The sequence below is a fragment of the Gasterosteus aculeatus genome, chromosome 16 (genome assembly GCF_964276395.1).
Source record: "Gasterosteus aculeatus chromosome 16, fGasAcu3.hap1.1, whole genome shotgun sequence".
NCBI lineage: Eukaryota > Metazoa > Chordata > Actinopteri > Perciformes > Gasterosteidae > Gasterosteus > Gasterosteus aculeatus.
The window spans coordinates 8970571-9091286 of record NC_135704.1 but is presented as its reverse complement, the minus strand read 5'-3'; the positions used below and the strand labels follow the sequence as shown (position 1 = coordinate 9091286).

Here is a 120716-nt window from a genome sequence, read left to right as displayed (position 1 = left end):
AACACTCGTAGACAGGCACCTTCTACTTTACTGCAATGTGTTTTTATCCCATTTCAGCCACTGAGGAACAGACAAAGTGTATGTTTGTCAATGCCTTTGTATTTGTGTGTTTTTGTGTATTTGTTTGTTTGACACAGTGACAGTGTGGACATTTCAGAGCGTTCCTGTCTCTCTTTATTTGTGTACAAGATGTTTATAAATTATCTGCCATCCTGATGTTTCCAAACCACATGATGCAGATGTGGTTCAGCGATGCTCTCAGTCTGTTTGTGGTTCCCAGCTCTGTTATCCTCAATGTTACTGAACCTCTTGAGAAAACGCATTTAGGGAATGAACCGACAAACATCTGTATAATATAACCATGATTTGTTAACACCAAGCTGCATCATTTTGACTTTTATCTTCAGATTAATAACTTGTTTTTTTTGTTTATGGATCACACTTCAAGCAACATATGAAATAGAAATGTATAATTTAATATTTCACATTATAGAGGGAAGAAAAACATTTGGCGTTGAGAGAAAAATCTCCAAAGGAAAGAAAGCTTCCCTTCCTCTTCTCACAATACTAAAAATATATAGCAAAACATAAATCATTTTTGAATTTTTGATCATGGTAAATAAATCAGTTCAAAGAACATACGAGTATTGTAGTCACGTTCGTTTTCACATGACATTAAGTGGTGACATGTAATTCTTTTGCCATTTCTGACACCGTACAGGTGGAACATCATGCTCACAGCACTAGGATAATTTATTCAAATAATTTAGTAATGGTTAGCCCTTAAATGTGTCCCCAGGAGTTAAGCAGATCAACAAAAATACTCGCCTGAGCCAAAGTACATGTATATACTCAACCACAGTATCAGACTTTTCACATTTGTTGTAAAAAGCACTAGAAAGGCGTTAAAATCATTGTCCATTTGTCTTGCCTATGAAACATGAGCTGTTCGAAAGTAAAGTCTTCATACCATCACCCTCCTCTTAACCAGGTTACCCCTTCAGCACTGAAATTATTAAAAGTACTGCAAAGGGGAAAAGAAATATGGCATATGTAGTTATTTAGCAAAGCCATCAATCTACAATTGATAAGGGTGAGAAACTCATTGTTTGAACCTTTAGAAGGAAACTACGGTTCAAACAAGGCTAATCTGCGCTTATCAAAATAGGAATGAAAGCTGAAACTGAAGGATCAACATTATAAACCTCAATGTGTAAATGTTAAACACAGCCCTCCACATACGGTCACAACCTGATTAACCCACAAGACTCATGCAATATAATTTAAGTCAGCCTTTATTTAATAAAATACAGCAGCCTTCATGTCGTCACACTCCAGCTTTCATCTGGCTGTTGGGTGGCAGAGCTTTTCCCAGGTGGATCCCAACAGTCAGACCGTACTCCTTGCTGGCATTCTTCTCCTGGAACTCCGGCTTCAGCTGGAAACCCTTCTCCCCGTCAAAGCAGTCCAAGGGAGTGAAGGAAAGCGGCTTCTCTGACAGGACGCCCTGCAGTCGTGTACGCCATCCCTCCAACAAGGTGCTGCGTGCCTCAGAGGGAAGACGAGAGGGAGCCCAGAAGATCTGAGGGGCAAGAACCTGGAAGCCACAGTAGTGCAGGATGCCATTCTGGAAGGGGAGAAGAGTCAAGTTAAACAGCTTAACCCTTAATCATGTAGGCTCAGTTGAAGGAATATTCTGATGCAGTACCTGTAGTGGCCACAGTGTCACATTCATGTCTCCATTAACACCATCTGCACTAAACATGGACTCATGAGACCCAGTGGTGAAGGACAGCATGGCTTTCTTGTCCTGCGCAGAAAGAAACAAAATCTGAAGAAGAAACCATATTGGCTTAAACCTAGCAAGGCAGGTCCTTTGAGTGGGGCAGTCACCTTGAAGATCCCCTGGCTGTATCTCCTCTCTTCAGAGTAAGCGTAGCCCAGTGTGAGCACCCGGTCCATCCAGCCCTTCATGATTGCAGGAACAGTGAACCAGTACATAGGGAACTGAGGAGTAGGCTGGGTGTTAGTATGAAGCATGGAGAGACTTCACGAGCACACTAGTCACCAATATACCTGAAAGATGATGAGGTCAGCCTCAGTGAGTTTGCGTTGTTCCTCAGTGATGTCTGCACACAGCTTTCCTTCCTCCCATGCCAGCTTGGTCTCCTCAGCATAACGGAAGTGAGCAGCATTCTTCACGTCTCCTGCACAGACAAAGCATTTCATTCAATTCTGAGATGCAATGAAAATGCCAAACCTTTTGATGCCAGGGAGTAACTGATGTACCAGTGATGTCCTCAGCAGTAGCAGTGGCTTTAAACTTCATGGCGTACAGGTCGGATACTTCCACCGTGCAGCCCTGAGCTGCTAAAACTTCCTTAGCAGCGTCTTTGGCAGCAGAGTTGAAGGATGCAGAGCTCTGGTGGGCATACACGATCAACACCTTCTTTGCTGCTAAACCAAGAAGTAGAGATTGGAATGAACACACTAAAACCTAATAATGTAACATGTACTACACAATGCCTTGTATTACTCAGTAAATGACAAACACAGAGCTCTGGTGGGTGTATACAATCAACACCTACTTTGCTACTAAACCAAGAAGTAGAGATTGGAAAATAACAAAGTACAAATGTAACAATGCAGTTTAAAACACCAAACATTGCTCAGTGTATGACAATCACAATGAAATCCATAACAAACATAATTTAAACTCACCCATTCTGACTACAACTGTCCACTGCTGAGCTTCGCAGCTAGTTGGTGTGTTGAAGGAGAGAGCAGATCAGCGTGGAGCAACAGTCAATATGCTGTTTTATACACCACAGGACTTACACATGCTGTCAATCAGCAATCAAGTAATTGACCAATCGCCTGGCGCCTCCCACAGAAAACCATACAATAATACTCGTAGACATACATATTCAATAAACAACATGTGTTTTTCCCATTCATTCTACCCATGAAGAGAGTGTGAGCGTAGCTTTGTCAATGAAATTGTATTTGTGTGTTGACACAATAACTTTTACAACTATTACAAGTCTTCATGTGTGTGTACAAGATTTTATCACCACATTCTAAAATTTAAAGAGGCCACCTCATTTGCAAGTTAAATTAAATGTTATATATGTTGCCGAACTTTAAACAGAATGATAATATTTACTGCACATTAGTATACTTAGCAAGAGGATGCAGATGTTAGGAAAATAAACTTTGACCAGGACAACTAACCAATTTATGGAGGGATTACCAAAGAATAGTTTTTGGAAATAGATTAGGGCTCGTCAAATAAAGGGATCCAATACTCTATTTTTTCCACAGCTGGTGAGAGTCTTTGCATACTAAAAATCTCAATTGAGTATAGATACGACCTCTTATCCAGTTTGCATTTTCATTATATATGTTTAACTATCTTGTTTTTCATGCAGCTGCTTTATGACATTATTTCAAATATACCTAGCAGACCAATATATATAGATATACAGTATTTGACTAAACAGACATTTAACTAGAACAGGTTTTGTCAGGATCTTTCTATCTCTCCATCTCAGGGTCAACCACTGAGACCTGTTTTTTAGCACAAGACATTACATGTCATTTAGCTGACGCTTTTATCCAAAGCGACTTACAATAAGTGCATTCAACCATGGGGTACAAACTCAGAAGAACAAGAAACAAGAAACCCGATCCATTTACAGCATGGTAGGTGAGCACCAATGTTTTGAACTCGATGTGGGCAGCCACCGGTAGCCAGTGAAGAGAGGGGAGGAGTGGAGTAGTGTGGGAGAATATTGGCAGGTTAAAGACCAGTCGAGCTGCGGCATTCTGGATGAGCTGCAGAGGTCGAATGGCAGTAGCAGGGAGACCTGCCAGGAGGGAGTTGCAGTAGGCCAGGCGTGAGATGACAAGAGCCTGAATCAGTACCTGGGCAGCCTTCTAAGTGAGAAGAGGACGTATTCTCTTGATGTTGTAGAGAGTGTATCTGCAGGATCGTGTTGTCGCAGTAATGTTGGGAGTCAGGGAGAGTTGGCTGTCGATTGTGACGCCGAGGTTCCTAGCGGTTAAAGTGGGCGTTAACACGGAGTTGCCGAAGTTGACAGTCAAGTCCTGGGTCGGAGAGTCTTTTCCTGGAAAGAGAAGTAGCTCAGTCTTGTCTGGGTTGAATTTCAGATGGTGGGCGGACATCCACTGAGAGATGTCAGTCAGACAGGCAGAGATCCGTGCCGCCTCCTGGGTGTCCGAGGGAGGGAAGGAGAGAATTAGTTGTGTGTCATCGGCATAGCTGTGGTAGGAGAAGCCATGCGAGTGAATGACAGCGCCGAGAGAGTTGGCGTAGAGCGAGAAGAGAAGGGGACCCAGGATGGAACCCTGAGGAACTCCAGTAGTAAGAGGACAAGGTTCCGACACAGATCCTCGCCAGGTTACCCGGTAGGTGCGGCCGTTGAGGTAGGACGAGAGAAGGGAGAAAGCAGAGCCTGAGACACCAAGTTCCTGAAGGGAGGAAATAAGGATCTGGTGGTTTACTGTGTCGAATGCATCAAATGCAGCAGAGAGGTCCAGAAGGATGAGGACAGCGGAGAGAGAGGCGGCTCTAGCAGTGTGGAGTTGCTCTGAGACAGCAAGGAGAGCAGTCTCTGTGGAATGGCCTTCCTTGAAGCCTGACTGGTGGGGGTCAAGGAGGTTGTTACAGTGGAGATAGGAGGAGAGTGGGTTAAAGATCGCACGTTCAAGAGTTTTTCTTATTAGAGCATTGTTGATGAGACAGGTGAGGAAAGGAAGAAGGTCAGGTGCGATAGATTGTAGAAGATGTGATGGAATGGGGTTAAGAGGGCAGGTGGTCGGACGGGCAGAGGTTACTAGAGTAAGAATTTGGTTAGGAGACAGGGGAGTGAAAGAGGAAAGTGAGGGCGATAGAGGTGAAGCCAGTGGGATGCAAGAAGTAGGTGGGTTTGAGAAAGAGGAGCGTATGTCAGCTATTTTCTTGGTAAAGTAGTTGACAAAGTCAGCCGAAAGAAGGGGGGAGGGGGACTAGGGGTTCGAGGAGGTTGGAGAAGATCGAAGAGAGTTTTTTGGGGTTAGAAAATGAAGATTCGATTCTGGATTGGTAGAAAGAGCTTTTGGCGGCAGAGATAGAAGCAGAAAGAGAAGAGATTGAAATTCAAGCAGGTCGTCAGGTCGTTTATATTTACGCCATCTCCTTTCCGATGCTCGCATGGTGGCTCTCATGGCACGCACCGGTTGAGACAGCCACGGAGCCGGAGAGGATTTGCCAGTCCGTTGGGTCGTCAGAGGGCAGAGCGAGTCTAGAGAGGAGGAAAGAGTTGAGAGGAGAGTCTCAGCAGCAGCGTTCGGATGCAAGAGAGAGAAGGAGTCAGTGGAAGAGAGCTGATAGAACAGAGGCCAGGGAGGAGGGAGAGAGGGAGCAAATAATGCGACGAACGGGTACAGTCAGTCAATGGGGCAGGGTCGTTAGAGTGGGAGAGAGTAAGTGATGAAGTGGTCAATTGTAAGACAATAGTTTACAGAATGTTTTTACCACTACATGCATATGGTTTTTTTTCTTCATGCGTTTGGATAATGTGGTAAAATGATAGTCTCTTCATCTCCAGTATGAACACTGAACTCTATGTGCAATGTGTTACGTCCAGTCGCTAGGGGGAGACGGACGCATACATAAACCCAGACTTTTTTGTTGGGTGAAAAAGAATATTTATTCTTGGAGTCAAGAAACAAACACAAGAGCGTACGAACTGAGGGAAGGGGCCGGGGGTGCCGTGTAAATCAAAAACCGAATAGAACAAAAGGAGGCCTTCAGAAGGAAGACTATGCCAAAACCAACAAGTAACAAAAATCCTTACATTAACCAAAACAAAGATACATCCCCAACGGCACCCCTGCTCCTAATGTGGCTAACACACGTTCTGTGAGGTGCAGTGTTTCAGTGGTGCCTGGCCCTGGCCCTCTTCCTCGCTCAGTCATTCTCTGGATCTGGTAGCCGCCCCCAGCTGCAATTCGTTTGGCCTTTTAAGCCTGGCGCGCACTCCAATGCACTCTTCTGGTTGGCTGGGAGTCTTCCAGGCGGATCCGCTTCGGTCTTCCCTCTGCGTCGTGGGAGGTTGCAGCCTGACTCCCTGTTCACCGAAGGTTGCCGTTGGCAGCCGTAACAAGTGTGTGGTTCACCTGCAATATGTCCTTGAAACAAGGCAAGGTGGCGATGCCGATTGCTTTTCAGCTTTGCTTGTTGAAAAATCAATTTTCTCACTCCAGTATTTATACTTTGTGCAATTTTTTTTTTTAACCACTAAATGTTTACTACAGTTTTTTTTTGTTTAAAAATGTCAAGTAACAAACAATCCAGTGAAATAAAGGTAACATGAAGCTCAAGCATACACTAGTTCTGTACCGAAATTAAGCAGAATTGATAAAATAGCAAGTCTGGTGGCCAAAGTAACATTTACTGCATCCCCAATAAAGAAAACCTGAAAACTAGTAAAACTACATGATTTCTTTGATTCAAGAGCCAGCCCGTCAGTCATGCTTTTGTGTATGAATCAAAAACATCCATATAATAGTTTAGCCTTTATTTCAGTTATTCAATAAAATACAGCAGCCTTCATGTCGTCACACTCCAGCTTTCATCTGGCTGTTGGGTGGCAGAGCTTTTCCCAGGTGGATCCCAACAGTCAGACCGTACTCCTTGCTGGCATTCTTCTCCTGGAACTCCGGCTTCAGCTGGAAACCCTTCTCCCCGTCAAAGCAGTCCAAGGGAGTGAAGGAAAGCGGCTTCTCTGCCAGGACGCCCTGCAGTCGTGTACGCCATCCCTCCAACAAGGTGCCGCGTGCCTCAGAGGGAAGACGAGAGGGAGCCCAGAAGATCTGAGGGGCCAGAACCTGGAAGCCACAGTAGTGCAGGATGCCATTCTGGAAGGGGAGAAGAGTAAAGTTAAACAGCTTAACCCTTAATCATGTAGGCTCAGTTGAAGGAACATTCTGATGCAGTACCTGTAGTGGCCACAGTGTCACATTCATGTCTCCATTAACACCATCTGCACTAAACATGGACTCATGAGACCCAGTGGTGAAGGACAGCATGGCTTTCTTGTCCTGTGCAGAAAAACAAATTCAGAAGAACAATATTGGCTTAAACCTAGCAAGGCAGGTCCTTTGAGTGGAGCAGTCACCTTGAAGATCCCCTGGCTGTATCTCCTCTCTTCAGAGTAAGCGTAGCCCAGTGTGAGCACCCGGTCCATCCATCCCTTCATGATTGCAGGAACAGTGAACCAGTACATGGGGAACTGAGGAGTAGGCTGGGTGTTAGTATGGAGCATGGAGAGGCTTCGCGAGCACACTAGTCACCAATATACCTGAAAGATGAGGAGGTCAGCCTCAGTGAGTTTGCGTTGTTCCTCAATGATGTCTGCACACAGCTTTCCTTCCTCCCATGCCAGCTTGGTCTCCTCAGCATAACGGAAGTGAGCAGCATTCTTCACGTCTCCTGCACAGACAAAACATTTCATTCAATTCTGAGATGCAATGAAAATGCCAAACCTTTTGATGCCAGGGAGTAACTGATGTACCAGTGATGTCCTCAGCAGTAGCAGTGGCTTTAAACTTCATGGCGTACAGGTCGGATACTTCCACCGTGCAGCCCTGAGCTGCTAAAACTTCCTTAGCAGCGTCTTTGGCAGCAGAGTTGAAGGATGCAGAGCTCTGGTGGGCATACACGATCAACACCTTCTTTGCTGCTAAACCAAGAAGTAGAGATTGGAATGAACACACTAAAACCTAATAATGTAACATGTAAAATGCACTACACAATGCCTAGTATTACTCAGTAAATGACAAACACAATAAATATCTATACAAACATAATTCATAACTCACCCATTCTGAATCCCACTGTTTGCTGCTGAGCTTCACAGATAGTTGGTGTGTTGAAGGGGAGAGCAGATCAGTGTGGACCAACAGTCAATATGCTCTTTTATACACCACAAGACTCGACACATGCTGTCAATCACCAATCAAGGTCATCAACCAACCACCTGGCGTTTCTCTGAGTTCTCATTTATTTACCAACAAATCTTTTACTGAGTCTGGACAACATTTTTAAATGGAGAGTGGAATTTATGTGTTACGGAAAGCCAATAATATTTAGGTTCATATCAGTGAAACCGGCTGCACATTTAACCAGTTTTAAACACAGAAAAACGTACAATAACACTCGTAGACAGGCACCTTCTACTTTACTGCAATGTGTTTTTATCCCTTTTCAGCCACTGAGGAACATACAAAGTGTATGTTTGTCAATGCCTTTGTATTTGTGTGTTTTTGTGTATTTGTTTGTTTGACACAGTGACAGTGTGGACATTTCAGAGCGTTCCTTTCTCTCTTTATTTGTGTACAAGATGTTTATAAATGATCTGCCATCCTGATGTTTCCAAACTACATGATGCAGATGTGGTTCAGCGATGCTCTCAGTCTACTGTTTGTGGTTCCCTGTTCTGTTATCCTCAATGTTACTGAACCTCTTGAGAAAACGCATTTAGGGAATGAACCGACAAACATCTGTATAATATAACCATGATTAGTTAACACCAAGCTGCATCATTTTGACTTTTATCTTCAGATTAATAACTTGTTTTTTTTGTTTATGGATCACACTTCAAGCAACATATGAAATAGAAATGTATAATTTAATATTTCACATTATAGAGGAAAGAAAAACATTTGGCGTTGAGAGAAAAATCTCCAAAGGAAAGAAAGCTTCCCTTCCTCTTCTCACAATACTAAAAATATATAGCAAAACATAAATCATTTTTGAATTTTTGATCATGGTAAATAAATCAGTTCAAAGAACATACGAGTATTGTAGTCACGTTTGTTTTCACATGACATTAAGTGGTGACAACATGCAATTCTTTTGCCATTTCTGACACCGTACAGGTTGAACATCATCCTCACAGCACTAGGATAATTTATTCAAATAATTTAGTAATGGTTAGCCCTTAAATATGTCCCCAGGAGTTAAGCAGATCAACAAAAATACCCGCCTGAGCCAAAGTACATGTACAAGTATAAACTCAACCACAGTATCAGACTTTTCACATTTGTAGTAAAAAGCACTAGACAGGCGTTAAAATCATTGTCCATTTGTCTTGCCTATGAAACATGAGCTGTTCGAAAGTAAAGTCTTCATACCATCACCCTCCTCTTAACCAGGTTACCCCTTCAGCACTGAAATTATTAAAGTACTGCAAAGGGGAAAAGAAATATGGCATATGTAGTTATTTAGCAAAGCCATCAATCTACAATTGATAAGGGTGAGAAACTCATTGTTTGAACCTTTAGAAGGAAACTACGGTTCAAACAAGGCTAATCTGCGCTCATCAAAATAGGAATGAAAGCTGAAACTGAAGGATCAACATTATAAACCTCAATGTGTAAATGTTAAACACAGCCCTCCACATACGGTCACAACCTGATTAACCCACAAGACTCGTGCAATATAATTTAAGTCAGCCTTTATTTAATAAAATAAAGCAGCCTTCATGTCGTCACACTCCGGCTTTCATCTGGCTGTTGGGTGGCAGAGCTTTTCCCAGGTGGATCCCAACAGTCAGACCGTACTCCTTGCTGGCATTCTTCTCCTGGAACTCCGGCTTCAGCTGGAAACCCTTCTCCCCGTCAAAGCAGTCCAAGGGAGTGAAGGAAAGCGGCTTCTCTGACAGGACGCCCTGCAGTCGTGTACGCCATCCCTCCAACAAGGTGCTGCGTGCCTCAGAGGGAAGACGAGAGGGAGCCCAGAAGATCTGAGGGGCAAGAACCTGGAAGCCACAGTAGTGCAGGATGCCATTCTGGAAGGGGAGAAGAGTCAAGTTAAACAGCTTAACCCTTAATCATGTAGGCTCAGTTGAAGTAATATTCCGATGCAGTACCTGTAGTGGCCACAGTGTCACATTCATGTCTCCATTAACACCATCTGCACTAAACATGGACTCATGAGACCCAGTGGTGAAGGACAGCATGGCTTTCTTGTCCTGTGCAGAAAGAAACAAAATCAGAAGAACGAACTATATTGGCTTAATCCTAGCAAGGCAGGTCCTTTGAGTGGGGCAGTCACCTTGAAGATCCCCTGGCTGTATCTCCTCTCTTCAGAGTAAGCGTAGCCCAGTGTGAGCACCCGGTCCATCCAGCCCTTCATGATTGCAGGAACAGTGAACCAGTACATGGGGAACTGAGGAGTAGGCTGGGTGTTAGTATGGAGCATGGAGAGGCTTCACGAGCACACTAGTCACCAATATACCTGAAAGATGATGAGGTCAGCCTCAGTGAGTTTGCGTTGTTCCTCAGTGATGTCTGCACACAGCTTTCCTTCCTCCCATGCCAGCTTGGTCTCCTCAGCATAACGGAAGTGAGCAGCATTCTTCACGTCTCCTGCACAGACAAAGCAATTAGATGAATTCTGAAATTCTTTGAAAATGCTAAACCTTTTGATGCCAGGGAGTAACTGATGTACCAGTGATGTCCTCAGCAGTAGCAGTGGCTTTAAACTTCATGGCATACAGGTCGGATACTTCCACCGTGCAGCCCTGAGCTGCTAAAACTTCCTTAGCAGCGTCTTTGGCAGCAGAGGTGAAGGATGCAGAGCTCTGGTGGGCATACACGATCAACACCTTCTTTGCTGCTAAACCAAGAAGTAGAGATTGGGAATGAACACACTAAAACCTAACAATATAACATGTAAAATGCACTACACAATGCCTAGTATTACTCAGTAAATGACAAACACAATAAATACCTATACAAACATAATTCATAACTCACCCATTCTGAATCCCACTGTTTGCTGCTGAGCTTCACAGATAGTTGGTGTGTTGAAGGGGAGAGCAGATCAGTGTGGACCAACAGTCAATATGCTCTTTTATACACCACAAGACTCGACATGCTGTCAATCACCAATCAAGGTCATCAACCAACCACCTGGCGTTTCTCTGAGCTCTCATTTATTTACCAACAAATCTCTTACTGAGTCTGGACAACATTTTTAAATGGAGAGTGGAATTTATGTGTTACGGAAAGCCAATAATATTTAGGTTCGTATCAGTGAAACCGGCTGCACATTTAACCAGTTTTAAACACAGGAAAAACGTACAATAACACTCGTAGACAGGCACCTTCTACTTTACTGCAATGTGTTTTTATCCCATTTCAGCCACTGAGGAACAGACAAAGTGTATGTTTGTCAATGCCTTTGTATTTGTGTGTTTTTGTGTACTTGTTTGTTTGACACAGTGACAGTGTGGACATTTCAGAGCGTTCCCGTCTCTTTATTTGTGTACAAGATGTGTAAAAATTATCTGCCATCCTGATGTTTCCAAACCACATGATGCAGATGTAGTTCAGCGATGCTCTCAGTCTACTGTTTGTGGTTCCCAGCTCTGTTATCCTCAATGTTACTGAACCTCTTGAGAAAACGCATTTAGGGAATGAACCGACAAACATCTGTATAATATAACCATGATTTGTTACCAATCTGCAGTATTTTTCTAACTTTTATCTTCAGATTAATAGTTGTGGGTATTTTTTTGTTTAATGACACTTCAAGCAACATATGAAATTGAAATGTAGAATTTTTAATATTTCCCATTAAAGAGGGAAGAAAAACATTTGGCCTCGAGAGAAAAATCTCTACTGAAAAGACAGCTATTTTCCCTTTTCTCACAATACCAAAAATAAAAATATATAGGAAAACATAATTAATCATTTTGGATCATGGTAAATTAATCAGTTCAAAGAACGAGTATTGTAATAACGTTGGTTTTCACATGGCATTAAGTCGGGACAACACGCAATTCTTTTGCCATTTCTGACACCTTACAGGTGGAACATCATTCTCACAGCCCTAGGATAATTTATTCAAATAATTTAGTAATGGTTAGCCCTTAAATGTGTCCCCAGGAGTCAAGCAGATCAACAAAAATACCCCGCTTGAGCCAAAGTACACGTACAAGTAGAAACTCAACCACAGACTTTACACATTTGTAATAAAAAGCACTAGACAGGCTTTAAAATCGTTGTCCATTTGTCTTGCCTATGAAACATGAGCGGTTCTCATGTAAAGTCTTGATACCATCACCCTCTTAACCAGGTTGTTCCATCAGCACTGGAATTATTAAAGTACTGCAAAAGAGGGAGGAAATATGGCATATGTAGTTAAATATTTTGCAGAGCCATCAATTTACAATTGAAGTGAGAAATGTTTGAACCTTTAGAAGGAAACTACGGTTCAAACAAGGCTAATCTGCACAAATAGGAACGAAAGCTGAAACTTAAGGCTCGAGGTTCAACATCATTGGTGTTCTTAAATATGTAATAAAATTTCATTGTCAATACTGGCCAAGAAAACATGTCCATTAACATTTACCGTTCAGGGTAAAAGCGTCAAGATAGAATCCTGCCATCTAATGACTTTGTACTTCTTTAAACCTCAATGTGTAAAGGTTAAATACAGCCCTTCATATATGGTCACAACCTGATTAACCCACAAGACTCATGCAACATAATTTAGGTCAGCATTTATTTTTAGTCACACAATAAAATACAGCAGCCTTAATGTCGTCACACTCCGGCTTTCATCTGGCTGTTGGGTGGCAGAGCTTTTCCCAGGTGGATCCCAACAGTCAGACCGTACTCCTTGCTGGCATTCTTCTCCTGGAACTCCGGCTTCAGCTGGAAACCCTTCTCCCCGTCAAAGCAGTCCAAGGGAGTGAAGGAAAGCGGCTTCTCTGCCAGGACGCCCTGCAGTCGTGTACGCCATCCCTCCAACAAGGTGCTGCGTGCCTCAGAGGGAAGACGAGAGGGAGCCCAGAAGATCTGAGGGGCCAGAACCTGGAAGCCACAGTAGTGCAGGATGCCATTCTGGAAGGGGAGAAGAGTCAAGTTAAACAGCTCAAACCTTAATCATGTAGGCTCAGTTGAAGTAATATTCCGATGCAGTACCTGTAGTGGCCACAGTGTCACATTCATGTCTCCATTAACACCATCTGCACTAAACATGGACTCATGAGACCCAGTGGTGAAGGACAGCATGGCTTTCTTGTCCTGTGCAGAAAGGAACAATCAGAAGAACTATATTGGCTTAAACCTAGCAAGGCAGGTCCTTTGAGTGGGGCAGTCACCTTGAAGATCCCCTGGCTGTATCTCCTCTCTTCAGAGTAGGCGTAGCCCAGTGTGAGCACCCGGTCCATCCATCCCTTCATGATTGCAGGAACAGTGAACCAGTACATGGGGAACTGAGGAGTAGGCTGGGTGTTAGTATGGAGCATGGAGAGGCTTCACGAGCACACTAGTCACCAATATACCTGAAAGATGATGAGGTCAGCCTCAGTGAGTTTGCGTTGTTCCTCAGTGATGTCTGCACACAGCTTTCCTTCCTCCCATGCCAGCTTGGTCTCCTCAGCATAATGGAAGTGAGCAGCATTCGTCACGTCTCCTGCACAGACAAAGCATTTCATTCAATTCTGAGATGCAATGAAAATGCCAAACCTTTTGATGCCAGGGAGTAACTGATGTACCAGTGATGTCCTCAGCAGTAGCAGTGGCTTTAAACTTCATGGCGTACAGGTCGGATACTTCCACCGTGCAGCCCTGAGCTGCTAAAACTTCCTTAGCAGCGTCTTTGGCAGCAGAGTTGAAGGATGCAGAGCTCTGGTGGGCATACACGATCAACACCTTCTTTGCTGCTAAACCAAGAAGTAGATTGGAAAATAACATTAAAAAAGTACTAATGTAACATTGCTCAGTGTATGACAATCACAATGATATCCTTAACAAACATAATTTAAACTCACCCATTCTGAATACAACTGTCCACTGCTGAGCTTCACAGATAGTTGGTGTGTTGAAGGAGAGAGCAGATCAGTGTGAAGCAACAGTCAATATGCTGTTTTATACACCACAGGACTTACTTACACATGCTGTCAATCAGCAATCAAGGACATCATCTAATCACCAGGCGCCTCTCGCAGAAAACCAGACAATAATACTCGTAGACATACATATTCAATAAACAACGTGTTTGTTCCCACTTCATCCTACCCAGGAAGAGACTTTGAGCAGAGCTTCTTCAATGTCTATTTATTTCTGTGTTGCCACCGAAACTATGTGAATCTTTCAGAGCGTCCATGTCTTTGTGTGTGTGCACAAAATGTTTTCACCACATTCTGAAATGTTAAGAGTTCATGTCATTTTGTACCTGGGGCCTCAATTGCTTTTCTTAATGTCACTTCTCTAGTTGTTACTGAGCGTCCAGCTGCTTTCTCTCTGTTTTGACTGAAAGGGATCATGTGTTTGTTTTCATGTTGTCATGCATTGAGCAACATGATTCCTTACTTAGCTGTCACAACATTGAATCAAGTATTTATTCATTTATAGTTTTAAAATCCCTGCTACATGTGTCAGGTTTTTTGTGTTGACTCATGAAGGTTTGACAGAAGAACCGTAGCCTACTTTTAGGAGCTTCTTTGCACAAAACCACAAATATACATCTCTGGGCTCCACAGGGACTAAGACAAAGGTCCATCCACATAGAGGCATTTAGCCTCTTTGTAACTATGATGAATGCTGGAAAATCATTTGAATGTAGCCTCCAGTGCAATAATATAGCCACATACTAGAAAGTACAGTTAGTCTCTTTTATATATATGGCAAAACTTTAACAGCATGCTGATATTTATTCTACATTATTTTACAGTAAATTGCACCTGAGAATACACAAATACAACTAACATGAAAATAAAGATCTGATTGTTTGAAGACTGTGACAATCAATATAGTCTCCATATATTTTAATCTGTAAAGCCTACCTAGAAGACCCCGGCCTCTCTTATAGAGACATAGTGGTTGAATCTGATTGGATAAAAGCTTTTTAAAACAAGCTGATCTGGAAGCAGCTGTGCAGAGCTGAAAAAAGAGGAAGACAGGAGCTGTGCAAAGATAAAAATAAGCTAATGGTAAATACATGTAGCGTATTTATAAAAACCATGAAATGATTAAATAGAAACAGCTTTGTCATTCTGTGTGCCAGCGGAGAAACCTTAGCTGGCGCTGATTGCTCGCAACTGAACTTTCTTTGCCCGATGGAAAATCAAACCAAACAAACCTCTGTTTGACTAAGAAATCAGACAACTCCCGTAACATGAGCAAGGTTTCTAGTTTGTCTTTTCATTGCAAAAGAAATGTGCTTTTCATTTCAACATTAAGGCAGTTGGAATTGGTCATGCTGTGGAATAAATGCAAATGGAGCTGGAAGTGGATCAAAAGTTTTACTGTATAAAGTTTGTAAACTTGTGGCATGTTGCCAGCAGGTCAGTTTGTCCAGTGCTGCATACACACTTTTAGTGGAGCACCATAAGTCTCACCATTTGACAGCTGACCATGGAAAGTGTAGCCTGTAAGAGCACACTAGAGTTGGACATAAGTTACTCCTGTACACTACCACAAGCATGTAAAACAAGCTGCCATTATATTAACAGAAGACCATTGGATAGAGAATGCAACAATACAGTACTTTGCACTAAAATAAGCACAAGCGAAAACGCTGGATATTCAAATATCGAAATTGGGGATTAAATAGTCTACTGCATTTCTCCATGTCACCACGCCAAACCACCCTAACTAATATTTTAGTAAAAGTTGGCGGAGCTGGTTCCCATTTAAAAATAAAAAATAAAGTCCTTGCTCATTTGGCTTTAACTTTTATGAACAATAAACCCAGCCTCTTATTTACTCACTTTAAACCCATAGAATAGAAGACTCAACAATAGAAGTCATTAATAGTTTAGCCTTTATTTCAGTCATTCAATAAAATACAGCAGCCTCATGTCGTCACACTCCAGCTTTCATCTGGCTGTTGGGTGGCAGAGCTTTTCCCAGGTGGATCCCAACAGTCAGACCGTACTCCTTGCTGGCATTCTTCTCCTGGAACTCCGGCTTCAGCTGGAAACCCTTCTCCCCGTCAAAGCAGTCCAAGGGAGTGAAGGAAAGTGGCTTCTCTGACAGGACGCCCTGCAGTCGTGTACGCCATCCCTCCAACAAGGTGCTGCGTGCCTCAGAGGGAAGACGAGAGGGAGCCCAGAAGATCTGAGGGGCCAGAACCTGGAAGCCACAGTAGTGCAGGATGCCATTCTGGAAGGGGAGAAGAGTCAAGTTAAACAGCTTAACCCTTAATCATGTAGGCTCAGTTGAAGGAACATTCTGATGCAGTACCTGTAGTGGCCACAGTGTCACATTCATGTCTCCATTAACACCATCTGCACTAAACATGGACTCATGAGACCCAGTGGTGAAGGACAGCATGGCTTTCTTGTCCTGTGCAGAAAGGAACAATCAGAAGAACAAACTATATTGGCTTAAACCTAGCAAGGAAAGTCATTTGAGTGGAGCAGTCACCTTGAAGATCCCCTGGCTGTATCTCCTCTCTTCAGAGTAAGCGTAGCCCAGTGTGAGCACCCGGTCCATCCAGCCCTTCATGATTGCAGGAACAGTGAACCAGTACATGGGGAACTGAGGAGTAGGCTGGGTGTTAGTATGGAGCATGGAGAGGCTTCACGAGCACACTAGTGACCAATATACCTGAAAGATGATGAGGTCAGCCTCAGTGAGTTTGCGTTGTTCCTCAGTGATGTCTGCACACAGCTTTCCTTCCTCCCATGCCAGCTTGGTCTCCTCAGCGTAACAGAAGTGAGCAGCATTCTTCACGTCTCCTGCACAGACAAAGCATTTCATTCAATTCTGAGTGGCAACTAAAATGCCAAACCTTTTGATGCCAGGGAGTAACTGATGTACCAGTGATGTCCTCAGCAGTAGCAGTGGCTTTAAACTTCATGGCGTACAGGTCAGATACTTCCACCGTGCAGCCCTGAGCTGCTAAAACTTCCTTAGCAGCATCTTTTGCAGCAGAGTTGAAGGATGCAGAGCTCTGGTGGGCATACACGATCAACACCTTCTTTGCTGCGAAACCAAGAAATAGAGATTGGAACACACTAAAACATAATTATGTAACATGAAAAACCCTGTTCAGTATATGACATACAAAATGAAATCCTAAACACATCATTTATAACTCACCCATTCTGAAAGTAGACGTCTACTGCTGAGCTTCACAGACAGCTTGTGTGTTGAAGGAGAGAGGATCAGTGTGGAGCAACAGTCAATATGCTGTTTTATACACCACAGGACACATGCTGTCAATCAGCAATCAAGGTCATTAACCAATCACCTGGCGTCTCTCAGAGCTCGCTTCAATCAAGCAACATATCTTTACTGAGCCTGAACAACATTTTTAAAAGGGGAATGGAGCTCATTTATTACAAAAAGACAATAATATTTATTTTTTTATCAGAATTTTAGCAGTGAAACGAGCTAAACCAGCTAGAGTTAGCCAGTTTTTAAACAGAAAAATGTCTTATATTACTTGTAGACATTCATCATCAGTAAACATCATGTGTTTATACCATTTCAGCCTACACAGGAAGAGAGTTTGTCAGTCTCTATATATGCCGTAAGGATATTTGAGAGCGTGTATGTCTGGCTGTACAGTATGTAAAAATCTCATTGCCTATTATAAGGAGCTCTGTTACACAACAGCACAACCATATATCTCTGGGGTACATGGGGGGCAACAAAAACGATACATTTAAATAGAAGCTTTTAGCTTTCGTGTAACTGGGATTAATGCTGGAAAATTATTCATAAATGTGGCCTCCACTGCCATCATATGGCCAATGTGAGAAAACAAAGTTACTTTATATTGAATTGAGAGGCATGTGTGTCTCTATGCATTAGAATACCTAATAACAGTAAATAGATGCTTACAAAAGTAAAAGAATGCATTGTCTGTTGTAACAATGAGAATGATAATGCTCACCATGCACGGAGGGATTACCAAACTGTCCTCTCATGGGCCTAAGCGGCCACATCTGATACAGTATCCATTTTTATCATGATGTATTTATTTATACAAGCAGCTGATGCACAAAACCTAAAATAGAATGTAAATATTTAAGTAACATCCACAGCAAAACCGATGTATAACGGAACTGGAATGTAATAAGCAGAATATATTTCTTGAGAGGGCGGCACGGTGGCGTGGTGGTTAGCACTGTCGCCTCACAGCAAGAAGGTCCTGGGTTCGATTCCGCCCAGTGGCCTTTCTGTGTGGAGTCTGCATGTTCTCCCCGTGTCTGCGTGGGTTCTCTCCGGGTTCTCCGGCTTCCTCCCACAGTCCAAAGACATGCTCTGGGGATCAGGTTAATTGGGGACTCTAAATTGCCCGTAGGTGTGTGAATGTGAGTGTGAATGGTTGTGTGTCTCTGTGTAGCCCTGCGATTGGCTGGCGACCAATCCAGGGTGTACCCTGTCTATCGCCCGAAGATGGCTGGGATGGACTCCAGCCCCCCCGCGACCCTGTGTGCAGGATAAGCGGTTTGACAATGGATGGATGGATGGATATTTCTTGAGATGTTTATTTAACACAATACTGAACTTTAGGTGCAGTGCTTGGTTAACCTGCAATATGTCAATAAAAAGAGGCAAGGTGGCAATGGGCTAGAAGCTGTGTGTCTTCTTTTCCATCTGCACTGAGGAGCCTGTTGAAAATCAATGAATTTTCATACTCCAATATACATAATTTGTCCTTCTACTTTGACAGTGGCCAGTATATTTTCCAGTAGAGAGATTATGCTCTTCATGGTTTTATGACTCTGCCGGAGCTTGAGGGGTGAAGTAAGTAATGGTTTCCAGATGGTGATTCATGAATGTTGGCAGAACAGAATCATTGTAAAACATGCAAACTGCAGCCTTTAACAGATTAATGTCACTGATCTAATCAATCGAAGGACCTAAAGTAAGCAGAGAACCAGGGTTTACTGATACTTTGGGTGCAGCTCAGACAGGGTTACAAATTCAAAGTGAATCAAGTTGTTCATCAGTTAAAGGAAGGTCTTGCAGAGACCTTGATTAGTCTCTGTGACACATACCAAGCACCTCCTACGGTTATAACCCAGTAATTTAACACACACCGGACTCCATCCTTCATTGGGGGTTTTAAAGGAGATTATCTTTATTATTATTTTATAGAAAATATCCCTCTCACCATTATAATGTTAACAGCAGGTTAACAGAGACATCGCCTGAAACTTTTACTTTCCTCTCATCAACACCTAATGGTGAATTCATCATCACAAGTTAAAGTGAAAGAAATAAATCCTGTTATATTACTCAATTAAAGGCAAAAGCGACGTATAAAGAAACAATTTCTCGTGACATTGGCGGGGTATGTGCACTATTGTTCAATGTTTAATTAAAGTTTCAACTTGAAGGTGTAATAACTGTTTGTAATTATTCTAAAGTAGTACTGGACGCAGACAATAGATGGAGTATTATTGGATCACAATCCCTACCAGGAGAGGAGCTTTATGTTACTTTGTTTTTAGTGTAATGGTGATTTGGTTACTAAATGTGCTAAAAAGGCATAGTCTGTCACTTGTATAGATCCATTTTTTTGGGTTGTTAGTGGGTTATTACTGAATAAAAAATAACTGAGCCTGGGACAAACCTTTTATGCAACATCAGGCCTAGCGTAAAGATCTCAAGGTGCATTGTACATGTGGTCGGAGGAAAAGTGTGACTACAACTGAAAGAACTCCGATGAAACAGTTCTCAAAATAACAATGAAGAGGAAACTGAGCGTATTAGACATTGACAAGTTGAAAAAAAGAATTGCAGATGGGACAATGATTTTAAAATTGATTAGATTTTTTGATTGTCCTCCTCTTTGTAATTGTTGTTCTCTTTCAGGCTACCATTAATAATCTGGTTTTAAATACACCCTGGCACTGTCATTTTTGTCTTTTGTTTAGGGCGACATTTGGCCTTTGATGTATGGTGTTAAACTGTTAAACAGTGGACATTTTTTTAAAAGCCAAACATTATAATTGCATAATCCTCATGCTTATCTTTACTTATCTTCTGTCCTCGTGGGGATAATAAGCCACTTACTACATTTTGGCAGCCAAATAGCATTTCCTGAGCCCCGGCCCCCGAAGGCAACGCGGTGAAATGATGTTCACTGAACTGTGACAGGGTCTAGCGGATAAACACTGAGTTGCATTCAGAGTGAACGACAGAAAACAATTTACAAATATATAAAATGTCACAACCGAGGACTGTGCAGAGATAAGAGTCACTGCTTGCAGAGTAAACTCTCTGACTGAATGAAAGTATCCCCTTTTCAGGATAAGGAATCAGGAAACATTTATTACCATAATATGCCAAACATACAAGGAATTTGTCTTGTTATGGTTAACATGTGTTCGCCTGTCCATTCACTGCCCCTAAGGAATGTTTGTCTCATGGAATTGGGGGAAGTGTCACGGGTGTGTGGGAGGCAGGACTCAAATGCAGAGTTTAAAGCAAAAGACTTTAATAGTCATAAACTCCAACACAAAATGGGCAAGGGGCAAAAACGCATACAGGTACCAGGGGGGAAAAAAGGCAGGCAGGAACGAGAGACATCCAGAACTTTCGACAATGACGTGACAAGCGACAAGAGACACACGGCTTAAATACACAATGGAGGTGCAGGTGATTGGACACAGGTGGAAACTATCAGACGATCACAGGGCACGACAGGACAAGGCAGGAAGTGAAGTTACCCGGGGACACGAGTGGCAGAAAACTACAAAATAAGACAGGAAGTGAACCACACCGTGACAGTAAAATAGAACTCCCTTAAAATTGAAAGAACATCTATATCTAAACATGTCTATATTTATTAATCTTTCATTTGCTGTATTATTATACATTTTTATTTAGAGATGTATGCTTCCCTATAAAAAATAGACCAGCTGTGAGCCAAATTAAATTGATTAAACTAAACTAAAGGTTCTTTAAAAATGGTGTAATTCATTTTACCTCAAGTTACATATTTAAATAAGCATTTTCCTTGCACAACCTTTGGACTTTTTTTTACCAAAGTACTGAACCATGTAAATAATTGTTTGTTTTTGGAAAAATGTTCCATTACTTTTCAAATACTTTATTATTAAAAGAAGGTTTTTTGTTGTAAATTCAAAAGAATCCTTAACAACTTCACTCTCTCCTGTGCATCCCCAACCTAACTAACGTTTTCCACCACCACATCACATTGTAAAATACTAACAACTATTTTCAGAGACAATTATCCTGATTACCGTATTCCTCCAAGAGATAAAAAGACCAAAAACAAACTGCCAGAACCTCGGTCACAGCGTACAAGTGAAAACTGACCAACAGCTTCAGGATTTATTATTCTGTAGCGCAGACATCCTTTGCACTAACAAGCACTAGACTGTGTTGCCTTCTTTCAATTCAGAGTCCATTTTCTTGGTTGCACGCATGAGCTGTTTTTATGTGCAGACCTCATACTCTCACCCTCCTCCTGTAAAAACAGCCACCCCGTCACCACTGGAACCATTAAAGTACCGCAAGTGGCAAAGCATGAGCCCTGGTGAAATCAACACCTTATGACCGATATATCAATGGGATTCTAAAACTCTCACCACAAGCTAAGGCTTTGCAGATACCACACAGTAGTTATTCTCACACAAGAGACCATGAGCTGTCATTGTTTTACTGTGTTTGTATAGATAGATTTATTTTAGCGATGAGACCAACTAACCCTTTTTCCTATTTAGATAGACGGGCTAAATTCACTTCACACTAACAGGAAGTAGATTAGTAGATTATAATACATTCATGTTCATTGACAACAAGGCTGATAATAAGTTCACTAGGTTTTAACCTTTCAAAGGAAACGTGACGCTTCTCAACCAAAACTAATCGTGCGTGCGTCGGAACGGGGACGAAATCTGAAACTGAAAGCTGGAGGTTGCACAACAAACATCCTCAGTCATCGTCCGTCTGTGTCGTCACTTCGCTCCAGTTTTTTGATGTGTAAATGGGAGCTGAGGATGTGCTATCTTGCTCACAACCTAAAGCGGTTGGATGGGAGAAACGCGCAGTCGTTTTTGCCAAAGGATGTGTTCTGCGGCTGATAATATAACAGGACAAGAGGGACCAACGTACTGTCACCAGCATTTTCACTTGACTGAACATGTGAAAAGAATTAGGAGAAACAGCACAGGGCTGGTGGAGGGATAACTGCGTGATGCTGCTGCGCTGACTTCGAATTGAAATGGGTATGCTGCTTTATCATGACTTTTGAATCACTTATCTCTGTGGATTTTTAATGTATAAGGTGAGTTAAAATGGCATGCACGTATCTTGCACTTCAACAAAACCTTTTCTCTGTAGCACAGTTCCAGAGGTTTGAGCTGAGTCAGTTGGTTACAAGCTAGATCATTATGGGATACAACGAGACATCGCATACGTGTTGAAGAATCTATCCATTTTCACTGTCCGTAAAGTACATTACACACATAAACACATGTCATCTTCAAAGCCGCTTACCCTTCATACAGGGTCACGGGGGGCTGGAGTCAATCCCAGCCAACATCCGGCGAGAGACAGGGTACAATATAATAATATATGGATTAAATGATAATGATCTTACTAATTGGATTTATAAGTCGCATATGATTGTGTCTTTACACTGTTTCAGCACCTCGGACAGCGATCCACAACTTGAGTCCCTGGTGTTTCGGAGACCTTTGTCCCGTAACTCTAGCCAGGTTTTACAATTTCAATATTACAATATAAGAGTAATAAAATGTTATTGATTAGTGTGTAGTTCATCTGAATCAATGTTTGTTTTTGAATTGTAGTGGATTGGACGTATATAAGGTGCCAGGAAAAGGAAATAGTCAAATAAATTAGTGCCACAAAGTGGCACATGTGGAAAAAAAGAATTAATGTAACTCTCCCTCGTATGCCTGATATCTGACCATTGTATCAGCCCTTTAAATAGAACAACATCCTGTCATCTCCAGCTGTAATTTCTACTGATTTTACACTTTGTTTTTTGCAGGATCCTCCCGTTCTGAGGACAGAAGCGTGATGCTCTCTCCTCGCCAGCCCGAGTCCGGCCGGCCCTTGGTACAACCGGACCCTTCCGACGTGCCCTGCCGTGGGTCCGTGCCCGCCGAACTCGAGGCGGGTCGGGGCAAGGTGCGCCCCGTGTGCGTCCCCGCTCTTAGCAGGGAGGAGAAGAGGCGGCGGAGGCGTGCGACGGCTAAGTACCGATCTGCGCACGCCACCAGGGAGCGCGTACGCGTGGTGGCCTTCAACGTGGCCTTCGCACAACTGAGAAAGCTGCTCCCAAACCTCCCACCAGACGAGAGGCTGTCCAAGATTGAGATCCTGCGACTCGCGATCTGTTACATCTCCTACCTCAGGCACGTGCTGGATGCTGGGGAGGAGCAATGAGGAGGATGCAGGATGTTTGACACCACAGATGAACGACTCCTGGATGTTGATGACTGTAGATTCTTAGGAATGCCTCGGGGTCATGGTCGTCATGGCACACTGCAGACTGTTATGTATCTAGATGGTGGGAACATCACATTACTTTTTTACATTTCATATTTCGTCATGGGAGATAATAAGGGCCTTTTTTAATCGCGATGAACATGGATGAAAAGAATTTATATATTTTGAATATATATATAAATATTATATTTGTGTAGTCAAACTACTAAAACATGCTTCACCATATATTTGCTGCCAGTTACGTGACTGTTCTATTTGTAAATATATTTATTCATCTACACAGAACATGTTCTACTGGGCGTCTGCGTTGTGTCTCTATGTGTGATTCAGTTGCAGTGGAAACTAAGTCCTTAAACTGGGACAGCTTGAAAAATAAAAATAAAACCCTTTTCTATGCGTTATCTAAGTATTCTTACAATATTTCGGAACCCACCATTTTGTTATTTGAAGGCCTTGCTATTAGATTTCATTTTACAACGTGTCTTCTGAAGCTTTTTCTATACTCATTTGAGATAAATCCATACAGAGAACCTACGCAAGGTGTTCCTCCTCCCCGTCCGGATGGGGCAGATAATTCTCCAAAAAATGTAAACAACCATATTACAGCCACCCATCTCCTTCCTCCCTGCGGATACACACACACACACACACACACAAATGGATATACATACAAATGATTGCGTAAAATGAATGTACCGAGACAAGAAGAGAGAAAGAAGTTGCATCTTTTGGCTCACTGTTGTGGGATATTATTTTGTAATTTTACAAAATATCAAACTCAAAACAGTCCTTCAAACTGTAATTTAGGTTGTTCTGTGTGTTGTTTACATCATGGACTGGCTTTACAGATTCCCCAAATATGGCTTTTATATTTCTTTATCAGATCAGGCAGTGGATACAAATTCTTGCGCCTTCCTTTGAATTTTTCTCTCCATTAGTCGCACGCCGCCCGCGCTCCTTCTCTCGTCCCTTTATGCGAGTCTCTGTGGTGTAATGTGGCCCTGAGGGCCCTGAGGTATTGTTCATGTCCACTCCAGCAGTAAGACTGACATCCCTTTGTACGGACGCTGCACAGTACACACACTACACATTGGGTCTACACACTGGATACAAAAGGTATGTTGGGAGGAGAAGAGCACGGGCAAAGCTCAAGACCAGATTCTATGATGAATAAGGCAGTGGACGCTGTACATTTATCATATTGTGTAGTTTTTGCTTATGTGGTTAAAAGAACTGTAAGCTATTTTAGTCTGCATGCAGCTCTGATACGAGACACATACTTTGTTTGGAAGGAGCTGCACTGCCCTTTGATGGAGATCTGAACTGTTAAACGTTAATATTTAATATTGGTGGATATATTTTAAAGAGGTCTGCGTGGGTTCTCTCCGGGTAGTCCGGCTTCCTCCCACAGTCCAAAGACATGCACAGGGGATCAGGTTGATCAGTGACTCTAAATTGCCTGTAGGTGTGTGGATGTGAGTGTGAATGGTTGTATGTCTCTGACCAGTCCAGAATGTACCCCGTCTGTCGCCTGAAGTTGGCTGTTATAGACTCCAGCCCCCCTGCGACCCTGTGTGCAGGATAAGCGGTTTGAAGATGGATGGATAATTTAAAGATAACATTCCTTTGAACAGCAATCATAAGGGCTTGTTTACCCACCTGTAATTACCACCAAAGATAAGTGTAGAAGCAGTTGTTGCTGTTCTGATGCTATTTAAAGTTATGGCTATGTGCTTTGTTTGTGCTTTATTTGCAGTTATTGAATTTTCCCAAATTGTATTACCATCATTTCAAAATATATGCCATTCAGTAGGCGCTTAAGTGCACTTTCACCATATGTGCATGCGGCTACAATTATGTATGATATCGCTCAATGCTTCTTTTATTATTGAGTTGTTTTTTTTTTCAGAAAAGCAGGTTCAAAGAATAACTGCAAACTAAAACAAACGACGTCCACTCGTTCTGCTTCTATGGATATGCACATTTCAGAAAGACCACATTGGCCCCCAAACTGTGTTCCCCGATCTGCGCAGTGATCGCTCAAACGTCCACGAAAAACAGCTTTTTGGAGGGTGATTTTCAATGTTTAACTCTCAGCACCTCCCCGCTGCTGCTTGTTTGGAATCTGTCGCAAAGGACGACCCCGTGTGGGCTCCTGTAGAAAACACCTATTCCAGTGCACTGGAGATGTGCTGTACCTCCATGCTGCCTCCCTCCGTGGTGCTGCTGAACCACAATGGGCAGGACCGTGTGAGGGAGCTGCCCTGTCAGTGCGGCACGGACGCGCCTCAGCACCACCGAAACCACCGCGCCGGGACGCAGGAGCGGAATATGGCACGCGTCTGAGAGGGGAAAAGGTAGGTGAATGAATCGATGTTTCGCCTGGGCATACCCGTGCCAAACGCCGGAGACACACGTAGCCCCTCGCGGGAATTACTGATGAAGTTCAACGCTGCCGTGGGGGTGAAAAATGGTTTCCTTCTGATCAGACATGCAGCATTTAGTCCTCATCTTTGTTGAGCCAGCATCGCGGGCTACTGCCTTTTATTTTGGCTGCCCATCGCATTAATCACGTCGCAGCCAACATAGCAACATAACAAATGCACTGTGTGTGATCCAATCTGCTGGTGGCTAAAGGCGTCCAGGATGCTACGGAAACCAGATCTATTGTAACCGAAACTGCATCCGCGTAGTAACATCAATTAACATCGCATCCTCAGCTCCCTTTCAGACCCAGTAGCCTACAAAAATAAAGGGCGTGTTAAGGTGATGTATGCGTGTGTCGCCATCGCCCTGCAGCTGCACAGGGCGCACAGCTGGATGAGGTGTTACCAATGACTGAAGCCACTTTACGTGCCTCCTCCGACACCGTCGGCGCTTTCTCTCCCAGCGTCTGGGAGTCACGGTGCTGCAGTGAAGCCGTGGTGCACCTGCAGTCATGTATTATTGATTCGTGCTGATAGGTCCTGAGCAGAGAGCCGTGAGGGCACGTTTGAGGTATGGCCACCCTTTGAATAGGTGACTTATTCCCATGGAGGCCATACTTGCCACGAATGATCAAAAGGAAAGGGTTGTCAGCGAGGCTTTTGTCATCGCCCCTTTTAAACCATGGCAGGCAGGGCAGACAGCCACAAGCGTAAGGAGAAGTGGAGCTTTACCTTTAGGCTGCTGAGGAGTGTTAGGATCATGCAAAGCTTGGCCAGCCAATATAATGCATGGTGCATTTATAGATCAGTGTACACACACAAGTGTTTTTACATGCATACAAGCACTTTTCCCAAGGTAGGAATGTACTGAGTTATCTCTCTCACCCCCCTCACTCCCTCTCCTCCAACTGTACTTGTATTTAGTTCCACATGAGCAGACCAGGGGGACTAAGATTGCATTCCAGAGTAATGTGTCAGTCCTCAAAGCTTCTCTTTTTACTGAGCATGTGTGTGTGTGTGTGTGTGTGTGTGTGTGTGTGTGTGTGTGTGTGTGTGTGTGTGTGTGTGTGTGTGTGTGTGTGTGTGTGTGTGTGTGTGTGTGTGTGTGAGAACAGCAGTGTGTTTGAGATTCTCTCCAGTCATTCAAACGTCACATGTTTGCTCTCCTCACATATCTGAAAAATACCTTTGTTCCAAGACTACAATGTCAAGAGTTATACATCAAACAATGGAGGGAAAGTGCTACTGAAATGAGCTCCTAATTAAATACATCCCTGGTACATTGGTGAAGCCCACAAAATAATCTCAACAAGAGTTCTATGTCTACATCTTTGGCTTTATTTACGGGAGTTTAGTCAAACAGTTACAATGTGTTGATCAGCAGCTGTTCCTGGAGGTTATACAAAGTCCATGAGGGGATTGGAGATTGTTATCACTATAAATAACACTGGCACACAGTGTGTCACCTATTGTTTGATTCTAAGAGGTCTCACCCGGCTTACTCGACTGTGTTACTCACTTGTGACACACACTGTGTGTGTATTATTTGCCAATTTCAAAGATTTTGTTTCATTATAGAAAAATGATATACAGCTGGAAAGACACGTCAGAATTTCAACAATTGTGTCTTTTTATCTGATGTGATGGTATGTTGAGTACTGTTTGGCTGCACTTTGAGATGTCACCCTGCGCTACAAATCACTACGAATGGTGTTGCACGGTTATCAGTTAATACCACTGAATAAATGATAAAGCAAACCCACACAGCAGATTGCCGGTTGCTGCATCTGCAGATTGTGGCATAATGACACCAGTGCAGGGTGCGCATGAAGGAAGGAAGGCACTAATGGGTATGGAGAATGGCACAGATGCCATGGTAACCAGGCCTCATCATGTGCTCCAGATGAGCCACGAGGCTGATCTGTGCAATCCAGGGTGCCAGCAATCAATTGGGTATTTGATGCAAATCTTAAATTCCACACTCTCTTTCTCTGTCTGTTTTGGAGGACAGCGTATTTGAGAGGGCCAAGGACATTCAACAAAAATCTGTAAATTTGAATATGTTGTTATTCATTGATGAGTTGGATCAGCGGGGAAAATGGGACAACCAACCTAATCCGTCAGATGTTACTGGTCTCCCAATGGACTGCTGCACATATTTGTTGCAATATTGCATTCTGTTTGCTTGTTTCTCCTCATAATCTGAAAAAAATGAGTCCATCATAGCACCATCATGAGTCTGTACCTCTGGGCCTGGGTAGTTACAGTAGCCCCCACTGTGCAACAGCCTCCATCCACTAAACAAACACATTAATGAGTGTTGGTTTTACATTAGTGTCACTTTCTGCCCTTGTGAATCTCTCCACAGTGCAGCCAACCAGAACGCTCTGCAGCGAAGCCTCCCCGTCTCAATAGAGAAACCCTTAACCGCGCAGAGTCCGTCATAGAGGACCACTGGATTTTTTTGACGATCTGACTCAGAACAAGGCCTCTGAAGCACGTTGTTATGCTTTATTCATAGTTAGCCGTTGGTTTGTAACTGATAGTTGTTCTAGCCCCGCGGCGTTGATTTTCCACATGGCCTGGTTCGCTATGCCTCTTCAGGCTCGTCTCGTGGATGAGTGGGTCCTCAGAGGAATCATCCTGGCCCACATACCACTGCCACGCCTTCACAGATCAGCACTCGGGGGGTTAACGGCTTTTATTCAAATCATTGCCTTATTCGTTTAACCATATGGGCGCAGGGTGCAATGAGAAGCCATTGTTTGCTCTTTGTGCTCACTCTGACTTTCTCACAGACGCATAACACAAATTTACTCCCAGCAGGGGTGATTGATTATTGCTCCTAGATGGGGCCTCCGGTGTTGCCAAGGCAACAGTGGACGCTCCAGATGTGGGTTATAAATGAGAGATGTGACTTCCCTCTGTTGAAAATGGTTTGTGCAATAAAATTGTTGCCGGGACATCAGCCTTGATATTGTGAGCGCTATGTTCAAGTACAACATTATTGCCGTGTTCAGCGTGTGCTGCCCTACATATGTAGCTGTGGAAACCGATACTATATTCTGTCTCAGAGAAACCAGCATTTTTGTGTAGCCCATTATTTTATTTTCAGACAGAGCATGATGTCCATGCGGCTGCGTGGATTCAGATACTGATGTGCTGAATATGCTTTTTGTAACTCTTTATATTCACCATTGGCTACGGAGTCGACAAATAGTCGGTAGATAATGGTGGTGTGCGGGGGGGGGGGGCAATAATTTATCACTTGGAAAACATTTTGTTTATGCTTTAAATGGACCATAGTTACGGTATTAAAGAGAGTTATATCCTTGTTTTATTTATTCATTTAGTTACATGGTGGGTTCTTTTTTTTATTCGACTTTTACGATCTGTTCTGAGACTAGTTGCAATTGTCTTTGTTTTCTCCCTCCGCTCTTGCAGTGTGTTTGTTGGATCATGATGTAATTGTTTATTTAATTACTGTATACAGTTTACACATATTGCAATTATGGGATTTCAATGTCTGGTTTGGCCTATTTCCAAATACATTTTGTCTTGTAAATTATTCCATTATTATTAAGCCCAATTTGCATTGTACAAATATGTAGTTTTGAAATTCACAATACATTTTGAAGACAAGTCCATACAGCCAGGATAGATATTTAATAAGATAATAAAAATGTAAAATACATTGAAAGATTATCACTCAAGCTTGTATGGCCTGGCTAATATATCTGATGTATTATTTGTTGAACATGATTTGCTGCAAGCCTCACACCCTCTTATCTCCCCACCCTGCAGGTCAATGTGGCTACTAAATCAGCTATCTGGGGTAGTTGTCAGTCGCTGCGGATTCCTGAGGCCCGTCTCTATAGCAACCCCTTCCTCCTCCTGAGCGCTGCTGGCAACTAACCCTCTCTGCCACTCGACGGTCGCTCCCCAGCCCCCTGGCCAATAGCCAGCTCCGTACTGCGCTGGAATGGACACCGAGTCGACCCACTCGGGCTACTCTTATCACTCCAGCCGCTCGGGGAGATCGAACCGGCACGGGTACGTTTCCTGTCTGGCCGCCTTTCCGTCTTTTCTTCTTGTTATCGGCCGATGTCTCCCTTCCTGTACAGCTGATTTCTGCTGGGTCACAAGCCGCAATCCCAGCGTTTGATATTGTATTTCATGTAATCACTCGAGTGCACGTTGAGTTTGTCTCCTGTTTTGCTGTGTTGGCTGTCGGATGAGTTTGAGAGGAAAGTGAGAAGCTGGAGGTTGAGACAGAGAGAGTTGGTGGATTCGGGTCGTCACAGCTGAGTGAATCCAACCTATTTCCCTGATTCACTTTGTCCGTCCCGCAAAGAACTACAACCGCAGCTTGCTGTTATCTTCACTATAGAACACTGCTGTCTCCTGTCACTTTATCGTTTGTTTCAACCGTGTGTGTCTTTGTGTTTGAGTACATTTTAGACCCAAAAATATTTTTTGATCGATAGAAAATGTATGAGCGGATATTTTAATGATTCTCATACATCAAACAAACACTTGGTTGTTTGAGCTTTGCATATATGAATATTTTCAGATTTTCTTTTTCACATAAGTTATCGATTAAGTTAACCGAATTTTGTGGTTGTGGGCTGTGGCTTGGAGGAAACAGGAAATTTGATTACATCAGCTTGGGCTCTGGCAAATTGTGAGAGTAATTGAATTGCTTTGGAAACACTATTTATAGACGAAACGGGTAATCGAGGAAATAATCTCCAGACTCAATCAACGATACACATATAAGATCATGAGAATGTGTTTTAATGATCTTAACGTCTATACTCCTCCTGCGTTTGTTTGTTCCGCCCCAGCGATCGAAGCCGTGAGCGGCACAAGGCGAGCAGCAGCAAAGACAGCACGCGCTCCGAGAGGTCCGTCGTCATCAACCCCCCCGACACGCCCTCGCAGGACTCCCCCGTTCACAATGGAGAGCCACTGCCAGGAGAGCCCACGTCCACAGCAGACCAGGAGGACGAGGGCCAGGTATTTTACACGGTGTCCGAGACAACTGATCACTCATCAAACAGTGGGCTGATTAGGGAGAATAGTCCTTTATTCCTACAGAGAAAAATCAGAAGGCTGAGTACGTTCTGAACCCGTGACCTTATAAACTCGTCCTAAGAGCAGCTGGCTGCCCGTTGCGACGGCGCCTGACACATGATGACAATGGTGACAAGGGATCAAATAGGTCAAAGGCTTAGCATCCATCTTGTAGGTCTGGACGGATTTGCACGTGTGTGTGTGTGTGTGTGTGTGTGTGTGTGTGTGTGTGTGTGTGTGTGTGTGTGTGTGTGTGTGTTTGTGTGTTGTACTGGGTATAACTGTCAGACCTGATCGCTTTGAAAGCAGAGCAAATTGATTCCAGTCATTCCATAAAGCTGAGCTCTACAATAAAATAGGTTTTAAGTAGACACAGGGAAGCAGAATGCTGTTATATTGCAGCTTAAATATAGAATGGATATTTCACTAAGCTGACACCGCAGAGATTAAAGATGCACTCAAATGTGGCTCACGGACTGGACACAGAGGGAAACATTCCCCTAATAACACAGAAACTTGTTGTTACCTTTTCGGGTTTTACTGCGTATTAAAGAAACTGGAGCTTTGGAAAGAGCTGTTTCCAGTTTAAACCGGAAGCAAAAAGTCTACTAGCTCCAAGCTGCAAGAAAAATAAGAGTGATATCGATCTGCCCTTCTTGCTTTGAGCAATGAATGCATATTACCCCAAATGTCTATTCCTTTAAATGCAGATGAGCACGTACGTTGCAATGAAAGTCAAAGAAAAGGGTATGAGAAGAGGAAAGAAAAACAACCAAATGAAGGGAAAAGACTCTGCCTCGGGCTACTTTCACTGGCTCTCTGACCTACTTGAAATCTATAGCAAGAGAGCATTTTCTCATGGCGTATGTCCTCTTGTATGTGCTGTTTGTGTGTCAGGGAAAAAGTTGTGTGTGTGTGTGTGTGTGTGTGTGTGTGTGTGTGTGTGTGTAGAGAAGCTGAGGTCTGAAGCTGCTTGAAGAAGATGTACTACAGAGTGTAGAACATTATTACATGTGATTATGACATGGACATGCTTTCAGACAGGCCTTCTGACAATTTTTTCGAGAGGTCTGACCCATTTTGCCGTCTCTGCTGTGCATCCCCTTCCGGCTGGGCAGCCACATTCCAGCATGTCACGGCGCTGTCAGCTCCTAGCTGATGCCCATTGTCCGTAGTGTAAGGTAATATGCCATTGTACTGCATTAGCCCTTCAGACAAATAGCACCAGTCTGGGGGGGTTGGGGGGGCTCCAGACCAGACTTTCTCGCACACTGAGCTTGAGCATCCAGCCAAACGGCACTGTGAGGAAAGCTGATCTGAATAATGCCCATGACATAAGGAGACGGTCCACAGCTTCTGTGTGTGTGTGTGTGTGTGTGTGTGTGTGTGTGTGTGTGTGTGTGTGTGTGTGTGTGTGTGTGTGTGTGTGTGTGTGTGTGTGTGTGTGTGTGTGTGTGTGTGTGTGAGTCATAGAGAGAGCACCAAGGCTGTCACTGAGACCGTCCATGCTGCTTTGTGAGACGTTGGGACTTTTTGCCAGAAGGCAGTGAATTCAAATTACACCAAAGCGTACGGGCTGAACCACCTACGCTTGTCTCAGCGCCGCTCTCTGCCTGATAGCCACTGCTCTCCCCGGCAGACTGTTTGCTGTGTGTTTTTGTGGTAGTAGTTGTGTGAATGGGGTAATCAGTATGTTGTTGTGTTGTTGTGCTTGGGGATGGTGGAACAGGCCTAAACATAATCCACATTCGCCCTCTGCCAGATGAAAAGCCTGCCAAGCAAGCAGCAGCGGCCATGCTACCCCCCCCCCACACACACACACACACTTCTCACTCCTGCAACCCTTCTTCTGTCTCATTCTCCCTCAGTTGCTCTTTACTGTATGTAGAGATCAGGCTTGATTAATGTCGCGTTAATCTTTGGGATTAATCCACTAAGACTTAATGGCTGCGTTTAACAGTGTATTAGCTCTCGCTAAGTGAAAGGCTGTTGCGCTCTATAGAGGAGACGTGAGCATGAAAGCTCGTCCGTATAAAGCATCTTTTTTATCGCTTACCTGAATATTGTTCTTTAAAGCAAGCAGCAAAGGCACTGGCATTACACTGTCAATTCATCTTTTCCGTTTGTCTGCCTCGTTTAACCTCGTCAATGAGCCAGCATGCACAACAGCGGGTTGTTTCTTTTGTTATTTACACCTGGTTTTATATATTTATAAATTACCTCTCTGCGTGTAGTTCAGCCTCCGTCACCAAAGCAGATATCTTTTTTTTTTAAACATAAAAATAAAACAACAATAATTTATTTGTTCTCCTCTCCTCAGCCGGCAAGAAACTAAACTGTGCCTCAGAGCTGACCTCTGGTGATGAGTGACACAAATACCTTTTTTTCTGTTGACTCAGCTTCTCTTGAGCTCACTGTGGTTTTGTACAGCCAAACTCCAGATTCAGTCAGTTTACCGTTCTGATCTGATTGGGTCATGAATTCAAATTGTTAAAACAACAAACAATATTTCCATATCCAATCAGAGGGAAGTCCAATTGCAATTTTACTTGCATGAAAATCCAACTTTAGTGGAAAACTCCTTTTGCATTTAATAATGTGTTATATGCTCCACTCTAAAGGGCGTTAATTGGTAACCTTTGTTTCTAGACTGAACAGTCAAGCTTAATGGGATATTGTTTTTGTATTATCACTTATTCCTCTGGACCCTGTTAAAATAAAGAGTGAAAGAGGAGAGATGTGAGAGGAATAGAAATGAGACTGGATGCTAAATGGCTAAATGGAGTTGACGGTGCACTTACATGGGGGACCTCTGGCCTCGCACATTATTCTGGCAGGCAGATACCCAGAATAAAACGCTGCTTCTGGATCCTCCCCCACCTCCTTTCTCACTGCTATCCATTAAATTCTACCTCAAACTCTACCTTCTACCACTGCCACTCTCCCGCTCTCACTTTCCCTCCCTCACATCCTCTTATGCTCATTCATCTTCTGGCTGCTGATGGCCTCCCCTCCTCCAGCATGGCATGCAGAGTTAATTAGCTGTGCACAGTAAAGGAGGACAGAACTCATATTTATGCAGGATTCATCCTGCATTTTCCTGATTGGAAACAACATGATGTCGATTTCACATATTTCCTATTTCACAAATATGCAAGTTATGTTCACTTTCTAAGGCACAATTCACAGTGGAATACTCACTCTAGAGTGAGCGCCTTCTGTTTGCGTTGCCACTTATTGTCTGGTTTCTTTGCAGCTTCATTAGGCCCATATGCCTCTAGGTTTGGGCTTTACATGCAGTTGTTGGGCTTCAGTGTGTGTGTGTGTGTGTGTGTGTGTGTGTGTGTGTGTGTGTCTGTTCAGCTTGTCTTCTTCTTAGCCCTCATCCCTGTCTCTCTGCAGCTGCTGTTCCTGTGAGTGATTGTAGTTGGCGAGATCTACAATGCAGTGACACATGGGGAACAGAGCATGGCTAATTACCCGAATTAACGACAGGCACATCAGAAAAAAGAAAATCCTCTTTAGAGCAGACTTGTCATTCATTTATACGCCTTGTCGCTCTTTCTGGAAAATATTTATGCAAAAAATGACCCTTCTGACTAAAAGAAAAACAGGCTCCCGCTTTTGTGCGTGTGTGTGTGTAAGTACACGCACATGTTGGCATATTCTTGCCAAAGTGAACGTTCAACCTGTCAGTTTGCATTACTTCAATGGGACTTTGAAAGCATGTCTTAATGAAGCAAAACTCCCAGAAAAATGTCCATGTGAAAGCTGCATAAAATCCATGATTGCTGAGATTTTATTCCCCACCCAAATACCTAAATATGACCAGAATTTCTTTGAATACAACATTGACTATTTACATTTAAAGCTGTTCGGGCTGCTAAATGTTTTCAGTGGATCAAATAACTGTTGGTAATGTATCAGGAATCAGGAATCAGGAAACATTTATTGCCAAAATATGTCAAACATACAAGGAATTTGTCTTGGTGGTTGGTGCGTGACAGTAGACAGTGTGACAATAGACAACAAGACAGCAGTGCACAAGTAATAAAATAAAAAAAATGAAATTCTAATGCAATGGGTTAGCAGAATAAGGCTATGGGTTTGTATAAAACAAGAGAATAAAGTTAAAGTTAAAAATTTTAAATATTAAAAAAGTGCACTTGCGAACAAGTAACGAAGTGACGTGTGACGACAAAGTGACGAGTGACGACAAATGTAAGAAAGGTTCCTCATACAGCAGTTTAACATTTAGCATATAAGCATCTTTCAGCTCATTGCTTAATGCGTTTGCTTAATAAGGGAAGAGAATATGCCACGTGAGTTATTTTATTTATTTTGTGTTGTGTCTTTAAGTGCCAACATAGACAATCTAATATCCGTAGATCCCTGAGCTGAATTACCCTTCCTCTGCCTTTCCTTTCTTTCCCTCCTCAGGACGATAACTGGGGGGAAACCACCACCGCGGTGACGGGCACCTCCGAGCTGAGCATTTCCCAGGAGGATGTGGTCGGACTCGGGAAGGAAATGCAAGACCGGACCCGAGGCTTCCGGCGTTACCTTCCGCTGGCCGTGGGCTCGTTTGTGGCGCTGATGGTGCTGGCCACTCCCCTGGCCTTCCTGCTCCTTCCGGTTCTAATGTGGCCCGACAGACTGCAGGCTTGTGGCGCCGCATGCGAGGGCCTCTTTCTTTCCATCGCCTTCAAGCTCCTCATCCTCCTCATGGCCATGTGGGCCTTGTTCCTCAAGCCGGGCCGCGCGAGCCTGCCCAGAGTGTGTGTGTACCGCGCCTTCCTCACCACACTCACACTCCTGCTCACCATGTCTTATTGGCTCTTCTTCGGGGTCCGGATCCTTGATGCGCAGGTGCGTTTTGAGAGCGTTTCCTTAGTAACACAGTATTTCGTAAATGTTAGCCATTCAAGGTAAGTTAATGTCAAAGGGGTTAATGTTGTTTTGAGGAAAATGCTTTCAAAACTGTGTGTTTATTACATAATTTACTTGCCACTGCTGATTATCTTGCTCTTGAAAGCTAGATAATTAACCTCAATGACACTTTTCCAGGTAAATGTAGGCGGAAATACAATTAAAGAACGTTTTTTCTTGGTGCAGTAAATGTTTTTACGGTCATGTGGTCCAATAGGATGAGGACTACCATGGGATAGTCCAGTTTGCTGTGTCCCTCGTGGACTCCCAGCTGTTTGTCCACTACCTGGCCGTGGTGCTAATGGAGCTACGTCACCTCCAGCCCTGCTACACCGTGTGTGTCATACGCTCCACAGACGGAGAGACGCGCCAATACAACATAGGACAGCTGAGGTACGTGTGTAGTTACTAATGAAATGGGAGGAATGAAGAAGAAACTATCAATTTTACTCATGTGTACAGTACACAGTTAGACACACACACTGTGGAAGTGTGTGTGTAACATCACATTGTTCACAGAGAAGACTGGCACAGGAGGTAATTGAGTTACTCATCAGCCTCCCGTCAAGTTTAATCAAGCGTTTCTAGGACTTGAGGGTGCGGATGGCAAAGTGCACACAGGCCCTCATCTTATGGCTGCCTTTCTTCAGCGTATGACGTCAACAGGACTATGAGACAACTGTGCTAATTACACAAGCTTTGTGCGATGAGGCTGAAAATGTCATGTTTTTTTTATTGGGATGAAGGTTGAAACCCTGACAGAAGGCTTATACAGGCTAAGGATACATATTTGAAATGAAGCAACACATTCATAACAAAGGGATCCGTTTCAGGTTTCATCAGGAAAAAAATATTATTTGTTGTGTATTTAATTTTATACCACTCCGTCTCTCTTTGTTTTCATGCAGCGTTCAAAAGGCTGCTCTGTCCATTTTGGAGTATTACTACAGAGACTTCCCGCTCCACAACCCGGCCCTTCTGTCCGCCTCCAAACACCGGGCCGCCAAACACCTGGCCGGGTTGAAGGTCTACAACGTGGATGGTTAGTCAAATGAGTAACTTCTACATTTCTTCTGATTTCTGTTGATGTTCTAAAGGGTTTCATGGTTCCGAGCGGCCAATTTCCCTGATTGTAGGTAGTTTCACATATGCAAAACCCAACTTGTCTTAAGCCTATAAAGTGACCCATTCAGCGGCTTGATGTGGCCAGTCTGTCACAGTAAGTTTTGCTTGAAATAGTCAAGAGATTCACCTAGACGTCTATAGCCTATATTCTTTCCTTCGCATATCCCTGTTTTACTACAACGTGATGTTTTCTTTTCCATCTCCATCCCTTCCACGAGCAGCTTTTAAAAGCAAACTGAGAAAATACCTTTTGGACAGTAAGTATACTGTAGATGAAAGTCCTGAGCCTCCCTCCACCCAGCACGTTATGACAGGAAGCCTCCGTCCCCGACGGGGTATATATTGCATCCACTGAAACCACTCCTACCACACACTCAAACACACACACTGAGACCCTCACAAACTCCAACGGTGACACTACAACACTCGTGATATATTGACTCCCTGCACCCACATACTCACAGCTTGTAATGTAATGTAATACTGCACTCTTTCCTGCTGTGAAATGGTCCTCACCACCCATAAATCCTTACCTGCAACGCAGCACAGTGGATTTGATGATCTTTGGCAGGGGTGCAGTATGGGAAACGTTGTCCTCACAGCACCTTCCCTCCCTCCCAGCCCCCCACGCTATCAAAGTGCAGCGGAGAGGCCTCTAGGGAGCCGTGGAATTTCAGGCCTTAAATAATTCATCAGAGTAACGCTCATTCCTCACATACTCCCACATCTCTCTCCTTTCTCCTACTTAGCCTGTCTCCAGCTGCCCCCCTTCCCCTCCCCCTCCCCCCTTCCCGTCTTCCTTTTCATTTTGCACACGCTTCAACCCCCCTCTTTCTTTTTCACAGTCATTCAAAGTCGCTCTGCTCAATGAAAGATGTTTAAAATTCTTCAAATGTGTTCACCACATTCGTTCCCGAGTATCTAGCTGACTGTTTTGTCATCCATATGTATCTATTTCTCACCTGCACACATACCCACATATGCAGATCATATTATTAACTATTTATACCCTTACCTGACCTGCAGCATTTACTCTTTACTCTCCCCCAAACTGTTATGATGTTCATTAATATGAACCAGCCCTTACACCCCCGTAGTAAAACCTCAGGACTAATATAACTCCATATAACTCTAATGCACTGCTACTGATACGAGCTCCATTTACTCCCTTTATGGGTTCGTCACATTAACCAGTAAATTCACAGATCAGACGAGAGCTACGGCCTTTGAAGTGTAAAATAATGAATATTTAATCTACACTGTAATATAAAAGTTTCTGCATATAAAATTCAACTGCAAAATTATTGCAGTTGAATTTTCCTCTTTTTATAGAGATGGACATACACTCTTTTAAAATCCTGCAATGGACGTAACACTGAACAGGCAAATTGCTAATTCTTTGACACCTCCAATGATGTGTGGGATCAGAGCTGTTCTCCCATCTGGCCTTTTCTGTCCACAATTCAGACTGAGATACAGCCCATTAATCAGAGACACTGCTGGGGCCAGGTGCTATTTTCTCCGACTCATAATACAACCAATTTGCCTCTGTCCTCCCCGTTTGGTGCAGCCCCAGGGAGCACTGCAGGAGCGCAGCCTGGTAACGGGAATCAGTCACGAGCGATGGTCACAGCTGCCGCCAAACGCAAAGACAGCGCCCACAACGAGCTGTACTACGAGGAGGCTGACTACGAGAGAAGAGTCCGTAAACGTAGAGCCAGGTGAGTCACAGGAACACATGTCATCATGCCGGAGGGCGGCTTATTGATCTCTACACTCGTTCGGACAAGAGTTGGAACCCCTGTACAACATTTGTATTCAAACCTGCAGTCAAAGAATGTATAAAGAAAACAAGTCTGCAAGCCACATTTAGGTAACAGACACTTTGGCGTCAACAACACTAGTTGAGAGGACTAGCCGCCCGTATGTATTCCAGCTGACAGCTGGCTGACTGCTGTTCCCTCTCTGCCAGGCTGGTGGTGGCTGTGGAGGAGGCCTTCACACATGTCCGTCGGATGAAGAAAGAGGATGAGCAAGCCACGCCGTCCGACATCATGGATGTGCGTGAGGCAGCTCTGGCTATATTTCCCTCCATGGCCAGGGCCCTGCAGAAGTACCTCCGCACCACCAGGAGGCAGCACTGCCACAGCATGGAGAGCATCCAGACGCACCTCGCATTCTGCCTCGTCAACAACATGAGTCCTAAGGTGAGTTTTGATTGAAGCCCAGATAACCAAAATAGTGTATCAAAAGAATATAGTGTGTTGTCCATATTTCAAGCCTCAAATGTAAATGTTAACAGGATGTGAAGCATTATTCCCTGGTTAGTTTAACTGGGATGTTCTTACCAGTGTATTTGTTAAAATCCGGGGATACGATGACAGCGTTTTTGCCAAAGGATCAACAAACAAATCGTTTGACTTGGGAACGTGTGGTGTCTTTGCCTGTGCCTGTTTGTCCAGGCCTTCCTTGAGGCCTACCTGGCCCCTGGTCCGACCCTGCAGTACGGCCCTGAGCGCTGGATGGCCGACCAGTGGACTTTGGTCAGCGAGGCTTCTGTCACCGGCGGCATAAAGGAGGGCTCAGAGTTCCTACTGAAGTGTCTTGACTTTAGCTTAGCTGTGACCATCAAGGGCATCCCGTACATTCGACTGACCGAGGAGTACATCGACCCCAAGTCTCACAAGTTTATACTGCTGCTCCAATCAGAAACCTCAGTTTAACGCAGTGGGCCAGCGCTGCTGATCTGGACTTATGGGACTGTTACCATTTTTGGAGTGAATTTTTTTAACAATGACTTTTTGTACTGTTTTTCGTTGTTGTTGTTTTTTTACCTATGTGTATGTAAGTTTTTCACATAAATATCTCGTGTCCTCGTCTTTCTTCCGGTCAACACGAAAGCATTAAAAGGTAGAAAACGGGGGGAGGATGTCCTTGTTGGGTTATTTGCAGATCACATTTCAGGTGTTCCTCTAGCATGTGTGAGTCTTCACAGGGGGAGTTCATGATAGAAGCAGTGTGTTTGATTTAATGACCAGGATATTTGATGAAGCCCACAACAATTCTCACCAAAATGTTTCTTTTTCAGTCTCAGCAATGATTATTTAAATGTCCCGTAATGCAGATGTATGTACAGTATTTATATGTGAATATTTCTTTATCCCTTCAGACTTTTTATATCAAATTTTGCATTGCTTGAATGTTTTTTTTTACCTTGTCAAAATGATTTAGCCTTGTCTGTATTTGTGGAGATAAATGGACTGTAAATAGATGAAAGGCATGTTCGTAAATGTCAAAATCACTGGAATTTCTTTGACTGAATGCCAACCTCAGTAAAGCTGAATATAGATGGTGTAGGGAATAGATTGTGAGCAAACACATGTGACTTCTTGTTATGTATGTATACCGTAGTGTGTGCAGTATACACTGAACTATTTGTAGGCTAATAGACATATACTTCCTGTTTGGACGGCTTTGACATTTATGTGGTTGATCTTATATATCTTGTTATAAAAAGGACACTTTGGGCTGTTTAATTTAAAAACGTATCCTCCTTTTTTATCTTAATTCATCATGAGGTGTATTTTTACAGCTTCTTCTACATTTACATAATGCATTAGACAATGCATAGCCCAAATTCATTTTACTTACATAAGTAGTAAAAGATTTTGGTTAAGTTTCCCATAGTATCTCACCAAAATGAATTTGCTCACTTCTCTGGCAAATGTTTTGAACAAGTGTAAATTACCTGAAGCCAGCGTCAGTATTTCTGCTTCCAGTGTTTTGTTTCACTGCCACACTGCTGCCACCTTACTACAGCTACTGGAACAGCACCACTTTCTTGAGCATTAATCGCATTTGTGTGAGTATCTGTAGTTTTAAAATCCTTTGTATTCATGAGTCCTGGTATGTGCTGAAAGTTATATCCACACAAGTGTCACCGTGGTCACCGATGGTGCAGTTTTGTTGAGGCTTTTAGAGTTTTGATGGTTGCGAAAAGTTCTTTATTACACATGTGCCTCAGTTAAAGGTAGGTTGTGCTCAGCATACTGTACATGTGTGGCCAATTGTGTGTGTGTGTGTGTGTGTGTGTGTGTGTGTGTGTGTGTGTGTGTGTGTGTGTGTGTGTGTGTGTGTGTGTGTGTGTGCGTGTGTGTGTGCCTGAATAAGAGAGAGAGATCATTGGAAATAAAAAGGGAACATGAGGAAGAAAAGAGGTTGCTTTTTAAATGCTTTGTCCTCGTCTTCTTTTCACAGAAACTGTCACATTTGTAAAAATAATAAATATTTGTATGAACCTTTTCAAGGCATTTGATTGTTGCATTTCTTTGTGATAGTATCCTTTATTACCATGACAATGGTCGGGCTTTTACAGCCTTTCCAGCTGTATTTGTGAGGTCTGGATCATCTGGTGTTCTGAATGGACCGCTGTACTTCACCAGTTGAGCTTCTCGTGACGTTTATGTTACTAGATGTCCTTTTCATGTTTTCCTTTATGGCTTCTCAGTCATTTGTGGGTTCTCAGTTGACTGAAAATATATGGTGTACGTGTTTTCTGGATTACCATTTGATGGATCACCATCAATAGATAGATGGATGCATGAACATATGAAAAAAAAACCTCTGCGGGAGACAAGATGAGAGCAGAGTCGAGGTGGAGAAAGCAGTGGTGGTGGTAAAAGGTGAAAAGCAAGACAGAAAAGTAAAAGTGCAGACGGATATTACATTTTTTGTTTTTAGGTTTTGTAGAAAGATTTGGAACCACCTGTTCCAACAGTCAGTCAGTAATGATTGTCTTGACTATGGGTTTTCACAATGTAGAAATGAATTAGATAGATGGTTGATATCAACAGGCCTTTATTATTAAAATGTGTCTATAAATGATTTCTGTCCGTAATGTGAGAAATGTCCAGTATACATCCAGTATAAAAAGCCCATTTCCAGGCTTATTTACATTGTCCCCCAAAAATGTTTTTTTCAGGAAACATTTTGGATACTTTTATTATTTTTGTTATTATTATAAATAGTTTTGTTGTTATGTAGCAGTACAATTGTTCGTCTGAGATCCATTTAAAACTTGAAGAGAAAGAACAGAAAAGTCAACCTTCACTCGATTACTCATCATCATCATCATTCATCATCATCATCATCATCATCATCATCATCATCATCATCATCGTCGTCGTCGTCTTCATCGTCTTCGCCATCATCTTCATCGTCTTCACCATCATCGTCCTCGTCTTCGTCGTCCTCCTCTTCATCACCGTGGTCGTCATCATCCTCAGTGTTGACCTTGCCGGACAGCACGTCTTCGATCCAGTCCTCCAGCTCCTGTGCGGTGGGCAGGTCCTCCTCGTCCTCCATCTCCAGCCACACGCTGTCAGCCTGTCACAGACGGAGAGGTCAATCATCTTCATCGTCATCATCATCTTTACTCATCACAACATCCTTGTCACGTCGGACATGTTGTCGGGTTGTCAGGGACTCACATCTGTGACGTTGACAACTCCAATCTGGGGTCGGAACAGGTCCACCTTGAAGGTCTTCTCCCAGTAGGGGATCAGCTGAAGGGGTCACCAACACCAACAACAACAAAAAAGATCACATCAGAGAAGCAGCTTCTCAGCTAAATCTATCCACTTTTTATTTTTGACAGCTCACCAGTGGAAAATCATCGGGGTCAATCCAGACGATGCTGAGCTCTGGCAGGTGGGTGTTGTCTCTTGCAACTTCCTTCAGGATCTCCAGGAACTCAAAACCATCTGGAAGCAATTTCACCAATTATGAAGCCACTTAAAGATCAAATTTGACATTACAGGACTGTGTCTGTTGCTTTTTTACTTTGAGCTAATTGAGAAGATTGACCCCACTCGTATGTGTCCTAAATGCAAGGCTAAAAACCAAGAGACAGTTAGCTTAGCTTAGCATGAAGACTGAAACAGAAGGAAACAGCTAGCTTTATTTTCTGAAGGTTACTAAATCTACCTATAAACACATCGAAAGCTTCGTGATAAACACAATCTCCTTTGTTGTATCTGTTAAAACATCTGATTCGTGGTTAGCTATTTCTTTGCTGCCCTCGACTGCTTCTACTCTCTCAACATTCAAATTACTGTGGACATGTAACGTTAATCGATCAGCAAGTAAGTGATTAAGTGTATTAAAAAAAAAATTAGCATTTTTATTAGTTGAGTGTTACATTCTCTATTTCATTTTTAAAATGTTTTATTTACTTCTGTTTTAGAAATGGTGTGTTGTCTTTCATCTGCTTTTATAATATATATTTTACATTGTCTAAAATTTCTATTTTCCTTGTGAGATTCTTCGCTGTTCATTTATGTATTATTCTCAATTGATCAAAATTTGATTGATTGATGACTGAGCGTGAACATTCGAAAGTAAACAAGCCATTTGCTGTAAAACTCCAGGGTCTGAATCAAAATGTTCTAGTTTATCCAACCCAATAATAGTGGCATAGCATGTGACATACCAGGGTCTTCCTCCTCTGCAAAGGCCACAATGTGAATGCCCTCAATGTCATCCTCCTGAGGAGGAGGAGACACGTCATACATGCAATGTTACTGTAAACTAACTTCAAAAGTATCGGTGCTGAACATCACTCACCCAGGTCTCAAACATATCCTCCGCACGCAGCTTCCTCAGAGTTGGTCTGAAGGCACACACAACACATTCAATTATTAAAAATGTGTCCATAGAATAGACGTTAAAAAGAAGTCGGTTAAACACATTTGTTTGAGTAATTAATTCAATGTTGTTTACCGTTTGTGTTCAGTTATGAATTTCACCAGATCCTCCTCAGAGTGAGGCTTGCCCGGGATGGTGACGGGCTCCTCCATGAAGGGTTCATAGAAATCCACCTCATTCAGCTTTAGAGTCAGCTCCTTGGCCACCTGAGGCGACAAAGACGGATCCCTCCAGAGTGCTTTTCTTAGTGCTTTTCTTTTACATACGTTTGTGTGTTACTTACAGATTTCTCAAACGTGGCAAAGAACTTGATGTAGGGCTGGAACTGCTCTGCAGCTTCTTTAAATGCTTCATAGTCTGCGGGTGATGCAGGGAGAAGAGAGTTTTTCCGGTGTTATTGGACTGTATCATGTTGTGAGCATGAAGGTTTTCCTGGTCACACATCTTTTTGTGTTTTCTTTGGCTGTTGTATACATGACATGTGAACATTAGGGAGCGGAAATAGCTGAACTTTGACCAGTCAGAAGGGATTGTAGCTGCAGCTCTTCGCTGCAAGTTAACTACTCTAGACTCAGTTCTCCCACAGCGCGAGAGACGGAAGCAGGCAGCAGCAGCTGTGTTTGCAACAGTGATAAAAATGGATCTGTAAATCCGTGGAGATGAGAGGGGTTAAAATGCACTCAGTATAAAAGGCACGAGGCACGGAGAGCTCGCCGCAAAAAAAGCTCGGCTTTGTTAAAACATTTTTTTTAAACACACACTTATACGTAAGGTACCATTTAAAAGTGTGGAAAAAGTGTCATCGCGCCAACAGGCTCAAACACTCACGCTCAGAGTCCTCGTTCTTGAAGAAGCCAATGAGGCGGATGTCTACTTCCATCCTGTCAAAGGCTCTCAGCTCCAGAGGATTGTCTATCACCTCCACCGGCTCCTCCAACAGCTAGAGACAAACAGACAGAGGCACTGGGATGAGCTCGGGAACTTTGTCAAGCGTGGTTTCGATTGCTTCTAACAGCTGAGAATCGGCGTACTCACATCCAACAAAAACTCCACCAGAGTGTTTGCCGAGAGCAAGCCGTCAAACTCAATCACCCGGTCGGCCTTGAAAACATACATGCTGCCCTCCTCCTCCAGGCCTGTGATTGAAGGGGATTACATATCAATACACACATTTAGCATTTGTTCCTAAAGTTGTTTGGCTCTTCAATCAATCTGTGATGAAGGCCGTTGTCTCCCAGAACTTGCAAACATCCCATGGCTAGAGGCTGTCCTCTATTTATATACCTACCCAGTTTCTTTGCCACTTTCGCATCCTTGTGGGAGTCGACCATTCCAAACCCAATGTCCTTCTCCTCCATAACCTGAGCGGCAAGCTGCAGCCAAAAGAAACAGAGCATGAAGGAATAAACGGTAAGAACGAGACTGAAAACGTACAGAAACAAGTTGATGGTAGTGTGAAAGCAGCGTTGAGTTAAGGTTCAACTAAATAAAATAAGATGATCAAACGTCAGAAGTACTTTGGCTACTCAGGGGCCACGGAGATGCAATTACATAATTGTGCAAGCTGCACGGTTCTAAATATAGCCGAAGCTACAGTCGTTTTTCCTGCAATTGTTCTGAGAAGTACAGTAGGTTAGAAAATGGAGACTCTGCTGCCATTAATTATTGTTTATTTCCATTTTGCATAAAGACCCTCATGCACACATGTGGTCACGTAGGCGTTGAGATTCGAACCTGCCATCAGTTTCAAGCTCTTCCACTGAGAGTTGATGGTGGAATTGTGCAAACAAACATAGCAATGCACCAACAACGGCAGGGAAGGAGAACATTTCTAATGTAAACGGTTCTACCCTTTGTGTGTTTACTAGGAAACTCTCAAGGGCACCTCTAAAGGAACAGTGCGTAGCGCTTAGCGGGGTGGCAGAAATGTCATATGATATTATGACGTCAATTATTTTTGTGTTTTATCACTTGATGCTTTAATTTTTTTGGAATAAGTGGTATCTACATAAAGAGCAGAACCTCCCCGAGGGGCAAGTGTCATTTATCGACAATATCCACATCAACTGTGACATGAGTGAATGACTGTGTAGTAACATGGCCCACCTGTGCTGTGTCAAATAAGCAAAGCTAATGTGGGGGTATGCACAACTTGGCTCAGGTTACCCTCAACAGACCAGAGAGCAGCCTCAGCCATGCGTAACATGAGAGAGGACACAGTGCTCACTGTCTGCTCCTGTAAGGGATTCAAATACAATAGATTCCTGAAGACAAAATAACTAAATAATGTTTGAGTTTGCTTGAAAAAAAAGAAGAAAAGACCAGAGTTAGTTGTGTCCTTGGCAAGAATTGCCTATTTCGGCCAGCAGAGGAAAGCCTCGGGGAAAATCAGAGTGATATGAAGCAAAGAGAAGCAGACAGTGAATTAAAGCAACAGAGGTAACCTTGACAACACTGCATATCACCTGACTAATGTCCACCATGGAGTATGAGCTATGCTTGTTGACCTTGACAAAACTCACACGCACTCACACATCGAGATGGAGTTTTATGTCTTGCAAGTTGCCCGTCTGATTATAAGGGCGGTACACTCTAACCGTATTATTTCCATCATCCTACGTCTCTTGCAGCAACAATTGTCCTTTCTTTTTTCTTTTTTCGTTTTTTGATCACTGCTTAACCCCCTTGGTCTTGTTTTTAAAACGTGATCCAGCACCTCTTCTCCAACTACTTTATTCTCCTCTGCTTATACTTTACCTCCAAAACCAACTCAGTCATCTTGTGTTGTTTCTGCAGCTCCTTGCTCTCTGATATGGGCCCGTGGTAGAACATGCATACCAGGCTGTGCTCCTTCAAGGCTTTCTTGTAGTTCTTGTCATTGATGTCTAGGACGCGGTCTTTCCCGTCATACTGTGGGTACTCCAGGCCCTTCGCAGCCGGTGCCAAAGGCACCAGGCTCAGGCAATGGAGCAAGAACAAGCAAAGGGACAGCATGGTCCACAGCAAGCACACACACGCAGGGTGAACGGCTGGCGGGTTTTAGTTTTTCACAGTATTAAAATTTCACAATCGAAAAAGGTCACCCCAGCCGCGTGTATTGGGAAAAGTAGGCAAAGCTACAGTAAGTGTTGGAGGTAAAAGTTGGTCCGTCGGTCGCACTTCTCACGCATCCCAAGCTGTGCAGACAAATCCAGGTTCCACAGACATCTTCAGGTCCTGGCAACTGTTTCTCCCCCCGTGAGCCCTCCTGCATGCACGCCTTCTCTCACGCAGACAAAAACACAAAAGAGGAGCACTGCCGGGCCTGTGAGGTACTGAGGGGGAGGGCGGGGGGCGGGGGGATACCATACATAGCTGCGCTCCATTACCACTTCTGGTGCAGGACAGGCCCATTTTTAGGGACCAGTTGTTTGAATGCTAAAAATAAAGCTGCGAGTGAGAAAGAGAGATAGGACAGGACGGGGAGGGGAGGGGTTCATAGTGAGTACAGTTCTTGCTCCCATTGATGTCGGTGACGTGGGAGGAGAGAGTTGAGTCCCAGACATTTAGGGTATTTAGTTATTTCAAGCCATTTAATTCCATGAGAAGCTGTTTGGAGGAGAAAACGCTGGTGTATTTTAAGTAACATCTGCCAACAGGTGTGCAAAGGACAGTACAATAATCTTTGGTCATTTAACAGATGTGGTGTCATGGTTAACAAGTGCAATGATTTATCTCACCACAAACTGAATATAGTCTATATATAACAGCAGTTTGGTTTGACCCACTGTTGTTTTTTGTGCCTCCTTGATTTTTCAATATTCAATATAATTTCAATAGTAAATGGGCTTCGTTGCACTATTGAGAAAGCCGCAACAGCTGCAAACTTTTAGTCTTCTACCTCTTCAGTCCTCTTCGTTATTGACCTCAAGTATAATAGTTCTCGAGCTGCTGCGAGAGGAGCCTCGTCTGTCCTCCGCAGGCAGAAATCAGGTATGACATGCTGAATTATGAAAGTGTTATTAAAGTTTCAGATTCTCATGCAGTAATTCTCAACTGGACATACCTGTATCTGCACCCTGTATCTCAGCAGGTATTTGCCACAGTTTATATGTATATAGATAAATAGATGAACTATGTAGATTGCGTTTTAAGAAATGAATACAATATGTACATTTTGCACAAAAACGAATGGGTTATTGTTATTGTTAAAAGCAATAAAAGTACAGGTGTTTTCACTATTAACATTAACGTTGGCTCTGATCTTTCCCACAAAGTCATGATAGTGTGACAGCGGGTCAACATTTTTGATTTCGTTATTTCAGGGTTGAAACAATGTGTCAACTACATTAAATACATTTTGGATAACATTCTCTTAAAAATCAGATGAAAGACACATTTGTCAACGATGTGAGTCTTGACGTCATATGGCATGGCTGTGATAGAGGGATCGGGTATCACTGTTCTAATGTTGATGTTAGTCGAGAATATTAGGAGCAGTTAAAGCTAAACTAGTATCTATTAAATCATATTATAGGAAATAAAAACGTTTTGACCATGACAATGATTCACTGGTGAAAACCTGACGATGTGCTGTGGGTTGAGGGCCCTCGCTCGCATTATCCAGCCCCAAAGTTGGCAACAACATCGCCTTGTTGTATCTGAGCCGTCCAGTCCTCCTTGATGTATTGGTGGTAGGGGTCATTGGAGTGCTCTCTCCTCTTGGATTTCACTGTGCTCACCAGCATGGCTACAACAATGAAGGCAAACATGCCAATCATCACCGCTAGGTACCAGATGACGTTCTTGAAGTTCTCCTCAGCCAGAGTGTTGTCCAAAGCGTTGGCTGCAGCTGTCATGTTACGCCGCCAGTTGTCCAGGTAACGTCCTAAAGCACTGGACAGGGAGTCCTCCAGCTGAAGGGTCACGTTGGACAAATCAGATGCAGTCATCTAGTTGGAGGGAAAACAAAGGATGTTTTTCTGAACTTTCCAAAATGTTTAAGCTTAATTCAGCAAGTTTATTACTTATATTTAATGTTTATTAGTATATTGTAGATACTGAATCTAGACTCAAATAAAGTCCAAGAGAGAAAAATGTATTTGAAGTAGCCCAATTACTACAGGTGAAAAAACAGACATTTCAGTCTTAAAGGAAGAGTCTGGCACGGGATCTATTGACACAACTGGAACATTATATTATAATTATGTTAACTCCTTGATGATATTTAGCAGGTCCTCTTTACAGAGTTGAGCACCGTGTTTATACAGAAGCCCATTACAGACAAACCCAACACAGGCTGTGGTTCGGCCACTGCAGTTCTCTTACAACTGAGTGAAACATTGCTCAAAAAGAGGATCCATAAGTAACATCAGCTATCGTCCAGAAATCAGCATTGTGATAGCAAATTGTATTCTTTGAAGCATAATAGAGCTCTGAAAAATGTCAGATCTGCAGTGCCAAAACTGATTTTGAAGTAATATAAAAAACAAGACAAGCAGACCTAGCGGGCAACAATAATATTATTTAAAGAATGTTGTATCTTTTTAGCTTTTCTGTACAAACCTTCTGCCAGGCTTTCAAAGGCCGAATCATGAAATCGGTCGCCTCGGACACCTCGGAGGGAAAATGGAACACCAAAAAATGGAAAAGAGGCACCGACGGAAAGAGCAGCTGGTTGCAGTAAGAAGCAAAATCTTCAGCTCACAGAAACACACCACTGCTCATTCTTTGTTTACTTTTTTAATCTTTTCTGTTTGGCTGAACAGTGGATTTTAAGGGGGGTTGACCTTGAAAACGTAAGGCATACAAATTGTTAATGGCCTTGAAAAGAAAAGGGAGCGCTGAAAGTCATTTTAGTGGCCGACGAGTGTGTTTATTCAGCTCATTGCTCATCTGGCCACACAGAGGAGGCACCCTAAAGGGGGACATCGACTGCAAGAACTTAATCATTTTATGCAACCAATAGAAGAATAAAATAGGCAATCAAGGGAATTTGAGAAAGTGTGAGTAACCATAACTGGCCATTCAAAATTTTGTGCAGTTTGCTGGAGCAGGACACACATCACAAACGCAGGGAAGCAGATGAAAAAGCATCTCAATTTGTCGGTGTGATGGAAAAATACTACAATATCTGTTTGAATAAATAATATGAAATTCAAATGAATGGTTGCCAATAAAATAAACGGGGTTAGCCTTTGTATACTTTGTGTTTTGCATAAAATCACCGTGAGCAATAGAGGTAGGCGGTTCAATGCTCCTCCTTGATAATCAGTTGCCAGTATCATCGTGATTTGCACAAATGAGACCTGTTGATAGAGTTTGCCTCATTGCTTAGAAATTGAAATAGCTTATTCAGGTCTGCGCTTGGAGAATGATTGTGTTGTATTTAATGGGTCCCTACATGGTGACTTCTGTTGTCACCCAAAGAAAATGAGATCAATTTTGTGATGTGAAATTCAAACAAGCAAAATAATTTCTACAACAAGTCTCTGATGCTATCAGACAAACCACTTTCATTTCAGTTGCAGAATTACCATGATTCCATTCTTTCTAATTAATTCTAATTATGAGAATCTTGAGATCATTAATAATTAAATATACAAAACATGCATTAGCTGATCGTTCTAATGATTTTCCCAGATGCAAAGTGCTGAGGTCCTGGAAAGTTTGTGCACTTTGTCTACAGGCCAGAGGTAAGCAGACGTCTGTGTGGGAAGGAAAGGCAATGCAGGAAACAGTTTAACAACTTTTTGAATATTAAACTTTTTAAATATTTCTACCACTATTTTACTGATTGAAGGGAAATTTTGTACAGATATCCAAAGTAGTACTTTAACAAGTAGCTTTAGATATTAAAATACATGTTTGTAGGTACATTTTTCTATCTGGTTTTAAAAGTGTAATTCTTCGTTGGAGTTGTGATAAGATGTGTCGATACCATCGTGAGCAGGAGATGGCGTCTGAAGATGGGTCTACAACTAATCAATGCTTAGGCAAATGATAATCAAATGATCACGCTTCAGGTGTTGCGATATTGTGTAGTTAAAAAAATCACCTGGCTTGAGAAGAAGAAAGAAAAAACTTAAAGGGCACTGAGTTTAAAATTTTATTTTAAGCCTCTAAAAACAACATCAATAAAACAACAATGTGTATTCTCTCGGAGAGAAGGACAACATTTTAAAGTGACACAGCAATCATCGCTCAATCCTCAAAGCATTGCATACTAAGACACATTTGGTGAAACAAGTTCATAAAAGACAAACTTGAAACAATTAATTGGAATGTAACTAAATGTACATTGACACACTTGTATGCATATTGTGGGTGATCAAATTATCAATATGATACCCAATGTTAACATTTTGCAACAGACTTAACACATAAACAATGAACTATACAATGACACACTCCTAAGTGATAAATGGTTACAGAATAATGAGCATTGGTCGAGGATTGTTGAAACAGTAATAAGGATTTTTCTTCTCAAGATGAAAAGAAATCTAAATTTGAAAAGTGTAACAATTTCTAATAGTGTGCTTCTTGTTCCGCAAACCAGGTACAAATTATAAATACCAGCTATTGACTGTAAGCTCAGACATACGTCCACCCGGGCCTACATAATGGTGATGTGTCGCAGAGAAAAAGAAGTAAATGTTCTCAACACTCAACTCGTTGTGCTTCGTTATACTACACTTTACCAAGGGAAGATAAGAGGACATTTCCACCTACTATTTTCAGGAAAACAACATGTATGTTTGTGATGTCATTTGCTGATAACCTTGAAATGACAACAGGGCTTAATCAAAATGTATCAAACACTTAAATAATATTGTTAAATAATATATTATATAATATAATTTATTATTCAGTGGCAAAAACTCGCACAAAACCGCAAAAGGTCCTCAAACATAACGTTAATGTTTTTTGACTTACTACATACAAACTACGGTCACCAAATAGAAAAATAAATACATTAATAAATGAGGCAATAAATAAGGCAAAAAATGTCAAATAAGGCAAATATTAAGTTAATAGAATACATAAAAATCACAAATAAACTTCACAGTCATTAAGGAGTACAATTGCTTTCATGTGGAAAAGCTTTCCTAATTAAAAATAACTGATTAGAGTACTTGCAGATCTTTGTTAGAGAGCTACGAAAAACATTATCACAGAGCTTGTCAATTTAGCCGTTGCTAATAGCCACCGAATACGCACACAACTCCCACCTCAATAAAACGACATCCACGCCAGTTCCCATCGGTTAATTCAGAGTTCACCTACAGTGAGAAATAAACATACATTGAGATGGCCAGACAGCAGTTGATGAGCAGACCCACGTTGAGGAGAGCTTTGATTTGAGGCGGCTCGTACAGCCTCTCTGCAATGACTCTGGCGTCCTCCTGCAGGACGTTTCGCTTTGGGCTCTGTGCTTCCTCCTTACATCCGCAAAAACATTCCAGTAAACGCACAAACCTGCTGGTCTCCCCAGTATCATGGCAACTTTCCTTTCTGATCATCTCCATCTTTGCACTGTCAAACCTTTCTGGAGGGGTGGTGACGGGGGATGTTTCTGTGCTTGGTGTCTCTGGGTCAGTGGATGGGATCAAAGGCACGACAGAAGCCCCATCCGAACACTTATCCTCTCTGACGTTTAGGGGCATTTCTTCTTCCAGGCTTCCGTCCGCACCGCAATGGCTCTTTTTCTCATCTACGGGAAGCGTTTTCATGTTGCGGACGCCCCAGAACGTGGTGGTGCGAACCTGCTCCTCATCTGGCGGAGGGGTGCAGAGGCTGACCACCACCACCACCAAACCCGTAATCCAGAAAAGCCCGGTAGCCACGTACATGTAGTGAATTTTAACGATGAAAGCGGGCCTATCGTCCGGCTGGTCGCAGCGAGGCTGGCGGTAGGCAAAAGCCAGCATCAGCCGCGTGACACCGAGCGCGAAGCCCGTCATCGCTCCGCAAAAGGCTCCTTTCTCGTTGCACCGTTTCCAGAACACGCCCAACAGGAACAGGGCTGCAATCGGTGGAGTGAGGTAGCCAGCGACCTCCTGGATGTAGAGGTAGGTCTGTCCGCCTTGCATGTCGATGATAACAGGTACCCAGGCAATGCTAATCGCCACCATGAGCACCACGAACAAGCGGCCCATGATCAGCAGCTCGCGCTGAGAAGCCTCACCGCGAGCTGTTTTGTATATGTCCAGGGTGAAGATGGTGCTCGCGCTGTTGAAGATCGAGTCTAGGTCACTCATCAAGGCAGCGATCATGACCGCCATCATCAGACCGCGGAGCCCCACGGGCATCACCGCCATGACCAGGCGTGGGTAGGCGAGGTTTGAGCAGCCGGCCTGAGAGCCACACACAGATACGCAGTGCTCCGGCCCAATGCAGGCGAGCTCGTCCACAAACATGATGCGGGAGATCATTCCCGGAATAACTATTAGGAACATGGGAAGGATCTTGAGCAATCCAGCCATGAGCGTAGAGCCCTTAGCGTGAGCAAGGTTCTTTGCTGCAAGTACTCTCTGAACAATGACCTGGTCAGCGCACCAGTACCAAATAGATGCAGGGGTCTGGCCCAGAAGGAAGCCTGGCCATGGGATGTCTTCGTCCAGAGGACCCCGAAGGAGACGTAGCGCGTTCGGTTTAGGATCAATTCTGCAGGAAGGAGAATAGGTGAAGTTTCCGGTGGCCATTATGGCAGTAACATTGGGAACCGCCTGCATGTACTTGGTTCTGACACCTTCTAGCCCACCGACTTTGAGTAGGCTAAGGATGCTTAAGGTCAGCGCTCCACAAATCATCAACACTGCCTGAAGTGAATCCGTGTAGAGCACAGCCACCAATCCGCCGGTGACGGTGAGCAGAGCCGTCATACTAATCAGCAGGAAGATAGACACATAAAGGTTCCAACCCAGGGACTCTTGAATGAAGAGAGCTCCAGCAAATAAGTCCACAGATAGCTTAGTGAAAATATATAGTAGTAGAGACAAGAAAGCAAAGTAAACCTTTAGCCTGTTGCCCCCAAAGCGCTTTGACAGGTACTCAGGCATGGTGTAGACTCCTGAATGTATGTACACAGGGACAAACACCCAACCAAGGAGCTGCAGAAGTAGAAGTGCATTAAATTCCCATGCTCCAACAGCGTAGCCACTTGCTGCGCCGGAGCCAGCCAGGCCTATGAAGTGTTCACTGCCTATGTTGCTGACGAAGAGTGACGCACCGACCACGATCCACGTCATGGAGCGTCCAGCCAGGAAGTAGCCACTCACGGTGCTGCGATTGGATTTCCACATGGCAAAAAAACCTATGGCTAGCACCAGGACAAAATACAGGGCTACCACAACTACGTCCACTGTTTCCATTCCAGAACCCATTATGACAGATTACGTAATGATATATGCTTGGAAGTAGGGATCACAATTATACAAATTCTTAGTGTAGAAAAAAGGCTACGAATGTTTTTCGTATGGAGGAAAAGGAAATGCTTTGTTTTGGTTTGATGTCTGGACGCTGTGGTATCCACCGTCTGCTTCGGAGGCGTTTATCCAACGGCACTGTGGTTGGTTGTAGCTTTGGAGGATGGCGTTGTATGCCTCTGGTCTGCAAATGTCTAGAGTTCAAATATCTGGTTCAGCAAAGAGAAAGAAAAAAACTCTTATTAGAGCAGAATGTGATTGTGACTGTTTTTTTTAAACAGACACAAATGCTTGAAGGTTTACAGCCTCTCTGAGAAAGGATAGAAACAGAGGGAGGTGTATGAATGACTTTAAAGGCAAACTGAACATTATATCACAATCAATAAAACAAAATGATAAAAATCACGGATGAAATGGTCAAATATGTGATTGCGCTTTATGAAACACAGGAAGATTTGCAGATTCTACTTAACTCAGATTTGCAATTGCAGTGACTTTCAGCAATGATAAATAAGAAATCAGCACGTCAAGAAGGAACTCAAAATCATATAATTATTTAAGATAACAAACATGCCTGTGTCTAGATAGTCTTCAGCATTTTCATACAATACTGCCATATATTATTTGAATATTATTATGTATGCAGTAACGTTTATAATGTTATAACCCGCTGCAAAAAAGCTACGGTTTTCGTTTTTACATCGTTGCATTTCATGTAATTATTATGTATAAATTGAGTGAGGAAAAACATACAATATGTGCCGCCGCCGCACGTGGAGTCGCCAACGACTTGGCACAACAGATGCCGCTGTTTAAGTAGGCGAGTTGTCACGACAGTCGTGGCTGCTTTGGGACTGTTGTCACGACAGTAGTCGCTGCTTTGGGAGCGTCGCCACGACAGTTCTCGCTGCTTTGGGGGAGAACCCACACAGATGTTGAATGCGCGTGACGCTGAGCTGACGTCTTTACATCGCCCCCGTGCAGGTCGAGCGCTGTTTCCCACAAACTAAACCCGCGCTGTACATAATGCGAACCACCGCTGCGACGCACTACCATTGTAGCACGAGGGAAACACCATTCCACTAAGGAACAGACGTCCGTTTAACACATAACCGCTGTCCTCCGGTCTGTCTCCTCCAAACTGTGGGCGGGCCGACTGTCTGCTGTAGGACACTGGCGACTGCGTCACGTACGGCTTCTCTGCACAACAACGCTTCTCTAAACCACCTGAGGCCGATGCATACACCACAATGATAACCTAGTAATTTGACACAGGTCACCAGTAATTATTTCCCTCTTATTAACGACAACGCAGCCGTAACACTCACATGACCACACGTATGACGTGATGCACGAGACCACGCGCGGGCTCCCCGCCTCCATTGTTTTGAACGCTGCCCCCGAGGAGGACAGATGTGCATGAAGAAGTCCCTCGTCCCCGACCACCCGTCTGCCTGCAGGACATCAGCCTCCTGGTTCGACGTTCTGTTTCTGTCTGTTCAGACCGCGCCCCGTGGAATTTTACTTTCTCGAAACGACAATTTGTATTTTTCCACCGACATGTTAAAATGGGCTGACCAATAAAAGGGAAAGCGTGTATTTCATTTTTTTATTTTAAATCTCATTCAAAACAGCGGTTGCATCAGTCAGTATTTTTGTTGTCTTTTCATTTCACAAGTAATTTGCGTTCTGTATGCGTATCTGCTGAGTCCCTCATGACGTTTACTGAGCTTCATACCTCTAAATGTCAACATGTTTTATTATTGCGCTCTGTCAGAATGTCTTCTGTGTATTTTGCAGCATGCAACAGGATTGAATTATGAGCCTTTAATTATTCCCTCTTACCATTAGTGTTCATTATTAATTAGGTTGTGTTTGTAGGGGTGTATGTTTGTGAATAAATTAAATGCATGCACACGTGGTTGCACCTAATGCTAATTTGAGCTTACTATATCAGGAGACAGCAACATACAAATATTTTTTATTGGAACATCTTACTCAGCTACCCATTTTTTCCCCATTTAAAAACATAAGATAATGATTGCTGGGCTGTTGCTCTCATATCACTGTTTTGATGCACATTTCTTTCAGCTTGAAAGATAAGGGGAAAGAGGAAACGAGCAAAGCGGGAAATGGGATGCAGGATAGAATTATGTATTTTAGAATCATGGCAGATTTGTAAGAGAGGATAAGAAATCACTTAAACTAATGTGAAAAGTGGAAGAAAGCCAACCATTTCTGCAGAAGTTAAACCCATTGAAAACCCCTCAATTGTGTCCAGCTTGGTTGTTATGAATAAAACAAGGTACTTTTATACATGTTTACAGTGCACAAGGACCTTATGGTGAAGTTATGGTCATTTTAATGTCAGTCCTGTCTAATAATTTCAATATATTTGTTTACACAAGAGAATCTTGACCACTATTTGTCAGATTTGTCAGTTCACCAGCATGTGTTTTACAAATAGGCCATAAAAGTTTGGAATTGTTGAGTCAATAATATATGTGTATTACAAGCATAGTTCCAGATTGCGATCTTCTAAATGATTCATTTTCATTGATATTTCCACATACCTTTTGGCAGTTTGGTATAGGTTCCAATAATGCATTAGCTCCATCTAGAGATGTAACCATGTACTTTAAAGTCTTGCGTACAAGTTATATGCTCAAACAACCTGAGCAAGCTCTTCTAGTAAAAGTAAGATTAAAGATATTAACATATATGTACAACAGTGAGTGATCATTTGCAGTACATTGTTTGTCCAGACTTTGGACTAATTAACTGATAACAGTATCAGACCCAAAATATTGGTGTTTGCTTGAGTGTTTGCTAACATGTCAAATGCATGCTATCAAACAGGCGTTTTTGGAACTGATTAGAAAACCTCTATTTAAAGCATAAGGGATCTTGAGGGATCAATAAAGTATCTATCTATAAATTCAAAGCAGTATTTTCCCATTAAGTAAAAAGGATCCTCTTCAATATATATTTCACTACAAAACTGGTCAAGGTTTGCAGGTAAGATGTCAAATTAACGACACAATAAATGCAGTTATGGGTGAGGTTTTGTTCAGAGGTTGCAGTTTAGTGTTCTGTTTAGTCACGCAACTATCTGACAGAGAGGTGTGAGGTTTGTAAACATTGCACATCCTGGATCATACCAAAGCCCGTGGGGAGCGAACGGCGACGTTCACCTCTCAATTCTAAAGCCACACGCCGAGAAACTGGTTTACTTTTGCTTCAGGCGAGTAAATTAAAGATATATTTTATAGAAATACCCTTCTCGAGACCTGCCTATCGACAAACACCTCATCCGTCGGGTTAATTTCCCCCCAGCGGAAGCCCTTCTGTTTCACAAAGTGGACCCTCCCTCTGCGTTCGGCCGTCTGGATCAGCTGAGTGTGACTATCCCGCCCCGCTGTGGCTGTCGCCCCGTGGCGCTCGTAGTGCTCAGTGACACCCTCAAATGACCGGTCGGCCACCTCTTTCCCTCCAGCTAACGTCGCCTAGACGCTCGAATGACGCTCCGCGGTGACCGCGCCGTCGCTGCTCCGGGGCGGCGCTCCTCGGGCTCGTTCGGCGGTTGGTGAGTCATCGATGCACCTGGTAGCTAACGTTAGCTCTTTTTGTTATTTTTGTTTACGGCGGTTGCCTGAACGGCACATTGTGACTTCTTACAACCAGAATAGCATATTTATATTTTATGACACTACAGAGAAACCGTGGCGTTTCAGTATTACGTTAACGTTACGTTGTGGTGTTAGCTAACCAGCTACAGCTTCAATTTTACCCTATACAATAACGGTTAGTTTCAATTATAGTTTAACGGTAAATGTAATAATGCACACATTTCACCATATATTTATTTCTGCTTTGCTAGTCTTGGAAGCAGGGCTGTTATGATGCGGTCCGACGTCGTGCTCTTACGTAATACACTGATCCCACAGTGCGGTTACAGGCCAAAAGCTGCAGCAGACAACTTGTCATTCTGGCACAGTTTGTGTTCTCTATTTATTTGCAACTGTGTCTCCCAATAGAATCCACTTAATGTCCAACGTGTGCCACAGTGCGCCGGTCCGCCCTCATCGAACAACACGGTGTAGATACAACGCGCAGGTGAGAAGGTGCGTTTAGGTGCGTCTAGTCCACGCCGGTTTATGACCTACACCTCATTTGCTTGAAGGTTGCAAACAAATACAGCAGTCTCTCTTGCAGGCATAATTATTGGCGATCTAAGGAGGAACATGTGAGCAGGGACTGCGACCTAATTTGGGCATAATTTGCTGCATGGTTTGTTTTGCAATGACTTTATCCACGGCTGTTAATGAAAAATACATAATTGGAAAGGTAATTCCAACAGTATCAAGGCTGGCGCCAGAATTTTACTGCTGTCACGGGTTTTTCACGTGGCCCTTTAGGGAAAAGACATTTTTAAAGTCATTAAACAGTTTTTGTGAGAAGTAAATAACCACTTGGCATGCATGTCTATGACTTCCTGACACACATATTTTTAAGAAGTGACGACACTGCGATTGCTTGAATGTAAAATGGGATGACGACAAGTGGTAGTTAGTGCAGCTAAACATTAAATTGAAAAGAACATGGTAATGAGTAAAGAAAATTATTATTACCAAACCTAACCAAAAAATTCCAGTCGGCAAATCCCCAAAGATAGTGGTCAATAAAAAATGAAGTGAGAGATATTGGTGCCGTCAACATTTATTGCAAACTTCCCACTTTTTCATGCAATGTTCATTATAGTATTCTTTCTGGCGGACAGCTAAATCAGTCCGCCAAACAGTATGCTTTAGTACAAGAGTGTTATTAGCACATAAAATGATTTAGAGAAACACTCACGAGGTGGAGGCCTACCTGCTGACTGGTTGAGGATCATGAGAACTGAAGATTCACTCAAACACAAGAATTCTTCTACAATAAATATACCAACCTACGTTCATTCATTCCTGTTTTAATTCTAGAAGTTAACAGACTCAAGTGATTTGTTTCCACATTGCCCTTTTTTTTGTTTGCGCAAAACATTAATCACTGTATTATCTTTTAATCTTAGCAAATGTTATTTGAATTTGTATTGATACATATTAGTGTCAGCTTTCTGTTGTTTTCACCACTAATACTAACAGTAACCAAAGAGCCGCCCTGCACGTGTTGTTGGCCGTGAGGGTAAAGCTCCTTTCTGCTGAGGCACAGAGAGTCCAGATGTCTGTGCTCCTCTAATCCTGCCTCTACTTCCCGGGCCGTCCCTCTGTTTAGCTTGATTCACTCCATGCATGTACAAACACTGCCTTTATAATGTGCTTGAATGTGAGAAAGCTACTCTTATTTGGATCGTGCACTATATTTACGTTATAGTTTTTATATATTTTCATTTTTTGGATTTGTAGCCTAAAAATGTGTTAATTTTCTAATGTATTGCTACATTTGTTTTTTTAAAGCAGTCTTAATTAACATTGACTAAAAACAAAATAGAAATATACATCTACATCTACAGGCAAAAATGGCTGCTCATTGCTATGAGCCAGTAAATAATTGTCACCTGACTGCTCCTCGGCTCTACAGAGCTTTCTATTAAACCCTTTTTACAGGAGCAGCAGTCAGGCGTTTTCACTGGAAAAGCTTCCCCCTTCCTTCCATCACCCGGCAGCAGACAGCGTTCACATACGCTCGTGGACATAGTGGAGCGCTTAGCATAAGTGCCAGACTGAAGTTAATGGGAATCAATATAGAGCTAAAAAGAGATGGAATATTGAACTTATATTCATCAGCGGTCCCGACCTACAACTTCAAAATGAATGCCGGTTTTGCTTTGGGACAGTTGTCATAACAACACCATTAGGTGGTTGAATATTCATTTTTGCCCACGTTGATCCTGAGAGGCCAAACTTAAACGTTTAAATGTCACAGGGAGGACAAGAGAGACGATCCATATGTCTCTGTCGGGTTGCGCTCAGTCCATAACTTGTTTTTCTCTGGAAGAACGTGCATTGCTACACAATGTTATCTGCCTCCCCCAAAGTGAGAGACAGGTCAGTCAGATAAACACTGACTAGCCATGAATGAGGACATTTGTCTTCGAAAACTACTCGCCTTTTTATTTAGAAGAGAGCTAATTGGCTAATTCTATTTGCCAGAGACGGGCCTCACAGGCAGAGGGACGCACGAAAGGCTGCAGACTGACTGATAATATCCCAGAGGTGATTCTTCTTCTTCTGATAAACATACCCTCTCACCATAAACTCTCCGTTTCTCCCTGCCCCTCCCCCCCTCCTCTCACCCAGAAGTATAGTCCCGAACATGCAAGGATCAGACTGAAGTACCATGGATCCCGAGGAGTCAGAACTGCAGAGTGACTATCGCTATCGCAGCTATGCGGCGGTCATTGAGAAGGCGCTGCGTAACTTTGAGTCTTCGAGTGAGTGGGCAGATCTGATCTCCTCCTTGGGAAAGCTCAACAAGGTATGTTATGTTGCAGCGGGTGGAGTCGATGCCTTACTGTAACTGCTGATAGCTTTCTCTGGATCTCCCGTTCTGAGCTTCTAATGCTCCTCGTATAAAGCTTGTCGTTATAGACCTTTGGTCTGTCTTGTTTTTTAACAACATTTTGGCAGGTGTCAACTTCACAGCTGCTGTTGTGAGTTTCAGTTCTCTGTCCTAATGAGGAAGTTGGGTTTTTTCTTCTTCTTTTTTTCAGACTCCCTTAGTGCTCGAGTGTTGTAGATATTTCCCCTTTCTTTTCCCTTGTACAGAATGTGTTGACTTTGGAGTGTCTGTGTGTTGATGCAAAATCATTTGGCCTTTTAAGTACAACAAGAATTTAAAGAAAATAAAAAAGATCTGTTACACATAACATTTTAACACAATTATATGCACAACATCTCTTCCAGTGTGCCTTTTAATTTATCTAACATGAAAGCTCTGCCACATTTGAACTTAACATGTAATCTTTTTGTTCAGTGACCAACCCAGTATTTCTGTGTTTTTCACTCTGTCTTTTAGGCCCTGCAGAGTAACCTTCGCTACTCCCTCCTGCCCAAGAGGCTGATCATTGGGAAGCGTCTCGCCCAGTGCCTCCACCCGGCTCTGCCCAGCGGAGTTCACCTCAAGGCTTTGGAGACCTATGAGGTCATATTTAAAATCATTGGAACAAAATGGCTGGCCAAGGACCTCTTTATTTACAGGTAAAGAAACAGGCATGAATCTGCAGCTGGTTTAAAGAGATAGAGAGCCTGTTTATGTGCGCAGTGTTTTATGTAATAACGTGTGTTGCTTTTCAGCTCTGGGTTGTTCCCACTGTTGGGTCATGCAGCCATGGCAGTGAAGCCGATGCTGCTGACTCTGTACGAGCGTTACTATCTCCCGCTGCAGAGGGCTCTGCTGCCCAGTCTTCAGGCCTTCATAACAGGACTCCTGCCAGGTCTGGAAGAGGGTTTGGAGGTTTACGACAGGTACACATACTCAATTAATTGATCCTTATTTACACATATTTATCTGTGCTTTAGGATCCTAGTGTGCTTTAGGATCCTAGTGTTCAAAAATACCTGCACCGCTGCACTGGAGGATATGTTCCTTCATGATGACGAACATAGGCTGCGTTGTCACTTCTGTAGTGAAAAAAAAGAGGACTTTTATCTGAATTGATTGATGTGACATCACCAACCAAAGTCAGCCCTACAACGCAGAAATATCGATTAGTTGGGGGATGCATCGTTGGAACACATGTCAATGGGTTGTCTCTACTCTCTGTCCAGGACTGATGCCTTGCTGCTGAGGTTGTCGCTGCTGGTGGGTCAGCAGGTGTTCTATGGTGCGCTGTGGGGCAGCATGCTGGTTACCCCCATGGTGCGACTGCCCGCTTCCGTCTTTATAGTCACACATTTTGACTGCAAAGCTTCCCCGCGCCAGCAAACGCACATGCTGGGCTACGACCACCGACTGGTGGTGAGTGTCTGTGTGTGTCTTACTGCACTGTCGCAGGATGAAGCACATTTAATTATGATGTGGTTCTTTGTGATTGTTCCAGTCCTGTTTCAAATTAATTTCGCAATCTTCCCGAAAACGCCATCTTTTCTTTTGTCTAAACCTCGTGAGCTTCTTGACTTCTGTGTGTCTTCAGATGAAGTCGGTGTGTCTTTCTCTGGAAGATTCGAATGTCCTGGTGCAGAGGAACATGCTTGAAATCCTGCTCTACTTTTTCCCCATTGCTGCGTGCCTGGTAGGTACACATACAAACACTTACTTTCTGTTTTTCCCGACAACATCTATGTGATCTGCCGCTTGGAAGTATTGATTATTCTTTTTGTGAGTTGTGTCCAATACTCACTCGTATTGATTACCTCTTTATCCATTAAACATAAGCACTGTGCTTCTGTCCTTCTTGGATGTTCCTCGGCCAAATGTCCCTCTGTGTGTTGTTGTTTCAGGACCCAGCGGAGGCCAGTATTGCCATGAGTGGTAAAGACATGATAACGATGGTTTCTGCTGCCGCACTCACTCTACTTCGCAGAGACATGTCCCTCAACAGACGCCTCTACGCCTGGCTCCTAGGTCCTGACCGCTGAAGTACTTTTCTGTAATGAATGAGCCGCTCAGTTGCCCAGTTGATTCAGTACTTTGTGTTTTTCAGGGATGGATAAAAAAGGAGGAATGGTGGCACCGCATCCCACCCTGTCCAGCACCACTGAGGAACATGCATCCTTTTACTTCAGCACTTACTCTAGGGATTTCCTTGTGCAGGTAACGCACTCCTGGCAGCACCCACCAAAACCTAAACAATACATAAATAGGTGTTTGTTTTTAGTACAACCTGATTCGTCAATGTTGTTTAAGATAAAATATATTTGGAAGAATACGCTTGCTTCGTTCGCTTGGTTCAAAGGAAGCAAAAAACATCTATAACAAACTTTTAAGGGCATTAGTTAAGATATACGTTGTTTGTTAAAGTTTGAAATTGAGAATCGTGAATTAACAAAATATCTGAACTAAACTATTGCTGTATGGATTTTTTTTATTTGAAGCACTTTTCAGCTAGGACAGTATTTGAGCAGAAGCACAATACAAAAATATCTTTGTCAGCTGTGTCTGTGTCTGGGAAAGTGTCATATCGTTTCTTTTAATTTAATTTGTTTGTTCCTGTGACTTCAGGCTCTCATTAACATCCTACGACAGCAGGATGTGGAGAACGACCCTGAGAATGTGATTGGGTACCTCAGGCCCTTTCGCATCATCATCAGCCTGCTGGATAAACCAGAGATCGGTGAGCACACAAACACGTCAAAAGGCTGAAATACTTGATCCGCCACTTTACTTTAAACACGCTTCACCGGGATACCAACGTTTCTGCACAGGTCCAGTGGTCTTGAGCAGTGTGTTGCTGGAGGTGGTCCGGGCCTTTTACAGCTACTGTCGAGAGATGGTGGGGGAGGAAAACATCGCCAGCACAGGTCTCTCAGGCAACCAGCTAGCCAGGTAAAAGATCTACTGTAGATGATGGGGAAAGATGCAAGGATGTTAGTTGTTGAATACTTATTCAAATAAACATGTGACAAAATTGCAACTGATAGGAAATGTGCTTTCCTTTTTTGTTTTCTGTACAGTACAATAAAAGAGAATAAAAATGCAGCGGACATCATAAAGACGGTGAATATGCTTGTGACATCCATGAACAAAGAGTACCTGTGGGAGTACATGACCCGACACTTTTGCACTTCCCTCAGGTATGGCAGGAATGACTGTGACATCAGATGTTGATTATACAGTCAATTGGACTGACATAGAAACATGCAAGATAAACAATATAGCTTTAATAATGGAAAAGAAAGCCAATAGCTGGATTGAATAAATTGTTTGCTTGCATAATCGATAGCCAAGACCATAAAAAATCAGCATGATTCGTTTTTTACCCTTGGATAGCAACCACACATGCTGTTTTTATTTCTCCTTCTTTGCTCAATAGTGACAAAAATGACCCACCAACACCACCTCGACAGGAGCGCAATCATTCTGCTCCGTCCATCGCAGAGATGTCCAATCTCATCATTTTTCTCCTTGACGTTCTCCCTCTGGTAAACAACGGACACACACTTTGACACCTTTTAGTTCCCCAATCTAATGTATTCTATATATATATTTTATTAACCCTTACGATGGCACTTACTTATAGCACTTGTAGTTTGGCTTTCTTGAAGAAATTGTTCTTTCTTGTTTGTTGTTGTTCTGGGTGTGGACTCTCTAGGTTGAATGCACTTATTGTAAGTCGCTGTGGATAAAGGCGTGAGCTAAATAAAAAATGTAAAATCAATTGATGCAGAGAATATTTCTAATTATTAAAGAAAAGACAAAGTGTTTTGCCAGAAAAAAAGGATATTGGTCTTTGGACGATTTTAACAAGTACTAGAAAAACAGATAAATTAAAAAGGAAGCAAGCTTTTACTTTGTTAGCCATCGTTGCATCCCCTGATACACCAATATATACACTGTTTGTTTTCCCACAGGAGCTTCATGCTGACATCCAGTCCCAGTTCCTCCCGGAGATGTTAGGCACCATGCTGGGGACCCTGCATAGCCACATGGACTTTGTGTGCCTGGAAGATGTCACACAAGGTCTACGTGCATGCTTCAAGGTTCTGAGCAAGATCCAGATGCCTGTAGCTTATTTGGACGTTGAGGCAGGAGCACAGGCCGAGGACATCAAGTTACAATCCCCGACGGAGGAAAGCAAACGGAGTCCAGTGGGTTATTTTAATGTCTGTGTCAATGTGGTTTATTTTTCATTGATGTTATTGATGTTTGACTGTGTTCATATCGATTATACTGTATCTAGGATAAAGAGAAGACGAGCGAGAAAGATGCCGTTGGTAATGAGGTTAACGGTGACCATGGCGATGAACAGATGAACAGAGATGGAGGAGATGAAGCAGATCTTGCAGATGGTGTTTTTCCAGCACTCCGGTCGGAGGACAGCGGATTGGGCATCAGCGCCTCGCCTTCAGAGCAGCATATCTCACATGGGATGCGGATGAGGGAGGAGGAGAATGGAATTTCCAAAGAAGGCGAAGGAGTGTGGAGGAAGGGAGGCAGTGTAGACACCATGAGCCAGTGTCTGCAGGACATCCTGGCTTTTATAACCACGAGGTAAGATAATGAGCAATCCACCCCACATGGACCTCTTTCTATAGTTTGGATTTCTAAATATGTTCACTTCTATCATGTTCTAGATACTTGCTGGTGCAGGTGGAGGATGTCGGGGGACAGCAGGAAAGGCCCGAGCCCGACCTGACTGCGGCTTCTGTGGATGAGAAGACATTGTTGCCGGGAAAAGGGGGACGTGACATCAAAGACAAGCTTAGCGAACTGTTCATTCCACACAAGCTTAAAAAACACGCTAAATCCGAAGCCCAGCTCTTAGCAGCCCTCGCGGGGAAGAAAAAGGAGCGTGGGCATGTAGGGAGTCTGGACTGGGCGGCTGGCTACATGCCCCGCGGCCGGGCAGAGATCTCTGAGGCCTGCCGCCAGGCGTTCACCGCCACCTGCCACCTGCTGCTGGAGTGTACCACCTTCCCAGTCTACCTAAGCGAAGACGAAACTCTGGTCCTCAATGCTGACATGTTTGACCTCACAGGTCAGCACACAGATGTTTATCGAGTTGTTACTACTGCTGTCCGCTACGTTCCTTTTTTTACGTCTATTTTTTTCCACAGATCGTCATATCGACAGCTTGCCGGTGTGGTTGAGGTCCTTGATGACGCTGTGCTGCCTGTCCAGGGACTACAACATCCAGCACACTGCAGTGTCCACCATGTTGGAACTCATCAACCACTCTCAGTCCCTGGCACTGGTCATCCAGGACAAGCACAGGCGCTACCTGGGATCTGACTCTAACCCTCTGAGTGGGCGGCTGCAGATGGTCACCGCGCCACCCATCCACCCTGCGCTGCTTCGCGCCATAGAGGAAGGCACAGATTTCTATCAGGTTAGGCTACACAAGGGAGCACGTTGGTGTAACTCAGAGCTGTAGTGTAAATGCAGTGTTCATTTCTCTTTTTACGACTCAGAGGGTGTCCCAGGTATTGTGGAACCAGCTGGACACAGAGCGTAGAGAGCAGCACACCTCCTGTGTGGAACTCTTTTACAGGCTTCATTGTTTGGCTCCATCCGCATCCATCTGTGAAGACATCATCTGCCAGGCGCTGTTGCACAAAGACAAGGTGTGTAGGATGCCTGCACACATGCCTGCACACATGCCTGCACACATGCTGAACACATTTAAATCTTCAGCCAGCAAGTGTCAGATTATCTGGGACACATAAAGAGAGCTGCTAGGAAATGCTAGTGAGTTGTTCAACAAAAAAGTTGAACAAAAAAGCCAAATATTTGCTTTGTGTTTGTCTGCCCCAGGCTGTTAGGCTGGAAGCACTGCACCGCTTCACAGTTCTATGGCACCTGACCCGGGAGATCCAGACCAACAGGACCACGTCTCTCAATCACTCCTTTGATCGGTTAGTAGTGTGTAGTTTCTTCTATTAATGCATATCCCTTAAACATATATATTCTGTAAGTACTCAACATGTGTGACAATGCTTCTCTGTTGGTGGATAAACCTGCTGCACAAGGCAGCTTTAGTTCAAGATGCAAAGTGAGAATTTCATGCAAACACTGTGAAGCGAAGTAGGCAGTGATAGTCCAATTGCACTTCACAATGAATATACAGCTGTTTAAAATTGAGTCAAATCTGCGACATAGTTTCCTTCTTTGTATTATTCTGACTGTTGAAATGTGTGTGTCTCTCTCAGGTCTCTGTGTGTGGTGGTGGACAGTCTGAGCTGTACAGACGGCTCAATAAGTGCAGCAGCTCAGTGCTGGCTGGTCAGAGCTCTTTCGCTCAATGACGTGATTCGGGTCCTGGAGCCAATTCTGTTGTTGCTTCTTCACCCGTCCACTCAGCGCCGCTCTATTCAGAGCATCAAACAAAACCTCACTGCTGGTAAGTGCTTTAGCCAGAGCAATCTGCCTATGCTGTGTTCAAGTTCAAATTCCCAAATTAATGTTCGGTCTTGTTTCTCAAAGGTAACCTGAAGGTTCTAAGCAACAGAAGCCGTAGCTCCACCAGAGCCTCGGGAACATCTGCAGACTCCATGTCAACAGAGGTCACCACCTTAAATCTCATGAACATTGTGGACCGGGAATCCCTGTGGGCAGAGTTGGACAGCGGCCCGGAGTTGGCCCAACCGGCGGACACCTTAGTGGTGTCTCGGAGCGAGAGTGAAGGGACTGAGGAAGAGCAGGAGGAAGAGGGGGAAGAGGAGGAGGCGGAGAGTGAAAACACTGAGTCAGCTGACACAAGCGGTGCTCAGCTATCCACTGAGAACTCCAGCTCGGGCTCCGTTCCCTACCGCAGCATCGAGGAAGGAGGCATGGTCAACGGCCTGCGGAGGGCGGAGTCCGAGCACACGCAGGCGTCTGATTCGCTGTCGAGCGAAGACGAGGAGGATCTAGAGCTGGAGGCCCTGGCCAGGTCCCGCCTCTTAAAACAGGAGCGCGAGAAGAGAGAGGCCATCGACTCTCTGTTCCGCCATGTGCTTCTTTATCCCATGGCGGGCGGCTGGCGCCATCTGCTCCAGGGCCTGGCACTGCTCGACAGCCTGCTGCGGAGCAGTGCAGAATGCCCTCTGGTGAATGCCCTCTCCTACACGTCTCTGGACACCAGCTCTGCTGCACATTTAAACCTGGTCTCGAACCTCCTGCAGCGCCACCAGCAGGCTCAGGACGGCCTGGGCTTCTATGGCAGCCCGCTCTCCCCTTCTTCCTCCCCCTCATTGCCGCCATCCTTGCTCATTGAACTGTTGGTGTCCCTGTGCCTGCGATTCCTGCGCTCCCACTACCCTTCCTATGTGAGCCTGGGTCCCATGGACCTGCAGGGGAACAGGGAGGTCCAGGTGAAGAGTGTGGCGGTGCTCACCCGGATTGTCAACCAGCTGGGCTGCGTGGCACGCGGACAAGAGGGCAATGGGGCCGGTGTGGAGCCCATCCGCAGACTCCTCTCGGGATGTAAAGTGCAGCAATACGCTCTGCTGACACTTTCTGCCTCGATGTATGTCTGCCAGAGGGTGACGGACAAGGCGCCGCCCAAGGGAGTGGAGGTGCTGGAGGAGCAGGGAGGCCTGTCGGAGGAGGGCCTGGTGAATCTTGGAGCAGGAGGCGGACAGGAGCAGTACCCCTTACAAATGGAGCTATTGAGACTCCTCCAGGCTCTCATAGTCCTGGAGTCCCACGTGTGGCCCGGGGGTGCTGTCTCCGTAGCTGCGTCAAGCGGGGCGGCCGGCCAAGCCGGGGAGCCTCGCGAATCCCCAACTGCCACAACGCCGCTCGCACGTGAATGGCAGACTGCGGTCCTCTTTCAGCAATCCATCAAGGCAGCCCAGTATGTCCAAAGCCACCCAATCACGGCCCAAGGAATGTTTGTTTCTGCCGCAGCCAGGGCTCTGCAGCCCCAGTACGGCTACGCTATGCACCCCCACTGGGTGTCACTGCTGTGCTCCACTTTGCCGTACTTGGGTCGCTCGGTAGGCATCATCGTGGCTCCACTCATCGGTCAGATCTGCAGGAACTTGGACGAGTTGGTCAAGCTCTACGAGCATGATGGAGGGAAGACCAATCAGAGGTAGACAGAGCTGTGATGATTTGACAAAGACACACTGCTAAATGTGCCAATAGTAATTCAAGATGTTATGTTATTATCTATATTTGACACTTATGTTTCATGGCTGGAATCTAATTTGAAATAAGCAAACTATTTTTTCAGTGTATTTGGATGTGTGTTTTCTGTCCTCTGATAAGCCCGAGTTGTAGGAGGGAAAACATTGCTCCTGACTACCCTCTGACTCTGCTAGAAGGCCTGACCACCATTACACACTATTGTCTACTGGACAACAGGAAGGTGAGGAATGACACATACACACACACATTTAGCTCTTTTATGGATGGATGGATGGATGGATGGAGACTGTTAAACCCCATTTTTCCCCCTGTTAGTCCCTGGTGGCCTGTGATCCTGTGGATGTCCGTAATGCACGCAACGCTGTGATTGAGGCGCTGCCGCACATGCTCAGTAGCATGGCTTTGCTCTGGGGCGTGGTCATGAGGGAGGAGTTTCAGAGGCGCGCCTCAGAAACTGCCCAGAGCAGCAGACACGCTTCTACCTCTGTCTACTTTAAAAGCACCAAGGTGTGTACTGTGCTATATGCGTGTACATTTTCTTGCAATAACCGATAAAAAAACTTTCATTTATAGTGTTTGTCTGATGATAAAATGATGAAAAGATAATGGAAAATGTCCTCCCTTTCACGACGTGTACATGTTTAGATCTTACGACAGCGGATACTGGAGTTCCTTGTCCCTCTAACTGGGCCATATGGGATTCAGCTCATGGCTTCACTGGGAGCAGTGTGGAGCAGCAGAAGGAATAAAAGGAGACATAAAAATAAAGTAAGAAGTGCAGCGTTGAAATCTGAAATCCAGCTCACTGGAAGCCTTTAGAGCAGCTTGCCTTCATCACACTGTCTTCTTTAGGTCTTACCAGTGGCCAGTGAGTCTCGTCTAACCATTGTGGCTCTGGTGAAATCGTTGCACACCTTGCAAACGGAGACAGTCCTACAGTTGGTCAAGGAGGTGGTGAAAAAACCACATCAGATCAAAGGAGAGCAGGTAAACAAACATACTTACAAGCATTTTAGAGGTGTCAGGTTAATTTTTCCTTGTTTTGTAAAATCCTTGCTGTACTTTTCTCTCCATCAGAAGTCAACCCTAGTAGATATCCCCATGTTACAGTTCAGCTACGCCTACGTCCAAAGGTATTTAAGAAATACAATGCTAGTCACCAGTATTAGAATATGTTTTAGGTATATTTTATTTAAATTATGTTTCTCTATGCAGCATTTCAGCTCAGATTCTGCAGGAAAATGTAGCTCCTCTCCTCAGTTTGTTACGGGAGTCTGTTCAGCTCAACCTGGCCCCGCCTGGACACTTCTTGCTGCTGGGGTCAGTTTTTTAACACATTCAGTTACAGAGTCTATGACCTTGATTCGCTACTTGGCCTGCTTGCTGCATTTGCTCAAAATATTTGCCAATTCTCTCTTGGAAAAACTGATTCTCATTAAAGGTTTCTGTCTTTCAGAATACTCAACGACATTGTCAATAGGCTCCCTAACCTGGAAAACAAAAAGGACAGTAGAGATCTCCAGGTATGATGCACGTTGTCTTGTTCTAGCGATGATGGCGATAGCGAGCCAGTGCGTCTGAGATGCCGCGCTGGTGATCAACTGATGGTGACATTGTCCTGCAGGAGGTGACTCAGCGGATCCTCGAGGCAGTGGGCGGGATTGCAGGCTCATCTCTGGAGCAAACCAGCTGGCTCAGTCGCAGCCTTGAGGTCAAAGTTCAGCCGCAGGTGGGCCCCGAAGCAGACGAACTTGATGACGCCGAGCTGGATGGTGATCATTGCGGTAACTTTTCATCTCTTTGACAAATTGACCTCATATGCAATTCCCATCCAGTGGTTTAGAATATGAACCCAGATGATCAATACCTCGCACTGGAAAATTGATAATGGAGCTCACAAATCAATGCTGTTGCAGGAGAAGCACAGCTCTTTCTATTGTAAACTATTGTACAGATTGTTCAGACATTTTAAATCTGGGTTATACAAGGTACTAGCCACAGTCCGTGGGTGACTATAAAAACATCCCTAATGTGAAGCAGCAGGCAGGACGACCAGCACTGTAATCTATCATGTTTAAAAGGAGCTATCCTGCTGTCCTCTTTGCTGCGTCCCGATACAAGGATTTTTTTTTATGCTTCCCCTTAGAAACAACCTACACGCTAAGGAGTAATGTATTTTGCAAGTCCACGCCTTAAAACACTTTTTTTGGATTTACTTTTTTTAGGTGACCAATATGTTTTTGCTGCTGCCCCCATCCATAGTAGTATATTGTTTCTGGTTGTTTATGCACATGTCGCTTGCTCCCAGAGTGACCACAAGATGTTTGTTTTACAGTCCCAAGTGAGCTCTGTATGCTCTTCCTCTCCTTTTCAGACCCAGTTGCTCAAGCCAGCACCATGGTTTCCTCTTCGGCTCCCTCCGCTTACAGCGTCCAAGCGCTTGTGCTTCTGGCTGAGGTATTTACATTTCCCTTTTTATCTTTTCTTATGTTAAAAAGATGAACGGGAGTTCTGTGTTTGTATTGTTTAACACATTCTATTGCTGCACAGGTCCTGGCGCCCCTTCTGGACATGGTGTACCGCAGCGACGAGAAGGAGAAAGCGGTTCCTCTCATCTCTCGGCTCATGTACTATGTCTTTCCTTACCTGAAGAACCACAGGTAACTAGTGAGCAGGGCTGTCTTGAATACTAACAGCTTTGGTCTGTTGCGTGTCAATAAACCTTCTTTCACGTGCGCGTTCTTTCTGCCAGTGCCTACAACATGCCCAGCTTTGAAGCGGGATCTCAGCTGCTCAGTAGCCTGAGTGGGTATGCCTACACCAAAAGGGCCTGGAGGAAAGAGGTCTTTGAGCTCTTCATGGACCCCCTTTTCTTCACGATGGATGTCTCCTGTGCTCCCAAGTAAATATGTTTATTTGTTTAGAAATATACACACACACACACACACACAGACTCATGGTAATGAAACAACAATGATTAAGTATTATAAGGATAAGGATAATAATGAAGCATACAAATTGAGATGGACGGCGTAGACAACAGCTCTAAAAAAATGTGAGGAGGATTTTATATTTAAAAGATAGGTAAGGTTAGGTTTATAAAAAGTACAATAAATATAAATGTGTGTGTGTAAACTTAATGATGAGACAATAGCTAATTACACAATAAACCGGGTCTATTTTATGTACAATTTGGAAATGTCCTTCCTAGCCCTTATTTGAAAGTAGAGTACTTACAAGGTAGAAGCCCAGCACTTCTCCAGCTTATGTTCTCATTTTAAGAACTCCAGGCAAAGTAGAAGAGATCAGCCAGTCTGTTGCAGCTGATGGGAAAGTCTTTTTTGTCAAACGTATCCAGTAGTTTCAACGTACATATTCTCGTAATGTGAACATTCAGTACTTCTGATGCATGTTTTTACTCTGCCGTAATCTTTGTCGCTGCGTCGGCCAGTAGGTTGCTTTGGTCTTTGTTGATGTAGATTTCTTGAGTCAATTAGTTAGAGATTTAAGCACTAAGAATTTGTGTAGTCGAGTTCAGCCCTAAATGACGTGAATGTTACAAAGCGGTTGTTCAAGACTTAAAGAAGTGGTTAAGTGTGTCACCTGAGTTTCCAGAGGGACGAGTGAATAGATGCTTTTGATGCTTTTGATTGAGCACCACGAGTGGAGAATCAACAGTCTGGTTAATTCTGCACGTGTGCTGTTTATTATCTCTAATATTCTTTCCCTCACTGGTCTTTATTCTCTATAGTTGGAAATCCATTATTGACCACCTGCTGACTCATGAGAAGACCATGTTCAAAGACCTCATGAGTGAGTACAGCTTTGAGGAAATGTTTGTGCTGTAAATACGAAGGTGAGACTTAATCTGTGACAACGGCCATTTTTTACTTCTAACATCTACTGTAGCAGATACATAGAACCCATTGTTCTGACAACGGAGGAGCCAACGGCCAAGAGCTCCCTTTTTGGTGCGTTGCTCATTGTTTACAGTCTCTGAGTTCAGAGATGACATGTACGACTGGACTTTTTCACCAGTTTATACATTAATTCCAAATCCCCCAAAAAGCAAACTCATCAGAACAAATCCTTTTTTACTCAACAAAGGCCTGCTCAAACATGGTCAATACTACAGAGACTAAAAAGGGGAAACCAAAACACTTTCAAAATCAAAATCCTGTTGCCCAAACGTTTAGAATGTCGCTTCTGGAATGAGTGCGTGAATTCAAACTAAAGACACATTTTTGATTTGCTTATCCTGTAGGCATGCAGAGTGGCTCCCTGAAACTATTTACTAATGTGGACCAGAAACCAATGCTGCTGAAGCGCCAGGCGTTCGCCATGTTCAGTGGAGAACTCGACCAGTATCATCTCTATCTGCCCCTCATTCAAGGTGCGGTGCTGGATATTTATGTCAAATTCATCTAAACCTCTCTAATGTAATGGAAGAAACAGACCTTGAAATGGATGGTGTTCTCTGGCAATTCTAAAACTTCCTCCTCTCCTCCATTCAGAGCGTCTCACTGAGGCTTTGCGTATGAACCCCAGTCCTGGTGTTTCAGCCCAGATGTTCCTGATGTTTCGTGTTCTCCTGTTGCGGATTTCCTCCCAACACCTCACATCTCTCTGGCCAATCATGGTCACAGAACTGGTACGATCCCATCTTCTAAGGAACCTGCTCTGTTCACTCCGCTCTACTCATGTGCAAGTGTGTATTTCGGTTGTTGTTGATGTAAACTTGTTTTTCACTTTCATTTTCAGATTCGCATGTTTGCTCGTTTAGAGAAGGCAATGCTGATAGATAAAGACGTGTCAAAGTGAGATGATCATTTTTTTCACAAATTCACATTTTATCAACCGTCTATTGACGCTCTCACTCAATCTTTACTTATTTTGTGGACCATCTAGGCTGGCCAAAGTGGTGCGGGGAGCCCAGGACAGGAATGGACCAGTGAATTTCTCTCAGGCTGAGTTGGACATGTACTTGTCAGCCTTCAAGTTTCTGGACACCTCCCTGGCTTTTCCTCCAGAGAGGATGCCACTCTTCCAGATGTGAGAGCTCGGGACGAAAGGACTTAAATACATGGCAGCAGATGTCTTCGTATAAGTAGTGGTGTTACTCATTTTATGGTGTTATTTTCTTTCTCACCTTTTCTGCTTCTTGTCCAGGTATCGTTGGGCATTTGTCCCCGAGGTGGATGTGAACCGCTACTCTGGCCCAGAGACTACGCTGATAGAAGGCGAACAGGAATGCACACCCCATGTTGTGAGAGTACTGGAAAGGATCCAGCAGCGATATGGGGTAAGATAATCTGACTCAATAGCGTTTTTCCTTTATTTGTATTAAATCACATTTATTCAGGTAGTGTATTCAGTGAATTGTGCGCTCCATCGTAGCTCTGACACAGTGATGGGTGGAGTTTGCCAAAGGGTACATGTTTGCTCAAGACTCTGGACCCCCCCCCCAGTGTAGACACTCACAGACCATTCCTGCAATGTCCATAAGGTTTAACATTCTGAGCTCTTTATTTACACTTTCCAAAAGCCCACCATTTCTGCAGACTTCCTGAGGGAATCATCCACTATAGTTTACTGCAGATTTTACGCTGGTTACCAGGCGAGATCCAGAGGCCTAAAAACCAGGGTAACCAGTGAAGGGGGCTCATGGGTATTATAGTAGCTATTAGAATGTCACACACACATTAAATCAGAATCTTTTAGTGTCTGTTGTCTCTGATCAAATTCGGCCGACCCTGAACTCTGTAGTTGTTTTACAAAAGACCAAACAAAGTCCAGTTTTGTGAGTGTACACACTCAGTCAATAAGGTACGAGAGGCTGTACTTTATCGTCCATAATGTAAAAGTTCGGGGGTGTTGTTTGGCCCGACGCGCAGTAAGTAAATAGCTGCCCTTCAGTACAAAATAGTTGTAGCCACCAAACGTTGTGTATCTCATTTCAGTAGTCTAGAGAAGAAAAGGTCCCCGTACGTGCACATAAACAGCATCGGGTCCCGCATTATCTCATTCATCCACATCGCTCATAACATCCACCTTAATTGTCCGGTTGCGAAAGCTCGCATTCCCCCAAAACTGATAATTTGTCGGATTCCGGTCTTTTTTCGGCGATTGCCACCGAGCTAAAAGCTGAAATGTCAACTAACGGTCGCGCAAAACCTGTTACTTTGAGTGCGCAGTGATACGGAACACTCGGGTCAATGTGAACAGCAACTGTACATTATTGCTGAATAATGTACCCCCCGTGACTCACTCTCAACCAATCAGAACGCTGGACTTCATTTACCCGTATTCTAATGTGATTTATAGAGTCCTGTGTTTATATTCCAGACACTGAATGGGCTGAGTGAGGAATCTGCCACAGAGGATTTGGAGTTCCCTCTCCTCCCCCAACGTTCACTGTCCTCCATCACCCAGCTGTGGCCTTTCCTTCGCACCCTTTGCTGTTCCTTCCAGGGCCCTCCCCCCACCAGCAACCCCATGCCCCCCCTCCCAGTAGCAGACTACCCAGCAGCCCGCGCAGACACAGTCCTGAAGAGGCTGGAGCACATCACCGAAGAAGAGTTCCTGGACTCCATGGAGAGTTAGGAAGCTTTCATTACATACGTCCTATTTTCGAGCTCTTTGACTTGCAGCAGTACAGTTGGAATACTTGAAATAGCCACAGCCGGTACGTAGAAAAGAAAAGAGAGGAAACGTTTAGGAAGTCAGTTTTAAATGTTTTAAATATGCTTAGCTTTGAGTTGCTCTCACATTGAATCTGTGTTTAAAAAAAACTGCTGTTGTTGTAGTTATTTCAGTGGGTGTTTTGGTCATAAAAAAACTAATTTAGTAGTAGTATGAAATGATAAATTTCTGTGGAATGCTTGTTTCTCTCTCAAGGACGAGTATAATCTGGGTTGGAAAATATTTACACATTTAAATGATGTCATTGTATGCACTTTCATTTCATATGGTTTTAGTGGTAATCTGTTCAAATTAGGCGCCATGCACCTTTATAATGAAATAAATTCCAGTCAATATTTTAAATGGCAAGTTCGCTGTAAAGAACCTCATTAAGTATTGTTGATCTTTGGACTTCATAACCTTCTGGTGCCAGCATAACGTCTGTCTGACTCTGACAATGTAAAATCTTCTGTATATATTGCTGCTGTTAGGTTCTCTCTCTTTAATTGTTAGTGGATACGTCATTATGGGACCTCGCAACCCTTTCGCTTAGATTAATGTGAAGAGTTGTATGTGGAAGTTACCGAATGTGATTTGTGTACACCTGGAAAACCATTTGAAATACTATTTGGGGACCGCTGCTAAAATACATGCTTGCCATTTCTGGTGTTAAAGGGAAATCAGTTTTTACAACTGCATATTATATTTTTTATTTCCAATGCTGAATGCTTAAGTAATTTATTTTAAATGTTTAAAGGACCATGTCGTGTTTAGAATTAACGGAAAGAAGACTCATTAAATTAAAATTTAAGCTTTAAATACTGTGTTTTCACTTTACAGCTCCAGTTGCTTGTTTCTCTTTTGGTGTTGGAGAGAAATTGTTGTTGATGGAAAATAGTGACTAAAGATAAATGAAATTGCCGTTTTTATCCCCAGTTCCTCTCGCCCACATGCCAAAATGTTGGTGGACAGGACGAAAAGACCAAACCTGCTGTCCTTAGTATTATATAAATGTAGTATGTGAGGGGGTAACTTGTACAGTTGTGGTCAAAAGTTTACATACACCTGTAAAGACATTTATATACATAGTGTCATGGCTCTCTTGAGTTTACAGTTATTTCTATAACTCTGATTTTTCTCTCAGAGAGATTGGAACAGATACTTCTTTGTCACAAAAAACATTCATGAAGTTTGGTTCGCTTTTATGACTTTATTATGGGTTAACAGAAAAAGTGATCAAATCTGGGTGTTCCAACAGGACAATGACCCCAAACACACATCAAAAGTGGTAATAGAATGGCTAAATTAGGCTAGAATTAGGGTTTTACAATGGCCTTCCCAAAGTCCTGACTTAAATCCCATTGGGAACATGTGGACAATGCTGAAGAAACAAGTCCATGTCAGAAAGCCATCAAATTTAACTGAACTGCACCAATTCTGTCAAGAGGAGCGGTCAAAGATTCAACCAGAAGCTTGTCGATTGCTACCAAAAGCGCCTAATTGAAGTGAAAATGGCCAAGGGACCAAATATTAGCACTGCTGTATGTATATTTTTGACCCAGCAGATTTGATCACTTTTTCTGTTAACCCATAATACAGTCATAAAAGTGAAACCAAACTTCATGAATTTTTTTTTGTGACAAAGAAGTATCTGTTCCAATCACTCTATCAGAGAAAAATCAGACTTGTAGAAATAACTGGAAACTCAAGAGAGCCACGACATTATGTTCTTTACCGGTGTATGTAAACTTTTGACCACAACTGCATGTGGCCTTTTATTGCAGGTACCAACGCCGTTGTAGGAATGCTGACCCGTCACGTAACTGTTCTCAGAAACACACACTTGTCTGTGACCTTTTATTGCAAAGGCCCAACACCGTTTAGGAAGGATGAGCAGTCATATAACTGTTATCAGAAAGCGTTTTACCACGGGTGAGTGAGAGAGAGGGCACAACACTACACAGACCGGACTGACTGTGTTGTGAACACTAACATACGGTTTCATATTTTTGGATTATTTAATTGTGTCATTGTGCCGTGTTCAACCTGTGGTGGTTTTGTTGTATGGGGGATGAATGCATCGTCACTTAGTTATTAATTCTGTTATTATTTCTTTCGCCAGAAACACAAAGCGGGATGACTGGGAAAACATCGATCGATGTGAAAGTCAAACGGTTGCCAGCAGGGCTGTAGTGGAGGGTAAACGCACGTAAACGCCGTTTACGCACCTCTGGAATTTTGGAAATAGCGTTTACGCACCTATAAATAGCGTTTACGCACCTCAAAGTTCCCTGCGCCTTGTATTCTTCCGTTGGAATAATCCGAAATAAAATTGGTGTAATTTTAAAACAGCTAAGACTACGTTTCCTATTGTTGAACATATAAACGCCGTAGTCTGAATCATGTTCATCTGCGCTGTATTACGGTCTGTGAGCATCCAATCAGTGCCTTGCGGCTGCAGCAGCGACCAATCAGGATCCAGGAGGTGTGTAAACACACGTTGTGGATCAGCCCAGTGGTCCCCAACCTTTGTTACCTCACGGACCGGTTTCATGTCAGACAATATTTCGCGGACCGGTCGAGAAGGTCCGACGGGGGGGGGCGGGGTGTAGTAATCGTTGCGGGCGGAACGACCGACGGGGGGGGTAGTAGTCGCGCGCTCTGTGTTCGCTGGTCGTGCACGGTAAAAGGACAAGAAAAACGCCTGGTGACGCGTAGATTAGAAAACAAGTCAGTTCTCAACGTGAAAAAAACATGCTGTATGGGCTATTTATGAGTGTTCCTTTAACTTACGTTGTTCATACACATGTATTCATTGTCATTGATTGTATATGACTTTTACTGATAACATAATGCAATATAGCCAGGACAGCCTTACAAGAGTCGCGATGCTTTGTGTTGCGTTGCTTCGCATCGCGTCGAGGTCCGTATGATCACAAAATTCAGAGTTTACCCACCTCTAATTTTACCACTACAGCACTAGTTGCCAGTTAATACACACGTGGTGTATTACATAAATCATCAATATGTAATTAATGATGGTGACTTGGCATGTGGCAGCAAAGTGCTGTCCCATTCCCATTCTCACCATTTAAAGTCCTCTCGGACTCTCCCGCTCAACCACTTCCTTCCTTCAGGGTTTAGGGATGGGGGGGGAGAGAAACGGGACGGAGCCCAACAGCGCGCACCACGCGGAAGATCACCGGAACTTACGTTTAGACGTTCAACTCTAAAGTCAAACCTCCTTTCTTTATTTATTTATTTGTGTATGCGCCGCTGTGTCATAAAGCAGCCAAGCCGCGCCCCGAACAGATGAAGGGAGCGATACCGAAACCTAAGCGGCTCCGCGGTTTCCCGTTTCTCTCCGCTTCTCTCCGCTTCTCTCCGCTTCTCTCCACGTCAATCTCTCCAAACCAGCGCCCGCGTTTGGGTGAAAGATGGCGGCGCTGACGGACCGCGGAGTCCCGCTCTGCATGGTGAGGACAACGTACTCGTTATTTAAGTTGCGACATGTTACGTCATACGTCCCGGTGGACGGTTGGATACGTGTTGTTTGGCTTGTTTGTGACGTCACGTTAGACCCGCTGCGGTCTCTCTGCAGCGGGTTTAACGGCGAGAGAACGGTGTGTAATATATTATTGCTGCCTGGCAGAAATGTCTGACACTCTAAATTCACTTTACAAACGCAAATCGCACGTATGTGTTTTTAACAAGGGTTACACATGTGTAACAGCGAAACGTACGAACAAGTTTAATGTAGTACTTTAAAGTATGTGCACCGCGCTCAATGCGTCCTGCGAAGGTTTCTCTTTCGTTTACTCTGCTTTACAGCCTTACATTCAAAACATACGCAAAATATCTTATTGAAGTCATCACTGTTCGTTTTGTCCGCGCAGACCACTTTAGCTTCCGTATGCAAAAGTATATGTGTGCATGAAGCCACTCCTAGCAGAAGGGCTGCTTGGAGTGCTGCTTGACTTCCCGTATTTCTATTAATATAAAAAGACACAATCATTTTCCAAGCATGAACATATAGGTGTTGTGACTCAGGTAAGTAACTCTGGAGTTTTCTCTTATATACAGTCCTCATCGATGTAAATTCCCTGCATGCTTTATTATATTGGTAGGACTGTGACACCCAAATGCACACGGCATCTAGGAAACTGAATATTATGAAATATACTTTTCAGAAAACCAGAAACAATGAACTATTATTTTATTTGCACACATGATATGTGATATCTGTGTGTGTTGTAAATCACGAGGCCTCTGCCGGTTCGGTTCACACTCCCTCGGTGCTCGTAGATTAAATGTGAAGGTTCGATGTGTGAAACCCCAACGACTACTCCTAAAACGTCCATGTTCAGACAGGCGAAAAGATACTGGAACGGTTCCCTTCAATATGACTGTATATTTTATTGTGTATTTCTCCCTCTTTTGGGATTGTATTGAATTAAATTAACCAAATATTACTGTAGATTCCAACATGGCTCATTTTTGATAACGTTCTAATCCACAGACAAGTACAGTTTTTAAGATATTGTTTAATAACAAATGCATAAACATGTACCAATACATAAAGTGTGAATTCAAGCACTCAAACACAGCCACACTGACCGTTTTGAATAAACTATTCTGCATGACATTTGAATATGGATCCGGAAGCAGTACCTGTGCGTCCATCTGGCAGTGGGCTTTCCAGGGGCCTTTTAGGGAATGAGCCATCTCATTCCATGTTATTGTGAGTTTGCTGATGGTGGTTAAACGCGTCTGTGAGTTTACTCGTCATTTGGCTGCGTGTCACGGCGAGGCATTTTAAACTGCTTTAAACTCCGGTGCCTTCTGTCTGCAGCCATGATCAATGGGGGGGTCAAGGAGTGGGGGGGGGGGGGTCTTTGTAATAGCTTTAGGGTTAACAGTCGATGAATGAACAGAAGGCCACTTTGATAACTACTTTTCTCCCTCTTGATTTGTTCCTGTGCAGCTTTGTCCCAAGTTTCTTCATTCCAATTCCACCAGCCACACCTGGCCCTTCAGCGCCATAGCCGAGCTCATAGGTGAGTCATCACCACGCGCCTTGTTTGCATGTGAAAGAGGCGCTCTTACTATAATATTTGCTGATGAGCATGTCCCTGGTTTATTTACAGGGTTGGGTGTCCTCGATGGCTTAACCACAATCCTATTGAGCAAATTAAACTAGCACCGACACTTGAGTGCATTCAAATGTGACTGAGATTAATGTATTTCCGTTGAATACAGATTTATGTGGTGGAAGTTGGTGGATAATGACCTCCTCTGAAATCCAAAGTACCTTAAACTTGTGGGTGATTAAGTATTTATTACTGACTTCTAGCATATAGGACAACAATAATAAACACAAATCATCAAACACAAGCCATAAGTACAGACAGACGTCCAACGACTCCATTCAGCTGAAAGGGGACGGATTGTTCCTTCTCCCTTACAGGAGCAGCGTGACCTGACAAACACACACCAGAGAGGTTTGTTTGTGTTGTCCTAAAGGACAGCCCTGCACCAGAAGCTTCAACAGGATGTTAAAGGAATGTACCCTTTGACCCCCAAACCTCCTCCCCCACACTCAGTGTCACCGCTGGAGGAGCTGTTTGACAGAGAGCTAGAGGGATTGATGGATTAAAGGCTGGTTTATTTATTTATCAGAGACTTTATTGCCCCGTTCATCGCCACTGCTGCTTTTCATCACGGACACATTTGTCCCGTATTTTCCTCCACAACTTTGTTCCCCTCGACTGGCAAACAGACGTTTGTGGAGATCTCCCCCCATGAATCAGAGGCCATCCGCGCGTCCTTATAGTCCGCCAATGATGGCTTGTATAAGTGGTCATATTTACGGATTTATTCTGACAAAAGCTCTTCAATCTGCTCCGTTCTCTCGTAAACATTCTTCATTTTAATAATATCGGTATTGTGCTATGAAAGCGGAAATGTGAGACTCCGTAAAGGACGTAGTTAGCGGACCAATCGCAGCCTGGTGCGCTGCGAGAGGCTTCGAAAGCGACGCAAGCCTAGAAAAATGGGTCGACGCACGCAAGGAGGTGTGAAAAGGCACGTAAGGGACACGCAAGGGGGTCTTTTAAAGCATAAACTAGGCTTAATGGATTGATCCATTTCCATTACAGAAAAGAAGTCACAAAGTTCATGTTAGAGAACACAAAGTGCAACAGAACTAAAAGACGTCTGCAACATGGACAAACTTCTTCTCCGTGATTACATGACATTACATGTCATTTACATGGCGCTTTTATCCAAAGCGACTTACAATAAGTGCATTTCAACCATTAGGATACAAACTCAGAAGAACAAGAAACAAGAAAGTGCAATTTTCATCAAATAACTGGCTATAGATAAGAGCCATTATAAGTACAATTAAAGACCTACAGTCTGAGGAGGTGTGTCTTTAATTTGAGAGCATTGCAGGCGTATTTATACAAATACATATTTATACGTTCACAGAGATGACACCGTGGTTTTGTTACGGTTGTTTTACACGGTTAGACTCATGATGAGCTTTAGAAGCTCCTTGTGCAGGGGGTCTTTTTTTTTTATTACAATGCAAATGTCAACTCATTGCCCTCTTTGTCGTTGTAAAATAATACGGTATTTATTGAGTTCATTCAAAGTTTTAATTCTCCATCTTTTCTCCTTTTTTGATATAACATCTGGAGCTCAGTAGAAGGTGCTCCATGTACTAGAACAGTGTGAACAATAAACGCCAGAGTTTGAGATTCTTTTGTGAATTTAATTTAATTTCTCCCTGAGAATTTAATTCTTTAATTTCTCCCTGAATTGTTTATTTTAACAGACAATGCCTACGATCCAGATGTCAGCGCCAAACAGTTCTGGATCGATAAGATTGTGGTCGGAGGACAAGAGTGCCTCAGCTTCATGGATAATGGTAATGGCCTAGACGATGCAACGATGCTTAAGATGCTCAGGTACTGCCACCTTCATTTGGAAATGACATTGTCAATGCACTGTAAACATAATGACCATTGCTTAAACCTTTTTTTAAGTGCCTGTTGTACGCAATGTTGCATCGGTGTGCGAACCATGACATGAATCGTGTACCGATGATGAATAACAAAGCCATTTTCCCGCTCCAGCTTTGGGTACAGCGATAAGGTTGCTGTGAAAAGAGTGACCCCAATCGGTATGTATGGCAACGGTTTCAAGTCTGGATCCATGCGTCTCGGCAAGGACGCCATCGTGTTTTCAAAGTCGGAGAAGGTTTCCTGCGTCGGGATGCTCTCTCAAAACTACCTGAAACAGATTGGTGCCAACCAAATAAGTGTTCCTATCGTCTGCTTTGATAAAGGGAAGAAGAACAACTATATCCTTCATCTGCTGCATTAAAGCATTCCGCGTCATGTAAATAAATGAAATTGGTTACAAGAAGCATCCAGGGAAGTAATAGAGAAATCTGATGGACACCCAAAGAGTTTGTATGAGACATATTTGTGTGATACAAGTCCTTTTTGTAGTTGTTTGTTTATTGCTAGTATTTCACGTGGGCCGGACGGAAGTCGAAGTCGTTTGACATGTTTTAGAAAAGCACACCCTTGTTTTTCAAGGCAAGTTGTCCTTAACTTTGGCTTCACTCGTCGTAAGAGAGGAGCACAAATCCAGTCTGGAGGACATCCTGGAGTATTCCCCTTTCAAGACAGAGAAAGATCTGCTTGTTGAGGTCAACGCCATCAGCACCAACTGGTCCGCCAGGTCAACGGGCACACGGATCATCATCTGGAATCTCTGCAAGTCCGTCCGTAGTTCCTCCCTCCAAATGCATGTTTTATGTTCACTGTTCAAGACTAATCGATGTGAGCGTCAAGGAGACCAGACAAGCCAAAGACTGTAAGACCTGTTTATGTGTCTCAACAGGACATCCACCAGGCCCACAGAGTTTGATTTTGAGACGGACCGCTACGACATCCGAATACCACCCGTTGTGCACGAGGAAACGAACGGCGCGCAGCATCCAGTCACGGCCAACTCAAACATCCCCGAGAGTTTAAACTCACTGCGGGTAAGCAGCCGTAATGTGTGTTTGTGTGGTTCTTAGTGATTGAATTATACCGCAGCAATCATTTTACAAGCCTTCAACTCTACAATGTTAATCAAACGAACAAAGGATTTAACAACCCTAAAACATGCGCTGTAATCTGTGTCCTCTCCGTCAGAAAAAAAGCTGTGATATATTTAAACTTCTCTTTATATTGGTTTACCAGTTGCATGTTTTAATAATTGATGGTTGTTTCTTTAAATGGATGTAGGCCTATTGCAGTATTCTGTACCAAAAGCCGAGGATGCAGATCATCATTCGCGGTCAAAAAGTGATCACCCAGCTCATCGCTAAGAGTCTCGCCTTCTGCAAAAAGGACCAGTACAAGCCCACTTTCCTTGTATCCTTTCATCGCAGACTGACTATGATTTCAGTTTCATTTGGCACGTTTTGTGTGCGTGTGTGCAGGAAGTGTTGCTTGGGTTTTCCTTAGCTATTATTTCAGCAGCACAAACCTATTCCCATTACTTTTGGCTACAACACCAAAAGTAAGGACCAGTATGGCATGATGATGTATTACAAGAACCGGCTCATCAGAGGCTACGAGCGCATTGGCTGCCAGCTCAAGGTGATTGTGTTGCTCCGATGAGTGTGTTTGTTGAGTGCACACATTGTCACAGAGTTTTACCAGTGTTTCTGTTTCTGGACTGTTGCTTTCTGCAGGCCAACAACAAAGGTGTCGGGGTCATTGGGGTCATAGACTGTTGGTTCCTGGAACCTACGCACAACAAACAGAGCTTTAATGAAACCGATAAGTACAGGTAACGGCACCAATGCTAAATTCTGTTCTGGTCACATCATGCTGATTAATGTCTAATTTAGTTGCAGCTCAAAACTTGCACACAAACAACATTTTGATTATTTCCCAGCGCATGGCCACTAATGCAGAAGTCTACATTTCTCGGCACAGGAAAACTATGACCAATTTGGGGACCAAGCTGGAGGAGTACTGGAAGGAGATGTGCCACAGGAGAAAAACAGAGAATCCAAATTCCACCACGCCAGTGGAAGATACCTTGTTAGTACATTTTGCAGTGGCTGACATTTTGCATTCTCCACACATATGTGTGTGAGCTGCCCACATGCTCTGATACTCGTCTACATCTATGTCCTCAGGAAGCGCCCAGACCAGAACTGGGTGCAGTGCCAGGAATGTTTGCGCTGGCGCAAACTCCCGGACGGGATCGACTGCAAAATGCTGCCGGATGAATGGTTCTGCCACATGAACCCGGATCCTCAGTTCAGGTGAGCACAGTTACCGGAAAGATCTGTTTGTAATCTGCTGCGATGAACTACACCAATGCAGATCTGTTTTTGTTAAAACGACAAACTAAAGTATTTAGTAATTTAAGTCTTTCTCCATCCAAAGATAAATGTGATCATCATCAGACACTTAAACACATTTATATGTGTTTAAGTGTCTGATGATGATCACATTTATCTAAACACAATGTCCTGTTAAAGTTAAAGTTTCTATCAGGTCCAATTTTGTGGCTAGTTCAGATGAGTTCACAACAACTGGCCATGATTCTATATTATATATAGACTGAGGTTACTGAGGACAGGAGGGGAAGGAATACACAAAGGCACCATGAACAGAATCAAAAATAAATGCTCAGATGTATTTCTACTTACTTATACATTTAATCTATTTTTCCCTCCCAGGAGCTGCCAGGTGGAAGAGGAGGCTGAGGACTCTGAAGATGAGCAACCATACTGCAAGACCTATAAACAACAGTGAGTCCCGTTTCACTTCAACACCCCCCCACAACTTTGCCTCTGAATGAAAGTGAATGTATATGTATTTTTTTATTAAGCTGCCAAAAGCCCAACAATTTAACTTCATCATAATAAATGAAGGGACGTGATTTAGATTTCCCGGTGGTAATGATTTTTTACAGAGAGAAGGAAAAGAGAAAGGCTGAAGAGGAGAAAAGACTAAAGGTAAAAGCAGTTCTTTCCTGTGAATCACCTGCTGTTTCCTGATGGTAAGGTTTATGATTCAAAAAAGCATACCAGCATACCATGATTGATCGTGTGTTTTGAAAATTTTATTTTCATAGTTGGAGGAGGCCAAAAAGCATGAGGAAGAACGGTTGGCTATCCTCGAGAGGAAAAAAGAAGCCCATAGACGTCTGCAGGTTGGGAGTCATGGTGACCAAAGTCCATGCTTGTTAAAGATTATTATTCTAGTTAATAAATAGCAGGATGGGAATATGTTGTAGGATTATTAGTATTTCCTAAAAAGCATATCCTTTTGTTTGAACACATTTACCGGTAGATGTGTTTTTAGATGCAACCTCTTTCAGCTGTTAATGATGTTAACACTTTTTATGCTGAACAGTAATCCTGTATCGTTTGTCTGTATGAGTTGATCAAGTTGTAAGTGAGTTTCCACGTTGGGATTTACTAAAGCTTTTCTACTCCAATCTTTCTTTTTGTTTTGCTTGTTGACAGACTGTCCGTTCCCCCTCCACCTCCCTGACGAGTCGGTTTAACTTGGTAACACCACGGGGCGCTGCACGACGAGTTGCACGAGGAGCTGCAAGGGGCGCTGCAAGGGGGGCTCTATTTAGATCTCCTCCCCTCTCACCAGCTGGTAATGTGTGTGTGTGTGTGTGTCTGTGTGTGCACGCGACAGAGAATGTAATGAAATTCTGAATGTATTTTTTTTGTTTCTCTAGCTTACAGCCCCTCCAGTGGTCTTCCAGTCATTTCTGATGTATGCTCATTGATAGCACCCAAGTAAGATGTTGTGTTGTGTTTTTTAGCTTAAATATATCCTTTTCACTTTGAGAATCATATTAATTTTGCTGTTTATGCTTTGTAGGAGGAAAATAACACAACCAGCTACACCAGAAACAACTCTCAAAAAAAAAAAAATCAATGGGAACTCGGATACGTCCACATTACTCAATATGAGCGTCCAGAGCGCCCCATCAGTGTTAATTAATGAAGATGATGATGATGATGATGATGATGATACCGATGAGGACATTTTCATCTTGGAAAGCACTAGTACCCCCAAAGTGAAAAAGCCAGCCTATGGTTTGATGCAAGTCAAGATGGAGCCAGAGCAAAGTGATGATGATGATGATGATGTGAGCATCCTTTGGGAGTGCAACGATGATGACGCTCCACAGACGAGTGTTGCAGCTGTAGGAACCAGTCCCACCCCAGCACTCCCTCTAGAGGTGGCCAGCAGCACCACCCAGACAGAAGGACCCAAAGTAAAGGTGGAAGAAGAGGAGCAAGTTAAGACCGAAGAGGAGGAGAGACCGTGCCACAGCACATCCACTGAGACAGGTGGACGGCAAAGTTTAAATGTGGACATCGGTGTGTCCACTGTCGAGCAAAGACAAGTGAAGCTTGAGAACATTGGAGACGCTCACAGTGCAAACGCAGCAACCCAGGACTTGCAGAACAGAATGACACACAGTGCGGATAGTGACAAAGTTGGGGGACCTTCTCGTGCGAATGCATATGATGAGAATCAATCTCCACTTCACTATGCCAATGTCCCTGAGGCGCAGGACCAGCTTGTAGAGCCGATGCAGGCTACAGCTGGAGAGAGAGACCCCTTTCAAGAGCAGGTCCAAAAACTCTCCTTCCAACTGCAAGACATGCAGAAAAGTCTGCAGCGCCCGACTCCGGTCAATGTAAAGAAGGCGTGTTGTCACCAGGCCACCCAGACGGAGGGAACGGAGGGGGGGACGGACTTCAAAGCTCTGTTTGAGATGGCCAATCAGAAAATCGATGAACTGATTAAAAAAGAGATTTCATCAAGATCTGCTGAGAGCAATCCGAGTGTTGGCGCGTGTGAAGAGGACAGCGATGAGGTGGCGCTGCATGTTGACCGCCTGATGAGAGAAGTGGATGAAATAACAAAGGAGAGGGATGAGCTGCGCGCAAAGGTCAGTGTCTTAGCTTACAGTTAAAGAGCGGTAATGCTCTTTCATTCATTCCTTTTTATTGTTGACAAAGCCCAGAAAAAGGATATATATATTATAGACATACATGCACACTTATGCAACCACATTATTTATTTTTAATTGAAATATATATATATATATATGCTCTTTCATTCATTCCTTTTTATTGTTGACAAAGCCCAGAAAAAGGATATATATATATATATATATATATATATATATGTATATATATATATATATATATATATATATATGCTCTTTCATTCATTCCTTTTTATTGTTGACAAAGCCCAGAAAAAGTATATATATATATATATATATTATAGACATACATGCACACTTATGCAACCACATTATTTATTTTTAATTGAAATATATATATACAATACCAGTCAAAAGTTTAGGATTGAATGAGGAAATGTCTCCCAGCTATTGACTGGTATTGTATGTGTCTATATATATGACTCTTATCTTATTTATAATTTACTCTCTAAATATATCTTCTTGTGCTGACCTACTTACCCTCCCTCATTTTATTCTCTCCTGGGGGATCTGCTATGCCATCAGGTGGACCGCCTGCAAATGGAAAGTGACTACCAGGAAATCTCAGCTGTGGAACGGCAGCGGGAGACGGACGAGGCTCCAGTGAGGAGCACAACTCCACACACAGCCACGGATTCTACGGTACAAACGGATCCAGAGGAAACCGGATTGACGGCACAGTCGGACACAAATTCTGTGTCCGATACATCCAGAAGGTTGGATTATTGGAGAACCACCCTCCCTTCACAGAGCATGGATTAATTTGACAAAAGCCGTCAAGGAACTCGGCAACCCTGAAACGCAATGATGTGAATCACAGTTTTTTGCTTTTCTCTCCTCCTTTCAGATTAATCGAGCTCAGGCACAACGTCGGGCGTCTTCTGGTCTCCTATGTGCCGGCTCTGGACCTGGGCCAGGTGAATTATGAGTGCAGTGTAATCGATGAGATCCTTGAACAGGTTCTTTCTAATGTGGACATTGATGGAGGAGAGCCATCGCAACGACTGGATTAGCAACTCCTAGAATCATGGAATGAAGAACCGCACACCATCTATGAATAACGTGTAACTTTGATTGTGGGAGATTAAGATTATTTTAATGTTTTTTTAACTTAAATACTGTATTGCTTTGCACTCTTTATCTCAATAGCTGAATACTGCTATAAAAGAATTGTGTGGCAAAACAGCCACAGTGTACAGTAAGGAATGTTGTATACAATCACTTTGGTGATCAGATTTTAAGTAAAATGAAAGGCAAATGAGTTGTTTAGGTTTTCCAGTAAAAATAGAACGGTAACTCTTCTTTGATTCGAAGTGAAGCGTGTTCTATTTGTTTTCTATGAAATATATTTGTATATCTCTGTATTTTACTATGTGATGAAATGCACATGTCATTAGTATCCCCCTAATCCCTTCTGGTTGGACAAACCTAGAAGATGGGGCTATTTCTGAGTGACACTGGAACTTAACTGAAAGATTAATCAATTGTTTTTATACAATGTTTATTAAAAAATGATCATGGTAAAGTAAAAATACCACATGCAAAGAAATACTCTCTTATAAGTAAAATTCTTATATTTTCAATAAAACTTCTTGAAATATACTTAAATCCCCAAATAAAGATGTTTACTTGATGCATAATTGTTAGTTGGTAAAGGTGAAGTTTCTTTCAACTACGTAATAGACTTCTGTGTCTTAAACTTGAATAATACAACCTCATTTATCAACTGATTAATAACTGCAAAGTAAATGTCAATAAATGTAGTGGTGTAAAAAGGACAATATTACTTTCTAAGATGCGGTATTGTTGAGTAGAAGTATCATGTGACCTAAAGTGGAAATACTCAGCTTAAGTAACTCAAGTGCAGTACCTGAGTAAATGTACTTAGTTTCATTACACCACTCACCTGGATGAAGGACTAACTGCAGGCTATTACTCTGTCCCAGAATAGATTATCTTCATACAGATATTTTGACAGGTAAATTGCACTGTGGGACAAAGCCATGACATTTCTGTGATGTGAATTGTGTTCAGGCTTTATTTATTCAGGAAGGTTCATGTCTCTGTTTCTCAAGAGAGAAAATTAAATGTATTCAAGATTGCATATCAAAAAGACTTGCTAAAACGCTGATGCTGATTTTGGATGTTTTCATCAAACATACTGGTGATTGGGACTTTTTTTTCTTTGGTAATAAATCGCATGACGCTCTGGTTACGTTTGCGATAATGGAATAAGCATTTATGAGATCTCAATGTCCTGTGTGATAAAACAGCTTCCGAGCTCATTTCAGGGATTCATAATGAAATACTCAATTGTGGGTTGATGTGCGGAAGACCAAATTACAATCACATTTAACTGGAAAATGTTATTAATTATTGAAATAAAAGCTCTCCCTAATAACACTTGAAAATCCTATAAATTACATTAATTTATTTTGGCAATAAATGTTTCCTGATTCCTAAAGGTTAATCCGTGTATAACAACAATACTTTTGTGTTGATATACTTGATTTGTGAATGAACAATTCTACTTTTCTCATTTGTAACATTAATGAAGCTGTTTCTATAGATGCATCTGTATCATCTGTTTTACAAGTGAGGATTGACAAAATTGTACCTTGAGGAATAACTAACGTTAGTGATTAACGCATTAGTAAAACACCGTGGTTGGGATTTACAGGCGCCTTTACTTCCGGGTTTCTGACCAATCACAACACTCCAGTCGGCCGGAAGTTTGGAACGAATTGTACGCGGGAAATTGCTCAGCTCTGCAGCTGGACGGCAGTGGAGGTAGGACACTAACTTACTTAGAGAGCTTCAGTTCTAAGAATACATATAAAGATATGAGTTGGTGATATTTGTGGTAAACATGTTTGTTGCTAAACAATACCTCATCTGGCGTTGCGTGTTTACGCGGTTCTGTCATTTGTGAATGACGTTAGCCCCGTTTAATGTATTGCTAACGGTGTTAGCTGCTTGTAGCATTCGCTTTGTTTAGTATGCAACCGGAGTAACGTTATGTCGTTTTATGAGGTTGTAACTCGTAACCGGGTCTCCATGTTGTCCACAATGAGGCGATAACTGTGTTACGTCATCTGCTAACGTTAGCTAATACCAGCAGACGGGAAACGGTAAAACTATAAACTACCGTTAACTTAATCGATGTATTTGTTTCTCTTCTCGCCGGATCAGTGTTGGATACAGAAAATGAAGGTGGTCACTTGTGAGATTGCGTGGCACAACAAGGAGCCCGTCTACAGTCTGGACTTCCAGCATAGCGCGGATGGACGCGTCCGTCGGCTGGCCACAGCTGGAGTGGACACTACAGTCCGAGTGAGTGTAACGAAGGGATGGAAGCTCATGGTGATGCTCGCACAAAGGTCAATGTGTCGAACGGGGAACGAACCCTCACCGCACATGTTTCAGCAATCAGAGTTTAACAAACTAGTTTTGTTTCGTGGGACCCGCAGCCGGTTTAAAGAGTGCGCGTTGAATGACTTTTCACCCTGATGTTGATACAGCTGTGGCGGGTGGACAGCGGTGCAGACGGTAAGGCGGTGGTGGAGTTTCTGTCTAATCTGGCTCGACATACCAAGGCTGTCAACGTAGTGCGCTTCAGCCCCAACGGAGAGCTGCTTGCCTCCGGGGGAGATGGTATGTCACGCAAAGCAATGGCACACGTATGTTAGATGAAATGTGTTATACAGTCTCTGACACACACTGATCTCAAAACATTACAGATGTGTACAATGCAACGGTTTTCGTTTGGTACAGATGCAGCAATTCTGCTGTGGAAGCTCAATGACTCAAAGGAGCCCGAGCAGGTGCCCATGTTCCAGGAGGATGAGGACGCCCAGCTGAACAAGGAGAGCTGGTCCGTGGTCAAGACTTTAAGGTACACAACCAAAAGCACCCGGGCGCTACTGCTGCTGTGTTGTTTACAGAGAAACCATGAACTATGCCACGGTTAAGCAAGTGCAAACATAAAGAGGCCGTGGAGGCATGCTGACATTTATCTCCTTTGATGAAATTGCACTTTCTTGTTCTTTTGAGTTTGTATCCTTATGGCTGAAATGCACTTATTTTAAGTATCTTAAAATCAAACGTGTATGAGAGGGGTACCTTCTGTCTTATTTCATATTGTAGATCTAAATGTTAAGTTTCTTGTACCTACATACCTTATTTCACGCAGCCATACATCAACAAAAAAACTCCACCCATTTACTTGGAGCCAAACGCAACTGGAAGTGCGAAAATGCTAACTCGTTTCCAGGTTCACAGACTCCAGCTTCTTTATATAGCAAAGATTAGACCGTTTGAACTTCGTTTTAATATTTGATTACTCTGAAAATTGGGAGCCTCCAGATTTCTTTCCATTTCTAATTAAATGCGCAGCAATAGCGTGGTTGTACAAAGACATTTTTTATTACATTTTTCTTCAGGGGACACATAGAGGACGTGTATGACATGTGCTGGACGCAGGACGGAACCTCCATGGTGTCTGGCTCCGTCGATAACACCGCTATTATGTGGGACATCAACAAAGGTTTGCTCGCACCCTGTGAAATTATTTTTACTTTGAGTTCATCGCGTTGGTTTAAACTGTTTTTTATTCTTGTGTGTTTAGGACAGAAGCTTTACACCCTGCATGACCACAAGAGCTACGTGCAGGGGGTGACCTGGGACCCTCTGGGGCAATATGTAGCCACTCTCAGCTGTGACAGGTAGAAGAACGGAGCCCTCGTGGCCCCTCTAGTCCTTCAATCAACGCATTTTCTGTTGCGCAGCTTCACACTTGAGGTGTTTTGTGTTTTCCTTTCAGAGTGATGCGTGTGTACAGCACTCACACCAAAAAGAAAGCCTTCTGCATCAGTAAAATGAGCTCTGGGCCAGAAGGAGAGGTCAGTGGAACCTTTGCACTTGCAACTCTGGTTAAATGAGTCTCCTTTTTGTTTATTGAATACGGTTTTCTTTTATATACATTTATTTTATTTGGAAAAGGTAATATTGCAGTGTGCGCTAAAGTACACTTATATATTTCGATCCATTCATCCAAACCCAGCAATAAACGGCCTACACGCCGATGCGTATATCAACTTAAATTGTCTTGTTTACAACTTTCCCACATATGCGCATCAGAAAAATAACTATCTACATTAGAACCAAGGGAGCCTTTCGGAAGATGGAAAAGCACAACATGTCAGTCATATAGTCTGCTCACACAGGGGTTTTATACTATTATCTATTCAAAATGTAATAAAATCGTGTAGGTGATACTGATTTAGTTTTTAGGATAGAAACCCAGTGCTGCTTTCTATCCCGTCTCGATCCAAATACAAAATGTCCTGAGAGACTGTCTGCAAGGGTTGCCTTTGTTTTCTTTCCTGAGAATTAGTCATGTCTCTGTTGACCCAAACACATTTGTCTTCCCTGCGTGGTTCTGAATTCTGAGTTTACTGCTGCCGAGTGAGTGAGAGATGTAGCACCCACGTCCTCAGCGCCGTGTTTGTCTTCATCGCTGCAGGTCAAGCCGTACAGGATGTTCCACGATGACGGCATGAGGTCGTTTTTCCGACGCCTCTCGTTCACACCCGATGGGTCTTTCTTGTTAGCCCCAGGTACCCGAGCCTCCTGTTTAACGTGCTGTAGTACCCTAAATGCGATGGTCTACATAAGCTAAGTCCTGTCTTCTCTTGTCCCTTATGGCCGTAGCTGGCTGCGTGGAGGTTGGTGAGAACATCATAAACACCACCTACATCTTCTCCAGGAAGAGCCTCAAGAGGTAACTGGACTTCCTGGGACATTTCTGCTTTTTTTTTTTTTTTTAGTCATTTGTGGCTGCAGTGATTCCAGGTGACTGAATCCCAACTGTGTTTCAGGCCTATTGCCCACTTGCCTTGTCCAGCTAAAGCCACACTGGCTGTGCGCTGCTGCCCCGTCTACTTTGAGCTGAGGACCAAGACGAAAGAAGGCAAGAACATCCGTCCCCCATTAATTAATGATGATGAGGTCCTCCTCTTTTTGTTGTATATAGGTTTTCATTTTTTACCATTTCTCCCCGACAGACGGTTCAGTGGAGGTTCTTCCCAACGTCTTCCAGTTGGCGTACCGCATGGTGTTTGCTGTTGCGTCTGAGGACTCCATCCTCCTGTACGACACGCAACAGACCATCCCCTTCGGCCTGGTGTCCAACATCCATTACCACACACTCAGCGACCTCACGTGGTAAACTACGGCTGTCCTCCCTAGCAGTGCCAGTTTATGCACCTCTTCATTTGGGTTTATTATTTTGGGGTTCTGTCATCATGTGGCAGGTGTTGCGGTCTTCGATGAGTACAAAACCCGACCTCCAGAGTCTGAGACGTCCTAATCAAACGCTTCAACCCTCCACCTTCTGATAACGTTTTTGTATCTTCTTCAGGTCCCGTGACGGGTCCTTCCTGGCGGTGTCCTCCACCGATGGCTACTGCTCCTTCCTGTCCTTCTCTCCGGGGGAGTTGGGTACTCCCCTGAAGGAGCCCCCCGTCCTGGAGGTCTTTGCGCCCACCAGTGGTGCTGAGAAAAGGGGCAAGAAGTCCTCGGCGGCTAAGACCCCGTCTCCTTTGACCCAAGCAGCCGGCTCAGTCCCGACCCCCACGTCCCACAGCGGCCTCGGCAAAGACGCCCCGTCCATCACCCCCCCCCCCCAGGAGAAGAAGGGCACCCCGAGAGGCCGGTCCAAACCTCAGCCCCGAAGGATCACCCTCAACACCCTGCAGGGCTGGGGGAAGCCCTCCGCCGCTAAGACCACGGCTCCCTCGGCAGCTCAGGCGCCTACATCGGCACCCTCCACCCCCCAACCCTCCACCTCTCAACTCTCCACCCCTCAGCCATCTACTCACCAACCCTCCACCTCCCAACCATCTACTCCTCAACCCTCCACCACTCAACCCTCCACCCCCCAACCATCTACTCCTCAACCCTCCACCACTCAACCCTCCACCCCCCAACCATCTACTCCCCAACCCCCCACCACTCAACTCTCCACCTCCCAACCATCTACTCCCCAACCCTCCACCCCGCAACACTGTGTCGCCCCTCTCACCCCCAACAACTCCAACAAAATACAGCCACGCATCGCCCCCCTCACGCCATCCACCCCAAAAGCCCCCAACGGTGCTAATAATGTGGGCTCCACCACTCCCATGGGTGCAACCACCCCAAAGGGTCCGACCCCAAGGTAATTAAAAAAAAAGCAGTTATGTTTGATTCTGTCCGAGTGAGCGGAATGAATTTATTATATGACGTGTACATGCACAGCTATGCTTTGCTCGTTGGCATGTAGACTTTGGGTGTGGTGGGACGGGACTGCTGCTCATGGTTATTACATTGATTATTTAATATTTCTAATATGATATTGCAGCAAATAATTAGAAATACACATCACCAAAATGGTGTCTTCAAACTACGTGGGTCAGTATCCTAGTGATGGAAGATATTTAAATAAGTAAGCACAATTCCAAAACCACTCAAGTAATTGGTTATTTAATCCAGATGTTTTTAATGTTTGCAACATTATGTCTATACTATTTACATATTTGTTAGTAATCAAAACAAGTTGTAAAGCACTTCTTTTCAAACCCAGAAAAGGGAAATATAAAGAATCTGATATATGTTTAAATCTGGAAACATTTGCAAAAGAGAAAACAAATCAGCTTGATGGAATTTGTTCTCGATTTAATGTGTTTTTAGATGAAATGGTGCTGCTGCCAAAATGAAGGCATTTTTAATTCCAACCTAAATTGGACAGGAAGCCAGTGTAGAGACGTGGGAACGCGGCAAATTTTTTGTTGGTAATCACACAGGAGATTTAATTCCATTTATTTTCTGAACCAGCAATATCTTGCTAAACGTGTTCTTGCATTTGATTATTTTTGGAAATACTTGCACTATTCAAATGTGTTTTGAATGGCGTCAGACTGAGGAAGTGATACACGCAGCGTCCTGCTTCCACTTCCCTCCTCTTTTAAGAAACTACGCTGATTATCTCTGACAATGCAGTTTGAAAGGGCACCAAATGTGTGAAATACACTTTAATATAAACGGCTGTAATGGGCCTGTTCTGTCTGTTTACATGCAACATTACATCCAGTGAGAACAAAGCCTGTCTGGAATGAAGGATCCGTTGGACCCCCCACTGGCCTTAGACGAGAATCAGACTGCATTAGACAATTGCAGGTCTGCTCATGCTTTTGCGTTTTCCTTACATCTGCCACAAGGAGTGTTTGCCGTGGCCAGTTTTGACCAGTTCGGCTCCCTGGCTACTAAACAGAAGATAAAGAGAGGAAGCGGTTATATTAATTATGGTCATGTCCTGTGCTTGTGTGTTTTCTCCTGCTCGAAGCCTCTTCACCATTCGTCCTTTCTGTTCACAGGAGAGTATCTCTGACTCCCATCGCATCCCGATCTCCGGCTATCAGTTCACTCTTTCGCACTCCCTCCTCCACCGAGAAGGCCAAACACGGTCAGTGATTGCAGCCGCTTTGGCTGTTGGCCTTCATATTTCAAATATCACAAAAGAATGAAAATGATGATGGATAAATCAATGCAGCCTGACTTCCGTTACGATGTAATGGGCCAACGTCTTGTTCCTTAACACAAAATCAGACGATGCTAAGTGATCCAATGTCAGTATTTAAAAAAAGACATTGATATATTCCAAATTGCAATGAACTTCTTAAATCATGTGATGTAACTGACAAACAATGGAAACACACTTTTAAGGGAACTTGCGTGTTCCGATCCATTTCACCAGGGACGTGTCAGACAATACGGATCCAGCACATCAGACTTGTGCCTCCCTGTTTGTAATCAGTGTCATTTTGGCAGAAATTGTGCTTTAAAAAAAAAAGCAATCTTGACACTCAGGGGATTTATCCTCTTTGATTTTTTTTTTCTGTAACTTGTTAGAAAAGCAAGAGCTTTAAAACTTTTATTTAAATAATATTACCAACTACATTTGGTTTTGACTATCAATTTCTGATAATTGTACTTTGTTTGTGTGTCAAACTGATAGTTGGCTCACTCAAAATATTAGTAATACTCGTTAAGCTCAATGGGCTAAAGTTGAACCAGGGAGTCGATCCTCCCTTCGCTCCCCTGGGAGTGCATTTTAAAACTCGGCGTAACCATCTAACTGCTTCTTGTTATTTTCACCCTGCGGATCGGATCCGTTTGGTGACGCGTCTGTCACTGATTTGTTCATCGATATGCGTTTCTGCAGAACGTCCCTCTCCCCCCTCCGATCCGGTGTGCCAGCCGCCGGAGTCCAAGCGGCCGAAGACCAGTGACCCCCCGGTAAAGACCAGCGCCACCCAGACCTAGCGTCCAGTCGGAGCAGCGCGGTGCCGCGGCGTCGGAGTTACAGAAGCGTCCGTGCTAAACCACTGAGGCTGCTCGTGGAACGTGGCGCTGTTGTCCAACATTGTGCGTTGATGGATGAGGTCCGTGCTTCGTTTAACTAGATGAAGCTGTGGCTCTCTCATAATGTAGTCGTTCTAAAACCAACCGCATTGCAGTGAAGTCTTCTTGAATTAGTACTTATTTTTTAGCTTTGTGCGTTTTTGTATCATACAGCCAACTGATAATTGTATTATATTTGATTTGTTTTTTTGTATTTTGACGCTCAAGCGCTTTTATACAAAAGGAGAGGGTTGTCTCACTTATTTTCAAGAACATTTGGTTGTGAAACTAAAACCGTTTGGAACCTGAAGAAAAGAACTCAGCACCTGAAGGGTTTGTGCCTTGTGAGAGCGTTGAATACTCAACCCGAGTCTTAAGTTGTTGCAGACTAGACAGCCGGTTCAGTGTCAAGTTAAAAATTGACTTTCTCCTTGTCTAATAAAGAATGTTTCGTACAGAGTGAATGTTTAAGTGTTTGGCAGAGAATAACTACTGCATGATTTGATGCTTTCTTAGCTTCAAGCAGCTGACTGTTTGGTAAAGTCTTATCTAATAGGAAGCATCATTAATTAGATGTTTCTGCACTATGCTTCAACTCATTTGAAGGTCAGTTGATGTACAGAATAATTAATGCTGGCTGTCAGCAAACAAATACCGCTGCATTGTTTGCTGAGGAGACGTACTTCCAGGAAATGTATGGCTATTTGTCTTTGTTGAAGAGTGTGACCGCAGTTTTTATTAATCATTCTGAGGTCGGAAGACTTTCCTTTCTTAGATTCTGTTCCGATTATTGAGTTAGCTACTTTTGTTTCATATGTTATCACTGAATTGAATCTACATGATGGTCCTGTTGTGTGTTAATACTGGTCTGAGCAGTTCATCTTTTGGTCTTAAAACAACATTTTTACATATTGATTCCAAATACATCCAGTAAATTACTCAGGTCATGGGTATTACTTGTAAAATACAATGTCCTCCGAGGTTAATAAACCCCATAAATTCCTCGCCAAGATACAGAGGAAATGACTGCATACTTAAGTACAAAACACTTCTAATGCTCAAGGGTGCACGTGCCTCATGTTTCAATGCTTGTAATCAAATGAATGCTAAACACAATTCATCACCACTGACCTCGGAGAGGGAGATGCATTTACCGCATACAGAGGTTTTGATTATATTTTAAATGTTGCGAACTAGAGAGGGTTAGAATGTATATTGAAAGTTTTGCCATAGAAATTGTAAACTGTTTGGAATGTCATCTATACTATTTACATAGTTGAGTAATTCAAACTTAGCGTAAAGCAGCTTTTTTCAACCCCGGGGATTCAGTAAACGGCAATATAAAGCATATAAATAAATACCTAAATCAAAAGCTCCAGAAACATTTGTAAAAGACAACAAATCAGCTTGATGGAATTTATGCGCAATTAAATGTGTTTTTAGATGAAATTGAAAATATTTGTTTCTTATACGCTGAGTGGAACAATGAGGGATGGTTCTGCCAAGATGAAGGCACTTTTAATTCCCACCTAAATTTGACAGGAAGCCAATAGGAACGTGGGTAATCACGAAGTAGAGAGGGTTAGAATGTGTTGAAAGTTTTGCCAAAGCAATTGTAAAATTAACAATATTTGAAGAGGGGAAAACATAAATAGATTAGTGACTAAAATCGGACATCATTTGATGCAGTTTATTCCAACTAAATAACGTCAGGTCCTTTTAGGCAGATAAAAACCGGCTTAACCTAATTTAGGAATATCCGTTTCATAATTGAGGAAAGAACATTGATCATGTTGATCTTGACTGCAGACAAGTGAAGCAACACTACTTCACTGGCGTGTGCGAACAACCTACCCTGCTACAACGGGAAGAACACTAACTTGAGTGGCAGCTCTGTCAGCCAATCACGCATCGTCTGGTAGGATCTCTTTAAAGCTTCTGCTAATGGCCTTTGTGTGAAGGCGGGGAGGACTCGTCTCGGTTAGGCTGCTGATTAGCAACAAACAGAAGGTTACGACTTTAGAAATTGGATCAAATTTAACCGCCGGACTGTCTTTACGGCGACCTAAGGCGACTACAAGGGTGTCGGATGTCTACACGGAGCTTGTTGTCTCGCTTTTTACCGGGAACCCGGTGGTGATTTGCAACATTTCGGGCTTATCGACGAGGCGAAGCCTCGCGTTTCGGGTCGTTCAAGTGGCGATGCCGAGCCCGTAGCTGCGTCATCATGCTGCTTCCGACTCGAGTTGTCGAAAAGAAATCTCAAGTTAACGCCGGAGGTGAAGCTGCGCGCCGTCACCCAGCGCCCGGAGGCCACTCCCGACCCCTGGAATAGATGGAAGACGAGCTGTCGGCGCGCGGGGTTTGCGGTGAACCCGTTTTGCGTGGTCTCCGTGAAAACCGGTTGACTTTACCGTAACGTCCCTCGGCGTTTGGTTGGCGCGATGCTTTCGGTATCTCAACGTCAGACAGTTTAACGCGTCTGTTGATGCTGCGTCGCGTAAGAACCCGCGCGATTTCTTTTCTTTTTTTTTAAACAAAATACGACCCAAATGCTAAAAAAAAAAGTGCAGCCGTATTTTTATTTTTTTTAATTAACAGACGTTAGTCACGGCCGTTGGGGCAGTGAGAAGCGATGCTCTCACTGACAGTTGCTGGGCACCGTCTGCGTTAGCGTCGCGTGGGCAAAGCTAGCCTTTGTGAGCCGTAATGAGAGACGTCGCGGTTCGTTTGAGCCCGTTTGCAGCCCCCCGCCCGGCTACCCGGAGTTGTTAGGTCGGTGCGTCTGCTGTCACCGGTATCAGGTCGGCCGGTGAAGTTTCGCCCTCGCGGCCCACACCGCTGTGACCCCCCCTCCCTTTGGGGGGGAAAGTGGATAAAAGTTTAAATCAGTTAACGTTAAATATAAAGTAATAATAATAATAATAATGGCCGGTATCTGCACTCACGTCGGTGCCAGTTACGCGAGCGCGGAGACGTTTTGTCCGTCCGAACCGTGGACGGATGGAGACCGGGCCGGAAGGATGGAGACAGCCGGGAACTCGGAAGGGCGTGGACCTCCCGCACGGCGCTCGCCCAACTTCGAGACGATAGACGGGCTGTTGTACCGCAAGAAGCTGGAACGGGGCTTCGTCAACTACCGGGAGGTTTTGGAGGAGGACCGGAGACAGGAGGCCCTCTCCACCTTTCACCGGCGGCGCCTCGGCCAGAGCCACCTGTCCCTGGAGGAGACCTATAAATGCGTGGCTGAGAACTACTGGTGGGAAGGTAAGAACTTCCGGTTTTTACGTCTGACGTCATTGAAGGAAAGTATGTTGTTGTTGTTGACCAACTGGTGACTGAGATGATTGTGTATCGTCGGGGGGGAGAGGCGTTTAAACCCCCCCCACACCGCAGTGATTGAATCAGTCATAGATTAAGACGTGTACTCGCACTGTTGTTCACGGCACCGTTGTTGTTTACCTTTTTCTTCACAGGTATGTACTTCCAGATCAGAGATTTTGTCCTGGGCTGTCTGGAATGCCAGCGCACTAAGAAAACAGAGGTATGTAGTAGGAGTCTGTGCTCCTCCTTACACTCTCAAACTTCAGAATTCTCTCGTATTTTTATCTGCATGTGACACTTTTTGTTTTGTCGCTTCCATTCTCACTTAGTCGCGCTCTCACACTTTCTCGGATTTCTCGCCTGTCCTGTATTCCTCTAACGATGTCTCTCTATCCGCCTCGCTGCGTTTGCCTCTCAGGAGCCGGGTGGCAGAGGATGCGTTACGAAGACGATGGTGTCGCACGGCGCCGACATGCTGAGCAAGCTGAGGGGTCAGCGGGAGGCGGGGCTGTTCTGCGACATCACGCTGCGGACAAACGGGCGATCCTACTCGGCCCACAGAGCCGTCCTGGCGGCCGTCAGCGACCACTTCCAGGAGATCTTCACAGAAATGGACTCCGGCATGAAGGCCGACATAGATCTCACCGGTAAGATTAGAGCGGCAAACTGATGAAAACGTTGCTCAGTGACATTCAAAGATATTTAGTTACCTTTACTTATTAGGAAGTTAAACATCCTTACGTTTGAGAAGCTGCTACCGGGCAGCGTTGGCCATTTGTCCTTGGATAGATTGAAAGAATTTTTTTTCCTGTCTTTGCATTGCTTGATGATGATGCATTAAACCAGAATAAGAAACAACGTTTCTGTGATGTCCTGTGATTTACGTGTTCAGGTTAGTGTAAACCGAATAATAACCTTGTTTATTTGGCATGTGCAGCTACATATTTTATTTATGCAACAACTTTCCTTGCCTGAATGCAAGCATTTGATTTAGATGCAATCCTGAATCATCTCATCTTCATTCAATCAATGGTCTCTAGGAAACAGCTGTGGATGATTCATACACTGGTCGCTCAAACGGGGGGGGGGGGACTGGCTGTACTTCTCAGCCACAGTCTGTCTTTTCATCTACACGTCTTTTGATCTGATGTGTGCCATCAGACAGGACAGAAGCAGGCTTTAACCAGTGGCCCTGATTAAAGCAGTCATTGTATTGCCCCCCCCCCAATGTCGTGTTTACACTTTGCTCCCACTCTCCTATCTGCTGTTTACACACAGCCATCTCACTCCCTGATTTGACTTGGGTTCAACACATATTAAAAGACTCCCTTTCTTCTCTCAGGTTTTAGGGAGGACAGCCTTCTGTCTCTGCTGGATTTCTCCTACTCCTCCACCCTGTGTGTTCGCCAGGAGGACCTACCCGAAGTCATCGCCATGGCCCGCCACCTGGGCATGTGGCCCGCGGTGGAGGCCTGCTCCGCTCTCATGAAGGAGCAGGAGAGGAAGCTCCGTCCTCGCGAGAACAACTGTGCCGGCCCATGTCGCGAACGTTGCTGCCAACGCAGGGAGGGCAAAAGGAAACGGGCCTTTGGGTTGGAGGACAATGTGAACAACGGCTTCTGTTTGCTGCTGGATCCGACCGACGAGTCTTTCCAAGGAGGCCCGAGGCGAAACCTGCGTCGGACGCCGAAAGCTCACAACGGTCTCCCTCTGAGTCCCTCGCACAGGATGAAGCTCATGGACTTTAAATCGCCCTCCTCCAAGAAAGCCAGCACGCCTCGACACGCCTCAGCCAACACGCAGTCCCAGAATTACTCGCGGATCTCCCCACCCAATTCCCGTCTCCTCCGCTCCACTCCCGGGGCAGCCAAAGAGCTCCAGCGATTGCTGCCCACACCGGAGAGTCCTCGCCGAAACCGGAGAGCCAACTCCGTCCCGCGGCTGCCACGCGTCGCAAAGACCGCCGCGTGCAGCCCCGTGCGGATAAAGCAGGAAGTGGTAGAGGTCGGAGAGGACGAGCAGGACAGCGCGAGAGCGCAGCAGAAGTACGAGCTGATGAGCGTCCTCGGGTTACAAAGGACCGCCCTGCTGCCCCGACCAGAGGATCTGATCGGCTGGAGACAGAAGAAACGACTGAGGAAGCTGAAGGCGAACAACTACTCGCTGACGAAGCGGCGGAAACCCCGCCCCGCCTCCCCGGTCCTCCCGTACGGGGCTCTGTCACTTACCCTTCCCCTGTGTGACCCCATTAACACTCACCTCCTCAGCAAGTCGGGGAAGACCAAGCCCGCCGTTCCAGTCGGCAAAGAGCAGGCGAAGGCAAAAAAGCCCAAGGGCACCCCGAGGAGGGTGCCTCCGAGTGACCGGAGCATGCGAAGTCATGGCGCCTTGCCCGACATGTTTCAACCGTTCTGCGGGCGGGAACTCAGGCGGTCGGTGAGGAAGGGCGACGGTGTCCACCACAACGCCCGGCTGCCCCGGCGACGCAGCGCCAAGAGGACTCCTGCGAGAAACCTGGTCAGGATCAAATCCGAACCGGTCGACTACTCCGTCTCAGGCTTCCCTATGTCATCCGACGGTCGCCGCGGCAACGCGCCCCACAGGTCACCGCCTCCGCCTGGGACACAAGCCAAAAGTCACGCCGTCAAAACGCCGCGGTACAACAGCAGCCGGCGGGCTCCGAAGACGAAGCTTGCGCGGAGCTCCGCAGTGGAGGGGGCCAAGACCTTGAAGTGTGAACCCGGGGAAGAGGGGATCGGGGTCTTGAACAGTGGGCTCCAGTTTTCAGAGCGTCCACATCCGGCGTCCATCTACAACAACCCTCTGTACAAAGTCATCAAAGAGGAGCCCGCAGACCCCGTGCCGGTTGGCGGACCCTTCTGCGATCCGCCCTCGCCGGACCTGGGCAAGCGGCAGAGCAAGCCCCCCATCAAACTGCTGGACTCTGGCTTTCTTTTCAGCTTCTGTCGGCCCGCGGGGGGCCTGAAGAAAGAGGAGGAGAGCGTTGACATCTGCCTGACGCGCTCGGTGTCACAAATCAGACAGAGATTCGGAGCAGAGGAGTCCCCACACAGGGCGCTGAGGGCCCGGGGGCCCACCGCCCCGCCCGCGGTGAAGGAGAGGATTGCGAGGCAAAGCAAGGTCCAGAGACCCCGGCAGAACTCCCGACACAGCACTCCTCAACTGGCCAAAGCTGTAGAGTCAAAGGCCACAAGGGCCGTGCCGAAGGTAGATTTGGATTGATTTGGAGGGGTATTTTATGAAGGTTACTGCAGTTTTTTAATTTTCTTGGGGAGCATAAAGCATCCAAGAACAACGTAGTTAAGGGCCGCAGTATTCTAAACAATCTGCTAGTTTTGATTGATCGTCTGTGCTCCTCTTTAACATTTGATGTCTACGACAGTATGCTAAATGTGAGTGGAAACACTTCATCCTGTGTCATTCCCCCCCCCCCCCCGCATCTCCAGCAGCAAGCAAATGCCCCTCCGAGCGGCAGGAGCCGTGTCTCGCTGGACGCTGTACAGCGAGCGAGGCTGAAGCAGCTCCGAGGGCCTCGCAGCCAAGTGCCCAAAGTCCCGAAGGCGACACATTCCTGTGCGCAGTGCTCGGCCTCCTACAAGGACTGTGACGCTCTCATCATGCATCGCCTCCGGCACATTGAGGGGAAGCACTGGCCGTGCCTGGTAAGCATATTTTGAGATTGTAAAGTAGCGTTTGGTAACCTTGGGTGCACGTGCCGCCATTGGCCAACGTCATACTATTTGCAGTTTATTTCATTTTCATTTTCCGCTGACTGGCAAATGGCGTTGCTTTTTTATCTAATTTCATTATTGCTGCAATAAATTAAATAAATTATTGCTGAAAATATATGATTTGTTAGGTCAATGATTTCAATTCAGATGTGGGCTTTTTCATAAGAATGGCAGTGCTCTTGCATATAGTTAGAATGTTCTGGTTATGGGAGAAGTTTTATTTTGTTTTTGTTTTTTATATTGCAATGCAATTTTCCTCTACAGATGGCCTAGAATTGCATATCGGTTGAAGATAAAAATGTTGATGCGGTGTCATAACTGACCTTCATGTTGATATGGCTCACTGATAAAAACGTGGCGCTTTATATCAAAAGGTTGTTGTTTATTTTCTATTTAATTTCTATTTGAATATCCCCGTAGTATAATCTAGTTCAGTCATTACTAGTTACAATATTTTTAAATGCATGAATTTTCATTGACAGGATTATTGCGCGTAATAGCACTTGCCTGAAAATACCAGCCACTTGCAGGCCGTGGCCGCGCTGCTGTGTTTGTAACGTCTGTGTTTGTGTGCGTGCTGTTGACCCTTCGTTGTACCCTCTGTGCAGCTCTGCAGTAAGACGTTCTTCCGACTGAGGAATGTACGGAACCACATCCACACCCATGACCCCAAGTTGTACAAATGTCGGAGCTGCATTGCTGCTGGCTCCTGAGGCAGCTAAACTGCGAGGCCGAGGTGAGCGAAAGTGACTAAATAGCTAAAAGTGCTGTAGAAAAATATATATTTGTGTTGTGATGGAGTGTGCTGATTGTGTCTGTTTCTTAACACTATCTTCCAGGGTGAAGGCTTTTCGGCGTGTGGCACCAGCAAACGGGCTGTGGCCGGAGGCACATGATCGATGAGCAGCTTGTACATAATGCATCTGTCACACACAGAACACACACACACAGAGCACACACACACAGAGCACAACAGACTGTGGAAAGGCATAATTCCGATAGAATACCGATTTCTAATCATTGCTGTTGCCAATGATTGCTAACGTTAAATAACCAAACCAAGGTTCGCTGGTCCGGTTTGCGTTTCCGTAGCAACAGAAGGTTAAACTTGAACATTACACTCAGGGGGTGGGAGAAGGTGATGCCACGGTATAAAGTGATTTTAACGTGCGTCAAATGAAATGTAAAGTGATTGTTATAACTATTACTGCTACTTATTGTTATTATTTTTGTATGTATAGATGCATTTTGAGTGCACTTATATAATAGCTTACGTTGTTAACCTAAGAAGAGGGGGTCGACGGTTTGGAGGTCTTGGCGGGTGAACTTGACGTGATGGAAGTTTTGGAGGGAATACTTGAAGTTAGGGGTGAAAGGGGTGGGGGGGGTCCTAGGAGAGAGAGAGACTGTCCTTCTTGGGTGTTTCATTGGGTCTTTGTGCTTTTTGGTGTGCTAACTTTAAAAGCATCTTGAACAGTCCGTCCCTCCTTGCGTATTTATCTCACTTATCTCTCATGGTCTGTGAGTCGGAGACTCACTCCGGGCTGGTGTGGTGACACCACTGCATGTGTATTTGCAGGCCATTTGTGGTCCACTGTCTTTTCTAAGGCTGCCAATTTTAAAAAAAGGGGAAATGATCTTGGTTTTAATGTGGAATTCTGACTAGTAATCTGCAAATGTGTCACAACAGATTGATCGCTTCCACTTTGATCCAAGAAAAGACACTTCTTGTTCCACTCAAATGTCCCCTTCTGAATCAATGCAATGCGTACACATTAAAGAGATATTTAAGTTTCACAAATTGATTTTAGAAATAAATGAGCTGTCTATTGCTATCTGTTAAACGGAATAAATTTTTGCCTTTCGTTTTTCTGGCTTTGACATGTTTAATTGAGAGGAATAAAGGGCCGTGTGCAGTGCACTGTCATGGAGCAAAACATTGAGATTCCATCCCTGACGAAAATATAATTGTTGAAAAATAACTTTCAGGAGATTATTCTATTCTATTATTCTGGGAGGGAAATACAAATATATCAAATGTCCACGATGAATAGCTTCATGCATGTATTTCTACTTTGCATCCTTTTTCACTGATTCATCTGCAGCGAAAATAAAGGTTGTATTATTACGAGTGCAGCAAGACAAGCTGAAGACGTACTGACTCATGTTCAACCGATTTAATAAGAAGCCCTGATGAGCCCTCTGAACGCATTAAACCATTACACCGAGGAATTCAAACAGAAAATGTTCATGGACAGGTGAGAGCAACTAACATTTAGATGCTTGCGAAATAAAAATGTCACAATTGTTATAAAAAAATATTCAAAACATAAAATTGGGCATTAATTCACAAAACCTGTAACTAAAACATAACATATTTGAAAATAGCAATTTAAGTGATTCAATAAAAATCCAAATATATTAAATTATGTGTTATACTTCAAATGTATTACAGTAGCACATGTAAATCACATGAGCAGAGAAACAAGAGTTTTTTGATAATTTCAAAACAATTAATTTTTTTCCCCCCTCATGCACTTTGCTGCACACTACAAGTAGAGACATGGTATTTATTCTCAGTCAGTTCACAACATGTCTTGGTCCTGGAGAGAACACTCTGCAGGGTACAGGTACCAGACCAATCATGCTGAGGGGTCTCAGCAGGGGGTAAGCAAAGGCCCCACGACCTGTGGGCGCTGGTCGAAGTGCGGGCTGCACAGACTGCCGTGGCGGTCGTAGGCAGCATCAAGAGATTTTTGTCGAATATGGGGGTCTCGAGTAGGCACTTCTCTTTCCCTTCCTCTTTAGAATCAACATGGAGGGCCAGCTCATGGGCACCCTGACGGGCCTCCAGAACGTCTTCACTCGAAATGACGAGGTGCGGCAGAGGGCCATGGAGACCAAGAGCCACCAGGCCCCCTCCTCTCTGGGGGTTGTGAGGAGGGCCGTGCGGACCAACCCCTTTTGCAATGGCACGTTGGTGGTGGTGTTCCTGCAGTTTGGGTGCCTCCTCCCTCACCACCGGGCAGACGATGACCCTCTACGCCAGGTATTCCGGAGAGAGGCGGGTTAGGGCGCTAAGCCAATGCTCGAGGGGGTCGTCGACCTCGAGGGGGAGATCCTCGCGCTGACCTGCATGGCCTCAGGTAGCCCAGCCCAGGGGCTTTGTGGATCGGCCGACGGCCGGATCTGGGTCCATCTCCGACACTGCCGTCGCCCCTGGGGCCACCTCCACCTTGGAAAGGATGACGAAAAAGAGAGGCTGGAGCTGTTGGACCTCCTGCGAGGCGTGGGCTTGGCTTCTGTTTGGATCACATTCACCCAGTAGAGCATTTTGAGAGTGACGTCCATGAGGTCATCCTTGATGTGGTTGACTATGTTTTAGTAGTCCGAGCTGCACATCCTGCACAGGGAGCTCAGGCGGCCTGCTCTTCTCCGGCAGCAGTTGGAAGCAGCACTCTGGCGCCCTCCCTCGGCCTCTCGCCGGAATACCTCCGGAGGCTGAAGACCTCGGCCACAGCGGCGTAGACGGTCACCGTCTGCCCGGTGGTGAGGGAGGAGGCACCCAAACTGCAGGAACACCACCAATGTGCCATTGCAAAAGGGGTTGGTCCGCTCGGCCTCCTCACAACCCACAGAGAGCAGGGGGCCTGGTGGCTCTTGGTCTCCATGGCCCTCTGCCGCACCTCGTCATTTCGAGTGAAGACGTTCTGGAGGCCCATCAGGGTGCCCATGAGCTGGCCCTCCATGTTGATTCCAAAGAGGAAGGGGAAAGAGAGGGGAAAGTGCCTACTCAAGACCCCCACATTCAACAAAAATCTCTTGATGCTGCCCATAACCGCCACGGCGGTCTGGGCAGCCCCCTTTTGGCGGGGCAGCCACCGCCGCCGGTACCCCTGCGGAGAGTTCTGTTGGGGAGGCGGCGCAGCATGGTAGGTCTGGTACCTGTTGTGCCCTGCAGAGTGTTCTCTCCTGGACCTAGACCTGTTGTGAATTGACTGAGAATAAATCCCATGGCTCAATTTATAGTGTGGCAAGGAGCACAAGGCCCGCCCCTTGTCAGCCCATCGAGGCCCGCCCCTTGTCGGCCCATCGAGGCCCGCCCCTTGTCGGCCCATTGACGCCCGCCCCTTGTCGGCCCATTGACGCCCGCCCCTTGTCGGCCCATTGCCGCCCGCCCCTTGTCGGCCCATCGAGGCCCGCCCCTTGTCGGCCCATTGCCGCCCGCCCCTTGTCGGCCCATTGATGCCCGCCCCTTGTCGGCCCATTGCCGCCCGCCCCTTGTCGGCCCATTGCCGCCCGCCCCTTGTCGGCCCATTGCCGCCCGCCCCTTGTCGGCCCATCGAGGCCCGCCCCTTGTCGGCCCATCGACGCCCGCCCCTTGTCGGCCCATTGCCGCCCGCCCCTTGTCTGCCCATTGACGCCCGCCCCTTGTCGGCCCATTGATGCCCGCCCCTTGTCGGCCCATTGCCGCCCGCCCCTTGTCGGCCCATTGCCGCCCGCCCCTTGTCGGCCCATTGCCGCCCGCCCCTTGTCGGCCCATCGAGGCCCGCCCCTTGTCGGCCCATCGACGCCCGCCCCTTGTCGGCCCATTGACGCCCGCCCCTTGTCGGCCCATTGCCGCCCGCCCCTTGTCGGCCCATTGACGCCCGCCCCTTGTCGGCCCATCGAGGACCGCCCCTTGTCGGCCCGCCCCTTGATGGCCCATCGAGGCCCGCCCCTTGTCGGCCTATCGAGGCCCGCCCCTTGTCGGCCCATTGAGGCCCGCCCCTTGTCGGCCCATCGATGCCCGCCCTTTTTTGGCCCATCGAGGCCCGCCCCTTGTCGGCCCGCCCCTTGATGGCCCATCGAGGCCCGCCCCTCGATGGCCCAGCGAAGGGCGTGGTTTAGTAAACTCCTCCCCCTCGCGACTTATCCGCCCCTTGTCGGCCCATCGAGGCCCGCCCCTTGTCGGCCCATCGACGCCCGCCCCTTGTCGGCCCATTGACGCCCGCCCCTTGTCGGCCCATCGAGGACCGCCCCTTGTCGGCCCGCCCCTTGTCGGCCTATCGAGGCCCGCCCCTTGTCGGCCCATTGAGGCCCGCCCCTTGTCGGCCCATCGAAGCCCGCCCTTTTTTGGCCCATCGAGGCCCGCCCCTTGTCGGCCCGCCCCTTGATGGCCCATCGAGGCCCGCCCCTCGATGGCCCAGCGAAGGGCGTGGTTTAGTAAACTCCTCCCCCTCGTGACTTATCCGCCCCTTGCGACTCAGGAGTGGTTTAGTCAATTCCTCCTCCTGAGTTTCATAGGAGGATCTTAGTGGAACGTATTGGAGAATATAAGGCCTTGCGGTTTATGTAAGCGCACACATTGAGCACCGGCACGAACAGCTGCTTAAGCAGCGAAGGGGAGGCTGGGAGGGCCAGGAGGTCCCGTTTTCCCCCCCACCCCCGCTTCAAAGCGCCACAAGGAGGAGGAGGGCCCCTGGAACCCCCACGGGCATCGCTGGAGCGGTCCTCGGGAGAGGAGAGAGGACTGAACTGTGGAGGAAAGAGGGAGTTTCGTTGCTTGTTCAATGAAATAGCATATGTATATATATATATATATATACATATAATCTTATTATTAGCTTGTACCTATCATTTTTGATCAGTTTGGTGTTATAGACTGCTTAATTGTTCAGATAGTGTCGGTTATCTAGTTAATAAGTAAAACATGTAATTTTACAGTAATGTGTAACGTGTATACTTGTCTGTTACATGATGTTTTGTTCTGTGCCTTTAACTGTGTGAGTGGGGTTGGGTGCTTGTTTCTCGGTTCACAGGTGTGCGGTGCTGGTTGGCTGTTGGCGAGGAGGTGTGGCCGGTGAAGACCTGGGGTGTAATGAGCTGGTGGCCTATATAAACCAGCCTGGTTGTTGTAGAGAGGAAAGAAAAAAGAAAAAAAAATAGAAAGAAAGGAGAGAGAGGCCTTGTGTTTTGTATGGCCTGTCAAAGACTTTGTTTTGAATCCGGTCGGGTGAGAACCCGTTGTGCTCTACCTGAGTTCTGGAGAAGGGGTAGGTAGTTCTGCCCACGGGTGTACATTTGCATCACGTAGTTAAATCTTTGTTACACACACTCCTCCCTTCTTTGGTTGTGTGTGTGTACTTTTTTGTGTTCTGACTACTAAATGTCCCACAAGGACCAAAAGTGTGTTTCGGGTGTCATGCCTCTTTATTTTTGGTTGGCTGCACCCCACACCACTTCACCATCCACCGCTGGTTACAATGGGTGCGCAAGTACAGGCGTTTACGTTCCCCACCTCCAAAGAGCTCCAACTGAGGTGGAAACGTAACATTGTCCTTTCTGTGTTTGGAGCCCAGATTGACAATCCATTAAGCTGGTAAATTGGTTTTTTTTGGCCGGATGGCCTAGAATTAGATATTGGTTGTAGATAAAAATGTTGCTTCGGTTCACTGATTACCAAGAAAATAAAAACACATCGCTTCATATCATTTTTGCCTTTTTATATCTTGTTTTTCTGGCTTTAATTACATTGGATGTCATTTAGATGTTGTTTTTATCAAAGCGACTTACAATAAGTGCATTTCAACCATAAGAATACAGACACAGAAGAACAACAAACAAGAATTCTGGGTGGGAAATAAAAATATTATATAATCACTTAACGATGATGCGGTGCAAACCTACTCCTGATGCAGTGGCTTGCTGGTTTTGGAATAGTTGAAGTAAAGCATAAAATATTTGAAAATAACAGTTTAAATGCTTCAATCTGAATTGAATCTGAATCCAAATATATTTCATATGATGTATAAATATATAGGTGTGTGGCACTATACATCAAACGCATTAAAGCGGCAGAGGGCAGAGGAAGAACGTAACGAGCCACATTTGCATTTTGTCCCAATCTCATAAATTTTTGCACAAGAAAACCCTGAAGGATGGAGCAGCCTGGAAAGAAAAAAATAGCATCGTTAAAAAGGAAAATCTATAAAGCAAAAGCTATACATTCGGGATAAATCTGAACGAATGCTGACACACTGGTTGTGGTTGGAGAGGATTTGACGTGCTGTCAGCACAGAGGAGCGTCGGCTGAATGGAGCCGCCGGCTGAATGCTCCTCAGCCGCTGTGCGCTCACTGTTGATCCCGGCTGCCTCTATGCGGGCAAATGTAAATCCTGATCCATGAATGAATGTAAAGGAGACAACATGGTTTTCATGTGAAGTTCACAACAGCAGTCCCTTTTCATTTACATTTTCATTTCATTTTTGTGCGTATAAAAAAATTGAAATCCGAGCAGTGCTGGTTTTTCCCTGATCACTGTTATGCCCTGCTGATGAGCACATCAGAATATAATTTGCATGTAAGGCTTCAAAAGAAATTTCCAAAGAAAACATACCAGCTTTCTAGATAACTCTTGCATGCACCGCAATGCATTGTGGCAGCAAAGAACAGAATGCAAATTACAAATTATTTAAATTGGGTTGCATAGAGCGCGTGAGATTGTATTCACAGCATTTCCATAAACAAGCCTAATAATTTCTCTCCCTCCTTTCTTTCCCCGACTTTGAGCGCCAGCACCGAGGACACATGTTGAAACTTCATCACTTCAAGCAGCTGAATTTAGCTCTTGCACAAGAGGATAAAGAGAATATTTCAGCAGAGAAATCTCAGTGAGCTCTTTGCTGTCAAAGCCGACAGACGGAGGACTTAATCACTCCATATTACACTCAGCAAAACACTGATCCGCTTCTTTTTGTGTATTCAGGTTTCATTAACAATACATCTCAACCAAAACACACGGTTACTTCTGCTTCTTATGTGACGTCGGCAGGAAGTAGATTAAAGGCCGTTTTGCTGTGATCTTGCAGGTGGTTTGAACCGGGGCCTGTTCTTTGGAGCGGTCAGTGCCGTGACCTGACACTAGGTGGCAGACTGCACTAGCCTGCAACAACGGCTGCTTGGTAACAATCAGACTTAAATACGATCCATATGAACCCCCCTACCGCCGGTGTGGTGTGTGGCTGAGAGCGAGGGGCACGATTCAAAACTGCAAGTTGACTAGAGAGCTCCAAAGATGTGATCGTTTTATCACCAGGACTTCTGACTAAGCATACGAAACCTTACGTTGAAATATCCATAGAACTGTGCGTCGGTCTTGAAGGTTAACGATTGTGGTCTGAGCACTTTTGCCTCGCATTGGCTCACCGGGAAAGACCCAGTCTGTAAAATGTGGCTGAATAAACTGCCTGTGGTTCGGGAAGTCCTCCTGCGACAAAACTCTTATGTGATGAAGATCCCGACTAACAATAACACAGTGCGGGTGTTTTCAATTAATGATTCCAAAAGGTCAAAAAGAAAGCATAGTAAAATACACACATGTGTGTTGTCTGTTTGAGCCGGTCGTAGAGTGGAACACACACTGCAGCATTATTCAGGGGCCTCGGAGGACTCTTTCGGAGCCACTATGAGAGGGCCTACTGAGGTTACCCTCGTCCCACCAGCCACATGGAGGCTTATGTGAGTTTAGGGAGCCATGGAGGGTACGCCCAGGAACAGCTGACAATTTATGCTAGTGGGGCCCCCACATTCTCAGAGAGAGAGAGTGGGGAGAAGAGGGGGGAAATGGGGGTAGAAGGAGAGATGAGGAAAAATAAGGGGGGTGGGGGTCGGAGTGTGCGGAAAGAGTAAGAAGTAGGGAGCACGGCAGACCTGGGCTCAAGGGGTGAAGGGAAGAGAGCGGAGGCAGAAGAAAGAGAGAGAGAGAGAGAGAGAGAGAGGGGGGGGGGGGTAGATGGGGGGAAAAAGGGAGGCTGTCTTGTTTGTAGCTTGTCAGCAATTGCTTGAGACAAGCTTCCCCTCCATGTGTGAAAGCTACTTGGCAGGAATGCTTGGGCTGTACCAAGTGTGGCCCGGCGAGAGGGGTGTTCCACAGGAGGCCAATGTGTGGCTGAAGTAATCCTTCGGCGGTGGCGGCTCTTTGATGTTGTATCTTTGTTGATGTGTGTGTGTGTGCGTGTGTGTGTGTAGGGAGAGGGAGGGAGCGGCGGTGTGTGGGTGTGAATGGGGCTGGAGAGAGAGTGTTCTCTATGGATATGTGCTCTCTCTCCCCAGCAGCAACAAAAGAGAGGGAATGAGACACCCCCCCTCTCTCCTGCCCCTCCAGCTCTCAAGAGAAAGAAACCAAAAAAAAAAAGAAAGAAAAAAGGGAAAGAAGATGATGAAACCTGAAGTGGTCCTGCGGTGTGAATTGCGCGCGTGTTAGAGCGCGCGCGCACACACGCGGATGCTCCTGTTTGCGTCCACCTATTTGTGTGCGTGTCCCTACGTGCATGCCAGTGTGAATAGCTTCTCCAATTTAATCTGTTTACTAACAATCTGTGTGTATCCCGTCTGTGCTATTTCTGCGCGTGTGTGTGTGTGTGTGTGTGTGTGTGTGTGTGTTGAGCCCGGACCGTGGGTGTGTTTTTTCTGCATGCAGTCGTCTCTGTGTGTTTGAGTGTGGCCATGTTATGTGTCTTGTCCCCAGTAGAGGCTGTTATTGTCCTAAGAATATATATATATATATATATATATTTGTGTGTCTGTGTGTCTGCAGGTCAATCTCCAGTAGCCTGTTGCTTTCTGCTTCGGCTCTCCGCTCTGCGTCCGGAGGAGTGCAGACTCAGATGGATTCTTGCAGGAATCCTCGTCTCTGGCTTCCGTATTCCCACTGAGGCTGCTGAACAAACACACACACACACACACACGCGCACACATTTCTGCTGCTTCCCCGACACAAAGAGGAATATTTTACAGACTAAACTGCTTTTGATGCCGAACACACACTGTGTAGTTCATTTCTTCTCAAAAACATTCTATTCTAAATAACTACAAACTCCTCATCTATTCCCCCCCCCCCCCCCAAAAAAATAACCTCTGTCTCTCATATTCTTACAAATGCTCACTCTGCTGTTGGCAGTCCCAGGGTTTTATTTCCACACTCATCCTTTGTGTGGAAAAGCAGTGAAGTTTGAGAACGTCCAGTCAGCAGCAGCAGGCTACTGAAAGGGCAGCAGCTTCTGTGTTACACAACCGAAGGCTCCTCTCATCCCCTCACCCCTGCTCATCATCTGTTTCCAGGCTCGTGGTAAAAGAAAAGGGAGGAACGGAGGCCAAGAAACGGGATGCAATTTTAAATGAATTAGGCCGTGAATAATTTTCAGGATGTCAAAATGTATTGGGGTGAAGGGGTTTATGTAATTGGAGCACTTGGTTCGCTGGTATACAGCTTAAGAGAGGCAATTCTTTATTAGGACTCAAACACACACACACACACACATACACAGGCAGCTCCCTTCGTGCACATCGGTGGACTCGCACGTTCGACTTGCGTGCACACACGTCGGTTCACACCAACGCTCACACCTGAGTGATGCGGCTGATGAACTCGCCGGTGCTGACCTCATTTACATGTCGCCTTGAGGAGGTGTAGAGCGCAGGGGGACAAGGCCAAAGCAAGGGAGGAGGGGGAAATGGTGTAGAGGAAAGGGGAGAGGGGGACGGGAGAGGACAGATATTGAGACAGAGGAGAAGAGAAAGACTGAGGAGAAAAACGGGAGGCACGGAGTGAAGAGAAGAAAGGGGAGATAAGAGAGAGGTGAGGAAAGGAGAGAGAGTGAAAGGTTACTGGAGAAGTTATGATAAAAGAAGAGCTGTGCAATGTAACGTGAAATGAAGGGAAGGAAAGGTGAGGTCAGGGAGGGAGAGAGGAGAGGGTGACAGGAAGAAGAGTAAAAGAATTAAAGAAAAATGAAGGGCAGGTACGGCAAAAAAAAAGAGGGAGGGAAGGATGCGGAAACAGGGCAGGAGAACGAGGAAGAGAGGGAGGAGGTTTGGGGAGGAGAAGGAGATGGGGGAGTAAAAGGGTACATGAAAGACGGGGAAAGTTGAAAGGTAAAGGGGACAGAGGAAATGAATGAAGACCGTGGTGGAGGAAGGCAGGGATGGAGAGAGGGGTGGCTGGGGGCGGCGGGGGGAGGGGGTGGAGGCTGGCGGAGGAAGGAGGGAGGGAGCGAGCGAGTGAGCAAAAGGAAAGGGAGGAGGGTTGATCTCTGGGGTTTGAAGCACATTAGTATTCATGGGGAAGAGGAGGCCACAGACAGCAGAGAAACAGAGGGACCAGACTGAGTGCAGCACACACACTAACACACACGTACACATAAACACGCTCACACGTCCCTCCGTGTAGCCTACGTGCCCCCCCCCCCCCCCCCCCCCCCCCCCACACACACACACACACAGCCTTGTGTAAACCATTCCTTGTGTTGAAAGCGCAGACAATTGCGCTCCATCTTGTCTATTACCTCCAGGTCGCGCACGTTACGGCGCACACACAAATCCGACAATCCCCTCCAGAGACAATTTAGCGGTTTGAGGCCTCCGAAACCACACGCACCCCCCCGCTGGCCTCGGATCGAATCCCGCTTCAGAAGCATCTCTCCTGTGCCCCCCCCACACCCCTCCGCCCTCCCCGTTCGCATCCAATTCCTCCCTCCTGTTCTGTCAATAAGAGCAGAACACGCTGCGGGGCCACAGGTCTCCTTTTAAGAGGAAGAAGGGGCCTCGACCGCCTTGCAGAAGCTGGCGAGAGGAGCGGCGGAGGTGCAGGTGACTCATTTCACCGTGGGAGACGAGGGCCGGACTCAGCCGGGCTCCGGGGGAAAAGGTGGAAGACATCCGACCGTGGCGGAGGCCACTCCAAGGCAGGAGGCGAGCAGAGAGAGAGAGAGAGACAGAGAGGGGGGAAGAGGAGGTGGAAGGAGAAACGGCAACACTCTGGTGTTCTATTCTTAGTCTCTTCTCCTCAGAACGAGTGTAGGTGTGTGTGTGGGAGCATGTGTGGGCAGGCAGGTGGTGTACAGCTGACAGTTGATTTGCTGTGACACCAGACACACTGGCTGCCTTGGACTCCCATGGCCTAGATATCAGTCTCCTGGAACCCCCTCACACACACACACACACACACACACACACACACAATTAATCACATGCACACACTCATCTGTGTCACCCTCCTTCTTTCTCTTTTCGCCCCCTCCCCTTTCTCTCTTTCTACATATTACTTCCTGACTGGGAAGCAGGTGGGCTCCACTGGGTGTCCTTAAGGGTTCAGACAAAAAAAGATGGCCTAGTAAAAATAACACCAACAGCAAGACAGAAGAGCCCGAGAAAGAAAAAGGGAGCTTGGGACGGTAGAACGGAGACAAACAGGGTGAGAGGGAGAGACAAAAAGAAGAGAAAGAGAGGAGAGTGCAGAGTGCCGATGGAGGAGTGAGAGGGAAGAAGAGATCCCATCATGTAAACAGTCTGAAGCACTGCATAGAGATGGAGGAGGCTGTTGCCATGGCGGCAGAGGCTGCATCCTTTTGTTAAAGATGTCACTCAGGGGGAATCAGGGCTAATGAGGAAGGACTTTGCGCCTGCTCGTGGGCGCGCGTACAGCCGATGTGTATCCGGGCAACGCGCTCTGCCGGTATTCTTACGTGTGGAGGTGTAATGGTTCTCACTCAAGGAAACTATCAAATATATGGAGGATGAGAGAAGGACAAGAAAAAGGCTCGAGAGCGGTGGGATGAGCGGGGAATTAAAAATAGAGAGCTGGAGTCAAGCAGGGGTTACACAGGCCATGTGGAGAAAAGTCAATGTCATCGGTGAGAAGGGCGGCGAGGCAGTGAACTGTGTGCGCGCGCTGGTGTGCGTTTGTGTGTCAGCGTGCCCGAGTGAACTATTGAGACCAGCGATGCGTGTGTGTGGTTTGGTGTGTCGCCGTGATGCGTAGGTGGCTTGTTCTCTCAGCTCTTCATCTCGCTGCAAATTAGTGAAGAATCAAAGGGAAACAGGTTTCATTTAATCCCCCCCTCCCTCCCCTCCACAACCCCCCCCCCCCTCTCTCCGTCTTTCTTTCTTTTTCTCCTTTCCCTCTCTTGCCTCTTCGTCCTCTGCAAACAGCCTTGAGCCTCCCACAGAGTGAACGCAGACATCTGCCTGCACGTTCTCTTTCTCTCTCTCTCTCTCTCTCTCTCTAACTCCCTTTCTATCTTGAAAACATCACACAAACACGCACACACACGCACGCACACACACACGCACACACATATTTGTTTTGCTGTCAGCACCGTCATCAAAGAGTGAGAGAGATCTTCGCGCCATTCTTCCATTCTACTCCATTTCCCTCCCCTCGCTCGTTCTTCCCTTCTGTTCCTCTCCTCCGTCTCTCGCTCTCTTCCCCCCTGATCTTCCTCTCGTTTCCCTCCCCTCCTCTGCCTTTATAGACAGGGATAAATAATTTGATCTGGAGGGTTTTGAAATTCCACCACTCTGGAAGGCATGACGTTAATCTTTTATTATCATTCTTCCTCTCCCATTCTCTTCCATTTATTTTTCCTTATCTCTCTAACAGACCCCCCCCCCCCCCCCCCCCCACCTATCACACCTCTCCCCTCCCTCCCCCCCTCCCAGCCCGTCCTTGCAGTATTCTAATGATTCATATTTCACATCCACTGCCTTTTCATTTAGCCTGTCTACACCGCTTCAGCGACAGCTACTCACAATCTTAATTGACTGAGGAGATGGAGCGCCTGGGAGGGCGGCAGAGGTAGAGCCACCGCGCAACCCCCCACTGTACACAACCAAGCGCACACGTGTGAGGGGTGAAAGGGAGAAGGACGCGAGCACACATTCACCCTCTCCACCGCCCACATATTTGGACAAAAACACTCCAACGCATGGGCAGGCATGTAGATTTCCCCTCTGTGGTAATTAAGCCGTCGATGTCTCTCGGGGGGTCAAGGGAGTGACGCAGGAGAGCGGAGCAGAAATGATGATGTGAAGGAAAGGATGCTCGGATGAGGAGAAATGAAAGGACCCACTCCCTCCCTTCCTCACCTCACCTCTCTCCTCCTCTCTCTGTCTCTGCATCCCCACCCACCCACCCACCCACACCCGCCCTCCCGCCCTCGCAACCCATCTCTCTGTCTGTCTGTGCCTCTCTTTGATCTCAGCCTCTGTCCCACACTGCATATTAAGATGCCCGGGCCCCTGTTTGGTATTCTGAGGCGGGCACCAGGATGCCAGTCTCCATATCCTCCACTCGCTGCTCTCTGAAAGAGAGCAAAAAACCCCTCTGTCTGTCTCAAGATGCTTATCCCGCTAAATGGGTCTGAAATAGCTGGAGAACAGGGCGGGGGAGCGGCGGTGGCGGCCGGGTGGAGGAGAAGAGATGCGCGGAGGGTGGGGAGACGGGCTGTAAGGGGATGTATTAGACACATCACAGACGGTTGGTGGTGGGGGAGGCGGAGGGGGGAGAGCGGGAAGGGAGGCATGGTGTGGGAAGGAGAAGCAGAGCAATGGGGCTGATTTTAGCTGAGAGGATAATTAAACGCTATTATCACAATGGAGCAGTAATAAAGCTCGCCGGTACACAGAGAAGCCAGCCCTCCCATGTTTGCCTCACCAAAAAGAGGGAGGAAGGAATGAGAGAGGAGGGAGGGAGAGGAGAGGGAAGCACAGATTAATAGGCGGAGGAAGAGCAAGGGAAGCGGAGTGAGAAAGACAGGGAGGCGCGGAGGGGGGAGACAGAGGGAGAGAGACGGTAAAATTGGCAAACAGAATTAGAATGGGAGAGTGAGTGGGAGAGTTTAGTGGCGGGGTGATTTCTCAGTGTTTGGGATTAGCACGGCTCTCTCTCTCTCTCTTACGTATATACATATCTCCCCTTTTTCTTTCGCTCCTTTTCCTTCTATAAGCCCTGGGGACGGCACAGCTTTAGTTAAACTGCTCTATTAAACGGCGCCTGCTGAGAAAATCAAATTATAACTTCCTTTAATCAGCGAGTATCAGTGGCCCACACAGGAGCAGCCGGCTCTGACAGCACACACAGAGAGAGAGAGAGGGAGAAAGAGAGAGAGAGAGAGAGAGAGAAAAGGAGACTGTGACTGGAGACCTGAGGGAGGCCAATATGAACCTGTCTCCCGTCTGCTTTGGTTCCCATGGCAACAAGATAGAGTGCGGGTGAATATGGGTTGTGGAATGTCTGCATCTATCGCTTCCTCTCCGTAAGCATTCATACACACAGATAGCAGAGAGGAGGAGGACACACTCAGCGACCCGGGGTGCCTCTCTGTTTGGGTGCCGTTTGAAGGTGGGTGTGCACACTCATAACTATTGTCATCCGTGTCCCCGATGCGTCCCTGAGAGACCCCCGTGTATTTACTCAGGTACTGTGGTCCTGAGTGTGCCATTATTGAGGTACTTGAACTTTACTTGAGTACTTCAATTTTCTTCTACTTACTACTTTTATTTATTCAGGGGGAAATGTTCTTCTCTTTATTGCACCACATTAATTCAACCGTTGGGCTTACTTGAAGATTAAGATGTTACAATAAGAAGCATGTAGGATAAGATCATGAAATATTCAATGCATATTTGTATTAAACCAGTGCTTTGCAACCATTTTTGGCTTGTGACCTCTAGCAGACAAACGTGTTTACCTGGGGCCCCTTGTTACATATCCGACAGTTATTATTACTACATTGCATCACCGATATGTGATGCACACTAATGCCATGCATGAATCTTGGTCCGCACGCCCGGTCAGTCGTAACGCTTGAGTTCAGCGCAGGGCGGGTCTTGTCAAGGATTGCAGTGGGATCAAAATAACTCGGCTATGAGGCGGGCAAACAAACTGGATTATAGAGATTAGCATGCATTAAAAAAAAACAGTGAATTGTTAAACATGAACAACAAGAACATCTCTCAGTGGTCCGTGTGCAGCTTTGGTTTATCCAGCCAGCGAGTATTTGAGACACACACGCGGTTAAGTGACCCTGACTACTGCTAACGTCAGCGCACTAACACACGCTGACTGCAATCAGGCGCCCTGCAGGATCGGACACGCCGTCAGCCACCTCTGTCACAGCCACCATTTTAACACAATTTATGAACCAGGTTTACTCTATAATGTTGCATTAAACAAATATTAATATCCAAACATTACAGTACGCAAGCACTGTTGCTAATACCATCTCTGGCAGCTAGCTGTTTATCTATCTTATATAACAGAAGCCAGTTAGTGACGTAATAACTGGTGAGTATTGAATAACAATATATTTCAGTGAAAAACATAATGTTAGTATCAAAAACGTTCAATGTTTCCTCATTAGGTAGAGAATGGCATTACATCTGTTAATGCCAATTTGTTGTAAATAAATGTAGATTCTAGGGTAACGGGTTGAGGACGTATATCAGTTATTAATAGTTTCTACCAAAGAGAAGTTTCCCCTTGACTACTGAAATGGCTCATTTAAACAACTGTTTGATGCCTGATAACAGACGCCTGCCTTTTCTCCTTTCCCTCTTATCAATCACAACACTAAACCCCAAATCCTAAATTGGGAACCACTGGACTGAATAAGTAGTTTGAAGTAGGCCCACCTTAACCAGCTGCAACACTAACATGTCAAAACACATCGATGTGTCTGTAATATAATCAAGTATATGGCAATATATCAATCTGGACTAATTATATTAAGCTATAAAC

General features: G+C 44.7%; 13 protein-coding genes across 29 annotated transcripts; 5 read left to right on the top strand and 8 right to left on the bottom strand.

Annotated features, from left to right (window-relative positions):
• Positions 1 to 1277: 1277 nt before the first annotated feature.
• LOC144388750 (ribosyldihydronicotinamide dehydrogenase [quinone]-like) lies at positions 1278 to 2788 on the bottom strand. 2 transcript variants are annotated; one of them, XM_078090352.1, is made up of 6 exons: positions 2722 to 2788; positions 2290 to 2457; positions 2077 to 2207; positions 1894 to 2007; positions 1709 to 1810; positions 1278 to 1627 (listed from the first exon to the last, which is right to left on the bottom strand). In XM_078090352.1, exons 1-6 carry the CDS (start codon positions 2723 to 2725, stop codon positions 1328 to 1330), a joined length of 819 nt encoding a protein of 272 aa, XP_077946478.1. In that variant the 5' UTR covers positions 2726 to 2788; the 3' UTR covers positions 1278 to 1327. The 2 variants fall into 2 exon arrangements, with proteins under 2 accessions (XP_077946478.1, XP_077946479.1); XM_078090353.1 differs by having other exon boundaries at positions 2290 to 2454; positions 2722 to 2787.
• A 3781-nt stretch (positions 2789 to 6569) lies between these two features.
• On the bottom strand, positions 6570 to 7961 carry LOC120834537 (ribosyldihydronicotinamide dehydrogenase [quinone]). Of its 2 annotated transcripts, none has more exons than XM_078090349.1 (6): positions 7888 to 7961; positions 7581 to 7748; positions 7368 to 7498; positions 7185 to 7298; positions 7006 to 7107; positions 6570 to 6924 (listed from the first exon to the last, which is right to left on the bottom strand). In XM_078090349.1, exons 1-6 carry the CDS (start codon positions 7889 to 7891, stop codon positions 6625 to 6627), a joined length of 819 nt encoding a protein of 272 aa, XP_077946475.1. In that variant the 5' UTR covers positions 7892 to 7961; the 3' UTR covers positions 6570 to 6624. The 2 variants fall into 2 exon arrangements, with proteins under 2 accessions (XP_077946475.1, XP_077946476.1); XM_078090350.1 differs by having other exon boundaries at positions 7581 to 7745; positions 7888 to 7953.
• Positions 7962 to 9509: 1548 nt separating this feature from the next.
• On the bottom strand, positions 9510 to 10921 carry LOC120834435 (ribosyldihydronicotinamide dehydrogenase [quinone]). 2 transcript variants are annotated; one of them, XM_040202423.2, is made up of 6 exons: positions 10828 to 10921; positions 10520 to 10687; positions 10307 to 10437; positions 10124 to 10237; positions 9939 to 10040; positions 9510 to 9857 (listed from the first exon to the last, which is right to left on the bottom strand). In XM_040202423.2, the coding sequence occupies exons 1-6, from the start codon at positions 10829 to 10831 to the stop codon at positions 9558 to 9560; spliced, it is 819 nt and encodes a 272-aa protein (XP_040058357.2). In that variant the 5' UTR covers positions 10832 to 10921; the 3' UTR covers positions 9510 to 9557. The 2 variants fall into 2 exon arrangements, with proteins under 2 accessions (XP_040058357.2, XP_077946477.1); XM_078090351.1 differs by having other exon boundaries at positions 10520 to 10684; positions 10828 to 10901.
• A 1642-nt stretch (positions 10922 to 12563) lies between these two features.
• LOC120834432 (ribosyldihydronicotinamide dehydrogenase [quinone]) lies at positions 12564 to 13979 on the bottom strand. 2 transcript variants are annotated; one of them, XM_078090344.1, is made up of 6 exons: positions 13854 to 13979; positions 13578 to 13745; positions 13365 to 13495; positions 13182 to 13295; positions 13003 to 13104; positions 12564 to 12921 (listed from the first exon to the last, which is right to left on the bottom strand). In XM_078090344.1, the coding sequence occupies exons 1-6, from the start codon at positions 13855 to 13857 to the stop codon at positions 12622 to 12624; spliced, it is 819 nt and encodes a 272-aa protein (XP_077946470.1). In that variant the 5' UTR covers positions 13858 to 13979; the 3' UTR covers positions 12564 to 12621. The 2 variants fall into 2 exon arrangements, with proteins under 2 accessions (XP_077946470.1, XP_077946471.1); XM_078090345.1 differs by having other exon boundaries at positions 13578 to 13742; positions 13854 to 13927.
• A 1851-nt stretch (positions 13980 to 15830) lies between these two features.
• LOC120833492 (ribosyldihydronicotinamide dehydrogenase [quinone]) lies at positions 15831 to 17311 on the bottom strand. Of its 2 annotated transcripts, none has more exons than XM_078090347.1 (6): positions 17131 to 17311; positions 16849 to 17013; positions 16636 to 16766; positions 16453 to 16566; positions 16270 to 16371; positions 15831 to 16188 (listed from the first exon to the last, which is right to left on the bottom strand). In XM_078090347.1, exons 1-6 carry the CDS (start codon positions 17132 to 17134, stop codon positions 15889 to 15891), a joined length of 816 nt encoding a protein of 271 aa, XP_077946473.1. In that variant the 5' UTR covers positions 17135 to 17311; the 3' UTR covers positions 15831 to 15888. The 2 variants fall into 2 exon arrangements, with proteins under 2 accessions (XP_077946473.1, XP_077946472.1); XM_078090346.1 differs by having other exon boundaries at positions 16849 to 17017; positions 17132 to 17191.
• Positions 17312 to 25645: 8334 nt separating this feature from the next.
• LOC120834148 (vang-like protein 1) lies at positions 25646 to 41353 on the top strand. 2 transcript variants are annotated; one of them, XM_078090343.1, is made up of 10 exons: positions 25666 to 25847; positions 29721 to 29969; positions 30764 to 30935; positions 35433 to 35861; positions 36139 to 36314; positions 36830 to 36963; positions 37268 to 37303; positions 38617 to 38767; positions 39019 to 39253; positions 39509 to 41353. In XM_078090343.1, exons 2-10 carry the CDS (start codon positions 29899 to 29901, stop codon positions 39767 to 39769), a joined length of 1665 nt encoding a protein of 554 aa, XP_077946469.1. In that variant the 5' UTR covers positions 25666 to 25847; positions 29721 to 29898; the 3' UTR covers positions 39770 to 41353. The 2 variants fall into 2 exon arrangements, with proteins under 2 accessions (XP_040057908.1, XP_077946469.1); XM_040201974.2 differs by lacking the exon at positions 37268 to 37303 and having other exon boundaries at positions 25646 to 25847.
• A 690-nt stretch (positions 41354 to 42043) lies between these two features.
• casq2 (calsequestrin 2) lies at positions 42044 to 47073 on the bottom strand. The gene is given in 12 exon segments (XM_040202412.2): positions 42044 to 42178; positions 42180 to 42431; positions 42536 to 42610; positions 42708 to 42808; positions 43537 to 43591; positions 43671 to 43716; positions 43827 to 43957; positions 44035 to 44108; positions 44580 to 44691; positions 44787 to 44887; positions 45040 to 45124; positions 46509 to 47073. Coding segments are annotated over 12 exon segments (1287 nt in total). The 5' UTR covers positions 46746 to 47073; the 3' UTR covers positions 42044 to 42160.
• A 233-nt stretch (positions 47074 to 47306) lies between these two features.
• LOC120834427 (potassium voltage-gated channel subfamily E member 2-like) lies at positions 47307 to 49408 on the bottom strand. The gene is made up of 2 exons (XM_040202413.2): positions 49296 to 49408; positions 47307 to 48682 (listed from the first exon to the last, which is right to left on the bottom strand). The coding sequence occupies exons 1-2, from the start codon at positions 49323 to 49325 to the stop codon at positions 48350 to 48352; spliced, it is 363 nt and encodes a 120-aa protein (XP_040058347.1). The 5' UTR covers positions 49326 to 49408; the 3' UTR covers positions 47307 to 48349.
• Positions 49409 to 50824: 1416 nt separating this feature from the next.
• On the bottom strand, positions 50825 to 55654 carry slc5a3b (solute carrier family 5 member 3b). Of its 2 annotated transcripts, none has more exons than XM_040200806.2 (2): positions 55486 to 55654; positions 50825 to 54366 (listed from the first exon to the last, which is right to left on the bottom strand). In XM_040200806.2, exon 2 carries the CDS (start codon positions 54113 to 54115, stop codon positions 52013 to 52015), a length of 2103 nt encoding a protein of 700 aa, XP_040056740.2. In that variant the 5' UTR covers positions 54116 to 54366; positions 55486 to 55654; the 3' UTR covers positions 50825 to 52012. The 2 variants fall into 2 exon arrangements, with proteins under 2 accessions (XP_040056740.2, XP_040056741.2); XM_040200807.2 differs by lacking the exon at positions 55486 to 55654 and adding an exon at positions 54911 to 55024.
• A 1603-nt stretch (positions 55655 to 57257) lies between these two features.
• Positions 57258 to 76387, top strand: dop1b (DOP1 leucine zipper like protein B). 5 transcript variants are annotated; one of them, XM_040200803.2, is made up of 39 exons: positions 57500 to 57763; positions 58195 to 58273; positions 60454 to 60631; positions 61172 to 61353; positions 61450 to 61620; positions 61924 to 62113; positions 62289 to 62387; positions 62596 to 62719; positions 62799 to 62908; positions 63317 to 63428; positions 63520 to 63640; positions 63769 to 63888; positions 64128 to 64236; positions 64666 to 64902; positions 64995 to 65305; positions 65389 to 65792; positions 65872 to 66143; positions 66226 to 66378; positions 66569 to 66669; positions 66964 to 67154; positions 67238 to 68831; positions 69008 to 69107; positions 69203 to 69394; positions 69533 to 69655; positions 69740 to 69874; positions 69965 to 70020; positions 70103 to 70207; positions 70344 to 70410; positions 70512 to 70671; positions 71262 to 71344; positions 71438 to 71547; positions 71640 to 71789; positions 72639 to 72700; positions 73152 to 73280; positions 73402 to 73538; positions 73649 to 73704; positions 73796 to 73939; positions 74057 to 74189; positions 75233 to 76387. In XM_040200803.2, exons 3-39 carry the CDS (start codon positions 60494 to 60496, stop codon positions 75488 to 75490), a joined length of 6939 nt encoding a protein of 2312 aa, XP_040056737.2. In that variant the 5' UTR covers positions 57500 to 57763; positions 58195 to 58273; positions 60454 to 60493; the 3' UTR covers positions 75491 to 76387. The 5 variants fall into 5 exon arrangements, with proteins under 5 accessions (XP_040056738.2, XP_040056737.2, XP_077946466.1 ...); XM_078090340.1 differs by having other exon boundaries at positions 58195 to 58281; XM_040200801.2 differs by having other exon boundaries at positions 57531 to 57743; positions 58195 to 58281.
• Positions 76388 to 78700: 2313 nt separating this feature from the next.
• Positions 78701 to 89280, top strand: morc3a (MORC family CW-type zinc finger 3a). Of its 5 annotated transcripts, none has more exons than XM_040201698.2 (19): positions 78701 to 79044; positions 80553 to 80625; positions 82410 to 82542; positions 82711 to 82937; positions 83206 to 83362; positions 83486 to 83630; positions 83878 to 84006; positions 84112 to 84234; positions 84330 to 84427; positions 84577 to 84684; positions 84783 to 84911; positions 85332 to 85403; positions 85568 to 85610; positions 85730 to 85807; positions 86124 to 86265; positions 86351 to 86411; positions 86497 to 87580; positions 88166 to 88356; positions 88488 to 89280. In XM_040201698.2, exons 1-19 carry the CDS (start codon positions 79006 to 79008, stop codon positions 88651 to 88653), a joined length of 3198 nt encoding a protein of 1065 aa, XP_040057632.2. In that variant the 5' UTR covers positions 78701 to 79005; the 3' UTR covers positions 88654 to 89280. The 5 variants fall into 5 exon arrangements, 4 of the variants coding, with proteins under 4 accessions (XP_040057632.2, XP_077946467.1, XP_040057633.2 ...); XM_078090341.1 differs by having other exon boundaries at positions 78722 to 79044; positions 84115 to 84234; XR_013452987.1 differs by lacking the exon at positions 85568 to 85610 and having other exon boundaries at positions 78722 to 79044; positions 84115 to 84234.
• Positions 89281 to 90275: 995 nt separating this feature from the next.
• chaf1b (chromatin assembly factor 1, subunit B) lies at positions 90276 to 97540 on the top strand. Its single transcript, XM_040201400.2, has 14 exons — positions 90276 to 90430; positions 90833 to 90973; positions 91162 to 91294; positions 91415 to 91535; positions 92083 to 92186; positions 92268 to 92364; positions 92463 to 92541; positions 93165 to 93258; positions 93353 to 93422; positions 93520 to 93611; positions 93706 to 93865; positions 94062 to 94859; positions 96055 to 96143; positions 96903 to 97540. The coding sequence occupies exons 2-14, from the start codon at positions 90848 to 90850 to the stop codon at positions 97001 to 97003; spliced, it is 2064 nt and encodes a 687-aa protein (XP_040057334.2). The 5' UTR covers positions 90276 to 90430; positions 90833 to 90847; the 3' UTR covers positions 97004 to 97540.
• A 963-nt stretch (positions 97541 to 98503) lies between these two features.
• Positions 98504 to 106025, top strand: LOC120833848 (uncharacterized). Of its 2 annotated transcripts, none has more exons than XM_040201399.2 (7): positions 98504 to 100348; positions 100558 to 100625; positions 100824 to 101052; positions 101748 to 103633; positions 103876 to 104088; positions 104766 to 104893; positions 104997 to 106025. In XM_040201399.2, the coding sequence occupies exons 1-6, from the start codon at positions 100009 to 100011 to the stop codon at positions 104868 to 104870; spliced, it is 2841 nt and encodes a 946-aa protein (XP_040057333.2). In that variant the 5' UTR covers positions 98504 to 100008; the 3' UTR covers positions 104871 to 104893; positions 104997 to 106025. The 2 variants fall into 2 exon arrangements, with proteins under 2 accessions (XP_040057333.2, XP_040057332.2); XM_040201398.2 differs by having other exon boundaries at positions 103873 to 104088.
• Positions 106026 to 120716: the final 14691 nt, after the last annotated feature.

Coding starts and splice junctions, on each gene's coding strand:
- LOC144388750 (XM_078090352.1), bottom strand. Junction 2,008..2,076: donor CTGACCTCATCATCTTTCAG/GTATATTGGTGA, acceptor CCTACTCCTCAG/TTCCCTATGTACTGGTTCAC. Junction 1,811..1,893: donor ACAGCCAGGGGATCTTCAAG/GTGACTGCCCCA, acceptor CTTTCTGCGCAG/GACAAGAAAGCCATGCTGTC.
- LOC120834537 (XM_078090349.1), bottom strand. Junction 7,299..7,367: donor CTGACCTCCTCATCTTTCAG/GTATATTGGTGA, acceptor CCTACTCCTCAG/TTCCCCATGTACTGGTTCAC. Junction 6,925..7,005: donor TGACACTGTGGCCACTACAG/GTACTGCATCAG, acceptor CTCCCCTTCCAG/AATGGCATCCTGCACTACTG.
- LOC120834435 (XM_040202423.2), bottom strand. Junction 10,238..10,306: donor CTGACCTCATCATCTTTCAG/GTATATTGGTGA, acceptor CCTACTCCTCAG/TTCCCCATGTACTGGTTCAC. Junction 9,858..9,938: donor TGACACTGTGGCCACTACAG/GTACTGCATCGG, acceptor CTCCCCTTCCAG/AATGGCATCCTGCACTACTG.
- LOC120834432 (XM_078090344.1), bottom strand. Junction 13,496..13,577: donor TACTGCTGAGGACATCACTG/GTACATCAGTTA, acceptor TTGTCTGTGCAG/GAGACGTGACGAATGCTGCT. Junction 13,296..13,364: donor CTGACCTCATCATCTTTCAG/GTATATTGGTGA, acceptor CCTACTCCTCAG/TTCCCCATGTACTGGTTCAC.
- LOC120833492 (XM_078090346.1), bottom strand. Junction 16,767..16,848: donor TACTGCTGAGGACATCACTG/GTACATCAGTTA, acceptor TTGTCTGTGCAG/GAGACGTGAAGAATGCTGCT. Junction 16,567..16,635: donor CTGACCTCATCATCTTTCAG/GTATATTGGTCA, acceptor CCTACTCCTCAG/TTCCCCATGTACTGGTTCAC.
- LOC120834148 (XM_078090343.1), top strand. CDS start 29,899: ATGGACACCGAGTCGACCCACTCGGGCTACTCTTATCACTCCAGCCGC. Junction 36,964..37,267: donor GAAGGTCTACAACGTGGATG/GTTAGTCAAATG, acceptor TTCCACGAGCAG/CTTTTAAAAGCAAACTGAGA. Junction 37,304..38,616: donor GAGAAAATACCTTTTGGACA/GTAAGTATACTG, acceptor CGTTTGGTGCAG/CCCCAGGGAGCACTGCAGGA.
- LOC120834427 (XM_040202413.2), bottom strand. CDS start 49,325: ATGATTCGGCCTTTGAAAGCCTGGCAGAAG. Junction 48,683..49,295: donor CTTTGAAAGCCTGGCAGAAG/GTTTGTACAGAA, acceptor CCCTCCAACTAG/ATGACTGCATCTGATTTGTC.
- slc5a3b (XM_040200806.2), bottom strand. CDS start 54,115: ATGGGTTCTGGAATGGAAACAGTGGACGTAGTTGTGGTAGCCCTGTAT.
- dop1b (XM_040200804.2), top strand. CDS start 60,494: ATGGATCCCGAGGAGTCAGAACTGCAGAGTGACTATCGCTATCGCAGC. Junction 65,306..65,388: donor CTGGCTTTTATAACCACGAG/GTAAGATAATGA, acceptor ATCATGTTCTAG/ATACTTGCTGGTGCAGGTGG. Junction 74,190..75,232: donor GGATCCAGCAGCGATATGGG/GTAAGATAATCT, acceptor TTTATATTCCAG/ACACTGAATGGGCTGAGTGA.
- morc3a (XM_040201698.2), top strand. CDS start 79,006: ATGGCGGCGCTGACGGACCGCGGAGTCCCGCTCTGCATG. Junction 82,543..82,710: donor ACGATGCTTAAGATGCTCAG/GTACTGCCACCT, acceptor TTCCCGCTCCAG/CTTTGGGTACAGCGATAAGG. Junction 87,581..88,165: donor GGGATGAGCTGCGCGCAAAG/GTCAGTGTCTTA, acceptor CTATGCCATCAG/GTGGACCGCCTGCAAATGGA.
- chaf1b (XM_040201400.2), top strand. CDS start 90,848: ATGAAGGTGGTCACTTGTGAGATTGCGTGGCACAACAAGGAGCCCGTC. Junction 92,542..93,164: donor GCTCTGGGCCAGAAGGAGAG/GTCAGTGGAACC, acceptor TCATCGCTGCAG/GTCAAGCCGTACAGGATGTT. Junction 93,259..93,352: donor GTCTTTCTTGTTAGCCCCAG/GTACCCGAGCCT, acceptor TTATGGCCGTAG/CTGGCTGCGTGGAGGTTGGT.
- LOC120833848 (XM_040201398.2), top strand. CDS start 100,009: ATGGCCGGTATCTGCACTCACGTCGGTGCCAGTTACGCGAGCGCGGAG. Junction 100,349..100,557: donor TGAGAACTACTGGTGGGAAG/GTAAGAACTTCC, acceptor TTTTCTTCACAG/GTATGTACTTCCAGATCAGA. Junction 103,634..103,872: donor CCACAAGGGCCGTGCCGAAG/GTAGATTTGGAT, acceptor CCGCATCTCCAG/CAGCAAGCAAATGCCCCTCC.